The sequence below is a fragment of the Mesoplodon bidens genome, assembly GCF_964165515.1.
Source record: "Mesoplodon bidens genome assembly, chromosome: 5".
NCBI lineage: Eukaryota > Metazoa > Chordata > Mammalia > Artiodactyla > Ziphiidae > Mesoplodon > Mesoplodon bidens.
The window spans coordinates 6,543,366-6,666,372 of NC_138161.1; the positions used below are offsets into that span (position 1 = coordinate 6,543,366).

The following is a 123,007-nucleotide window of genomic DNA, read 5'->3' on the forward strand; positions in this document are numbered from 1 at the left end:
GCACAGGCTCCAGATGCGCAGACTCAGCGGCCATGGCTCACGGGCCCAGCCGCTCCGCGGCATGTGGGATCTTCCCGGACCTGGGCACGAACCCACGTCCCCTGCATCGGCAAGCGGACTCTCAACCACTGCGCCACCAGGGAAGTCCAAAACAGCCACTTTTGTTACTGTCTTGGGAGCACCAGCAGCAATGAACCAGCCATCTTTCCATGAATGACAAGTCTAGGGCTGTACTTGTCTAATGTACATCCACTTGGAGATGGTGCCCAGCTCACCCACAACAAAAACCACTACCCACCTTATACGAATAACTCACACCCAAGGCTGTAGAAACACAAAACGCACCAAAATTAAGAGTGGGCACTCTAGGGTTTCCCTGGTGGCGCAGTGGTTGAGAGTCCGCCTGCCGATGCAGGGGACATGGGTTCGTGCCCCAGTCTGGGAAGATGCCACATGCCGCGGAGTGGCTGGGCCCATGAGCCGTGGCTGGGCCCATGAACCATGGCCGCTGAGCCTGTGCGTCCAGAGCCTGTGCTGCACAACGGGAGAGGCCACAACAGTGAAAGGCCTGCGTACCACAAAAAAAAAAAAAAAAAAAGAGTGGGCACTCTAACAGGATAGGGAGAGGAGCAGGTGGTGATGGGACAGGAAAGCCTTGCCTGGCACCAACCCCTAAAAAGCCAGAATTAAATGGGGTCGGCTTGAATCCCACTCCTGGGCATATACCCAGACAAAACTATAATTGGAAAAGATACATGCACCCCTATGTTCATAGCAGCACTGTTTACAATAGCCAAGACATTGAATCAACCTAAGTATCTATCGACAGATGAATGGATAAAGAAGATGTGGCACATATACACAATGGAATATTATTCAGTCATAAAAAAGAATGAAATAATGCCACTTGCAGCAACATGGATGGACCTAGAGATTACCATACTAAGTGAAGTAAGTCAGAAAGGGAAAGACCAATACCATATGCTATCACTTACATGTGGAATCTAAAATGCGATACAAATCAACATACCTAGGAAACAAAAACAGACTCACAGATATAGAGAACAGACTTGTGGTTGCCAAGTGGGAGGGGGGTAGGGGAAGGAAGGAATGGGAGTTTGGGATTAGCAGATGCAAACTATTATATATAGAATGGATAAGTAACAAGGTCTTACTGTATAGCACAGGGAACTATATTCAATATCCTTTGATAAGCCATAATGGAAAAGAATATGAAGAGGAATATATATATGTGTGTGTGTGTGTGTGTATATATATATATATATATATAACTGAGTCATTTTGCTGTAAAGAAGAAATTAACACAACATTGTAAATCAACTATACTTCAACAAAATTTAAAAGAAAAAGAAAAAACAGGGTCTGCTTGGAGATGCCCACTGCCCCCTATTACATAAAAACAAAATGAAAAAAACATAAGGGACATGTGATAAATTTGAGCTACACAAATACAAGGTACACTATAAACAAAATTAAAAGGTAATTGACAAACTGAAGGAAATATCTGCAACATATACCATAGTCCGAGTTTTATAGAATGTCAAAAGTTCTAACAAATCAATTTTTACAAAGATGAACACCAACTGAAAAAGTGGGCAAAAGGCAAATCACAAAATAAGTACAAATGGTCGCTGAAAGTACGACAAAAATGCCTATCCTTCCTAGTAATCAAAGTTGTGAAAAAATCAAAGTAAGGTGTCACTTTTTTTTTTTTTTTTGCGGTACGCGGACCTCTCACTGCTGTAGCCTCTCCCGTTGCGGAGCACAGGCTCCGGACGCGCAGGCCCAGCTGCCATGGCTCACGGACCCAGCCGCTCCACGGCATGTGGGATCTTCCCGGACCGGGGCACGAACCCGTGTCCCCTGCATCGGCAGGCAGACTCTCAACCACTGTGCCACCAGGGAAGCCCAAGGTGTCACTTTTTGACAATAACATGGGTATACTGTTTTTTTTAATTTTTAAATTTTATTTATTTATTTTTGGCTGCATTGTGTCTTCATTGCTGCACACAGGCTTTCTCTAGTTGTGGCGAGTGGGGGCTACTCTTCGTTGCAGCCCGTGGGCTTCTCATTGCGGTGGCTTCTCTTGTTGTGGAGCATGGGCTCTAGGTGTGTGTAGTTGTGGCACATGGGCTCAGTAGTTGTGGCGCACGGGCTTAGTTGCTCCGCAGCATGTGGGATCTTCCCGGACCAAGGCTTAAACCCGTGTTCCCTGCATTGGCAGGCAGATTCTTAACCACTGCGCCACCAGGGAAGCCCCTACATGGACATACATTTTTAAAAGAAATAAGATTATCCGCAAATGTGGATTAAGGATTGGAGACATTTGCCTGGAAGGCAAACTTTCGTGTATCTTCAGAAAGCCTCAAAGTGAGCCTATCCTTTGATCCTTCAACTTCACATGTAGGAATTGATCCTAAGAAAACAGTTGGGGTGACCCCTAGGATTCATCTACAAGGACATTCAACAGGGCATTGATACAATGGGAGGGTGAGGAGGAAGAGGGAAGAGGAAAAAAAGAAATAATGTTAATGTTCGTTAATTATGCCTACGCATCACTGAAAACGCCTATGCAATCACTAAAAATCACCTATAATTTTTATAGGTGATTTTTACTTTTTCTTGGTACTTTCCTGTACATGGTAACTTCTCTACACCAAACATGCATTGCTTTGTGATCAGATTTTCTTCCACCAAGAAATCCATCTTTATAAAGGTTAATAGAAGCGCTCTGCTCTTAGTCCACGGCCCTCCCAGGCTGGGAACTGGACATGTGCATCGGACTCAGATTCAAAACACCCGGTGCGCGGGCGAGACTACCGGGCGCGGGAAGGAACCGCGGGGTCAGTTCGCTCGGCCCGGGCGCGGCCAGGGCGCAGGCGGGACCCCGGGCCCCGAGGAGGGGCGGCTGGAGGCTTGTTTGTGAAAGTCTATGCAGCCAGCTGAGTTCACCCTCACGGAAGAGTCAGGTGAGGCAGCCCTCACAACCCGACCCTGGACACCTGGCCCGGGCAAGACGCGGTCCCGGGTGCGCGTGCGCGCAGGTCTCGCGGTCCCGCCTCTGGTTCCTCCCCTCCTGGCCGACCAGTCCCAGAAAGCCCCGCGCGCCGGTTTCCAGGGCGACGCGTCAGAGCCAGGAGGCCGCGGGGTTGGCGCTGCAGCGGCAGACGCGCGGAGCAGGTAACAGACCCGATGCCGCCGCGCCCCGCAGCCGGAGGTCTCCGCCCTGCCCCAGCCGAGCCTCCTGCTAAACTTTCCGAGCCTTCTGGTGTCGCCCGGTCCCTCAGTCCTGGCCCCTGCCCAGCTTGGGCCTCGCTGCCTGGCTCTGGAGTTGGTAACGTAGGCGGGCCGTCAGGCCGCTTCCTCCTGCAAAGCGCGGCCTGGTGAAGAGCGGCCCTTGGCGTCCTTCTTCCCAGTTCAGACACTGTGACTGCGACCAGGCAACACACTCACAAGCCCACGCTGGCCCGGGGACCCGCGGACCCGCCCGCACGCGGACTGGCCGCTGGAGGCATTCGGGCAGGGGGCGGCCCCGAGCTGGCCCGGATACGGCCCGAGGGCGGGGCCCGGCCCCAGTCTCCTTACCCCGCCTTCCAGCCCCACCTTCTTCCAGCCCCGCCTTTTTCCAGCCCCGCCACGCTGGGGCCGATTTCACCCCTTCAACTTGGAGGCTTTCGCCGACATTTTTCTTTTATATCTGAATCTGATACGTTAAATTTTGCATCTGCCTGCTTGCTTTTGCTTTGTTTTTTCCTTCTAACCTTAGCGCTGACATTTCCCTAATCCCCATCCCTGGGAAATCTGAATCCTTTGCAGTGTCTTCTGTGTTTTTGTCCCTCACCCGCTCAACTCAGCCTTGGAGCCCTCTATCCACAATTTCCCGGTGGTGCTTTAACATTTCCTTGCCACACGTGTGCCAGCGGGTAAGTTTTCAGGCAAGTTTTTCACTGCCACACATGACCTTGAACTTTTTTTTTAATCTACCCTCACTTCCTAGGTGAATTCATCCAGTCTCATAGGCTCAAAACCCATCTAAATGCGAGTGAACCCCACATGTGTATCTCCAGTCCTGACCCTCCTCTGAACTTCAGACGCATGTCTGCCTGCCCATATCTCTGCTTAGATGTCTAAGGCATCTCCAGCACAGCAAGTCCAGAACATTCCCTCAAACCTGCTCCTCCCGTGCTTTTACCCACCCCAGTTACTGGAAGCCATTCTCCCAAGTTGTCTGGGCATTAGTGTCCTCCTTGACTCCTGTTTTTCTCCCTCCCCACATTGTCTGTCAACACATCCTTCAGAACGTATCCAACGCCCACTGACAGCACCTGGTCCAGGCCTGGATTATTTCAGTAGCCTCCTAATTGGTCTCCCTGCCTTGAGTATAGACAGCCTTATTCTGTTTTCTTTTTCTGTGTTATTTCATGTAAGTTTTTTTTTGAAGGATATGAATTTTATAGTTTCCATAGATAAAAATACAACATTTTTAGTACGCATTTTTGCGACTTTTAAACAAAGTAGACGAAGCTACATAAGCACCTTCAATTAAGCTAAAAATTGAAAGATGCCCTTTAGCATTCTGAGGTATATGACAGTGTCTCTGGAAAGAACTATGGCAAGAACTTTAAAACTGACTTTACGGAAGAATGAAAGAATTCTTCCAAGTGAGAAAAAAAGTCACGTAGGAATTTACGCTCTGTTTGTTCTGTATTCTTTCTTTTTTGGTTTTTTAGAGAAGCACCAAAAGAGGCAAATTGAAATGAAGACAAGTGAGCATTCCTACGCTGATCGCTTTGATAGTAAGTACCTGGGCGCTGATACTTCAGTCAGGCACAGAGTGAGGCAGTGATTGATATGAAAGGTCCCTGCCCTCCGGGAGCTAATGGCCCCAGACACCTGTCCCCTTGCCAGTTGCAAACCCCCAGCCTCCGTTGTCTCTTTTTCCATCTAGTGAAACCCTGACGGACCAAAGTATAACGGTAGGGCAGCTGCAACTTGCAGAGGGACTATAGGATGTTCCGCTGTCCAGCCTCCCTTTGCCCTGTCACTGCATAGAGGCTCTTAAAGCCACCTGAGGGGAATCTCCTCCGTCTTCAGCTGCCACAACTGCAACCCCCCTGTGCTTTGGATCTCACCCCCTCCCACTTGCTGTCACTCTCGGCTGTCCATTCTCTCACCTGTGTCATCACCTCTTCCATCTTGACTGGCGCTTTCCCTCGGCTTTTAAACATGCTCAAGACCTCCCATCACAAAAGAAACAGAAACAAACTCCCTTGACCTCAATTCTCTTTCATTTTCCAGTTATTGCTCAATTTCTCATCCCCCTTGACAGGCAAACTTTGGTAAAGAATTGCCGTATTCAGTGTATCCATTCCCTGCCTCTCATTCCTCGACCCGCTCCAGTCTGCCCTCCACTCTCATCTCTGCACTAAAACCACTAATCAGACGTTCCCGGCCACGTCTTGTTCAGTCTCTCAGCAGCACATAAGTTTGACGCTGCTGCTCCCCTCCCACTCGCGAAGCACTGTCTTCCCTGGGCTTCTGCAACCTCAGCCACGCCCAGCCTTCTGATCCTCCGGCTCCCATAGGCCCAGCTGCTGGGCAGCAGTGCCTCTTAATACCTCTCAGACCCCTGCAACTCAACACGCACGAGACCTGGCAGTCTCCCACCACCCCACCCACTGGGACCCCTTCCACCGGAAACCAGGATTCCTCCTTGACCTTTTCCCTCACCCCAGCATCCAGTGGGTCACCAAGCCCTGGTGACATTGTCCCCTGTGCATCTTTCACATCATCACGGGCACCTTGGTCCAAGCTCCCGCCTTCCTTCGTCCCGCCTCCTGCACCCGCTGCTCTCTGACTCTTCCCTCTTCTGTTCTCCCCCGCTGCAGCCAGAGTCACCTCTTCGGAAGGCAGCGCAGATCATCCCTTCCCCAGCCTCTCTCTCTTTTGCTTACTGCTAGCTGGCTGTTCCTCTTGGATGAAAGATGCAGACCATAAACATGCCTTCCAGTGACCCTGCAGCTGTTCACCCCACTGACCTCTGGAGCCCCATCTGGAACCGCTGGCCCTTGTCACGGGGCCCAGCCACAGGGGCCTCCTCTACGCGCCAGCCCTGGCACTGCCTTCTCTCTCTGCGCTGTTCTTCCTTCCCACCCTCCATTCCTCTTTGCCCAGTCAATTCCCACTGACCCTGCATATCTCAACCTAGAATGCACCGCTCTAGGGAAACTCCCAGGTCACTGTCTAGATCGGGCTTCTTTGCCATATATCCTCACAGAGTTGTAGCTCTTTCCTTTAAAACACTTAGAACAGTCACTGTTGTGATTAGTTAATTACCGATGTATTAGCTCCACGAAAACAGACACGTTTCTGTGTTCATTATACCCTCCACACCTCACACAGCTCCTGGCACGTGGTAAGCACTCAAATGTGTGTTGAAAGAATGAATGAAATGGACATTCGAATGTGTAACATCAAATGTGGGATATTTTCGTAGAATTTTATTAAAATAGAGTGAAAATTCTAGTAAAAAAGAATCAGGTCTGGGCTTCCCTGGTGGCGCAGTGGTTGAGAGTCCGCCTGCTGATGCAGGGGACGCGGGTTCGTGCCCCGGTCCGGGAAGATCCCACATGCCGCGGAGTGGCTGGGCCCGTGAGCCATGGCCACTGAGCCTGCGCGTCCGGAGCCGCAACGGGAGAGGCCACAACAGTGAGAGGCCCGCGTACCGAAAAAAAAAAAAAAAAAAAAAAAGAATCAGGTCAGCACTGTAAATTAAAAAGAAATGTGGCAGTGGCCGGGAGGGGGAGCTAAAAGTTTACGCGTCTGTGAATATAGCCCTAGAGTGTGGGCTCTTCCTGTAGCCCATGCAGTAGCTGCATTTGCCGCCACCTGGTGGGAGCAGAGAGGCACAGCTTCTAACCCTGAAGGCGCTGCCTTGGGAAGCTGAGTCTGGTGATGAATTTGAGCTCTTTGTCAAAAATCAATTAAATATATAAAATTGTTAAATAACCAAAACCTACATAACTTGTCTATAACCATCCAAACCTTGAATGGCACAATTCCATGTTATCCAATAATGCCTGAGATTTCTGATGTATATAGGTATATTTAATTGATGGACTTTCATGCCGGACTAAACCTTAAACGACATTGAAAACAGCAAATTTCGTACATTAAACCATTGAGGCCAGGCAGCTAGCTAGTACTGGCAGAGCTGGAACTATAACTCAGACGTCTCGCCACACAAGCCTTTTTCCTTCTGTAGCAATACTTCCTCTCTTAATTCCAGTGTTCATTCTTTTTTTTTTTCGGCTGCATTGGGTCTTCGTTGCTGCGTGTGGGTTTTCCCTAGTTGTGGAGAGCAGGGGCTACGCTTCCTTGCGGTGTGTGGGCTTCTCATTGCAGTGGCTTCTCTTGTTGCGGAGCACAGGCTCTAGGCACGCGGGCTTCAGTACTTGTGGCTCATGGGCTTCAGTAGTTGTGGCTCGCGGGCTCTAGAGCACAGGCTCAGTAGTTATGGCGCACGGACTTAGCTGCTCCATGGCATGTGGGATCTTCCCAGACCAGGGATCGAACCCATGTCTCCTGCATTGGCAGGCAGATTCTTAACCACTGCGCCACCAGGGAAGTCTCCCAGTGTCCATTCTTAAACTTCCTTTCTTCAATATTAGAGCAACCACATTTCTGAAGCCAAAAATTGGGACACATCATCTTAAAAGTGGACACAGTGTTAGAAATCGTGTTCTTGAAAGCCTTGATGTATGTGATCATCTTGCCTATTTTTATAACTATTTTTATAAGCTAAGGGAAGAGCTTTTCTGGTCATTTAACATTCTGCTGAACTTTAAGTCAAAGAGTTCAGGCCTTTTGTTCTGTAGGAAGACCCTCAACCTGGGTCTGGTTGGTGTCTCCCCCTGACCTGACTCAGGCCTGATCCTGGCAGGGAGACCACAGGAATGACCCTGTGCTCTTCTCAGTTTCCGGGAGGCACATGAGGTCCACCTGTCCCACTGGTGGTGCAGGCCTTGCTGACCCGTTGATGGTCAAGGTGTCTGCCAGGTTTCTCCACAAAGCCACCCTCTTTCCCTTTGTATTTGATTAGTATTATGCCAGATCCTTTTCCTTATCAGACTTATGTTCACTGGCCTTTAGCATCCACTGTCAAGTCCTGCCTGTTTCAGCTACCTCTCTGATAGCCATCAAACAGTCATTGTCCCTTTCAGCCATTCCTTGTACATTTATTAGCTGTCATTCTACCATGAGGAAGAGCTTTCTCTTCCTTTCTCTATTTATTTATTCATTTGTATTAGTATGGACTCATGGATTCCTATCTTATTTAATAGGTTGTCATCTTATTTCATTCTTATATATTTTGATGCTCAAATTGTCCTAGATTTGATCAGTGAAAACTTCAAGTTGGCTTCTGTGTCCTTTTTCACATACCAGCATTATCTTGTACTTTGCCTGCCCCAAGCCTGGAATCATCCATGTCTCTGAGGAACTCTGATTCCCTTTAGTAGAGAATGGTATTTAGTGGCGAATGATGCTCAGTGTCCTCATTGTTACCGGGGTGTCATTGCTTCTAGGCCTTCAGCAGAGTTAGGAAAATTACCCCCCCACCCCCACACACATGCACACATGCACATATATGCATATAGATTGGTAACTAGCTATCCTTGTGTGTGTGCATATATATATATATATATAATATATATAAATGTGTGTATATATATATTAGCCCAATATTCCCTATTCTAATCGAACACCTCAGAGTTACTTCTAGACGTCCCCCTTTCTACGTAAGTAAAACCCTTTTAGGCAGAAATAAAGTTGTCTTCTATGATTCTAAATATATTTATTTATTTCCTCAATTATCTTGTTTGCTCTGTGTAATTAATTTCCTGATCTTGCCGCTACCTGTCACCTTTTGTCACCCACACCCCCACACTTCTCCTCCCCACCCAGCCCTCTCAGCCTCCGGGCATGCCTCCACCTACGCCCCTGCGCAATGGCCAGCCTTCTTGCTTTTTAAAATCCCTGTTCTGAGTGCTTGATGAGAGAGTTTGCTCGTTTCTCCAGCTAGTTTTTCCAAAACCATCCCACCAGCTCCCCAGAGTTGGTGATCTTTCTCCTAGGTGTAGTCCAGACAAGGTATAGCAAGACGGTTTTGAGAGCGTTATTTCCCCAAAGCACGTGAAGTCATCCTCTTCATTGACTTCTTGAAGTTGATAATAGTATACGTTTCATTTACATGTTAATAGCCTGCTTTTAGTCTCATTTTGATTTATGATGTTTTTCATGATAACTTCTATTAGTCTCCTGTTGCTGCTCTAACACATACCACAAACTCTGGCTTAAAACAACACAGATTTATTCTCTTATAGTTCTGGAGGTCAGAAGTCTGAAGTGAGTCTCATAAGGCTAAAAATTAAGATATCAGCAGGGTTGGTCCCTTCCAGGGACTCCAGGGGAGAATCCATTCCCTTGCCTCTTAACAGCTTCTAGAACAGCCAGTATTTGGCTTGCGACCCCCTTCCTCCGCCCTCAGAGCCAGCAGGGGAACATCTGTCTCTGCCTCTTCCTCCCTCATCACACTGCTATCTTCTGACTGACTCCCCCTGTGTACCTCTTATAAAGGTTTTTGTAATTGTATCAGGCCCACATGGATAAACCAGGATAATTCAGGATCATCTCCCCACCTCAATCAATATCCTTCAAGTGGTCATCTGCAAAGTTCCTTTTGCTCTATGCAGTTATCTCATTGTGTTCATAGTCCTGGGGATTCACAGTTTCTAGGGATTCAGATGTGGACATCCTTCAGGGCAGGGGGCAGTATTCAGCCTAACACAGTACCAAATATGTCTTAAATCTTAAAACTAGGATTTTAACTCCTTTCTTTATAGCAGGTGATAAGCAACATGTAGACAATGATTAGGAACATGACTTGGAGATCTTTGCATATCCACACATACAGAGATATATTTCAGTCTGATTTTTTAAACAACTATGCAGTATCATCATTACTATTAATCATGGGTACAATAACAATGTTTCATCCAATTTTTTAATTTTTGCCATTCTGATAGGTGAAACTGCAATCTAATTCTTTTCATTGGCATTTCATTAATTAAGAGCAAGTTTAAAATACATTTTATATATATTTTTGGTTGTCTATGTTGCTGTAATGTGCTTGTTCTGTAATGTGTTCATACCCTTTGCCCATTTTACTTATGGAGTATCATAAGAGTTCTTTGTAAGTTAAGGAATTAGCTCTTTGTCATATGTGTTGAAAATAGTTTTCTCAGTTTCTGAAGTGCCTTTTAACTTTATGATTTTTTTGTTATAAAGAAGTTTTAAATTTTTATATATGCATCCAAAATAGGAGCACTTAAATACATAACAGAAATAAAGGGAGAAATTGACAGCAACACAATAATAATAGGGAACTTCAACACTCCACTTACACTGATGCACAGATCATCCAGACAGAAAATCAATAAGGAAATTCTGGCTTTAAATGACATATTAGAACACACATATATAGATAGATTTTTTTTCGGGGGGGGTGCTTTTTCCATCCAAAAGCAGCAGAATACACATTCTTTTCACATGCACATGGGACATTCTTCAGGACAGATTACATACTAGGCTACAAAACAAGTCTCAGTAAATTTAAGAATATTGAAATACATCAAGCATCTTTTCTGAATGCAATGCTATGAGACTAGAAATCAACTGCAAGGAAAAAAAAAGACGGCAAAAAAACAAACACACGGAGGCTAAATAATATGCTACTAAACAACCAATGGATCACTGAAGAAATCAAATGAGATATAAAAAAATACCTGGAGACAAATGAAAGCAAGAACACAAGGATCCAAAATCCATGGGATGCAGCAAAAGCAGTTCTAAGAGGGAAGCTTATAGCAGTACAAGCTTACCTCAGGAAACAAGAAAATCTCATATAAATAACCTAACCTTACATCTAAAGGAACTAGAGAAAGAAGAACAAACAGGATCCAAAGTTAATAGAAGGAAAGAAATCATTAAGATCAGAGCAGAAATAAATAGAGACTAAAAAAACAATAGAAAATATCAATGAAACTAAGAGCTGGTTCCCTGAAAAGATACAAGAAATTGACAACACTTTAGCCAGACTCATCAAAAAAAAAAAAAAAAGAGGGCCTGAATCAGTAAAATCAGAAATGAAAAAGAAGTTACAATTGACACCACAGAAAAACAAAGGATCATAAAAGATTACTACAACCAACTATATCCCAATAAAATGTACAACCTAGAAGAAATGGACAAATTCCTAGAAATGTACAGTTTCCCAAGACTGAACCAGGAAGAAATAGAAAATATGAACAGACCAATTACAATTTCATTAGTAATGAAATTGAATCAGAAATAATAATAATTTTTTAAAACTTTCAACAAACTAAAGTCCAGGACCAGATGGCTTCACAGGTGAATTCTACCAAACATTAGAGAAGAGTTAACACCTATGCTTCTCAAACTATTCCAAAAAATTGCAGAGGAAGGAATGTTTCTGAACTCATTTTACAAGGCCAGCATCACCCTGATACCAAAACCAGACAAAGGTATCACCAAAAAAAAAAATTATAGGCCAATATCACTGATGAACATAGATGCAAAAATGCTCAACAAAATATTAGCAAACCAAATCCAACAATACATTAAAAGGGTCATACACCATTATCAAGCAGGATTTATCCCAGGGATGCAAGGATGATTCAATATCTGCAAATCAATCAATGTGATACACAACATTAACAAATTGAAGAATAAATACCATATGACCATCTCAGTAGATGCAGAAAAAGCTTTTGACAAAAGCTAACATCTATTTATGATCACAAAAAACAAAACCCTCCAGAGAGTGAGTATAGAGACCCAACATAATAAATGCTATATATGACATAATAAATGCTATATATATATATATATATATATATACAGTCCACAGCTAACATCATACTCAATGATGAAAAGCTAAAAGCGTTTCCCCTAAGATCAGGAACCAGACAAGGATGCCCACTCTCGCCACTTTTATTCAACATAGTGTTGGAAGTCCTAACCACAGAAATCAGACAAGAAAAAGAAATAAAAGGAATCCAAATTGGAAAGGAAGCAGTAAAACTGTCTCTGTTTGCAGATGACATGATACTATACATAGAAAATCCTAAAGACACCACCAAAAAACTCCTGGAACTCATCGATCAATAAAGTTGAAGGATACAAAATTAATATACAGAAATCTGTTGCATTTCTATACACTAACAACAAGCTATCAGAAAGAGAAATTAAGGAAACAGTCCCATTTACCATCACATTAAAAAGAATAAAATACCTAGGAATAAACCTACCTAAGGAGGTAGAAGACCTGTACTTGGAAAACTATAAGACACCAATTAAATATACTGAAGATGACACAAACAGATGGAAAGATATACTGTGTTCATGGATTGGAAGAATTAATATTGTCAAAATAACCATCCTACCAAAGGCAATCTACAGATTCAATGCAATCCCTAGCAAAATACCAAGGACACTTCACAGAACTAGAACAAATAATTTTAAAATTTGTATGGAGGCACAAAAGACCTCAAATACCCAAAACAATCTTGAGAAAGAACAGAGCTGATGGTATCACACTCCCTGACTTCAGACTATACTACAAAGCTACATTAATCAAAACAGTATGGTACTGGCACAAAAACAGCCACATAGATAAATGGAACAGAATAGAGAGCCCAGAAATAAAACCATGCACTTATGGTCAACTAATCTAAGACAGAGGAGGCAAGAACATACCATGGAGAAAAGACAGCCTCTTCAATAAGTAGTGCTGGGAAAACTGGACTGCTCCATGTAAAAGAATAAAATTAGAGCATATTCTAACACCATATACAAGAATAAACTCATGGGTACACTAATATGTATAAAACAGATAAGTAATAAGAACCTGCTGTATAAAAAAATAAATAGGGGCTTCCCTGGTGGCGCAGTGGTTGAGAGTCCGCCTGCCGATGCAGGGGACACAGGTTCGTGCCCCGGTCTGGGAAGATCCCACATGCCGCAGAGCGGCTAGGCCCGTGAGCCATGGCTGCTGAGCCTGCGCATCCGGAGCCTGTGCTCTGCAAGGGGAGAGGCCACAACAGTGAGAGGCCCGCCTACCGCAAAAAAAAAAAAAAAATAAATAAATAAATAAATAAATAAATAAAATTTTTAAAATAAATAAATAAATAAACTCAAGGGACTTCCCTGGTGGTCCAGTGGTAAAGAATCTGCCTTCCAATGCAGGAGACATGGGTTTGATCCCTGGTTAGGGAACTAAGATCCAACATGCCGCGGGGAAACTAAGCCCAGGCACCACAACTACTGAGCCCACACAACTCAACTAGAGAAACTGCGTGCCACAAACTACAGAGCCCACGTGCTCTGGAGCCTGCGCGCCACATCTAGAGAAGAGTAAACCCGCATGCCACACCTAGAGAGAAGCCTGTATGCTGCAACAAAAGATCCTGCATGCCTCAATGAAGATCCTGTGTACCACAACTAAGACCCAACACAGCCAAATAAATAAATAAATAACAAATAAATCTTTAAAAAAATAATAAAAATAAACTCAAAATGGATTAAAGACCTAAATGCAAGACTGGAAACCATAAAACTCCTAGAAGAAAACATAGGTGGGATGCTTTTCTTTTTTTGACCGCACCATGCAGCATGTGAGATCTTAGTTCCCGGACCAGGGATCGAATCTATGCCCCTCTGTAGGAGGTGCAGAGTCTTAACTACTGGACCACCAAGAAGTCCAGGTGAGACACTCTGACATAAATTGTAGCAATATTTTTTTTGATCTGTCTCCTAAGGCAAAGGAAACAAAAACAAGAATAAACAAGCGGAACCTAATTAAACTTAAAAGCTTATACACAGCCAGGGAAGCCACTGACAAAACAAGAAGACAACCTACGGACTGGGAGAAAATATATGCAAATGATATAACCTATAAGGGGTTAATATCCACAATATATAAACAGCTCATACAACTCAATGTCAGAAAAACAAACAACCCCATTAAAAAATGGGCAAAAGATCTGAATAGACATTTCTTCAAAGGAGATATACAAATGGCCAAAAGGCACATGAAAGATGCTCAACATCATCAATCATCTGAGAAATGCAAATCGAAACCACCATGAGATATCACCTCATGCCTGTTAGAATGGCTATGATCAAAAAGACCATAAATAACAAATGTTGGGGAGGATGTGGAGGAAAGGGAGCCCTTGTGCATGGCTGATAAAAATGCAGGTTGGTGCAGCCACTGTGGAAAACAGTATGGAATTTCCTCAAAAAAACAAAAAATAGAACTACCACATGACCCAGCAATTCTACTCCTGGGTATATATCTGAAGAGAATGAAAACATGGATTCAAAAACATACATGCACCACAATGTTCATAGCAGCCTTTTGTACAATAGCCAAGATTTGGATGCAGCTTAAGTGTCCATTACCAAATGAATGGATAAAGAAGGTGTGGTATATATGTGTGTGTATACACACACACACACACACACGCACACATATACATATACATGGAATACTACTTAGTCATAAAAAAGAATGAAATATTGCCATTTGCAGCAACATGGATGGACTTGGAGGTTTTTATGCTAAGTAAAATTAGACAGAGAAAGACAAATATTGTATGGTATCACTTATATGTGGAATCTAAAAAATAAAATAAACTAGTAAATGTAAGAAAAAAGAAACAGACTCGCAGATATAGAGAACAAACTAGTGGTTATGAGTGAGGAGAGGGAGTGGAGAAGGGACAAGTGAGGGGTAGGTGATAAGTACAAATTATGATGTATAAAATAAATAACCTACAAGGCTATATTGTACAGCACAGGGAATATAGCCAAAAATTTATAATAACTATAAATGGAGTATAACCTTTAAAAATTGTGAGAATCACTATGTTGTACACATGAAACATATAATATTGTAAATCAACTATACCTGAATAAAAACACTTTAAAAAAATTTTATGCAGCCATTTTTACTAATTGTTTCCTTTGTGGTTTGTGAGCTTTATTTCTTACCACACTCCATGTTTTCTTTTAAGATTTGTTTTTAACATTTACATTTTAAATTCATCTAATATTTAAGTGTAAGAAATGTAATAAGAATTCACTTTTGTTCTGATTTCCAGACAGATGTCTAGCCTGTTGCCGCACACCATCATTTCTTGGAAGTCTGCTTTTCTCCACCTTTATCTTATACTAGGTTTCCATATGTATTTGTTTCTGTTTCTGAACTCTTTATTACATTATATTGCTCTATCTATTCAAGCACTATTATCAGGCTCTTTTAATGACTATAGCTTTATATCACAATATCTGATAGAGGTAGTCCCTTCTCATCATTTTTTTAAAATCCTTTTGTTCTCATGTATTTTTCATATTCATAATTATATGAATTTAGTATGATCTTGTCAAATTTCCAAAAAAGATTACTCTTGACATTTTTACTAGGAATACTGTGATTATGTACATTAAATTAGGGAGAAGTTACATCTTTATCACCTTGGTCCTTCTTATATAAGTACACTATATGTCTTTCCACTTACATAGATCTTCTTTTATTTCTTTCAGTAGTTTAAAAGTTTTTTACATATTATTTGTATTAAACCTGTATCAGATGTTTTAAATTTTTAGCTGATATATAGTAGGTGGGATCTTTTCATCTATTTTCCAAGTCATTTCATTTAACATATAGAAAAGATTGATTTTTATATCCATTTAATAGCCAATAGTTTTATTGAATTCCCTTTATTTTATACTGTTGTATGGGGTTTTATAAGTTTAAAATCATGTTACCTGCACATAATAAATGATTTGTCTTTTCTTTTCCAATATTTATACATGTTATTTCTTTCTCATGTCTAATTTCATTGGCTAGTACCTCCAGAGCAATATTAATTAGCAGAAGTGATCATTGGTATCTTTATCTAAATCCTTACAGCAATGTAAATTAATGGTTCACTGTTAAGCATGAGATTAGCTTTTATTTTGAGATATGTATTAATATTTCTTTATCATATTGGGAAAGCATTCATTTAGGGCATTTTGTGTTGGGTCAGCACTAGTGAGAAGTTTTTCAGGAGTAATGGATATGGAGAAAGGACTTAAGAAGCATAGAGGCACCCTGAACATTCATTTATTTAGTCAATCTTTATTGAACACATTATTTCCCAGGAACTCCTCTAGGCACAGGGGATACAGCAGTAGACAAAACAGTCAAAAATACTGCCATCATGAAGCATACAATTTAATTGAGAAGTCGGGCAACAAATCAGATGAATAAGTAAAATATGTATGAAATTAGACTAGTGATATGTTCTAAGAGGAAATATAAAGTGGGAAAGAGAATAGGAAGCGTTGAGAATGGGTGAGAAAAGAGGGAAAACTTGTAAGTCAAGCTACCGTTTCCCACGAAGCAGGACTGAGAATACAATTAAGAATACAGTTACCTACCCACACAATAATTTGGGTTGGGAAACATAGCCGTAACCACTTTTTGAAAACTAAATGGTCCCTATAAATTAATTACAACTTCACTACAGAATATTTACCTTTAAGAATTAGGATTTTGGGCCTCCCTGGTGGCGCAGTGGTTGAGAGTCCGCCTGCCGGTGCAGGGGATACGGGTTCGTGCCCCGGTCTGGGAGGATCCCATATGCCGCGGAGCGGCTGGGCCCGTGAGCCATGGCCGCTGGGCCTGCGCATCCGGAGCCTGTGCTCCGCAACGGGAGAGGCCACAACAGTGAGAGGCCCGCATACCGCAAAAAAAAAAAAAAAAAAAAAAAAGAATTAGGATTTTCTGGTTGTAATAAAAGCCAAGAATCTGACAATTTGTGAGACAGATTGTTGAGTCAGAAGGATACATTTCAGTACATAATACTAAAGTCTATCAATATCAGTGCTTCTAAGATAAGATCCAGTGCCCACCAGTAGTACCTGTTGCTTTCAGGCAAGTAACACATAATCCAAAAACTTTCATTATTCATATTCAAATTTTTATTAGAAAGAAAGAACATGCAGGTGGGCCACACGATCTTTTGTTTTGTGCCCCAAATTTTGAGACGCACTGCTCTGCTGTGGCCCCTTCAAATCTTATTTCTGCAGGACTGTTTGATAACTACAACCAAGAATTTCCCAATCAACTGCTAATAACTGATTCACTTTGATAGAGAGAAAGCCTTATAGTGTGTGAAGTATAAAGCAATCCATATGCAAATGAATATATATAAATTAATACTGGTTCAAAACTTTTAACTTCCTATTATATAAATGTTTACTGATGAGCTCTTAACATTTGCCTTTTGTAATATCATTCTAGGTTTCTTGAAATGTATTATTTTCTTTTTTTTAGTATAAATTTATTTATGTTTATTTAATTTTGGCTGCATTGGGTCTTCTTTGCTGCACGCGGGCTTTCTCTATTTGTGGCGAGCGGGGGCTACTCTTCGTTGCGGTGCGCGGGCTTCCCATTGCAGTGGCTTCTCTTGTTGTGGAGCATGGGCTCTAGGCACATGGGCTTCGGTAGTTGTGGCTCACGGGCTCAGTAGTTGTGGCTCACAGGCTCTAGAGTGCAGGCTCAGTAGTTGTGGCACACTGGGCTTAATTGCTCCAAGGTATGTGGGATCTTCCCAGATGAGGGCTTGAACCCATGTCCCCTGCATTGGCAGGCGGATTCTTAACCCACTGAGCCACCAGGGACGTCCCTGAAATGTATTATTTTCTTAGAAAGAGACCAAAGAATGTCAGAAAACACTACCCTGGAAACTTCATAAATATTACAGTGGTAAGAACCCTCCACTCAGGACATAAAGTTGATTTTTCATACATCTTAGGAACATTTGGTAAAGAACGGCAGGTACTCATTAATTCATTTTAAAACATTTTTGCATGTGTTTAGTTTTTGGTCCACCTCGTTGTAAAAGCAGAATTGAAGGCAACTACACAACATTGTAGTATTCAGAATTATTCAGATGTATACCTCGATCTTGAACATTCTCATTTCTCATTCTATAATCAAATGAATGTGATATACAAACTTACTGTATTTATAAGCAGCCACCCCTTCTCACCATGGTGCATTCCAGAAAAAACATATCATCAACAGGGTCACATTTTTCCATTAGGTTTTTAACTGTGGGTTGTATTCCTGAGTCATACACAACAGCAAAGAAACTACTATAAACTCTATAATGATAGCAATATAGTGAAATCATGCTTCAAGTGCAATTAAATGGGCACTGCTATACTGTAAACACTAATTGTTTAAAATATAAATGGTGCCAAAAATCTGAACTATACACTATCATAATTTGATATCAAAAACTGGTATGCTAACTATATAGTGAGCATTAATTACATAATTACTAAATTTATTTTCAAATCCTTGAAAGCAGAGTTTGCCTTTTTCCTAACCCCAGTGCCTGGCAGACACTAAATAAATGACTTTTGACTGAACATTTTAAATTAATTAATTAATCAATTAATTAAAAAGAACATTAGATGGTTGACTTAAAGCCTAGATTTTTAAATAATACACCACAGAATCAGAAATCCATATATGTGGAGCCTGCTTACTTTTTTTATTGATAACAATGTGGTGTAGCATACTTATATTAATACAAATATACTCTACAACAATTTAATCAACTTAAAGGTAGTTATGGGCCTGATACTAGTCCTCTATCAATTTTTAACAGATCAATGAGAAAACTACCATTTAACAGACTGAATATTCCAGAGAGCTGCTTGATATATGCTTTCAAGGTACATGCTGACTAGGAATAGCCAAAAATCAAACTTGGTTTTACTTTGCTGATGACTCTCAGATTCAGTTTCATGAATTAGAATGGAATTCTCACAGGTGAACCCAAACAAACCCATATTCCAGTTATATAGGTAGAAATTTTAGAACAGTTCTGGGTCCTGGGACTTTCAGAATTCTAAAGATGTTCTCTCTTGGGGGACTTCCCTGTGGTCCAGTGGTTAAGAATCTGCCTTTCTATGCATGGGACGCAGGTTCTATCCCTGGCCTGGGAACTAAGATCCCACAGGCCTGGGAACTAAGATCCCACATGCCTCGGGGCAACTAAGCCTGTGAGCCGCAACTAAGACCTGACACAGCCAAATAAATTAAAAAAAAAAAAAAAAAAGTTCTCTCTCTCTGGTGGGTATAATTTGTGTTAAGCCCAAGTAACTCTTTTGGAAACTGAACCACTCTGGGAAGATACATCTGAGTGTATGAGTGACCTACACCTGTGTAACAAATCACCCCAAAATTTAACAGCTTAAAACAACAGTGTGGTCGGCCACGGCTCCAAAAAACTACTTTGATAAGATCATGATTTTATTAAAATTAATGGATTAGAGATAGAGAAAATATGGTATTATATAGATTTTTTCAAAGTTAAGTAAATACACATTCTAGAAAGCATCTATTAACCTAAATAAACTAAGTTGTTTAGCATAAAATCCCGTTCTTCCATTTTTCTGCAAGATCACTGTTGGTTTCGTAACCTCCTGGGGTCGATTCACACGGAAGTTTTCTGCTTTATAAGTCTGTCTCCCGTTCTCAAATGAACACCTACTGGCTTGAAAAACAACAACGAACGTTTTTTATCTGGTGGGTCAGGAATCCGGGCACAGCTGGGTCCTTTGGCTCAGGATGTCTCGCAAGGCTGCTTCAGCATGTCGGCTGGGGCTGCAGTTACCTCCAGACTCGGGGGGAAGTTCCAAGCTCACCCGAATGGCTGGTGGTAGGATTCTGCTCCCGCAACCCGCTCGACGGAGGACCTCAGGTTCTCCCTGGCTGTGGGCCTGAGGCCTCAGTTTCCTGCCACGTGTGCTTCCCCGTGGGTCAGCTTACAATACGGCAATTGGCTTCCATCAATGTGAGCAAATGAGAGAAAAAGCGAGGGTGATTAAGAAGGAAGTCAGAATCCTTTAGTTACCTTACCTGGGAAGCGACACCTGAGTCACACTGGAGGGGATGGGATTATATACCAGGAAGTGGGAGTCAGCGGAGGCCCTTAAAAGCTGCCCGCCACGCTGTGTGCGTTCCAAAGACAGCCTCAGAAAGGTACGTGATAACTCCCTTCTTTATCATTCTCTACGGAAGGAAAAGTGACTGACTACACATGGAGGAATCACCTGGTTGTTTTCCCAGCTGAATGAATGTCTGCAGTTAGGTGACCCTCAGCATCTGGTAGACAAGAGTGAGGTGCTACTTTTGCCTCTTGATAACCAGTGGAGAGGGCTTCGTATCTTCCAGACAGTGCCTGATCACCCTTTCCCAAAGCCAAACACAGTTCAGACTGAGTCTAAGGAAGCTCAAAGTGGTTCTTACAGAAGGATTCAGGAATAGAACTGGTTTGGGAACTTAAAGCATTCTTTTTTTGTTCTAGCACGTATATATATATATATATATATATATATGTATGTATGACTGAATCACTTTTCTGTACACCTGAAACTAACACAACATTGTAAGTCAACTCTACTTCAATTTAAAAAAAAAAAAAAAACAGCCAGCCTTAGAGAATGAGACTGTAATTCACTAACTTTTAAATTGTTGTCATTGTTGTTACCTGATGTGAACTTTATATTTCCTGTGAATATAATCTCCCCAAAGTCCAGTCTCAGGAGTCTTACATTTTAGGTAGAAAAAAATATAAAAACCAAACTGAAAATTTTTCCAGAAAATACTTCAAAATAACGTGTTGTTTTGTATTCCTAATTATTCATTTATAGTTAAATATATTAAAGCACAGGTTCATTTCAATGTCAATAGCTATAAATCTAAAAATACTTTTCTTCTATTAGGTTGTTTACTATGTCATTGGCTGATCTAACAGAAACAAATCTAGATGGACATTTCCCCAGTGTGGCCTTAGAAAACGGCAGGAGGTCTGCAAAATGCCAGAGCAGCAGCCCAGGTTTTCCCAGGAACAGCAACGATTCCGACAAGAGTGTTGATTACAGCAGATCTCAGTGTTCCTGCAGAAGTTCAAGTTCTCACTACAATTATTCAGAAGACTTTCTCTCTGAATGTTCAGAAACCACGGCTAAAAAGAATTATTTAGAGAAGCCTGTAGTAAAAGAAAAAAAGGAGAAGAAAAAGTATAATGTTTCTAAAATCTCCCAACCTAAAGGTAAGAAGCAAAATTTCCCAACCAAGACCAAACTTCTGGTTATAATGGCATTGTTATTTAATGCACTACTATCTGAAGTGGTCCATATTCAGTTTTATTGTTTTCCCAGATTGTAAATTATAAACATTATAAGTGAATTTTCATAGAAGGAATGGGAAATAGAGAAATTAAGGATAATTACAAAATAACAGAAAGTTAGGCTTAAAACATAAAGCCTAGCCCTCTTGCCGTTTTTAGTTAACAGGTGGACTTGTTACAGAATACCACAGTACTTGGAATTCACTGGCCTCTTGCCTTTCATCTCAGCTGAAGAACCAAGGTCTCAGTCACCAGTGAAATGTAAATATCTGTCTCAGCACCCCAGGAAGATGGTCTTCGCGTCCATCTTCCTGGTGAGGCAAACTGGCAAAGATGCTCTTTAGAAACAAAGATGGTTCAAAAGGCTGTTAATAATGTCATTTCCTTGTGGATTTTAAAAGTACTCCATCAGCTCCTAACTATCCAAATTGGGATTAGCTTTGCAACATCCTAGACCTCTTCACGCCCCGCCCCCTGCCCAGGCGGTGATTATTCCCAGGCAGGCAATCCTAGTCTTATAAATATTCCCTATGTAGAAATAGCTGGAACTCTTTTTCCACTGTGACCATCAGAACTGCCCAGTCAGTAGCTGGAAAATAATTAAGAGCCTACTCTAACTGGAGCACATGTAGTGTCACATTTACCCAGTACCTGCCTCCCATCCCCACCCTGCCATGACCAGCTGTGCCTGGGACCCCCAGTGAAGACCTAGAATCTTCGATTGCCCTTCTTTCCAGCTATAGAGCAGGGATTCTTCGTCCAAGACCCACATCTGCAAACCCCAAGGAATCCTTTGCTTTTTTTTTTTTTTTTTTTTTTTTTTTTGTGGTACGCGGGCCTCTCACCGCTGCGGCCTCTCCCGCCGCGGAGCACAGGCTCTGGACACGCGGGCCCAGCGGCCATGGCCCATGGGCCCAGCCGCTCCGCGGCATGTGGGATCCTCCCGGACCGGGGCACGAACCCACGCCCCCTGCATCGGCAGGCAGACTCCCAACCACTGCACCACCAGGGAAGCCCTCCTTTGCATTTTTGTGTGTATTTATTTGTGTTTGTGAACTTTCTAGGGAGAAGGACCCATAGTTTTCATCCAGATTCTCGAAAGGTTAACAGCCCTTTCTCTGGAGAGGTGGGAGTCCCGCACATCCTGGCAAGGCCCAGGGCAGAAGACTCTGTGATGGGAAGTCTGTTCGGGCATTTGTAGAGATAATCACAAAAGCACATACATCACGGACAGGCTCTACAGTCATACTCCCTCAGCCACATTTGAAATTTACAAAACTCTGAAAACCAAACGTTTTTTATATCTTTGGCACCAACACTGATTTGGCAACAAAAACCTGATTTGAACTGACATGAGACTGATCTTTATTTATTTCACCTTGTGTGAAATATAATCATATAAATTTCACTACAAAAATATTCACTACAAAAACAAAGCGTGGGGGCCTCCCTGGTGGCGCAGTGGTTGAGAGTCCGCCTGCCGATGCAGGGGATACGGGTTCGTGCCCCGGTCTGGGAGGATCCCATATGCCGTGGAGCGGCTGGGCCCGTGAGCCATGGCCGCTGGGCCTGCGCATCCGGAGCCTGTGCTCCGCAACGGGAGAGGCCACAACAGTGAGAGGCCCGCATACCGCAAAAAAAAAAAAAAAAAAAAAAAACAAAGCGTGATGTCCCCAGCCCTACTGGGCGTACTTTGGAAAATACTATATATGCATCACGAAGAATAAACCCCCCAAAATTCAGAAACAGTTTGGCCCCAGGGGTTTATGACAAGAAATCCTCAAACGATATACTACATCTTACACGGAGTCTGGGCTTTTGTGGGACTGCGTGAGAATGCAGTTAGCATTTATAAAACCATTTCTACAAGAAACGAACTGCATTTTGAGTTCTAAGCACCTTATAATTTGAGTTTTAAAAACTGATTCCTCGGGCTTCCCTGGTGGCGCAGTGGTTGAGAGTCCGCCTGCCGATGCAGGGGACACAGGTTCGTGCCCCGGTCCGGGAAGATCCCACATGCCGCGGAGCAGCTAGGCCCGTGAGCCATGGCCGCTGAGCCTGCGTGTCCGGAGCCTGTGCTCCGCAACGGGAGAGGCCACAACAGTGAGAGGCCCGCGTACCACAAAAAAAAAAGAAAAAAAAAAAAAAAAAAAACCTGATTCCTCATTTATTTATTCCACGAATATTTATTGTGTCCTTTATGCAAGATACCTGTTCTTAAATTGGGAGCAGCCTAAATGAATTGTCACTTCACAGTGGACTAGAACCTAAATTCCATGATCCGAGGGAGGGCTTGCTCTCCCTCGGGTACGCTTTCGTGTATGAATACTCTGAAATTATTTTAAGTAAATCTTGGCTGCATCATTAACCCAAATTATATGTCCCTGAGGGTCCTCGTACCGGTGTATGATGACCTTAAAACACTCATTGTAACATCAAGCTTTGTCACAGAATGATAAAAGTGTCTCTTGGTTTATTCTTTTATTCTTTTGTTCTCTCCCAGCTCATGTTTTGCAAGTGTTTGCCAAAAAAATTTAATCCGCAAGTAATTGATGAATTAATGCTGGGGTAATGTAATTCTAACCCAAAGCAAAAAGGCGTTACGTTTTAGCCAGTGCAGTCTGTTCTCCAGTGAAGGTTCAATTTCTGTTCAGCTTTCTCATATATAAAAGTAGACCTCTGACCCTCAGGGGCTGGTAACCCTGGATCAGGAACCAGCACTACAGACCCAGAATTCACTCAAGAATAGTAACATCAGCGATTATTTTCAATTTCCATCTTAGAAAAGCAAATTTTATAGCAGAAAAACATTTCATAGAGAAAAATTGTAGGGATAAAAAGAGGACTTCAATATGATAGGATATTTGCTCTGGTCAGATATTGGAGATTTACTTAAATTAATGTAAATAGCGAGCAATATATTTCTATAATTTGATTTTCAAAACATGGTTATTTCTTCCTTTTGTAGAAAAATGTACTTTCAGAATTCCTTCAATTATATATCCTTCCTTGATGTGTTTTGTCAATACAATGCTAAAATATGTGATAGTCATTCAAAAACTGGTATACAAAAAAAAGTTATTTTACTGCATTCAATTGCTCTGGACAGCTTTTGCCCTGTTGTCTTTAGTCGGGGGAAGGTGGAAGCCCTGCGGTGAGGTTGAGGGGATGCCCTCTCCAACACTAATGCCAGGGCTCTGGAGAACAGGAAGGGGAAAGGCCTGCCTTTGAACCTCTTCTTACCCTGGTCCTTGAAGGAAGTGAGCTACGTCTTTTAAGGTGACCTGGAAGAGAGAGAGAACCCGGCAGAGGGCAGAGCCAGCGCCAGCAGGGACGTGGCTCAGGCTGAGGACCAGAACCAGATTGAGGGTGTGGAAGACTTCGGGAAAGGAATGGGACCAAGCGACCAAAGAGGAAAGTGACCAGGAGACGGGGCTACGACGGGGCCAGGGAAAATGGGGGAAGAGACAGCATGGGTACAGCAGTGAGACAAGAGGACAATCGTGCTTTTAGAAGGAGGGGCTGAGGGTGAGAATGCACCTGGGGAAATGGACGGGCTGGAGCCAGTGAAGAGGCGAGTGCGGGGCTGTCCTTAGGTCTGTTCAAAAGAGCACAGTTGGGCTTCTCTGGTGGCTCAGTGGTTGAGAGTCCGCCTGCCGATGCAGGGGACACGGGTTCGTGCTCCGGTCTGGGAAGATCCCACATGCCGCGGAGCAGCTGGGCCCGTGAGCCATGGCCGCTGAGCCTGCGTGTCCGGAGCCTGTCGGGAGAGGCCACAACAGTGAGAGACCCACGTACCTCAAAAAAAAAAAAAAAAAGAGCACAGTTCACTCTTTGTAGTGGGAAGCACGCCTACTTTTAAGCAATGAGAAGAGTCCCTTTTTGGCTAACATGGACTTAAAGGTATATGTTTTTGGTGAATTAAGTGTTTTAGCTTAGCGGCTTAACAATTAGTTATCTTAAGAGTAGCTTAATCATTCAGCTAAATCTGCCTTATTGTGTGAAATGGGACAGAAATTGTTAGCTTTACCATTCTTATGTATAGGTTAGGATAATGAGATATAAATCTTTAAGGATTAAACCCTATTTCAAGTTTCCTAACCTTTATTATTATGCAAGTATGCATGACATATATAGTATGAATTTATTCTACATCACTCAAATGCAAGTGGGATATTTACCTTTCTGAAGCAAAACAGTCTGGTTCATTCTCTCACGCGCACCCACTAGGGTAAATAAGACATTGAATCTCAGTCATGTTTGGGGAGTGAAGGGAGTATGGGGGGCCTTACACAGACAAGGACGTTTGGGGAAGGGTCTCTGGCCCTTCCATTTTCATCACGTCTGTGTTTCTTGTCCAGGCCCATGTGATCTTTAAAAGGCTGACACCTCCTGTTTTCGAAGCACCCAGGCCCTCGGTGCACATCTCGACCTGGGGCCTTGGCCTGTGCCCCATGCCCGTGGGGTTTAGTCCCCACTCATGCTGACTCTGCCCTCCCATCACTCGAGTCCAGCGTGAGGTGGGGACACAAGCCTCCAGTGCCCACGGAACCCACCACCCCTCATCCCTCCAGGCTCAGGAGAATCTCTTTCTCCTCCACGGTCACACCACCCAAGAGCTGGAAGGCATTACAAGCTGGGGTCAAGTTCAGTCATGCTGGACATGGTGTGGAGCCTGAGAGCCCTCACCTACCCCTGTTTTCATCCAGCCTGATCCACACTGCCTGGGTCTAGAACTCCCCCAGCCAGTGCCCAAGGTATTAAGAGTGTCCGGCCTGATACAACCGCAGACACCTCTTCTCTGGCCTTCTAGTAGGTGTCTTAGAGTCTGACCTCTGCTTCCCAGTTTTCAGTGTGCTCAAAAGTCTATTCCAAGATACTCAAGTATTCAACCATAGCCCCTACTACATTGTTCCCAGTGGGAAAATAAAAACCTCTGGAGGTGTAGTTGTAAAGACAGTCCATTGGTTATTGATTTGATACCGATCCTGTGATCATTGTGAAATCTGTGTGGTCTGTCATGCTCAAGATTCACATGCTTTATCCTCAGAAAGCATCTTCTGTTTCTTTTGACTCATTGTTTCCATCACGGGCAGAACTGCCTTTCCCACCACCTAGACCAAACACGCTAAGCCACGTCTCAGATGATGTGTCCACGCTTGGCCAATAGCTCAGGGTTAGGACTCCAGTGACACTGGCCACTAAGAGCCTTTCTCTCTCCAGGATGAGGACCATTTTTTGTGTGTGGGGGGGGGGGGTTTGGGGGTTTTTTTTGTGGTATGCAGGCCTCTCACTGTTGTGGCCTCTCCCGTTGCGGAGCACAGGCTCCGGATGCACAGGCTCAGCGGCCGTGGCTCACGGGCCCGGCCTCTCTGCGGCATGTGGGATCTTCCCAGACCGGGGCACGAACCCATGTCCCCTGCATCGGCAGGCAGACTCTCAACCACTGCGCCACCAGGGAAGCCCGAGGACCATATTTTTCTTAGATTCTAGAATCCAGTTTCAATCTTCTCAGAGTATAGATATACTAATATGTGCACATGCACACACACATATATTTACATACACAGATGCACATATGAATATCATACAGATGCACATACAATACATATGGGGCAGGGACAAAGGTACATAGACGTGAGTCTGTCTCACCACTTACCAGCTGTGTGCCCACTGATAAGTGACATCACTCAGCACAGTTTTTTCATCTTCCAAATGGGATAGTAATACAATGAGGTTACACATACATTTGACATACTCGAATTCGGTTACATAAGCTTCATGTAATATCGTTTAGATGCCTTTTGCTCAAAATAGACTCCCAAATACAAACCATCTAAGTAGTTAATTTAGTGCTCACCCAAAAGTAACAGAGGAAAAATTGGTTGTGTTGGGTTTATTGAGAGATGGAATCCTTATATGAATACTCTAAGCAGTTTAATGGCTTTTTAAGGTTCTTTTTAAATATATGAGATCGTCATATATATAACATTAGGCTCTAATGTTACACTCTGATTGCCTTGTAACGTTTTGTTGGAAGAATTATGTCAGATAATCTACATAAAGCATTTAATTCGATGCTTCACATACAGTAAACCCTTAGTAAATGTTATCGAGTATTATGATTTTTAGTATACCTTTTATGCTAGAAATAAGTACAGGTTTTAGAGTCATAGAAGACCTGGTTTTCAGTTCATTTTATGTTACTTTGTGGTTATGTAACCTTTGACAAATGACTTATAATCTCCAGCTATGAAACAGACTGCTACTGATGTTAAAGGATTGTATTAAATGAGATACCTAAATACAAAGTACCTAGCCTAAAGCATGGGTATTCATTCAGTGTTAGTTCCTTCCCCTTCTAGTTTGCACGTGTGTATGTATATGTGTGAGGGCAGGGGGCGGGGGGTATTACACACGCCTGTATATTTACATATCTACATATCTATATACACATTACTAGTAACAAACTGGATTATTTGCTTACACAGGCCAGAAGGAAATCTCGGTGGAGAAAAAGCACAACTGGAATGCACCATTTTTAAATTCTCAGATCAGTGTGGCTGCCCAGAGACGAGATGCCATGGCTCACCGCATACTCTCAGCGAGGCTTCATAAGATTAAAGAAATGAAGAATGAATTAGCTGATCTACACTGCAAACTGGAGGCCACAGTCATAGAAAACCAATTTCTGAAACAACTCCAGCTTAAGCACTTGAAAGCTATAGGAAAATATGAGAACTCACAAAATAATCTACCTCAAACTGTGGTTAAACATCAGAACGAAGTAAAAAATTTAAGGCAGCTACTCAGGAAATCCCAGGGAAAGGAAAGAGCCGTGTCTATGAAACTTAGGGAAACAGACAGCGAGCTGTTGAAGACTAAAGATGACTTGCAGGCACTGCAGAAACTTTCTGAAGACAAAAATCTTGCAGAGAGGGATGAGCTTACTCAAAGATTGTCTGTTCTTACAACAAAAATGGAGGGAAATGACAAACAAATACAGGTCTGTATTTCAGAGGTCTAGAAACGTTAAGTTTCCAAAGTTAATAGAGAGAGGGTGCGCATTCATCATATATGCCTGTGGAATGAAGCACTACCAACTGCTGTGCTGAGCAAGAGCACACGGATGGTGGTGTCTGATGGGGAGGGGGCGGGGAAGGGGAAGGGGAGGGGCACAGGAGAGAGAGAAACAGCTCCTTCTGTTGTGCACTGAGCGAGAGGTCCTGTGGCTATGTTACCCAACCTAACTCGGGTCCGCTCGCCCGTGCACAGTAAAGCCAATCTACTGACACCGGGCTGTAGTGAAGGAAGGTGTTTACTGCAGACACCAAGCAAGGAGTCCAGGCAGCTAGTGCTCAAAAGGCCCAAACTCCCTGATGGCTTTCAGGGAAAGGTTTTTAATGACAGGGTGAGGGAGGGGGGACGTGGGCTGTGTGATCACCTCGTGGACATTCTTCTGATTGGTTGGTGGTGAGGTCATCGGGAGTCGGCATCATCAACCTTCTGGTTCCAACCCGACTGCGGTCTCCGTGCTGGTGGGCAGCATGCAGTTAACTTCTCCCACCTGATGGGGTTTCAGTATCTACAGAACAGCTCACAGGACATGGCTCAGAATATTAACTGTAGGCCCCGAGGAGGGACTAAAGGTCCTTTACTTTGTTTAATGGCTAAACTGTTATACTTTGTCTTTTTGACTATTTTCCTTTCCTTCTGCATTTTCTCATTTCTCTGATTAAATTTACTCTTTGGAACTCAGGAAAGGCCTAAGAGGATAAAGCTTTTCTACAGACCAGAGGCAGGCGGAGGACACTGCAGGGGGTGGGGTGAGGGGTTCTGTCCCAGGAAGGCCCGGTGCGGTTCTGCTCAGCTACAGCTGGGCTCATTTATCTGGAAATGACCGTTCTCTCGGTCAGTCCAGCTGCTGAGGTCAGGGGAGTTTGTTCACACGCTGAAGGGGGTTGTGCTGTGCTGTGTTGTGGGAAGCCTCTCCTAGAAAGCAAGCCCCTACTCCAAACTGCCTTCTTAAAAGGTTACTTCCCTAAACCCTGAGTGCATCTCCTCACCACCCCTCTCCTTGTTCTCTCCCTCATCATTCTGTTGAGACATTTCTAATGTCCTAGAAATAGAAAATCTCCCCAGGTAATATTCCTGGGGACAGATAGGGAAAAGGAATTTAAATAATTTTAGAAATGAATAGATAGATATTCCTCAAGGGTGCATGGTGGTCAAAAGCCTGGGGATTACATTACAAGGGATGATTTGGGAGAACACTCTGATCATATTGAGAAGTCTGCCTATTTTACATTTACATTACATTACATTACATTACATTACATTTACATTACATAGTTTTGGTCTCTATGGACATAAACACAAATGGAAGTAATTTACTGTTATATTCCCTAATGGTGAGAGACAAGTATTTTCAATGCTCTTGAAATAATAATAAGATATCAAGTTCCGTTCAGCCACTTTTTTTTCTGTTATTTCTTTTTTGGTGAAACCCTGCTCTATTTTCAAAGAGAATTTTCTCACATAAAATGGATATGGGAGCTACAGGAAATAATGAGCCACCTCATTTTTCATTCATGTAAATAGTGTACCAAACTTCTAACGTTTGGCCTTTCAGGTAGGATTGGATCCATCTTAGCCTCTGTCATGTGAAAGTAAATGTATTTGTATCTCATCTACATATTTTTTACACAAACACGTTTAAGTAGCTCATGTTTTTATACTACAACCAAAACCAAAAAGAATTTGAGAACTAATTAGCTATTTTCTTATCGGAGGCACTTGGTTGTATGGGAAATTTCATTTGGTTGTAGGGCATTTGGTGGGAGAAAAAGTTTGTGGGCCAAAACATGTCGGTATTTTTTTTTATGTTAATATGTTAGGAAATGGGACTTTTAGTGATTATTTCGTCCTATTAACTTACTATATTTTCCACTTTAATGAGAAAGTATTAATGTTGTAATGAGGGAAACCACACTTTATGGAAAAGAAGGAAAGAAAAGGCCTTTTGACCAAGCTCCTGTCAAAGTCCCGCTCAAACAGTTCTCCAGTAAAACAGTTCTCGTTCCACAGAGAAAGCAAACATGCAACAGTGAGTCCTTCGTATTTATAGATGGTTAAGTTACTGTGCTAAGTCAGTCGTTTCACTGGCATATAATCCATCCACGTGGTGTGGCTCTGTGAGACCCCATCATAACTTCCCGTCTCAGTTATCTGAGAATCACAGTCCGAGCCCTGATGGTCTGCACTGACGCTGGTCAACCCTTTGGCAAGAGGGACTTGAAAGGTTTTCACGGAGTGGACCATGCTAAGTTAGCAGTATACTTCATTTCAACAGAACTGCTTAGGTTTAGTTGTAAAGTATAACGTTGATTTTACTTATTGACTTTTCAGGATCTGTTCCAAAATTTTCTTTTTACCAAATTCCAGAGTGTAAAAAACATTAGGCTGGAAACATGATATTTATTCCCTAGAGTTGGGATCTGGAATTTTTTGGCTTTTTGTGGGTGTGGTAATATTTAGTTCTAATATGTGTCCTCCAGACAAGCCATCCAGTAAAATTGTATTAAAATTTTGGACTTTTCATAAATGTAATTAGTTCCATTACAGTCGAAGTTTTTTATAATACTACACTGGTTCCAGAGAGTTGAACTATATACTCTTTTCAGAGCTTGGAGCAACAACTGAGGCTGAACAATAAAGCCTTTACTCGGCAGTTGGCCTTTGAGAACCAGAAGACCTTAGCAGCTCAAGCAGCTACAAAGACTCTGCAAATGGAAATAAAACACCTTCAACAAAAACTTAAGGTACTTCTTTCAGAGCAAAATGTAACGAAATTTGTGAAATGCTGCCTCCCAAACTATCAGAGCTCTTTATGCCTAATGTATCTTTAAATTACTTAACTTCAAGTATAGCTTTCTCAAATTAACTGTTTCCCCTACAACCATATGAACAAAGGATCCGAAATTATGAGAATCAGTTAACAGCCTGGTGAATATGTAATTAGAAAAATTAAACCTCTTGTCGATTCATTCACAAGACTTCTTATTATCATTTTTACCTCATCACATGAAGTAATATTGTACTTTGTTAACATTTTAGTGGAACCCAAAATAAGTTTTTCTTTTTTTTTTTTTTTTTTTTTTGCGTTACATGGGCCTCTCACTGTTGTGGCCTCTCCCGTTGCGGAGCACAGGCTCCGGACGTGCAGGCTCAGCGGCCATGGCTCACGGGCCCAGCCGCTCCGCGGCATGTGGGATCTTCCCAGACCGGGGCACGAACCCGTGTCCCCTGCATCGGCAGGCGGACTCTCAACCACTGCGCCACCAGGGAGGCCCCAAAATAAGTTTTTCTATTTAAAAAAATTCACTTATAACATTAAAATATTTAGAGTAATTTTTATGGCCCATAAATTCATTTTTTCATTTTTTTAATTGAAGTATAGTTGATTTACAATATTGTGTTAGTTTCGGGTGTATAGCAAAGTGATGCAGTTATATTTTTTTCAGGTTATTTTCCATTATTGTTTATTACAAGATATCGAATATTGTTCTCTGTGTTGTACAGTAAATCCTTGTTGCTTATCTACTTTATATATACATAAACTCATTTTAAGGCCTCACTTGCAAATATGCTTACAAAACTGTCTTTTTTTTTTTGCTGTACGTGGGCCTTTCACTGCTGTGGCCTCTTCCTGTTGCGGAGCACAGGCTCTGGACGCGCAGGCTCAGCGGCCATGGCTCACGGACCCAGCCGCTCCGCGGCATGTGGGATCCTCCCGGACCGGGGCACGAACCTGTGTCCCCTGCATCGGCAGGCGGACTCTCAACCACTGCGCCACCAGGGAAGCCCCAAAACTGTCTTTTAAAATGTGCCCTCACTTGGAGAGTATTATGCTAAGTGAAAAGTCAGACAGAGAAAGACAAATACTCTATGATATCATTTATTTGTGGAATCTAAAAAGTACAACTAGTGAATATAACAAAAAACAAGCAGACTCACAGATAGAACAAACTAGTGGTTACCAGTGAGGAGAGGGAAGGGGGAGGGGCAATATAGGGGTAGTGGAGTAAGAGGTTCAAATTATTAGGTATAAAATAAGATACAAGGATGTATTGTACAACACAGGGAATATAGCCAATATTTTGTAATAACTATAAATGGAGTTTAACCCTTAAAAATTGTGAATCACTATACTGTACACCTGTAACATATAATATTGTACAGCAACTATACTTCAATTTTTTTAAAATCTGCCCTAAAAGTGAGAATTAAAAATATTTTCTTTGGGGAGTTCCCTGGTGGTCCAGTGGTTAAGACTCAGCACTTTCACTGCCGGGCCCCAGGTTCCATCCCTGGTTGGGGAACTAAGATCCCACAAGCTCTGCAGCACAGCCAAAAGAAAAAAAAAAAACATTAAAAAAAATTTACTTTTCAGACTTTTGTTCTTTCTGCCTTCACGATTTCTAAAATGTGCAACAAGTTGGAAAAGCTAGATAAAATACTTAAGAAATATAGGTCGTTCAAGCCTCAGTAAATCTTAAGCATGATACTTTAAGACAAGAATCTTTAGCTTTTATGACAACTAGGAAATACAGTGGGCTTCCCTGGTGGCGCAGTGGTTGAGAGTCCGCCTGCCGATGCAGGGGACACGGGTTCGTGACCCGGTCCGGGAAGATCCCACATGCCGCGGAGCGGCTGGGCCCCGTGAGCCGTGGCCGCTGAGCCTGCGCATCCAGAGCCTGTGCTCCGCAACGGGAGAGGACACAACAGTGAGAGGCCCGCGTACCACAAAAAAAAAAAAAAAAATAGGAAATACAGGTTTCCCGGGAGCCTTGAGAGCACTCAGAGACAGGGAAGAAAGTTGGATGTAAACTCTCCCTTTGTAAATCAGGGAAAAGAGTTCTGTTTCATTCTTCTCTGGAGCCTCAGGAAACTTCAGAGAGAAGAATATGCCAGAAAATGGGCGTGGCTATAGGAACTACCTTAGAAGTCTAACAGAAGAGGCTTCAAGATCCATTGGTCAAAGCAAACACACACATATATGGAGACAAAGCAAACACACACATATATGGAGACACAATCAGGGAATTTTAAAATAAAGTTTGTGCTCTCATATGCAGCCATGTGCACATATATACTATACAGTCATTAAAAAAACAATTTTGACAGGAGAAAAGCTTAATTAATGAAATGCTTAATGAAAAGAAAGATACAAAATTCTATGTACAGTAAGATCCAAATTTATTTTTAAAAGGAAAAGTAAATATATGCAATGGATTTCTGTGCATCTGTAAAATGGAATGAGGGTTCTTTATACTGTAATATGGAGTAATCGCCAGGATATATTGATAAGTGAAAAAAGGAAGGCAGAGGGAAGTGTGTAGTATGCCATCATGTAAGAAAAGGAGACAATACAAATATATCTACAAATTTGCTTACGTTTTGAAAAAAGCATAGTAGGATAATAGTGGAAATGGGGAGAAAAGAGAGTAGAAGGGACAGCTATAGAACCTAGATTTCCTTGAATATCTTTTTGGTAGATTTGACTTTGGAAATATGTAAATATTTTGTGTAATCATGAAGCAGAGTGAAATGTAAAAAAAAAAAAAAAAATCAAAAAACTTTCCCTAAAAATCCAGAGTATAATGAAAAAAAAAAAAAAAAAATGAGCCCACTGTGTGTTCCGGTGTAGGCATAATGTCACAGTGAGACACCATTCCAAGAGACTTAAAACACATAAATTTCACTGCATATGCCTAGTGAAATACACTCTTGATGACAGAGTGGTACGGTTATTTTGAGACTGTTGTATATATCTTATGGGATAAAGCACATAATGAACTATGTTGGTGTCATTGAGAACTGGGATTTGGGGGATGGAAGAAAGAAAATACAGAAGTAAGATAAGGTCAAATAAAAATCCTGTAGTCCTGATTGTGAACTGAAGTGAAAGTATGATTTTATGATACATTTTTATCTTTAAAAATAAATACATATTTCCTAATGTGACCCCCTCACTAACAATGAATACCCCTAATGACATACTATCGTCTTCAAAATCCGTAACTCACTAAAAAGAACTAATAAGGCACCTTAAAAAAATTCTAGGTCTGGAGCATGAACTATACTATGTGAGCCTGGGACATATAGAGAAGCAAGGAAACTACAAAGAACCATGAGGGTAATGTCAAAGAGATTCAGGAGCCAAAGGTGGTTCTTACTGGCCAAAGATGGGGCCATTTAGGATCAGTAAAGATAACTGTGTGAATTGAAACTTAGCAAATATACAGAAATCAGAAAGTTCATAAGGATATTTACAAAACAAAACACCTCAGTGATTACTCAGTCACCTTTAGAGGATGCTAGGGAACCAGCACACTATTTCAAAAACTGGTAAATAAAGGAAAAGAAACAATTACTTTTACCTTTCCTATACTCAGAGTAAACAAATAATTTGTGCGAAGGGAAGACCTTCCTTGTAAAGGCATTCCCATCGATAATGAAGAAGGAATGAAAGGATGAGAATATCACTATTTTGGAACTTCTAATGAAATAGTGGATCTGAGCAATGATCGTCACAAAGGGAAACCATCCGATGCTATGCACTTCCTGACAGACGTACACACCTCCACCTAGGGAGTACTATTGCCAGAAAAACCATACCTAGATCTGATTAAACATTTAGCTCTAACAACCAATTTAAGAGAAATATGGTAGCAGGGGAACATGATAAGCACACGTCAGGGATGCGATCAGCACCATCAGACTGTGGCAACTTCTACAGCACAAACTACCCTGTTTCCACAACAAATAAATATCAACGTGAAACAAATAAAAGAGATGAGGGTGGGAACTTATAGATTAAAAGAGACTGTGAGGAAAAACTCAACAACCAAAAAACAAATAACCCAATTCAAAAATGGGGCTTCCCTGGTGGCTAAGTGGTTAAGAATCCGCCTGCCAATGCAGGGGACACGGGTTTGAGCCCTGGTCCGGGAAGATCCCACATGCCGCAGAGCAACTAAGCCCGTGTGCCACAACTACTGAGCCTGCACTCTAGAGCCCGTGAGCCACAACTACTGAAGCCCTTGCGCCTAGAGCCCGTGCTCCACAACAAGAGAAGCCACCGCAATGAGAAGCCCGCGCACCACAACAAAGAGTAGCCTCCGCTCGCCGCAACTAGAGAAAACCCGTGCGCAGCAACGAAGACCCAATGCAGCCAAAAATTAATTAATTAATTAATTTTAAAATATATATATTGTCCACGTCACAGTGGTTTGTTACTCTGTTAAAAAGCTAGTGCTGGGGCTTCCCTGGTGGCGCAGTGGTTGAGAGTCCTCCTGCCGATGCAGGGGACACGGGATCATGTCCCGGTCCGGGAAGATCCCACATGCCGTGAAGCGGCTGGGCCCGTGAGCCATGGCCGCTGAGCCTGTGCGTCCGGAGCCTGTGCTCCACAACAGGAGAGGCCACAACAGTGAGAGGCCCACATACCGCAAAAAAAAAAAAAAAAGCTAGGGCTTTTTTTTTTTTTAAGCTAGTGCTTTTTGATGTCGAGAATGATATATAATGATATGGCCCATTTCTGTTTCTGCTGGAACCTATAGATTTTATTCAAAGAACACTGAGCTCACTTTAAATTGTTTTTTTTACAAGAAATCAAGGTTGATAAAAGCAAACAGTTATAGAAATATTGGTATTGTGGTTCTCTTTAGGAGAAGGGTCGAGAGCTGGAAATTAGAAACATCTATACTAACCAGATACTTAGAAATTTACGTGACAAAGAAGATTATCCAAAAGGTAAAGTATGTTTTAATTATTTTTGCTCGAAATCTATTTTGAAGTATCTAGTCAGATTTTCTAACTTATATCACCAAGATAACAGACATTTTAAAAACTCGTTTTGTTAAGCATTGAGACACATTTTGTGATTCTAGAATAACAAAACTGTGACATGGTTGAAACAGCTAGAAGAGAAAAGAGAGGCTTTCCCGTGTTCCCATCCTCCACTCAGTCTTTTATGTCCTTACTCGGGTGAATGAGAGGGTAACTTTCAACTTGATGCAAAATGCCTGCCAAATACTGGACTTTCTAGGTAGAGAGAGGCATGGACGTGTATACACTGTGTGGATTTTTAAGGTTAACTTTATTTAGGTACAGTTTACCCCAATACGATGCACCCGTTTTAAGCGTGCAATTCCATGGGTTTTGACAAGTGCTTATACCCATGTAACCACCACCTCCCTCAAGATTTAGAACACCCACCCATCTCCTCAGGAGGTGCCCCCTCATGCCCCTGGCAGTCAGGGGTCCCCCAGCCCCAGCCCAAGACAACCTCGGATTTCCTCGGTCACAATAGTTCAGTTTGCCTGTTCCATAATTTCATGAGTGGGATTGTACAGCAGGTCCTCTTTGGTGCCTGGCTTCTCTTGGCCAGCGTGTTTTTGAGACGCATCTATGCTGTGCTACTATCATTAGTTTGTACCTTTTTATTGCTGAGTAGTATCTTTTCCTTCAAGACAAGATGTACTTATTCCCTCCCCCGCAAGATCTCCCAGCATAAGATTCTGCTCAGAAGAGGCACAATAGGAACACTTGCCTCTCATTTTGCTACAAGTAACTATGTGTTTACTTTTCAAGGCAACAGCCTCACATTTCCTTGACTGCCTTTGTTTGCTTTTGGTTTATAATCCAGAACAACAGCCAGCAGAGAAGATGATAAAATCAAACATGGGGTCATTTAAATGGGATAACACTTCAAGGAAAGTCACTACTGGGTTTAACGTTCATGCACTTTAGTGTGGGCAACCCAACCATCGATACCCAAGTGCTCTGACACAGGAGGCACGATGGCGCACCCTCTCACAACTGCACAGCTACGGTTTTGAATCCCTTCTGCCAGCAGGGGCAGCCGTGTCCTCCAATGGCAATGCCGACTCATCCTAACGCCTGCTTCTTTGGTACTTTACCACTGTGATAGCCATAACCTCTGGGGCCCAAAATAAGACAAAACAGGCAACATGCTAGGGGAAAAAGTGAAACTGGCAAATGTTATACATTTACTGAAAATCTTTAGAAAACATCTACTATACTTTGTTTTATAATTACATTACAAACTTCAGTTGTTATTTTATATTTAAAGTCAATATTGCTTCCAAATGTAAAATATGTTTCTTACATATAATACACCTGTTCTGTAGTTTCTTCAACAAAGTCAGTACAAGCAGACAGGAAAAGTGTTTCATTTACAAGTATGCGACACCAGGAAACCCAAAAATCGGAAGATGTTCCATCTTTGACAACTAAGGTACAGCAAATTTGAATTCTTGCAGTGTCTAATTAAACATATCTTTACAAAAATAAGCTCTACTCACTTGTTCTATACAAAAAGTATTTGTATTCATTAAATAAAACACAATTTAAAATTACCTCTACTGCCAAAAATATGTTTTTGCCACTTTTCTAAATTATAGGGTAAAAAGACAAGAGGAAACAATGGTCATAAAGAAAAATCGATTGAAATAATCCATGCAAGTCCTCACTGTACCAGTAAACTACCAAACCAAGAGGATTCCAAGAGAAAATATGAAGGTAATTTTAACAACTTTCAAAAGTCTCCTTTTTTTTTTTTTTTGGCTGTGTTGGGTCTTCATTGCTGCATGCGGGCTTTTCTCTAGCTGCGGCAAGTGGGCTACTCTTCGTTGCGGTGCACGGTCTTCTCATTGCAGTGGAGTCTCTTGTTGCGGAGCATGGGGTCTAGGCGCAGGGGCTTCAGTAGTTGTGGCACGTGGACTCAGTAGTTGTGGCTTGTGGGCTTAGTTGCTCCATGGCATGTGGGATCTTCCTGGACCAGGGCTCGAACCCGGGTCCCCTGCATTGGCAGGCGGATTCCTAACCACTGCGCCACCAGGGAAGCCCCTCTCCTCTACTCTTACTTTATTTTTTTAACTTGTGAATTACTCAGTGTGTGTATAAAAGTATACATAAAACAGATATATTCAATTTAAAGAACTGTTATAAAACGAACTCCACTACCTGCTTAAGACGTGGAACATTACCATCCCCTGGGACACCCTGCGGGCCCTTCATAACCTTAACCCTCCCGCTGCCCACCACAGACAACCACGATCTTCCATTTCATGCCAGGTTTTCCGCACAACTCCCGATCTCGTGTGTATTCTTAGACAACATGTTCAGTTTTGAAAAACTGAATCTCAAAGAAGATGCCCCTAAAGAAGATTCCAGAGCAGGCAGGCTGGGCGCAGCTTCCCTGAAGGCACCGAGGCCCAGCCAGGGCCAAGGTCATGCCGGGTCCTGGGAGCTGGGGACCCATCGGAGACGGGCAGCGGCAGGGCTGCTCTGCGGGTGGGGTGTGGGGAGAGGCCCTGTGTGCTGGGCTCCCCAGAGACAGCAGAGGGCTCTGTGCGGTGAAATGAGGGTCCTCAGCCCACCCAGGCTGCAGGCACCATAGGGAGGGCGACAGCTTGGCCAGGCCCCACGTGGTCAGGTCAGACCGAGGACACTGGAGGCTGGGGGGTTAGCGGGGCAGGGGCTTGGTGGTGCCAGCCCTTAATGCTTAAGCCCTTGGCCTGGTGCCCTCTGCGGTCCTGGGGCCTCCCTTCACCCTTCCTGCTGGTTCCTGTCACCCCTTCGCCACCAGGTCTCTTTCCTACCCTGTGTCCTTCCCTTTCCTGGTAAACGCCATCATGTCCTACGAGCACAACCTCTACTGGCTTCTTGAGAACACTTGCGTGGAAGGTAAATCTGTGTGCATTTCCTCTGGAGATGTCATGTTTCTACTTAGACTTGATTGATAATTGACTGGAAAGAAAATTCTAGGCTGGAGATCATTTTCCCTCAGAATGTTGAAGACACTGCCCCATTGTTTCCATGTTAACTTATTGCTAAAGGGACATCTGGGCGGCACCCCACCAGGCTGGGCGAGCACAACTTCCCTGGAAAGAGCCCCCCCGAGGGGCCCAGGGCCATGCCGGGAGGGGCCACCTCTTAGCAGTGAGGCCAGACTGGCTTTAGAATGAGGTTTAAATAACACCGAGGGTGGGCAGAACCCCTGGAAAGCCACTGGCTCCCGTGCGGTTCCTTCTGTGGTCACTGGTCGGTTTACGTTTTCCACCTATTTTTTAGTCCACTTTGGTAATTTTTTTAATAAACTTATTTTATTTATTTTTGGCTGCGTTGGGTCTTCATTGCTGCACGCGGGCTTTCTCTGGTTGCGGCGGGCGGGGGCTCCTCAGTTGTGGTGCGCGGGCTTCTCATTGCCGTGGCAGGGCACCAGCTCTAGGTGCGCCGGCTTCAGTAGTTGTGGCTCATGGGCTCAGTAGTTGTGGCTCACGGGCTCTAGAGCGCAGGCTCAGCAGCCGTGGCGCACGGGCTTAGTTGCTCCGCGGCATGTGGGATCTTCCCGGACCAGGGCTCGAACCCGTGTCCCCTGCATTGGCAGGCGGATTCTTAACCACTGCGCCACCAGGGAAGCCCCATTTTGGTAATTCTTACTGTCCTAGAAAGTTTCCTCATTCACTTGACAAATAATTTTCTGCGCATATACTGTGTCAGGCACTGCTCCGGGCCCTGGGGACAATATGCCCCGCCCTCGGGAGCCTGTGCCCTTGGGGAAGACCTGTGGGGCTGCGAGGAGAGGGCGGTGGTGCTGGAAAGAAGGTCCCCACCGAGGAGGGGGCAGGGAAGGGACTGAGGGTGAGCTGACGGCAGCTCAGGAGACCAGAAGGAAGTGGTCCACGCGGAACCCCGAGAGGAAACGGTCCCACGGACGCTTGGCCCAGAGGAGGGGTCGCACAGGGGGCGACGAAGTAGAAGGTGGCGTGTCGGAGGGGGCGGTGAGCAGGGCGCTTCGGCCACGGTGAGGACCGTGGAGCCGGGATGGAGCTGGTGCGGAGGAGGGACCAGACCCACTCCTGGGCGGCAGCGGGGAGGCCAGGCGGGGCTGGGGAGGTCGTGGAAAATAAGTACTTTCCCCCATGTTCTCAAATGTTAACATTCTCATCAGGTATCACAGGGCATAATATTAACAGCTGTAGAGAGTTAATTGTACGTTTGCCTGGCTTCCAGGCTCAGCATTAATTCTTTTTCTTTAAATCTACTTTTTTTAAACTTTTTATTTTATATTGGAGTACACCATTCTTGAAACATACTTCTTTCTCCTGCTAGTATTATTTTCATTTTCCTAGAGTATAAGTGAGTGATTTTATTCCAGAATGTAGCCACATGAGGAAACGTTCCAACTCTTTGCACACCCGATATTGTCCCCCCATCCTCCCTCACAAACGATGGCCTCACTGAGCGGTTCGCTGTTAGCGATGCTGTTTGCTCAGAACCCGCGAGGGTCTGGTCCCCTGAGGAGGGGAGAGCTGCGCACAGGGCTCCCTCGGTGCCTGGGGAAGGATCTGCAGAGGAAGGGACATCTTTCCATACAACAGTATTCTGCGATCATCTCCTCCTGGCAGTGCATGCTCACCTCCTCATTCAGTAACTCAGTTTCCACAATCCCACGTGCTCTAATTCATTTAACCAGGAATCCTTGAACAGATGTTCAGGATGTTTCACTCTTACTAAACCAGGCTACAGGACTTCCCTGGTGGTGCAGTGGTTAAGAATCTGCCTGCCAATGCGGGGGACACGGGTTTGAGCCCTGGTCCACGAAGATCCCACGTGCTGTGGAGCAACTAAGCCGGTGTGCCACCACTACTGAGCCTGCGCTCTAGAGCCTGCGAGCCACAACTACTGAGCCTGTGTGCTGCAACTACTGAAGCCCGCGTGCCTAGAACCCATGCTCCACAACAAGAGAAGCCACCGCAGTGAGAAGCCCGCGCACCGCAACACATAGTAGCCCACGCTTGCCACAACTAGAGAAAGCCCGTGCGCAGCAACGAAGACCCAATGCAGTCAAAAATTAAATAAATAAATTTATTGGGGAAAAAAAACCGAACAGGCTGCAGTGAACCTCCTTAGACGCATCTTTGTGCATTTTTGTAGGGTTTGGTTCTACAAGTGAAGTTGTTGGGTCTAAGAGCATGTTCACTTAAAATTTTGACAGATACTCTACCAAATTGCCATCCAAACTACATACCAGCTTACAAAGCCACCAATGGGGAACAAAAGTTCCAATTTCCCCATATTCTCTCCAACTCTGGAAATCATTTGCCAATTGGACGGGTAAAAAATATTCTCTTGTTTTAACGGGCACTACTTCTAGCTGGTGGTGTTGAACACCTATTAATAACATATTGGCAAAGTTTATGAATATCATTTTCTTTTGGTTTCATAATTCTCATTTATCTGGTATGTTCTAGGAAAGTATAACATTTCAAGCTTGTTAATACCACCTTTCCCTGTATTTTCTTTCCTTTTTGTCATTGTAATGTGCTTGTCGGTAGGTGTAAATAACTGTGCTCAACATGCCATCTTGAAATAGAAATCCATTAATTTTAAACATCAGTAAATTAACTATTTTTCTACAGATTTATCAAAGGAAGAGGAAGATATGGAAGCACAGCCATCTCTGGAGAATACTGGACAACAGAGAGAGAGAACAGAAGATCAAGAAAAGAAAACCACTTTAGTAAAAGAAGAACAGGAACTACCACCAAAAAGAATCCAAGTAATCCATCCCGAAGGGGAAAGTGGTCAGGAAGACGATACAGTAAATGAAAAGTCTGAAAGAAGTCCAGAAATAAGTGAAATGGGCGAAACGCCAGATAAAAATGCTGCTCCAAATATCAAAATACCCTTCAGACAAAGAAAACATTATTCATTCACAGAAGCGATCGAAAACTTGCATCATGGGCTTCCTGCCTCAGGCAGGCTGGCCAATGCAGGCAGCACGAGGTGCACTCATAGCACAGGCAAGCACCACAGCCACGGGGGAGAACTGAGGCTGGAGCATCCCACTGTCACCTATGAACCCTCTTTTGGTAAATCTTCCAGAACAAAAGCAAAAGACACAACTTTCAGAGAGAAGAAAAGCAGTCTAATGGAAGAACTCTTTGGATCAGGCTATGTCTTAAAAAATAACCAAACAAGCACTGCTGTTATGAAGGGGCCTGAGGAGACTTTGCAGAGTAAGAAGATGCATCATCTACCCCCTAGTCAGGCCTCCACCAGCAATGCTTTTGGAGATTCTAAAGTAACTGTGGTAAATTCTATTAAGTCATCTTCACCTACTCTGCATCATCTACCCCCTAGTCAGGCCTCCGCCAGCAATGCTTTTGGAGATTCTAAAGTAACTGTGGTAAATTCTATTAAGTCATCTTCACCTACAGAAGGAAAGTGAAAAATAAGTATTTAAATATATTCCAATATCCTAATCCACTCTGGTTTGATATTCTGGTTTTATGGGCCTTTAATCTTGTAGTTTTAATGTGTGTGTGTGTGTGTGTGTGTGTGTATGTGTGTGTTTTCAGTACTTAAATTGACTTTGAATAATTAAGGTTTTGTTTTATTGCTAATCTAATTTTTAAAAGTTCATTGTATATTAGCCAGTGACAACAAATACAAAATTACATCTTTTTTCTTCTACAACTGACACATGTCCGTTATCTTTTGGAAGACTGATTTATTACATGGCTTCAATATACTATGGGATTCCATAGCTAGTAAGTGTAAGTTAGTCAACCTAAGACATACACGTCATGCACGTAAGAACCTTATCAGGAATCAAATTACATTGTAACTTAAAAACACAGAAGCAGCTCTGAAAGGAAACAATATAAGAAGCCTCTATTTAAAAAAAAAAAAAAAGCACAGAAATTACCAAACTTGGTTTTATGAAAATTACTTTTGAGCATTCTCTTATTCAGCTAAACTGGGCATCTAATATCCTGCCCTTGTGGGTGACACTTTCCTCATATACACCCAAGATTCAGTATTTTTTATCTGTTGCATACCCTGTACCCTGACCCTTTTTGTTAATCTTGCTCTTTAAAAAGAGCACATTGGTATAATCAGTGTCCATGCAAGTTAGCTGCTCAGTCCTAATGAATATATTCATTATACTTAGAATATTTTATATTAGGACTATACAGAGGAGGCTGTACTCCCAATGTTAATCAATTAACTTACTTTCATTTATTTATAAGGGCAACTTACGTGCAATGTAGACCATACTATTTCCAAACATGTTTACGGGTTGGTGTGTAATACTGTCAATGAAAAAAATTAATCAATAGTTGATCTAAGAAAGAAATGGAAAATTTTATTCACGCCCACCTAAGGATTATAACCTGGCAGTCCTTCAGAAAGTTCTGAGAACTGTTCCGCCCATTAGAAGTCAAAGTGCAGTCATGTTTTTGAGGCAGAGGGCTATATATCAAATGATGTATTATTGACAGTTTACACAATCCAGATCTACACGTACAAAGCGAGTAGTGTGAATCATCATGACCCCTTATAAGATTAAGAAGGTAGGTTATCTCCTAAGCAGTTGTGACCCTTCCTGAGATTAAGAAGGAATGTTATCTCCTAAGGAGGTCTGGTTAATGCAGATGCACAACTGCACACTAAAGGGGAGAGAGAAGGCCCAAATGGGCAGAAAAAATTTTTATGTTTAAAGTCTTGCCATAAAATGTGAATTTTATTTCATGAATATCAACACACTTTTGAAAATTGAGAATAGTAAACTTTCAAAAGGGAATGAAAGTCATGGTGGGAAAAAAACTGTATTTAAAACCAAAGATGAGATAAATACTACAATTGGCATAAGCTTTGATCTTTATGAAAATCACAGTGAAAAAAAAAAAGAGAGAAGCAAAGAAGGGGAGAGAGGGAGGGAGGAGAGTGAGAATTCTCAGAGGCTTAACATGGGGAGATACACAAATACACATGAAATGACACAACTGCCAAGCTCAAAATTCTGGAGAAATGTACTAAAAGGATTCTTAGAAATGGTGTACAGAGTAATACTATAATATTGCAATGCCTACTCCTGCTTTATAGCAGATAGAGGATTTTTCAAAGGATCTTTTCTTATGCCTACTCACAACAAAAGCACAAATGATAACAGTACATCAGAGCAGTCTAAAAGTGCTTCTGGGGAATTCCCTGGCAGTCTAGTGGTTATGACTCCACACTTATCACTGACGAAGGCCCGGGTTCAGTCCCTGGTCAGGGAACTAAGATCCCACAAGCCATGAGGGACACGGCCAAAAAAAATTAAAAATTAAAATAAAAAAATAAAAGTGCTTCTGTACAGAATAACAATTAAAATAGAATCTAAGCCTGTTGCCTTCTGGTCATCTTGTTTAAAAAATTATATGCGTAGGAAGTTACGGGGTAATAAAATGCTAACTTTTTATCTCTGAGGAATGAGATTGTGGCCAATTTTTAAATTTATTCTTGGTTTTTTTTTTTACTATGATTTTCTATAATGAACATAACCTTGTAATCAGGAGGAAAAAAGGTTTCAAAATAAAAACAAGAGATCCATTTCCTGTAGTCTGGTAGACAAGGTACTCTGGCACTCCTGCTGTAAAAAAGCTAAAAATGCCAAATTAACTATACAAACATGTTTTTTAATCAGTTGTTCAGCTGATAAACACTCAGGAAAGTGGGCATCAGGGAGGCAGGTAAACAGAGCTCTGAAGTCAGCTCACCTAATGGGCTGTCAACTGAAAAAAAAAATGAACTAAAAATTGAGAGTTATGTTTTATTCAGCGGACAAAATTGAAGACCTAAGCCCAGGACACAGCATCTCAGATGGCTCTGAGGGACTGCTCTGAAGAGGCAAAGCGGGGGCCAGGATATACAGGAGTTTTTGCAGCAAAGACCAGGTAGTAGGAACATCAAAAGATTACTGTTAATTAAAGAAAACCAGACATCTCAAGTTAAGGAATTTAGTGCTTTTCTGTATACGGGAAGATGCAAGTCTGGGCTCACTGAAATCATTCCTTTGATGTGCACCTGTTCTGTCTGGGGCCAATAGCCTGTGTTTTCCCATCCTGAGTCTCCTCAGGGTGCACCCTTGGGGTGGGGTGGGGGGGAGCTGCAGTGGCTGGCAGCTTGATGGTGGGCATCCTGTTTCCATCCTGAGTTCCCTCAGGGCTCACCTTCAGGGAGGCTGTATCGTGATGGCATGATGGCTGCAACATTCTTTGCTTACTGATATGGCAGGCGGCATTTTTAGTTCACAGGGCATTTGCTAAGCATCCAGAAAGCCTCCAGGACAAAACCCAGGGGACAAAATCAGCCTAAGTAGGGGCCTAAGAAGAGGTCCCTCCCACAAACTGGGACATCCAACCTGAGTGAGCTACTAAACTTAAACTCTGTTGACCATAATCAGCCCTCATCCTATTGGAGAGCCTGAAATTGGGTTACCCGGTCTCTGTAATTTAAAGTTTAAAGCGATTTAGGCTGGTAGTACCCCCAGGGCAGTGGAGATGCAAACCCTCTCTGGAAGAAACTACCTTTAATCCAGGCCTCAAGAAATTCCCCTAGAGAGGTCAGAGAAAGACACAAGAAAACAAGGTGCTATGAGAACCAACAGGAACAAGAGGTATCTGGGTCAGATCTACGAAGACTTCACATATTAGCGTTATTACACTGTGGACAAAGAATGCCGCCTGCCGTTTCAGGAAACGAAGGATGCTGTGGCCAGAAAACCATCAGCCACTGCAGCTGCCCCTGACTGCTGAGGGGATTCAGGATGGGAGAAAAACAGGACACAGGCCCTAGATAGTAAAGATGCATATCAAAGGAATAATTTCAATAAGCCTAGACACCTCAGGATATGGCTGCGTTCCAGTAAAATAAACACACTTCAGCCTACAGGCCTCGTCCAGCTGCCCCCTGATTTTGCAAATAGTGGTTTGTTAACCCTGTTCTAACAGATAAACTTCAAGCAGGAGGAAAGTGATTTGAGATAAAAGGTCTCATATGCAAGAGACTGGTAATTCTAAGAGAACATTACCGTTTTATACAACTGATCCCTCGTGGGGTTACAAAAAAGTAAGATATAGCTAAAGTATCATGTATCTATCACATAGGTTTATGACAAGAGTAGCATATACGTCGGGAGGGAAAGACCGGAGTTAAACTGTTGTCTTACACGGCTGATGAGGAGAGTAAAATATTAACTTTTAAGCACTGATAAATGTTCTAGTGTAAGCACTAAAGCAAAAACCAAATAACTCCAAAACGTAGGGGAGAGAGGGATGTGAAAAACAAGAGGTAATTGTGGGATAACAGAATGTATGTATTGGTCTCTGCCCCCCGTTCCCGGCACAGGGCTCCTGAAACCTGGTAACTCCTGATGAGATCACCAGGTGCATCTTTGGTTCTAGTATTTCATCCTTGACCCCAGTTCCTGACACAGAGCTCCTAAAACCCTCGTCATTTCCTGGGTGATAGGAGTGTCTTTTGCCCTAAGAACGCGTCTCTTGGCGGGCTCCTGAATGGCTCCTGGATGGGGGCTGATCGTGACAAAGAACAAGCCATGGTTAGAAGCTTAGGCTGTAGCTCCGCACTCCATTGTCTTGAGAGGGGGAGAGGCTGAAAATGGAGTTAATAATCGAACATGCCTACGTGATGGAGCCTCCATAAAATCCCAAAAGTACAGGGTTGGGGAGCTTCCGGGTTGGTGACCCCATGAAGATCTGGGGAGATCGGTGTGCCCAGAGAGGGCACGGAGGCTCCTGCCCCTCCCCACATACCTTGCCCTGTGTTTCTCTTCCTCTGGATATGCATCTGTGTCCTTTATCCTATCCTTTATAATGAACTGGGAAACAGTAAGTAAATGGTTTTCCTGAGTTCTGTGAGCTGCTCTAGCAAATTAATCGAAGCTGAGGAGGGGGTCATGGGGACCTCTGAGTTCTAGCTGGTCGGTCAGAAGCACAGGTGACAACCTGGACTTGGGGCTGGCAACTGAACTGGGGGGGCGGGGGAAGGGGGAGGAGGGCAGTCTTGTGGGACTGAGCCCTCAACCTGTGGGATCTGATGCCATCTCCAGGTAAAGAGTATCAGGACTGAGTTAAATTGTTGGACACCCAGCTGGTGTCCCAGAGAACTGCTTGTTACGGGGTAAAACCCACACGCATTTGATGGTCAGAAGTGTCAGGAGTTAAGTATTCTGTGCGCGTTGTAAAGGGGACAGAGGAGAAACGCAGGAGGAGGGAAGAACTGTGGGTTCTCCTGAAACAACAAGTAAGGAGGAAAAAGAAAACAGAAAAGTGGAACGAATACAAACAAAAATAGAAGTACAAAATAATATGACATAAATCCGAACATATCAGTCATTTCAATAAGTGTAAATGGGCTACATGTTCTAATTAAAAGACAATATAGATTGGATTTTTAAAATACAGCCATGTGCTCTTTATACACATATCTAAGCCACTGAGATACAGAAAGTCAAAGGGTGAGAAAAGGTCTGCCAGGCAAATACCATCCAAATGAAAGTTGGTGTAAAAAAAAAAAAAAAAAAAAGACCTGAAGGCAAAAATTACTGCTAGAGATAACATAGGTTACTATAACACAACAAAGAGTTCAATCCACCAGGAAGCTGTATGAGTTCTAAACATGCATACATTTAACGATAACTTAAAAACATAAAGCAAAATTGACAAAACTACAAGTCTGCATCATAATGGCAGACTTTTATATACCTTTCTCAGTAATGGACAGCTCAGGAAATAAAAGAACAGCAGTAAAGATAAAGATTTGAATAAGACAACTGGTAAGTCTGACCTGATGGACATATACAGAAGCCATACCCCAAAACTTTAAAACGTGTATTTTCTACCCCCTACAGAGTATTTACAAAAATCCTATCCCAATATATTTGAAAGTTGAAAAGAAATGGATAAATCCCTACCCGAACATGCCTAATATGACTCAAGAAGAAATATAAAACTGAATAACCCCAGAATCACTATTAAGACATTGAAATCAGTAGTTAAAAATCTTCCAATAAAAATAAGAGAAAACCCAGGCAAGTTTTTACGAGCAAGTTCATCATATATTCAAAGAATAAATAATTCAGATCTTAAACAATCTAGTCCAGAATATAGAAAAAGGAGGAACACTCTCCAACCCATTCTTATGAGGCTTGCAGAACCTTGATACCAAACCAGATGAGGAAAAAGGCAGTAAGTCCACACTCATCATTTCTACTCAGCATCATACCAAGCATCCCAGCCAGAGCAATTAGGCCAAAAAGAAATAAAAGGCATTAATTGGAAAGGAAGAAGTAAAACTACCTATATTCACAGATTACATGATTTTTTCATGGAAAATCCTACGGAATCCACTAAAAACTGTTGAATTGCTAAATGAGTTCTGAAGGTTACATAAAACAAGATCAATGTACAAAAATCAATTTCTATACACTTGTAACAATCTGAAATGAAATTTTAAAACAATCCCATTTATAATAGCTTCCAAACAAGAGACGTGGGACTTCCCTGGTGGCACAGTGGTTAAGAATCCGCCTGCCAATGCAGGGGACACAGGTTCGATCCCTGGTCCGAGAAGATCCCACATGCTGCGGAGCAACTAAGCCCGTGGGCCACAACTACTGAGCCTGTGCTCCAGAGCCCACGAGCCACAACTACTGAGCCCGGTGCTGCAACTACTGAAGCCTGTGCTCCGCAACAAGAGAAGCCACCGCAATAAGAATCCCGTGCACTGCAACCAAGAGTAGCCCCCGCTCACCGCAGCAACAAAGACCCAACACAGTAATGAAAACCCAACGCAGTCAAAAATAAATAAATAAAATAAATTCATAAAAAAATTTTTAAAATAGTGACATGTTTAAAAATTTAAAAAAAAAAAAAGATTGAACTCAGCGGCAAGAGTCAGTATTCTGAGTGTTGAAAGAGGGATGCATACACTTTACATTCCAAACATGCAGGCAGAAAAGCTGACCCACACAAACAACAGTGAACCCAGAGAGAAAATGAGCCGTCTGCCCTGCGATCCACATGGTGTGCAAACCAACTACACACAGAGCTTTGAATCTTGTGACACCACCAAAAGGCTCTGTCATGAAGGACTTGTAAGGAAACAGCACCTTAGAAAATTTCCCTGTTAACTGGTAACCCCCCAACTATGAAAATGTACTCCCTGTAAAAGGTATACGTGGCCCTAGTGGAAAACCATTGTTTTTTTTTTTTTTCAAGTTAAATATCCCTGGGTACTGACTTAACACGCTGGGAGAGGTATAAAAAAGTCTAAGGAACAGTCTCTGGCCCTAAAGGCACTTGCAGCATCGACAGAAAACCCTTTATCACAAAAGTATCTAAAACATTAGAAATAAAAACACACAACAGTAGACACCACAAGTCAATACAAAATTAGTTGACAGAGCAGTCATATTGATATTACTTAAGATGTTCTGACGAGGAAGGGAAGAAAAAAGAAATCACTGTTATCAAAAGCAGTCAGAGAAGGCTTAAAGGTCCAATAAAATATAAATAGATTGGACAGGAGGGGCCAGTGTGTGCACCACACGCATGCACACGTGCACACGCGTGCACACACACACACACACACGGCCCCCCCAGAGAGCTATGTATGTGTAAGGAAAACTATGGGAGGCCACAAAGTCTGGCCAGGTCAGGGAAGAGGAAACTAGTTGAGCTAGCATTCCACCCACTTGCACCGGCAACAGAAGAACTGTATTAACCCCATACAAAAATGATCGTGGGTTTGCACATAAAGATTTCCCTGCTTGATTCACCATAAATATAAAGCAAACATAATTGGCATGATGAGAGCTTTAGATGTATTTTTTTATATATATTTATTTATTTTATTTTTGGCTGCATTGAGTCTTCACTGCTGCACGGGGCTTTCTCTAGTTGCAGTGAGCAGGGGGTTCCCTTTGTTGTGGTGCGTGGGCTTCTCATTGCGGTGGCTTCTCTTGTTGCGGAGCACGGGCTCTAGGCGCGTGGGCTTCAGTAGTTGTGGCTCACAGGCTCTAGAGTGCAGGCTCAGTAGGTGTGGCGCACGGGCTTAGTCGCTCCGCGGCATGTGGGATCTTCCGGACCAGGGCTCGAACCCGTGTCCCCTGCACTGGCAGGCAGATTCTCAACCAACGCACCACCAGGGAAGCCCACTTTAGATGTATTTTAAATCAAACAGATGTCTATTCTCACATGCAACTATAAACTATACCCAGTAATTTTAAATAGAAACACAAAACCTACAGCTATGCATACAATTTTAGAAAAGAGCGAAAAGCACAAATGTTGACACCAGTCGTCCCACTTCTGTGGAATCACAGGAGACTTCGCTTCCTTGCTCCTTTTCTGTACTATCCAGGTAGGATTTAAAAAAAAAAAAAAGCAGTTTTTGTGGGGGTTTTTTTTAGGTATTACTTTTTAAAAGCTAGTTCAAAAGCACATACATTGATATTCATAAATGTATGGAATATCCTGGAAATCATAAAGAAACTAGTAATAGTGGAAAACTCTGGAAAACAGGGTGACACACGACAGTAGGTCAGAAGATGTACTTTCATCACATCCCTTTCTGTATCTTTTGAATTCGGTGCCACGTTTACTACCTATTTAAAAACAAACACCAGGGAATTCCCACTGCAGGGGGCACAGGTTTGATCCCTGGTCAGGGACCTAAGATCCCCCGCAAGCCGCGGCACAGCCAAAAATAAATAATAAATAAATAAGTAACGAAAACGTAAAAAATAAAAACACGCACCATTTTTCAGAAACCACAAGAATGTGAAATGTGACGGACGTGTAAATTTCCCTTGTTTCATCTTCACAAACTATTAATGTACGTGGAAAGAGTGAACAGCTGTGAATTATAAATCTTTTCCTCTAGCCTCAGTGAAATCTGTCAAAAGTCTTGCAGTATTAATTGCAAGAACATATCCTTAGGAGATAAATAAGGGTCTTGTCAGGGAGACTTTCACCAGTTAGTGATCCCAGGACGGTCCACAGTGCGCGTACCTGGCCACCCGACTGTTGACTGTTTGCCCTGCCATTCACGCCACAGCTCACGAATCACGTAGGGTCTGTGGCCTCGAAGGGGCCCAAGACCCCGAAGCTTCCTTCTGCTGCTGTCATGTTCCCCTGCAGGTCGGCGGCTCCTCATCCTGTGTGGCTAAAAGGTACCTGTGAGGTGACTGGACGCTGGACACTGGTGTTTGCTGTAAATACGGCTGTATTCCCAGTTCTGCATTCTCTCCCAGAGCTGCAACAGCCTGGGGCCGGGTGAGTCTGAGTGATGAGGGGAACCCAAAACCCACTCTGGTGACCATCAACTACAGCAGCACAGTGCTCCGTCTCTACGTAGCTCGACTGCCAGAAATAATAACGAACTTACTATCATGCCGTCAGGGAACGCAAGGATACAAAAATGATCTTTTAAACACTCGTGCTAGAAGTTCGCTTTACAGGGCTGTGGCCCAACTGAGTGATCGTTTCAGACCCTCTGCCACCGATCGGTCGTGGCAAGTAAGTGGCCGTAAGGAAGGAAGTCACACAAGCACTTGCAAAATTGTAATTAGAAAAAAGTGTTTTTAAAAATACAGAGCAGAATTATACTTGACGGGGCAAACATGTAGCCGTTGAAATTAACTTAATCAGGCTTCCCAGTTTGTTTTTTAAGTTTGTTCCATTCTTCAGAGCATAAATATTAAATGTTTTAAAAATACCCTTCATTTGAAATACCTTAAATATAAAATACACAGTTCAAACACAAAACAATGCATTATGGGCTCATGAATACATTTATAAAAACACAGTAATGCGGGGCTTCCCTGGTGGCGCAGTGGTTGAGAGTCCGCCTGCCAATGCAGGGGACACGGGTTCATGCCTCCGTCCGGGAAGATCCCACATGCTGCGGAGCGGCTGAGCCCGTGAGCCATGGCCGCTGAGCCTGCGCGTCCGGAGCCTGCGCTCCGCAACGGGAGAGGCCACAACAGAGAGAGGCCCGCGTATCGCAAAAAAAAAAAAAAAAAAAAAAAAAAAACACAGTAATGAAAAGTTAACAGCTTCAGATAAGTGAATAATATAATTCAAAGGCTTGCCCAACAAATGACATTTTAAATAGAGGAAGGAAAAAGCACAAGCAATGTCAGTTAGTGTTATTCTCCCAGTAGTACTGCATGAGATTAAAAAACAAATTTTCAAATTCTAGTAGTGGTATTAAAATTAAATTACTTTCTAATCTGGATTAAAAATAGCGCAAAGTCTTTAAAGTACTTAAGTTATTAGAAAAGTCTGACTTTCCAGTTGGCAACGTGACCTTTAAAATATGCCAAGAGTGCAAATCACAAGTAACAACACGTAGCCCATAATGTCACACACTTCTTATCACAAATCTGGTGCCATGCTGGCTGGTACACACGAGACTGACCTCCGTGGCTCACGACAAATGTACAAAACTGTGAGCCTTCTAAGAATCTCAACATGAAGTCCAAGAACAAACATGTTCAACAACAACTAACCCGTGGCTTGTGTTTCCTTTTTTAAAAAAAACAAGCAAACAAAAATAAACAAAACAAAAAACAATAAAACAGTATAAATCAGATTTGTAATCTCCTAAGTGAAAATTCCTTTTTGAAAGTGCTGTAGCCAAACTCATCTTCTTTTTCAGCTGAAAGGGTGGAGCACAATGGCCACAACTTTGTTACAGACTAAAATCCAACAGGTAATTCCAACACCACCTAAAAATAAAGAAATTCAACATGAGAGCATGCCAGGAGTTCCACCCACATTTCCTGCCTCTGCTACCTCTGACTTCTAGGAAATCGAGTACTTCAGTCCTTTTTGAGTAGTGTTGGGCTAACACCAAGTTTGCGTTTCCTGGGTTCAAACTGATCACTTTTTTTTTTTTGGCTGCTCTGGGTCTTCGTTGCTGCACGCAGGCTTTCTCTAGTTGCGGCGAGTGGGGGCTATTCTTTTGTTGCAGCGCACGGGCTTCTCATTGCGGTGGCTTCTCTTGTTGCGGAGCACGGGCTCTAGGTGCGCATGGACTTCAGTAGTTGTGGCACGCGGGCTTTAGTAGTTGTGGCTCTCAGGCTCTAGAGCGCAGGCTCAGTAGTTGTGGCGCACGGGCTTAGCTGCTCCGTGGCATGTGGGATCCTCCCGGACCAGGGCTCAAACCTGTGTCCCCTGCATTGGCAGGCAGATTCTTAACCACTGCGCCACCAGGAAAGCCCGCAGACTTTCTACTGATTCACAGAGCTGCCTTCTTTACTAAGCAGGAACTACTCAAAACAAGAAACAATGATTTGTATTTATCTTTCCTGCCAGAGAGATGTGCATCATTATTTATGATATTAATAGACTGTAAGACCACCCTGTCAGATGATCTGTTTTTCCCTTCCCACCAAAGCATTATAAGCACGGAGGAATGTTTACCCACACCTTTCTTGCCCCACTGATGCTGAGAGACAGGAAGAGAGGCCACAAGATGCCCGGAAGGGTGGCCTCTGGCTCCTCGGCCCAACAACACTGAGAGCCACCAGCTACACAATCCTGGCTGGGTCCGGGAAGAGGGAGGGGGTGGGGAGGGAAGGGGCCTGGCTAAATTGGAAATCTTTGACACGGCCATCCCTTTGACTTAGCAATTCACCTCCAGCGTGATCACAAATCACAACCGAAGACTGGCTGACCAGGATGTGTACTGCAGCATCATCTCTACAGCAAAAACTGGGGACTTAAATAAATATCCTTTAACAGGGAAATCAGTGAATTATGACACATCCAAATGAAGAACAGCTATTCAAAATTCCTTAATAAAGAAATTTAGGGGGCTTCCCTGGTGGTGCAGTGGTTGAGAGTCCACCTGCCGATGCAGGGGACACGGGTTCGTGCCCCGGTCCGGGAAGATCCCACATGCCGTGGAGCGGCTTGGCCCGTAAGCCATGGCCGCTGGGCCTGCGCGTCCAGAGCCTGTGCTCCGCAACGGGAGAGGCCACAGCAGTGAGAGGCCTGCGTACCGCAAAAAAAAAAAAAAAAAAAGAAAAAAAGAAATTTATTAAGCTGCCCTCTCAGCACAGCCAGCAGCACGTCCGTCTCTACTCTGAAGAAATTTATTGATGTGGGAAAAGGCTTATACATAATGAGGGGTAAAAAATTGTATGTGCCAGATAACCTTAACCATACAAAAATAAATAGAAAAAAAGACTGGAAAAAATATACCACAGTGTTAAGAGGGGTTCTCCACAGCTACTGAGTCTTTTTTAAAGTTTTTTCTTATATTTCTATTCATTCTACGATGACACGTACTAATTTTAACACCCAAAAGAAATTCTTTCAGAAGTCAAAGAATGGCCGATAGCAGGAAATGCTGCAGCGGGGCTAAGCGTAGTGTGAACGGAAAAGGAGTCACAGAATGTGGGAACCAGAGGTGGTGTTTCAGTAAGCGGGGGACCGGACCCCAGGTACTGGGCTCGGGTCACGGAGGCAGAGGCTCGGGTGGAACGGCAGCCTTGCCCCTTCACGTTTCGGTGCCACTGGACACGTAAGTTCCCTAGACGTCAGCTCCTTTGCTGCAAGCCCTGTGTGAGGCGGCGACGCAGCGCTCTCACCGCGGGCGGCAGGCTGAGCTCGGCGGGCCGAACCTCCCTCCGCACGCCCCCGGGTCAGCCCGGCCGCGCTCCTCCGCCGCGTCTGCCGGCGCCCGCGTACCTGCCACTCCGGTGGGAAACGCGACCAGGCGGTCCAGTGGAGTTATCCACCTGCTCGGCACCACGGCCACGGGCACAGAGTAGTACGTCCATATGAGCGTGACCATCAGGGCAGCCTGCAGAGACACGGCTGGTGAGTGGAAACAGCCCGCCAGGCACACAGCCGACCACCACGGAAGACGAGGAAACACGGAAACAAACCCAGGAAACTCTCCAAATCGGTGACCTCAAACCCCACCCATCCGGTCCTCACAGCCAGCAGATATATCCACACCGTCAAATCAGCTGATGGAGTAACCAAGGTCTCCCACAGCCTAAGTGTTCCCTCCTCACTGAGCACCTCCTCCAAGCAGCCAGCTTACGCTAACTACACCTCATCAGTGACAGAAGTGATCTTACGCCTCTCAGATCCTTGAAGAACTAGCTGCGGCTCTCACGCACACACCCAAGGGCAGAGGTGAGCCCTCTGGGGGTTAAGTGGCGGGACGAGAAGCGCCGCCTGCCCTCTCCTCCTTTCCCAGCAGCGCTCGCGCAGCTGGCTTCCACCCCCTTCGTGGCCTTGAACGGGCCACTCGAGCAGAGCAGCGCTCGGGCAGCTGGCTTCCACCCCCTTCGTGGCCTTGAACGGGCCACTCGAGCAGAGCAGTGCTCGGGCAGCTGGCTTCCACCCTCTTCGTGGCCTTGAACGGGCCACTCGAGCAGCGCTCGGGCAGCTGGCTTCCACCCTCTTCGTGGCCTTGAACGGGCCACTCGAGCAGCGCTCGCGCAGCTGGCTTCCACCCCCTTCGTGGGCTTGAACGGGCCACTCGAGCAGCGCTCGGGCAGCTGGCTTCCACCCCCTTCGTGGCCTTGAACGGGCCACTCGAGCAGCGCTCACGCAGCTGGCTTCCACCCCCTTCGTGGCCTTGAACGGGCCACTCGAGCAGAGCAGCGCTCGGGCAGCTGGCTTCCACCCCCTTCGTGGCCTTGAACGGGCCACTCGAGCAGCGCTCGGGCAGCTGGCTTCCACCCTCTTCGTGGCCTTGAACGGGCCACTCGAGCAGCGCTCGCGCAGCTGGCTTCCACCCCCTTCGTGGTCTTGAACGGGCCACTCGAGCAGCGCTCGGCCAGCTGGCTTCCACCCCCTTCGTGGCCTTGAACGGGCCACTCGAGCCAGCGGGGCAAGGCTTGCTCCAGTCCTCTCTCCCAGTGAAACCTCTCTCGCACCAAAGTGACAACGCCTCAGGATCACTGTCCTCAAACAAACCCAAACCACCTGGGCTTTGGGGGGCTGGGCGCAAATCTTGTCCCCCAGGAAAGATCACACATAGGACTGAAACTCGGAGACCATTTAAAGCTGCCACTAAGTGTGCCTGGGGCACATCCACACCCTCGGGTGGAGGAAGCAGCAGCGAACGGAACAAGTAGACATCCCCCAGGTAAGACAGTTGGGAATCGAAGGTCTTGGACTGAGGTGAGAATGACGTGTTCCCTGCCTGAGAGCAGACATCTACACGTCACCTACACGTCTGCACACCAGGTGACAAGCAACGGCCACAGTCACTGACCACCTTAGAGAATACAATGTCTAAATAAGCTCTTTCACTCCATACTCCCCCCAGGCTCCCAACACTGCACTGAAATAAAGGCAAAATGAAAGAACTCCAGAGAAGCACATCTGCTAGAAAAATCCCAACATTTAACAACTCTAAAAGACAAAGGCTAAAAGAGACTAAGAGAAACAAAGGCTTCACTTTAGTCTAACATAGAAATTCACACAGTGTTCAGAGTTACACGTTAGCAGGACCACAAAGCACAGCAGCTGAAAGTGGAAAAGCCTGAATTCCCAGGCCCGGATTCTGGGCCACATGGTTCTGGAGGACAGTCCGTTACCAACTTCAATGACCCCAGGTGACAGAATAGGACACTTACTTGCAATATGTAGAAAGCAACACTTATAACCCATTTTATCTTGGCCAACTGAGCTGTCCGGGCTTTCACTGAAAGGAAAAACAGGATGAAATGGTATCAGTCCTAAAAAAAAATGAAGATACTCCAGCACACAGAAATGTTATTTCTTCTCATAAACTATTTTCTAACTACGTATGTAACATCTGCTCAATATGCTTAGAAAAGACTTCCCTGATGGTCCAGTGGTTGGGACTCTGTGCTCTCACTGCCGAGGGCCTGGGTTCGATCCCTGGTCGGGGAACTAGGATCCCACAAGCTGCGCAGCACAGCCAAGAAGCAAACAAACAAGATATATATACACATACATACATATACACACACACACACACACACACATAGAAAATATAAAACAATTTCTTAAAAGTCACCCACTGTGCCGTTATTTAAAATAGAATCACACACAGATTAGCTTTAATTTTAAAAACTCTTAAAGCTATTCATCTAAATCAGAGATTCTTTGATGAGGCACTTACCAACAGGACTACCTTTTTCTTCCTGGATTTCCCAGACCACACAGCACACTAATCCGTAAGTGGGGGTCAGGTGTGTCTCAGGCCTGGGCAGGCCCCTCTGCCTGTTTTACTAGCCACGCACTCTCTCAGCACACAAGCTGACCTCCTATCCATCAGAGGAGACGGTTAGGAACGGTGGCAAACATAAAGCTGAGTAAGACCTGATCCCCAGCCTGAAGTCTACACTTGGATAAGGACACTTCTGGGCATTTTTTAGAGCATTCACAAAAGCTCCTGGGAATCCACCGTGAGATTTTTCTAGGCTTCTCTCAGAAAAGTGTTGAATTTGAAAATGTCAACCTACAGAGAATGAAGAAAATCAAAGATGTTAGAGGTTTCTGTGTGGTTGCGTGGTTTTCTTTTTGTTCTTTTTTTTTTTTTTTTTGGCCATGACTCTCGGTTTGCAGGATCTTACTTCCCGGACCAGGGATTGAACCTGGGCCCACAGCAGTGAAAGTGCCGAGTCCTAACAACTAGACCGCAAGGGAAGTCCCCAGGCTTCTGTGTTTAGAAAGCAAAGGTTCACCAGCAAATAAGGAGAAAGTAACAATTATTATTACTGGGTCTCTTCTAGACAACTTAAAAGTCTCTGTCAACAGCAGAACCTCAAAGATCAAAGCACATGTGCCGTGCCTCTTTCTATAACGGTTTCTCTATTAATCAGCTCGTACGAAGCTTCCCACGCTACGCGTGAGAACAGTACCGTGAGTTTTGAGCTTATCAGTCATCTTGTTGATCTTCCTCTCCAGCCTGGCGTATCTGGCAAACTCGTCCATCATGCTGACGGTGGAGAGCTCCTGCTTCATGCCCTGGATCTCCGCTCGCATCTGGGACTCCTGCTTCACGTCCTTCTGCAGCACCCTGGACATCTGCCGGAGGTGGCAGCCGGGATCAGCCTCCTCCCCCACCCCTCCCCCATCCGCCTGCCGCCTCCTGCAGCTGGGCACGCTGCCCTTTACCCCCACGGCCAGGCTCTGCCGCCCGGTCCCGGTCCTGCCGCCCCCGACCACAGAAACGAAAACTACCCGCCCCCCGCCCCGTGAGTCTTCATTCAATTACGTTTTTCCCTCTGCAGATATGCCCACGGACTGCTACAGCACAAATGTATGTATCCTTCGCTTTTACTGCAAAATTGTGATGACAGGGTGAAAACGGATTCCATCCCCAGAGCTTCATTCAGGTGACAAGGACCGTGCACGCCCCTCACTCCTGTAGAATTCTGTGCTAAATTAGGTGGGCCGAGCAAGGGGGGTGCCGGCGGTCAGGGATGAAGCGGTGGCGGGTGAAGAGGGCATTCCCGCAGGGGGCTGCCTGGCATGAGCGTCGAGGTCCCACAGCAGGAGGGGCACACGTGACCAGAGGAGGTGGTAGGGGAGGCCGAGGGTGAGTCACAAAGGATTGAGCAAGTCACGGAGACCCACTGAGGATACTGTGAGCCAGTTTTCTCACTGTGAGAAAAGGGAGCGAGAACCATGCATCGGGAGAGAACCAGAATGAATCCCGTGGGACTGGATGAGAACTGGAGGCACCGGTGTGAAGTCGTGGTTTTCCAGAGATACACAGACAGATGAAATAACAGACGTAAATGTCTGTGAAGAGGAGCCGCTGACAGCCAGGCCCCACGTGGGACACGGCCGGCCCAGGCGCCCTCCTGGCCGCCCGGACAGTGGAGGGGACCCAAGTGTGAGGGCACCTGCCCGCGCCATCCCCAGACGCCCCCCACAGACACACACACCGGCCAGGACACCACCAGCGGTCCGGGCTACACATGCAGTGGCTGCCAGGTTGCACCCAACAACCCACCGGGACAGGTGAAGGTCCCAGGAGAGCGAGGGGAGAGCAAGGGGACCACACTCGCACCAGCACGGGGAGGTCCACGGGCGACCTCGCAGGGGACTGAGAATTCCTCAGGGACTGACCCGCAGTGATGAGTGTACCTCCCCAAATCGAGGCCCAGGGTACCTGGTGAGATGCAAAGAGAACACAGCGTCCTTTACGTGACATCCTCGCCAAACATTGGACAAAGACGTCCACAGAAGGCCACTGTGCAAAATCACTGCCCTGCGATATTCGGAAATGTCATCCTCGCAATTCAAGGAAAGACCAAGACTCCTTCTAGACTGAAGAGACATGACAAGTATGTGCTATACATGGTGCTAACTGGGGTCCTTCTGCTATAAAGGACGTCACTGGGACGAGGAAACCCTGAACGGGACAGGAGGACTGTACGTGACAGCTGTACTGCGGGCAAGGCCACTGTTTATACACTAAAGTACAGGGGAAAGGGGGCACTCGGGTTGACAACTTACTTTCAAATGGTTCAGGAAACAAAACCAGTTCTTTCTAATGAATGTATAACTTTGTTTGCACGCTTGTGTTTCTTTCACATTTTTACAAATATATTAATAAAGATACATTAATAAACTATATTAATATATTTCCCTGTACTGGTACATAGCTGGTGCACAATAAATCAGTCTGTTCCTCTAGCCCCCGATCCCCCCTGCCTGGTGCACAGCAGGGTGACTCTTCAGTTCGAGCTGGCCAGCCGCGCCCCTCCTGCGGGTCTCCCAGGGACGCCCGCACAGCTTCACGGGACACCAGCTGAGGCCCCTTTCCAGCGCCCGAGCAATGAGGCCCTTCGGTCTCCAGAGGGAGCCTGTGCAGCAGCACAGTGTGCTTACCACTGCACAGCCTCCTGGAGTAGGGGGGTCTTCAAACTCAACCGTCTGGTCCCCACTACCCAACACTCTAACTAAAGGACATACACTCTAGCCAGATCCGCCCTAGAGCAGAAAACAGGAATGCACCGAATTATCTTTAAAAATCACAGAATCAGGGCTTCCCTGGTGGCACAGTGGTTGAGAGTCCGCCTGCCGATGCAGGGGACACGGGTTTGTGCCCCAGTCCGGGAAGATCCCACATGCCGCGGAGCGGCTGGGCCCGTGAGCCATGGGCTCTGGGTCTGTGCATCCGGAGCCTGTGCTCCGCAACGGGAGAGGCCACAACAGTGAGAAGCCCGCATACCGCAAAAAATAAAATAAAATAAAAATAAAAATAAAAATCACAGAATCATCTTAAAGAGCAAGGAGTTCACAGATGCTGCTTAAACTTTGTAAATCAAGAAACAGGGGCAGGGACTTCCCTGGCGATCCAGTGGTTAAGACTCCGCGCTTCCATTGCAGTGGGCGTAGGTTCAATCCCTGGTCCTGGAACTAAGATTCCCGAATGCCATGTGAAACGGTGAGGCACAGCCAAAAAAATCAAATAAAGGTGTATTTTTTTTAATTTGATTTAAAAAAAACAGGTGCAGGGTGGGGAAAGGACTTTCAGAGGTGATGGAGATATTCTTTACCTTGATTGTTTCAGTGGTTACCCTGATTAAGTGTGCCCAAACTCATCAAACTGCCCATGTACAAGAAGTGAATTTCACTGAATGCAAATTACACATCAATAAACCTGACTCCTAAAACTAGGATTTAGGGCTTCCCTGGTGGCGCAGTGGTTGAGAGTCCACCTGCCGATGTGGGGGACACGGGTTCGTGCCCCGGTCTGGGAAGATCCCACATGCTGCAGAGCGGCTAGGCCCGTGAGCCATGGCAGCTGAGCCTGCGCGTCCGGAGCCTGTGCTCCGCAACAGGAGAGGCCACAACAGTGAGAGGCCCGCGTACCGCCAATAAAAAAAAAAACTAGGATTTAAAAAGAAATAGAGGGGGTACTTCCCTGGTGGCGCAGTGGTTAAGAATCTGCCTGTCAATGCAGGCAACACAGGTTCGAGCCCTGGTCCAGGAAGATCCCACATGCTGCGGAGCAACTAAGCCCGTGTGCCATAACCACTGAGCCTAAGCTCTAGAGCCTGTGAGCCACAACTACTGAGCCCGTGAACCACAACTACCAAAGCCCACGTGCCTAAAGCCCATGCTCTGCAAAAAAGAGAAACCACCACATGAGAAGCCCTTGCACAGCAACAAAGACCCAACACAGCCAAAAATAAATTTTAAAAAAGAAAAAGAAATAGAGGGGCAAACACATTACGTACATAGCATTATAGAGAATACAGGCTGTGCTTCACAGATTTTTTTAATCGAAGGCTTGTAGCAACCCTGCATCAACCAAGTTTATTGGCACCATTTTTCCAACAGTATTTGCTCATTTCACATCTCTGTGTTACATTCTGGTAGTTCTCATAATATTTCAAACTTTTTTATTATTGTTATATTTGTTATGGTGTTCTTTGATTAGTGATTTTTTTTTTTAGGCCACACCACGGGGCTTGTGGGGTCTTAGTTCCTGGACCAGGGATCGAATCCCAGCCCTCAGCGGTGAAACGGCAGAGTCCTAACCACTGGATCAGCAGGGTATTCCCTGATTAGTGATCTGTGATGTTACTACTACAACTCACTAAAGGCTCAGATGATGGTTAGCATTTTTTAGCAATAAACAATTTTTTAATTAAGGCATGTACACTTTTTTTTATACAATGCTATGCTATTGCACACTTAATAGACTCTAGTGTAAACATAACTTTTTTATGCACTGGGAAACCAGAAATTGCATGTGGCTCACTTTGCTTCGATATTCACTTTATCGCAGTAGCCTGGAACCAAACCCGCAATATTTCCGAGGTATGCTGTACATAAAACAATTAAAAACTGGAAAGGCCAAAAATGGTTACTCAGGAGTGGAAAGTGAGTGAGGGCAGGAGAATAAACTTGAGGGGAACTGAAGAGATCTGTGGTTAAAATTAGGAAATGCAGCGCCTGAAGAAAAAATGAATATATTACATCTACAAGTACAAAAAAAGAAAATCTGGAAGTGTTTAAGTTTGCAAATAGGTACCAACATTAATCCAAGACCTCCTTACAAATAACTGTTAAAATATACTAGAATTATGAATTGAAATGTAAGATTTAAGGAGATTTGAATTTTTTAAATGTTCTTAATATTAATTTTTTTTAATATTTATTTATTTGGCTGCGCCGGGTCTTAGTTGCGGCATGTGGGATCCAGTTCCCCAACCAGGGATCGAACCTGGGCCCCCTACACTGGGAGCACGGAGCCCTAGCCACTGGACCACCAGGGAAGTCCCAATATTAATTTTTAAAACATAAACATCTGGGGCTTCCCTGGTGGCACAGTGGTTAAGAATCCGCCTGCCAATGCAGGGGACACGGGTTTGAGCCCTGGTCCGGGAAGATCCCACATGCCATGGAGCAACTAAGCCCGTGCGCCACAACTACTGAGCCTGCACTTAAGAGCCCGTGAGCCACAACTACTGAGCCGGCACACCACAACTACTGAGCCCGCGCGCCTAGAGCCTGTGCTCCGCAACAAGAGAAGCCACCACAATGAGAAGCCCGCGTACGGCAATGAAGAGTAGACCCCGCTCACAGCAACTAGAGAAAGCCTGCGCGCAGCAACGAAGATCCAAAGCAGCCATAAATAAATAAATAAATAAATTTAAAAAATATATCTCTTAAGTCTTTTTTTTTTTTTAATTTCTATCAGGTTTTTAATTTGTTTTTTTGGGCTGCGTTGGGTCTTCGTTGCTGCATGCACACTTTCTCTAGTTGCGGCGAGCAGGGGCTATTCTTCCTTGCAGGGCGCAGGCTTCTCATTGCGGTGGCTTCTCCTGTTGTGGAGCACGGGCTCTAGGCGCGCAGGCTTCAGTAGTCTCTTAACCACTGTGCCACCAGGGAAGTCCCCTGAAGTTTTTATGTACTCAAGGAGTATTAAATCTCCCACTTGACAGAAGCTGATAAGCTGTGTAGGGTATGGATTTTCCAAAGACCTGGAGATGGGTCCACAAATAATTCTAAAGCAGAAAAGAAAATAAGTTTTTAAAGATCAGTGAGGGAATTCCCCAGCGGTCCAGTGGTTAGGGCTTGGCACTTTCACTGCCTGCTGCCCAGGATCAAATCCTGGTCAGGGAACTGAGATCCCGCAAGCCATCAATCAATAAACAAACAAACAAACAAAATTTGCTTATCATGAAAAAAAATCCGGTGGGAGAATCTGGAGAGAAAACAAGGGCAGAACCAATCCTTTGCTGCTCTTGTCCCCAGACGCTGGCCCTCTGCCTCTGTGAGATCACAGCGTCTTCCTCAGTCACCCTCTGATCCTGTCCAAGTTGGACACTCCCTCTGCCAACAAAATGCCAGGACTTGCGGTGGCACTGGGGTTGTTCAACTCCTCACTCCCCCACTCAATGGCTGGCAACTCTCTGGACCAGTCCCATCTGAAAGTCGTGCCCGACGACATTTACAGCCCAAAGGCTCCTCCCTCCCGGAACACAGCAGGCATCCCTGGGAATGGCGTCTCAGGCGTGCCCCTAACACCGCAGGGAGACCCCTCACCCCGGGAAGGGCCCAAGACCCAGAACAACCCCACATGCCCCTCAGCCAGGACCGGCCAAGTCGGGCCCACTCCTCGGGGGCCTGGTCTCCGGCACGGGGGAGTCCACATCCGCCAGGCCGCACCTGCTCGTGCGCACTCAACCCCCGTCGCCGCCTCTGTCACCTCCTCAAAGAGCACTTGGGGCTCATGCTGGTCCACAGCAAGAACTCACTAGGGGACCGTGCTCCCTGGAAACAGGGAGGGTCTCAGCAAGGCCCGCAGCAGCAGGCCCTGCAGTGTCCACCCCTCACCTCAGTGGCCCGGGCCCCTAGAGAGAAAAGGGAAGCAGCCACTTTTCAGAGCAGCAAGTTAAGTGTGATTTTGAAGTTGTCAAACACGAAAGTGGCGGCCAGTCCCACACACCAAGTCCCAGAGGACAGCCTGCGCTGCACCCATGCTCAAGGTCTGCAAAGCAGGGGGTCTGTGAGGAAGGGGCCCCTGGCGCCTGAGCACGGCACGCGGCTCTCGGGGACCCGCAGGCAGCCCTCCAGCGCGTAGGTCCTGGGGCGCCTGCGCAGGGCACGCGCCTCGCACGGACCCTCACCCCTCCCTCCGCCACACCAGTCCTAGGGCGCCTGCACAGTGCACGCATCTCTCCGCTACCCGCAGGCCGCCCTCCAGCGCATCTGCCCTGGCAGGCCTGCGCAGGGCACATGGCTAACTAGGAGCTCCCCCCGCCCTCGGCCACGCCAGTCCTGGGGCCCGGGGCGCCGGCGCAGCGCGCCTCCGGCCACGGAGCGGGGCGCTCCGCAGGGTGGTCTCTGTCCCCTCTGCCTCCGCCTTTGGCTGCTGTGCTGGATCGCAAACGCGTCCTGTGACCAGCTGGAAAGGAAACGTGAAAGAACTCGCAGGAGAATTCCAACCAAGTCAACGCCAAGGATTGGGCGTCCTTATCCGGGCACCCAGCCCCCACCCCAGTATTTGGACTGAGGTCCCATCCCAGGACCTTGCAGCACTCTGCTGGGAGAGGACTTCTTGAACTTGAGCGACTTCCTCGAGGGCCTCTCCTGACTGATGGGAAGGTGCGCCCCTTCCTGCTCTGGCTGAAGGGAAGAAGCGTCGGAAACCCTGGAAGGAAGGCTACGGTCTGAGGTGCAGGGGCATGGCCCGTTCCCAGTCAGACTGATGCTCACCGGAGTCTTTCCCACGAGCATCCTCTAATCAGCGCCTGTGATGGGGCGGCCTGTAATGGTCGAGAAGGAGCAGCATTTTACCCTACACGGGACCAGCGCGTTCCTTACAGCTTTTCACGGACCCTCAACACAAACCAGATCTCTTTATTACTTTTCCCTGTTTGAACACCAGCAACTGTACTCTGCTAGGAGAATGTTATCCTTCTGAACTGGCTAACAATTCTGACAGTGTTACAACCAAGGGAAAACGGGTCTAAGGCAGCTAACTGGCTGGAGGTGAGAGAGGTGACACAGCCTGTAGGATGCAGCAAAGGACGGGACACAGGTCCAAGGACAAACCCAGTGCTCATTCACCTGAACGACAAACAGCCACCCTGATAAGGCACAAACCTCGTGCATGTGTAGACTGCAGCAATAACTTCTTATGAGAGTGTGCTAGCTGCAGGGCACAGGTTTGGTGAAAGCTTGGTGAAGGAGCCAGCGGTGATGATAGTTCTTATTTACAGCCGCTGCCATATCCCAAACACTCTCCTCCTTCCCCCTCAGCTTATGAGAAACTAGGAACAATTCACAGAGGAATACAAAACCAACACAGCCTCTTTCAGCAACTGAGGTTAGTTCTGTGTGTGGTTCCCATATAAGGTGAGATGAGATGGGGTACATAGGAAGAATCGAAGTGACACTTTAAGTAAGATGGGCAGGCAACCCACAGAATGGGAGAAGATGTTTGCAAATTGTATATCTGATAAGGAGCTAATATCCAGACTATATAAAGAACTCCTAACTTAACCACAAAAACGCAGCCACTCACACTCGATGTGGGCCTCCAGAGAGTGCCCTTCCCCTAGGGACAGCTCCTGAAGCCCCATTAGAAAAGGGGCCACAGACCTGAACAGACGTTTTTCAAAGATATACAGATGGCCAATAAGCAAATGAAATGTTCAACATCACTAATCATTAGGAAAATGCAAATCAAAACCACAAAGAGAGGCTTCCCTGGTGGCGCAGTGGTTGAGAGTCTGCCTGCTGATGCGGGGGACACGGGTTCGTGCCCCGGTCCGGGAAGATCCCACATGCCACGGAGCGGCTGGGCCCGTGAGCCATGGCCGCTGAGCCTGCGCATCCGGAGCCTGTGCTCCGCAATGGGAGAGGCCACAACAGTGAGAGGCCCGCGTACCGCAAAAAAAAAAAAACAAACAAAAAAACAAAAACAGAGAAGCCACTTTGCATCCATTCGGATGGCTATTATCCAAAAAGGAAAAATAATAACTAAAAATAACAAATGTTGCAGAAGGTGGAGAAACTGGAACACTTGTGCATTGCTGGTGAGAATTTACATGATGCAGCCGCTGTGGAAAACAGTACAGCAGTTTCTCAAAAAAATTAAAAACACAATTACCATATGATCCAGCAATTCCACTTCTGGGTATTTACCCAAAAGAACTGAAAGCAGAGATTTGAATAAACACTTGTACATGAATGTTCTAGCAGCATTATTCACAATGGTCAAAAGGCAGAAACAATCCAAATGTCCATCAAAAGATGAATGAACAAACAAAATGTGGTATAGACATACAGTGGAATACTATTCAGCCTTCTTAAAGGACAGAAAGCCTAACACAGGCTGCAACAGGGATGAACCCTAAGGACATTATGCTGAGTGAAATAAGCCAGACATGAAAGGACAAATATTATATGATTTCACTTGTATGAGGTGCCTAGAATAGTCAGATTCATAGAGACGGAAAGTAAAATGGTGGTTGCTAGGGACTGGGGGAAAGGGGCATGCGGATAACGCCCCATGTTTACTGGGGACAGAGTCTCAGTTTAGGAAGCTGCAGTTCTGGAGACGAAGGGTGATGAACAGTTGCACAACAATGTGAATGTACTCAATGCCACTGAACTATATACCTAAAAATGGTTAAAACGGTAAATTTTATGTTATGTATATTTTAGCACAATTTTTAAAAAATAAGAAAAGTGGGCTGGGGCCTACTCTTCAAGGGTCTTTTATGCAATGCTGAGTACTTCGGACACCATCTTAAAGACAAGGAAGCATCAGGAAAGATTCCCAAGGGGGGATGGGATTAAGAGAGAATTGCCTCAGGACAACTTGGGTGATAAGGTCCTAGAATAGAGTTTTATACAAAACAGGCACCCAATGGGTACGAGTAGAGTAGAACAAAAAGAAGTAGAAACCCTGTCTAGACTTATATACCCCACCACCACCACCACCACCAATTTATACCAGGAGAGAAAAGCAGAACTGAGTTCCCAGGATACTGGTACAGTGTGTGCACCCCATCTTTGAGTCTCGGCCTAAGTCAGACAGCCCCTCACTCCCACTGTCGGCCTACAGAGGGCGCCCTTCCGCGGAGAACAGCTCCTCACCTTCTCCACACGCACCTCCCATCAAATATGCCACCAAACCCCCTATTCACGCTCCAACAGGCAGAGGGGCAGACCTCGGAGAATCACACACCAAGGATCAAACCTCCACCCCAGCAATCACTAGCTGGATGTCTTAGGACAACTACTAGACTCTGAGTCAAACACACCTCCTCTGGGAGGTACAGGAAGATGGCATGACAGTCACAGCAACCGTGGCGACTGGACACGAGGAAATTACTCATGATGGACAAAGCGCCCCGCAGAGAGGGCTCCCAAGTGCCCGTCGCTCCTCTGGGTACAGGAAACATCACAGAGCACTGGGATTCTAAGTCTACACTGTCTCCAACCCCTCCCGCCCCAAGAATGGGGGCCCCTGCATCCTGAGACCCGTCCCCAGGGACCCTGCACAGCTGCACTGCACGCGAGAAGGCGAGACTTCCCGGAGCCCCGGACGCCGTGCTGCAGGCACTGGCCCTCCCCACGCCCCCAGCCCAGCAGCCTGAGGCTGCTCGACGCCCCCAGGAACCAGAGAATAACGGAAATGAGTGCGGCTGGAAGAAGGGCACAGAGAACTCCAGACCGCTGCCACGCGAAAACGTGGCCAAGCGTTATCAGGCATTTTTTTTTTCTCCCCAAGAATCCAGAAAACCGGATATGGGGGTAAAACGTTGCGACTTGACGCTAGCAACTCACTCAAAAACATCTTAAAACACAGAACGGCCCAACCAAGACGCCTCTGCAGGCCGAATCTGGCCGTCGGGCGGCCAGTTTGAGACCCCTGTGTCTATAGCACGCTGGGGCGGCGACCCCACCGACCCCTGGAAGGCCAGAAAGCCACTTACGAAGGAGGAGAAGGACGGGAGGAGGATCCTGAGTACGTTGCACCCAAACACGAAGCTGAGCACCAGCAGCCAAGCCCAGCGGTCGGCCTCGGCCGCGCTCATCTCGGAGGGTCACGGCGGCGCCAGCTCGGCTAAAACAGCTCCACCTGGGACCAAGCCGGAGGCCGCGCGTGCGCAGTGAGTCCAGCGCCCCGCAGAGGCGCGCCGCCGCGCCTGCGCACTGCGCCGCACTTGGGGAGGCGGGGCCGCCTTTTGCTCCGGGCTCTGGTTAACGCCAGCCTTGCCTTTGGCCTTCCCGGCTTCCGTAGACTTCTCGCACCCGCCCCACCACCCCGCGGAACCTGTTTTCTAGATTCGGCCTCCACTGTGTCTCTGCTTTTGCTGTATGGGCAAACCACTTGTGTGATTATGTAATTAATGCTTTCTTTAAACTGACTCACCTTTATTCCTAAATAAATGTATTTTTAAATAAACCTTTCCATAAATAGAAAGCTACGGTAATTATAGTAGCAAGTAACCGTAAAAAGAAAAACGTTTTGTAAGTAGTTTTTAGTAAGTAGTGTTTACATTTCAAAGCTAAACATCGTAATAAATCTAAGTAATTTACAAAACTGCATACCTGAGGTCCTGGTTACATTCAACCTGTAATAAAGTAGCCTACATTTATGGGAAGATGAGGTTTTACAGCAAAAGAATCCTAACACAGTTATGTGTAGTAGGTAAAGCAAAAGATGATTAGCTGCCTCTTCTGCCCTGGTTGGAGTCTGAGAACTAATTCCCGATGAGAATAAATCGAGGAGCTGTGGTTCTACAAATTTCTAATTAAAGAAAACATGCGAAGCGAAACTATTCGATAGCGGTAGAGGGAATTATTTCCATGGAGAGGTTTCTTGGCCGGTAGGTGATGCTGAACTGACCAAAACAAAAGACAGGCTTGGAGCCTGCTTCTCCTCCATAGCCTTCCCCTCCAGCTGGACCATCCAAGGCAGCCTGGCTACTAGCTCCTCTACCCACTAAAGGTTTGGAAGGAGTGGAAGTAGAAACCACGTCGTGAAAAGTGATGGCAGATCCTCCGGCCTCCATCTCCCGGCCCCCAGTCTCTGCTTTTCAGGCAGAAGAGGAGAGCATCGCCTGCTCCCCACCCGTACCACACCCCATCCCAGTGCCACATCCCCCCAGGAGGAGGATCACCAATTCCTGGTGAGACGAGAATTTGACAGAAAACCCTGGAGAAGGTCCTTGACTGTACAACAGGTAGGAGATGACCAGCAGTACCTGGCCAGTGTGAACAACTCAGCTCTCTCCTATTGCTCCATCTGGGCAGCTCTTAAGAAGAGCACTAACAATTAAAGGCTGCCAACACCATCCGAGTACCACACTAGGCCATCAAGTTAAAAAGAAAAGAAGTATCCGTCCCATAGAAAATAAAGATTGTGATAATGTCCCAAATGGATTTCAGTCCAGAGCAAGACTGGCAGAAAATACTAACACCATGGGGCTTCTTGTTCAAAACAAACAGGTCTTGGAACCTCTAACATAATACAACTCCTCTTCATAGGACTTCAGAGAATGTGTTTAGCAAGCCCTATATCAGTGACTTTTTTTTTTTTTTTTCTTCTGGAAAGTCAGGGTATTAGTTTCCCATTGCTGCTGTAACAAATTACCACAAACGTGGAAGCTTTAAACAATACCAATTTATCCCACAGTTCTGAAGGTCAAGGTCACAAGTCCGACATGATCTTTTTAATTTTTCTTTATTTATTTTTATTTTTTTGCTTTATAACAAATTTAATCAGTTATACATATACATATGTTCCCATATCCCCTCCCTTTTGCGTCTCCCTCCCACCCTCCCTTATCAGTGACTTTTATGTTGATTTTAAACCAATCACGACTGAGATTGGAGAAATGAGTACTCTAATAGAGACCAACTCTCCGTCAGAGACTCAGAGGAGTGTCAGCAGGGACCAGAGACGCGCCCAGAACTGAGCGATTTAGGACCAGTGACTGAGGGTGGCCCACCTGAGTCAGAGTCTTCTCAAGACAGGCACACCGAGAAGGCAACACTGAAATGCAAAGTGAAAATGAGATTGCCTCAACTATTCCCAAAACAGGGAAAACAGAGGGGACAAAGAGAAGGAACAATTTAGCAGGAACTGAATTTACCTCTTCTTAGCTTTGCCCGCTTGGTTTTACTAAATGAAAATGATGATGATGATCACATACCAGCTTGAATCAAAGAACAGACTGACAGTCTTTCCACCGGGAACTAGGGGTACATCAATATTCAGAGTAACTTAGGTAAAATCTGCGGTGTTTATTTCAGTAACTGGCTGTCACAAACTAAGTGCAGGTAGATACCTCACTTGCACAAATTTTATAGCCAGCATATTGCTCAGTGGCTGTCGGAGGACTGGACGTGTCTATATGTTGGCAGCCAGTTTTAGGTCCAAGATAGCTAACGAATGAAGTATTAGGATGTCTTGGAAAACTGCATTTTAGCGTAGTTGAATATTCAAGCATTCTTGTGTGTGTGTGGTGTGTATGTGTGTGAGGAAGTAATCAGAGAGGAAAGTATCACAGATTGTAATTCAACCTATTTTGTTGTTTTTAAAACTTGTTAAACTTGTTTAACAAGTTTTAAAAAAGCATTTCTGCAAAATTTTTAAATGCAAATGTTAAATATCTTTAAAAGCAGCAAGGTTATTGCTAGATGGTGGTCGAACAACATTGTGAATGTACTAAATGCCACAGGACTGTATGCTTTAAAATGGTTAATTCATGTCATGTTGATTTCACCTCAATTTAAGAAAAATATTGCTACAGCCAAATAACCTTTAAAATGTTTTTATTTTTGTCTCTTTGTTATGCTAAGCCCTTCTGAATATGCAAAATTCAACAGGTTAAAAATTAATCTTCTTATTGTTATTAGTGCAATAAATTTCATTTAGACCTCAAATTTTCACAGGCTTTTACTATGTCCAGAAATTTATCCCTAAATAAAACTGTCATGAGCTTTTCCTTTTTAAAAAATTATTCTAAAATAATTTCAAACTGAGAAAAATTACAAAAAATATAAATGGTATCAAGAACACCCAGTACCCTTTTTTTATATTCACCTACTTTAACATTTTAGCCCCTGTGCTTTACCTCTTTCAAAATATCACTAAGAATATTCCCTTATATAATCACAGTACATTCATCAACCTCAGTGAAGTTGACATTGATACAATACTTTAATCTGCCATTTGTGTTCATTCCAGTTTTGTCAGTTGACTGAATAATGTCCTTTGTAACATTTTCCCTCCATTACAAGATCTAGCCCAGGGTCAGGCATTGCATTTAATTAACATGTCTCTTTGGCCTCCTTTAATCTGGACCATTTCCATAGCCTTGCTTTGTCTTTTATTACATTAACATTTTGGAAGAATTCGAGTCCAGTTCCTCTACATTCTCGCCAATACTCGCGTGGTCAGTCTTTTAAATCTTAGTCATTCTAATAGGTGTGTAGTCGTATCTCACTATAGTTTTTTGCTATATTTGCATTTCCCTAGTGACTACTGATATTGAGCAGGTTTTCACATGCCTATTTGTCATTCTTATATCTTCCTTGATGAAGTATCTGTTCAAATCTTTTGCCCCCCTTTTTACTGAGTTATTTTCTTAGTATAGAGTTTTGAGTTCATTCTGGACACAAGTCCTCTCTCTGGTATATCCTTTACAAATATTTTCTCAGTCTGTGGTTTATCGTTTCATTCTTTTAGAGGTGTCTTTTGAGGAGTAGATTTTAAACTATAGTAACAGGAAGTTAATCTGTCTGGGGCTGAGGATGTGATCAAAATTGGCTGAGAAAGGACAGCAGGGATTTTTTTCCAGGTGATTTACATGTTCTAAAACTGGATTGTGGGGATGATTGCACAACTGTGTAGATTTACTAAGAATCATTGAATTTTACACTTAAGGCAGGTGAGTTTTATGCAGTGGGTTTTTACCACAAGTAAAATTTTTTTTTAATTTTTAAAGATTAAAAAATGTTTAATTTAAAGGGATTAAAGGCTTCTGTCTGTCAGACACTTTACTAACTGCAGGATATAATATTTTTAAATAGAATATTTATTTTTTTAATAAATTTATTTATTTTTATTTTTGGCTGCGATGGGTCTTCATTGCTGCACGCAGCCTTTCTAGTTGTGATGAGCGGGGGCTACTCTTCGTTGCGGTGCACGGGCTTCTCATTGCGATGGCCTCTCTTGTTGTGTAGCACGGGCTCTAGGCGCATGGGCTCAATAGTTGTGGCACACGGGCTTAGTTGCTCCGCAGCATGTGGGATCTTTGCGGACCAGGGCTCGAACCCATGTCCCCTGCCTTGTCAGGCGGACTCTTAACCACTGTGCCACCAGGGAAGCCCTGCAGGGTATAATATGTTGATGAACCAAATGTCCTCAGTCCTTGTTCTCCTGGGGCTTAACTAAACAAATAACTGTAAGTACTGTCAATAATTGCCAGCATACACGTTTTTAGAAGGTACACACAGATTTATCTAAGCAACTGCCTCTGTCCTAGTTCCAAGGTTGGATGACAGGTTTATGGGTGCTCATTAGATTGTTAGTAAATAACATAAAATAAAAGAGGGTGGGAATTCCCTGGCGGTCCAGTGGTTAGGACTCTGTGCTTTCCCTGCCGAGGGCGCAGGTTCGATCCCTGGTTGGGGAACTAGGATCCCCCAAGCCAAAAAAATTAAATAAGTAAATAAATAAAAGACCTCTAAACTGGTCTCCCTGCTTCTGCCCTTGAGCCCCTAAGACCCAAAGCAGTCAGAGTGGTCCTTTAAAATAAATAAAATAAAATAAGATAAAATAAAGAAATAAAATAAAATATAATAGGGTTATGGATGAAATAATAATGTTATGTGCACCATTTAAAATTTTTTTTCAAAAATGTCGTATGAGGAGGGGGACTTCCCCAGTGGCGCAGTGGATAAGACTCTGTGCTCCCAACGAAGGGGGCCCTGGTTCGACCCCTGGTCAGGGAACTAGATCCCACATGCATGCCAAAACAAAGAGTTTGCATGCCACAAACTAAGGAGCCCACGTGCTGCAACTAAGGAGCCCACCAGCCACAACTAAGGAGGCTGCCTGCCGCAACTAAGACCCTGTGCAACCAAATAAATAAATTTTTTTAATGTAGTATGAGGAGGGAGGGATAAATTAGGAGTTTGGGATTAACATTTATACACTACTATATATAAAATAGATAACTAACAGGACCTACTGTATAGCACAGGGAACCATACGCAATATTTTGTAACAACCTATAAGAGAAAAGAAGATATATATATATAAATAACTGAGTCACCTTACTGTATACCTGAAACTAACACAACCTTGTAAATCAACTATACTTCAACTTTAAAAATGTAGTACAGGATGCTATTAAATACAAAGGGGCCTGATCTAGTGTGCAGCTTGAGCATGTAAGAACTAACGAAGGACTTCATATACTTTCTTCTTTTCATCTCACACCCCTGGAAAAATACACTAGATTGATTAATGGGTCTCTGTTAGAAATTTCCAAAAGAAAAAGAGAAAAATACAACTTTCTGATGCCCTCCCACCAACTGTGAACTCACTAGCACTACACCGGAAGAGGCAATTCTCTTTTCCCTTAGGTTGGCTCAGAGGTGAGAGAGGTGGAAGGTTCCACATCAAGTTTCACCATGTCTTGTATACAAGACAAGCACATAAGTAGATTCAGTGAATCTACAAGTCTGAGATCACTCACCCCACTTAGGGCTGTTAATGGCAAGAATAACTTTGCTGGTCCAGCTGACAGGACAGGTAACTTTTGGTAACAGGAAAGCTCTTTTTAGATCGTACCTAAATTTATGGTATTTCATACACAACGTGGTAGGCTGAGCTGATCACATAGCCTAGTAGCACTGAAAGGAGCAAAGAGCATTGTACGACGTGCAAATATGATCAATACAAGCAACAGAAAAATTATGCCAAATGATGTGAAGTAAAGACCATAAGTCAGATAATTAAACTGGATTACACTTGGGCTCAAAAGGCAGGAAAAGATATCTAAGACTCATCTATTTTTGCTAATTATTCTCTGAATGGAAAGGAAAATGAGAGGTCATTCAGATGGGAATCACATTCTATATCATTTAACTGTAATGAAATGTCACATTCTGATCCCTTTCTTCCCATTTTTTCCTTAATGAAAATTACACCAAAGGGAGTTCTTCAACAATTACAATGTGTCAGTTACAATCTAAGAAAGGATTCAGAAAGAAATCTTTTATTACTATTATCTGAAAAATGTAAAAGTAGAATTAAGAAAACATTTTTTTCCCGCTTTTAATTGTTCTTCTAGCCAACACTCCAAACCACAGATGCGGGGCAACATCTCACCAAATTTGAGACAGCTTCCTCCTGTAGGTTTATGAATGGGGCAACCCTCAAACCATGTCAGCTGAACACACCTACACCATTGCCTCTGCTTTTATTTAATTAATTATTATTTTTTTGCCTCTGTTTTTAGAGTTCACACAAGCCAGGGAAACCTTGAACACTTTCATGTGATTTCAAGAGTTGGGTAGAAAAAGTGCCCCTTAACGATGGAGTACACTCTCTCTGCTCAAGCCTCAAAGATTACAGAGTGGCTGCCCATGTGAAGGGGTGATTCTTTTTTGAAGCCACAGAAGCTGAGCAATCTGGAAGACATGCAGGGAGTGTTCCTGCTATAGATGGAATATTTGTGTTCCTCCAAAATTCAAAAGTTGAAACCTAAACCTTAATGTGATGGTGTTAGGAGGTGGGGCCTTTGGGGTGATTAGGTCATGGGGGTGGAGCCCTCATGAATAGGATTAGTGCCCTTATAAATGAGACCCCAGAGAGCTGCCTTCCCCCTCCTGCCACTTGAGGACACAGCTCAAGACAGCAATCTATGAACCAGGAGGTGGGTTCTCACCAGACAATGAATCTGCCATCACCTTGATCTTGAACTTTCTAGCCTCCAGAATGGTGAGAAATATATTTCTGTTGTTTATAAGCCATCCAGTCTATGGCATTTTTGTTATAGCAGCCCGAACAGATTAAGACATTTCCTTTTCATAGTTGGAAAGCCAAACTCATCTAGGGAGCAGGAAAGAATAATGTGGCCATTTTCCAGTTTCCAATTTTTTCCTTAGTGTTCTTTCTAAAATAACAATCGATACTATGGACTGGTGGAAGGGAAAGCTTATAACAATAATTCCAGTGATCTTATCTAATAACAAGTATTTATATAGTCATGTATCCATAAAGTTTGCAAGCAGGCTAGAAATATACACTGCATGGTAAGTTCTATGTCTAATGGTCATCTTTGGGCTCTTTGTTTGTGTTGGGGCATTTCTGGCCAACTCATGGAGCATAGTGGTCCTTGAGAGCTCCTGTATCAGGGCCTGTATCTTTGCTTTCATCTGCATCCTTTGCATCTCATCTTTCTGCAGCAACTTGGATATCCAGCAGAGAAGTGAACAACAGGCATTCAAGTGCTCTGACCATCATCTCCCTTCGCACCTTTTGCTCACAGGCTCACACCTGTCCTAGTTTATCTTCCATCTTCACCACATGGACAAACTGGCCCAGACACTGGGCTTCTTGGGATACAGTACAATTCAGCACAGTGCAATAGGGTGTGGAACTCTTCCCACTTCTTCCTTTCTACCCTCTTTAACTTAAGTCTGGTTCCCTCCCTACCACTCGCTGAAACTGCTCCATCAGGACAGTTGGTGACATCCTTAGTCGTCAGTGTGGTAGACATTTTCCAATCCCTATGTGACTATCCACATCCCTGTGGTCTCAGCCCTCACAGCACATCACTTCTTTCAGCTGTGTCCTTCCCCAAAGCTCCAGACATGTAGATCCAACTGCCTGCTGAACACTGGACATTCCCTAAGCACTTCAAACTCAATGTGTCAACACCAAACCCACCTGCTTCCCCTCAAGCCCCCTGTGTCTCCAACCTGGTGAGTGTCTCCCCATCCACACAGCCTACTGGACACAGATGATGACCAGCCCATTCCCCTCTTTGTCCTTCCTCACGGGGCCCTTATTTTGTTCAGGCATCCACACCCTCTACTCCTGGCCCTACCCCCGACTCCAGGGGTGGACTTGATTTGCTCTAAGAGTATCCCATCCCCCCTTGCATGTGACCCAGTTCTGACCAGTAAGTAAAGGCAATCGAGTGAGGGCTTCTGGGAAAAGAGACACGCTTTGCCTGGATGCTATAAATCTGGATGTGACATCTGGAATTGCACTTCCAGACTGAGGATGAAGCCAACTCAGAAGAAGGAGTCTATAGCAGTCAGAAGCACAGCAAAAGGCAGAAAAGAACCTGAGACTGTGATAATACAGTAAGCCGCTGAATCCCCCAGTCTGGAACACTCTGTCGTGGGAGATAATCCATCTTCTTATTGTTTATGCTGACTTGGGCTTCTACTACTCCTAGCCAAAACTCTCTCTCCTCTCCCTCCCAACCAATCCACTGAAGAATCCTGTCAGTTACCTCCACCAAAACACATCCCAGGGCTTCCCTGGTGGCGCAGTGGTTGAGAGTCCGCCTGCCGATTCAGGGGACATGGGTTCGTGCCCTCGTCCGGGAAGATCCCACATGCCGCGGAGTGGCTGGGCCCATGAGCCATGGCCGCTGAGCCTGCACGTCTGGAGCCTGTGCTCTGCAACAGGAGAGGCCACAACAGTGAGAGGCCACAACAGCGTACTGCAAAAAAAAAAAAAAAAAAAAAAAAGAGATTACTGCTAATTAAAGAAAAAAAAAAAACAACACATCCCAAATCCCTCCCTCCACTGATCTCCATCCCCACAGCCAACATCCTAGTCATTTGTTGCCTAGACAACATTAAATGTCTCCTCTGGTCTCCCATGCCTCCTCCCAGCAACCAGACTTCACATCCCAGCCTCTCAGCCTGACCTCTATTTGGAGTCCAGATCAGTGACATAAGTCCCCTTCATAGCTCCGCCACTGCCCTCACATCCTGGCCACTGCTTTCTTCTCTAACTACAACATGTTTCCCTCCTTCCAACTCGCCAAGGTCAGTCCTACCCCAGGACCTTTGTACGAGCTGTCTCCTCTGTCCAGAGGCTTCTCCCTCAGATCCCCCAGAGGCCAGGTCATCTTACCCTTCACTTCTCTCCCCAGAGACCCCTCCTGACTATCCCATCTACTAGCCCCATTCGGCGTGCCTGCAGCACATTCTATATTGTGAGAGTTTTCTTCCTTCAAGGCACTGTCACCCTGTGAAAGAATCTCATTACCTTTTTTATTTTTACTCCCACTAGAATGGAAGCCTCATGAGGACAGGCAACTTGACTCTTGTGTTCACCACTATATCCCTAGGTCTAGGACAGCACCTGGCACGGGGTAGGCAAACTGTTTAACTCTGTCTATCACCACCTATTCTGCCCTACATTATGCCTGTAATTCTTTTTTCTAAAATCCCTTGGGAAAAAAAAAGAGAGAGACTTCCCTGGTGGTCCAGTGGTTAGGACTCCACGCTTCCACTGCAGCAGGCACAGGTTCATTCCTGGTTAGGGAACTAAGATCCTGTATGCTGCACGGCACAGCCAAAATAAATAAATGAATAAAATAAACTAAAATTCCTGCAAGCACCTCCTCATCGACCAGCCTGAATCAACGCACGATTTTCCAAAGTGGGACACGTGGACCCAGGGGTGGAGTGGTGGTAAGCATACCTCTGTGAATGTATACAAAGGTCCTGAAGGTTCTTGGGGATTTCTTTTTTTTTCTTGCAGTACGCGGGCCTCTCATTGTTGTGGCCTCTCCCGTTGTGGAGCACAGGCTCCGGACGCACAGGGTCAGCGGCCATGGCTCACGGGCCCAGCCACTCCGCGGCATTTGGGATCTTCCCGGACCCGGGCACGAACCCGTGTCCCCTGCATCGGCAGGCGGACTTTCAACCACTGCGCCACCAGGGAAGCCCTCTTGGAGATTTTTTAAAATTCTGTGTGTTCAGGTGACCATTGACATTGAGGATCACCCAGCATAGACTGCTACTTTTGACCAAGCATTGCCTATTTTTGTGCCTGTGTTGGGTGCATGTTTAGGTTTGGCCCCAAGTGGGACCAGCTTTCTACAGTTTTACAGGTAATTATAAAAGCATCTATAAAATTATAGATGATTTTAATTCATAAATAGTGTTATCTATATCACACGAAACCTAAGTCACACCACAAAGGGCTGAATGAATGAAAGCTTGTCAGTTGTACACATAAGGTGCCAGAACATTCACCACAGAGATCATATGGGCCAAACACCATAGGCATGCAGCAGTTTGCTTTTAGCAAAACTCATTGTTCATGTTAATGCTGTTAGTTTAAATTTTATTGGTTTTGTAGAGATTTGGGGGTTCAAAAGTTAGTTTTAGACTTATAGTTGTTTAAAACCTCTAAGTATTCAACATTCCAACCTTATCTTAAGTTTTCAAAGACGTAAGTGAACTTTATAATAGAAACAATTTAAGTCAGGACTTGCAAGAACATTTTGTTGTTTTATACAATGTGCCACGTGACGTGTATATACGTGGTTATTCATTGCAGCAGCCTTCGTGGGAACAAAAGACTGGGCACAATTTGAAAAGTCCAGTCAATAGAGAATTGGTTTTAAAATGTTTAGCACGTCTATACAGTGGACTATGATGCAGCAATAAAAAGGAGGAGGAATCTTATAAGTACTCATAGGAAACAAACTCCATTAAGTGAAAAATGCAAGTCGTCAAACAGTGTGAAAAATGAGAAAAAGGAAGAAAAATATATATACACACACATTTTTGCTTGTATGTGCATCAAATATGTCTGGAAGGATCCACAAGCAGCAGCAACATTGGCTCCTCCTTGAGAGAACCAGACATCTGGGCGGGACAGAAGTGGAATGGAGACTTCTCGGCACTCTTTTTTTTTTTTTTTTTTTTTTTTTTGCGGTACGCGGGCCTCTCACTGTTGTGGCCTCTCCCCTTGCGGAGCACAGGCTCCAGACACGCAGGCTCAGCGGCCATGGCTCACGGGCCCAGCCGCTCCACGGCATGTGGGATCTTCCCGGACCAGGGCCCAAATCCGTTTTCCCTGCATCAGCAGGCAGACTCTCAACCACTGCGCCACTAGGGAAGCCCTCGGCAATCATTTTGCACTTGGAATTTTGAGCCACATAAATATTTCTTCCAAAAATAAACAGAAATATAAAAGGTGGCATCTATAATTATGCATGCTCACACACAAGCATCTCAAACTAAAATGCCTTTGGAGGCTCGGCAGAAGACACAGGTGAGAAAAATCAGCAGCACTGGGACCCTGGCACTCTGGAGAAAGGAAGCCTTGCAAGTTATAAGGTCAAGTGCAGCCTGTGGAATGCACACACAGTGGAGGCCAGGAGAAGCTGAAGAGCTCAATTTGTATGTGAAATCATCTGATTTTGACATGTTGCCAAAAAAGTCTTTAAAACTTTACTGCTGATATCTAGCCAGAAATGTATACGTAAGTGCATAGCTCGATGAATATTCACAAGGCGAACACAACAGTACAAGTAACATCCAGATCAAGAAATGGAAGATGGGGCTTCCCTGGTGGCGCAGTGGTTGAGAGTCCGCCTGCTGATGCAGGGGACACGGGTTCGTGCCCCGGTCCGGGAAGATCCCACATGCCGCGGAGCGGCTGGGCCCGTGAGCCATGGCCGCTGAGGCTGCGCGTCCGGAGCCTGTGCTCCGCAACGGGAGAGGCCACAACAGTGAGAGGCCCGCGTACCGGAAAAAAAAAAAAAAAAAAAGAACTGGAAGATGGCCAGCTCCCTAAAGCCCTCCACTGCTCTGTTCCAGTCACTACCCCCCCACCTACCCCAACTACTATCTTGACTTCAGACAGACTAGATTCGTTGTGCCTGCCTTAGTACAGTGTACGAACAGGATCACAAGTACTGTGGTCTGGCATCTTTCTCTCAACATTGTGCTTGTGAGATTCATCCACCTCTTGTGTGGAGTTGCAGACAGCTGTTTCTTATTGATCATACTTTTCCATTTATTCATCCATTCTCCTGTTGGTGGGCATCTAAGTTGCTGCCAGTTTGGGCCTATAAAATAGTTCAGATATGAATATTCTATTTCATGTCTTCTTGTGAACAGACGTAAGCATTTTTGTTGGGTATGTTTCTAGGAGTGGCATTACTGAGTCATGGAGTAACTGTTTAGCTTTTAAAAGATACTAACAGTTTTCCTACTGTGTTCTCGGTTGCTCCACGTGCTTGTTTTGGCAACTTTAAAAAAATCCCGACCAAAGCAGACATCTGTAGGCCACAAGTCTCTCACCTCTGGCCTAGTGCATCTTCAGTTCTCATGGGAGAAAGATCTTCATGAGGTTGACATCTCAGGACATCATCCCTTGATTAAGACCGTATGGGATTCCCTGGCGGTCCAGCGATGAGGACTCCGAACTCTCACTGCTGAGGGCCCGGGTTCAGTCCCTGGTCAGGGAACTAAGACCCTGCAAACTGCACAGCAGAAAACAAAACAAAACAAACAAACAAAAAAACCCCAAAACTTTTCAATGTCTCCCACTCCTTGGATAATGGCCAAACCCCTTAGCCTGGCATCAAATGCTTTCTGCAGGCTGCCCTTTTTTCTGCCTCTTTTCTTTAATCTTCACTTTCCACCGTCAATGGGCCCATCCATGCCATTCTGAGGACTCTGGACGGCCGTCACGTTCTGTTAAGTCTGCACGCCTTGAGATGTGCTGTCCCTCTTCCTCTGGCTTCCCCTTTCCCTTACTAGGCCAGGCCAATTTGTGTACTTTATTCTCTCCACTAAACTACCACCCCAAGTCCGTGGGAATAGTGTCCTGCCTTCAGTCTCTCTACCCCAGGGCCTATCACAATGACTGGCACAGGGAAGGTGCTCACTACATGTTTGTGCTACAAACTTGGACTCTCTGATGCTATCATTTTTTAATGCACATAGGAGAGGGGGAAAATAAAGAAAAATAACCTATATGGGAAAAGCATCTGAAAAAGAATATATGCATATGTATAAATGAATCACTGTGCTGTACACCTGAAACTAACACAACACTGTAAATCGACTATACTTCAATCTAAAAAAATTACTGATTCAACAAACGTGTAATAGTTTCTGGGAACGAAGTGGTGTCAAGATGAACAGGGTTCCTACCCTCATGGAACTCATAGTCCTGTGAGGGAGACAGGCAACAAATAACTAAACACATAAAGCAATTACAGAATGTGATCAGAGCCATAAAGGAAATATGCAAGGTGATGTGAAAGGAAGAAACAGAAAAAGGGGAGATTATATTAGAGAGGGACAGGATTGCCAGAATGGATCTCAAGAAGAAGAAAAGAAAAAAATTAGTGTTCTCGGCAAAAAAAAAAAAAAGAGAGAGAGAGAGAAAAGGATAAATTTCCATCTTACCTTACTCCCAATTGTTCTTCCCAAAGGCAACCACTGGCACCACGTCCTTGTGCTTCTTCCTGAAATATACAATGAACGTATAACTTTATACTTAATATAGCCATTTAGTCTCAATAGATGCTGTGCAGATAACAGGAGATGGGGAGTTGCAATCCTAAACTGAAAGGTCAAGAAAGGCCTCAATGAGACGGTGACATCTGTGCAAAGATCCAAAGGGGATGAGGAATAGAGCAGCACTGGTCTGACGCAGTGCATGAAGCAGTCCAGGCAGAGGGAGCAGCAGATGACAAGTCCTGAAGCAGGACTGCCCGCCTACTTGAGGCTGGGAAGGTGAACCGAGGGAAGCAGCGGTGAAAACCTTTTGAAGTGGGTCAGATGGCAGAGGAGTATATAAGCCACTTTAAGGACTTGAGATTTTATTTTCATTTTTTTTTGGCGGAGCAGCGCAGCATGCAGGATCGTAGACCCCCCACCAGGAACCCGCGGCCCCTGCAGTGGAAGCGCAGCGTCTTAACCACTGGACCACTAGGGAAGTTCAATAATTTCTTGAATGAGAAGGGAAGGCACTAGAGTTACTGATCAGGAGTCAGAGTCTGACTAGTGGTTTTCAAAATTCACTTCTTCCGTGGAGCGGCCTCATTCTTTTTCGAATGACTAGAATACGTAGCTCATTAATCTACTACGTGAAGGTGAAGGTGTCATAGTTTCTCCGGGCCTTTCAAATGGTGGACATTTAGTCTGTTTCCAAATTTTCGGACTCAAAGTACTCCAGTGTTTCTTCTTCTCCATGAATTCCAGCTGGCAATTTTCCGATTAAAAATTTTTCTGCATCAACCCAACTGAATCAGTCCTTCTAAACATAATTTTCTTATTCATTAAAGAAACTGAGTTAACAAGTACAGGTTCCGGGGTTCCCAGCTCAGACACCCCAGCCTTAAGCTCTTTCCACCTCAGAAAGGTGCTTAGGTGAGCCACGTGGTTAAAAAACAGGCAGGAGCCGGATAGGTGTGCTTCCTGTTTCACTTCTGCGCAGGAGTAGATCAGCCGGCCGGGGGTCTGAGAGTGGGCACGCGTCCTAGGGCCGGTGGGGGCCGGGACTCAGACGCCCACTATGCTCCTGAGACAAACCGCCTGCACCCCCGGCCCCCCAATGGACGAATGACTTTAAAAAAGCTACAGAAAGGCCCGACCGCGAGCAACCTTGTATGATAGCCGGGCCGCAATTAAATGTCCTTCGCAAAGACCCGCGCCTGCGCTGTGGAGCCCCGCGCGTGCCCGCGCCGACTTTCCTTCCCACGGCCTCCCTTCCCGCTCCTGCGCACTAGGACCCACTTCCCGGAGACCAGCGAGACGGGAGACCTATTAGATAGCCTTTCTTACTGACTGAGGTGGGAGAAATTGGTTCGTACTTGAACCTGTTGTCTCTCCCTTCCCAGTCTGTGAGATCCAATTGACCCTAGAGGGGAGAGACCATATCCTGGGCTTTTCAGGGCGCTGACGGGCTCTCAGGTATCCACCAGGGTGGTGAGCGGGCTCACCCGGCGACCACGTGGCGGGCCTCCGCCAATCGGCGCGCAGACCGCACTTTGCAGCTCAGCTTCAAACAAACTACCGTGAGGCGAGAGCTGCCTGTGGGGCCCCGCCCCCTCGCCTGGGTCTGGGGCCCTGCGAGACTGCGGGCGGGTAGGGGCGCCGAGAGCGGGGGCGGGGCGCAGTGGTCGAGTGACGGCCCGCCTCACCTATTCGGGGCCCGGGCCGCGGCGCGGTGGGCCCCGTAGCCAATGGGCGGGGGCGGGGGGCGGCTCGGCCGACGGGGAGGGGGAGCCCGCGGCTGGGGGATGCGGGGGGAGGAGGGGGCGGGCTCCCAATCCGGTTCCATCCGGTTCTCCCACCGCCCCCGCCGCGGGTCCCAGCAGCTCGGGCGGCGGGAGGAGCGGTAGCGGCCAGGCAGCCCAGCTTCGTGAAGGCTCTCGGCGCGCCGCGGCCCGCAGGCACCCGGCACGCGCCCGCCCCGCCGCCACGATGCCCAAGAGGAAGGTGAGCGGCGGCCGCGGCCCGCACACACCCCCCTCCGCCGGCCGGCCGGCCCCGGCGCCCCGCGAAGCCCAGGCCCGCCGCGCTCTCGGCAGCGCTGGGCCCGGGAGGCGCCCGGACCTACGGCGGGCGGGCGCTCGGCGGCCCCGGGCGCGCCGTTCTGGAACGTTCGGCGGCCCGAGGAGCAGGGTGGGAGATTCGAACGCGGCGGCGGGAAGCCGCTGACGTCACGCGGCCGGGCATTGTTCTCGCGGGCGGGCGCGGGGCGCGCGGGCACTTTTGTTTGCGGGCTGCGTCCACTCGCCGTCTGCTTTCTCCCGCAGGTCAGCTCCGCCGAGGGGGCGGCGAAGGAGGAGGTAAGACCCCGCTCCTCTCCCGGGGGTGGTTTCGGTTTGCACCGCACCCCGCATTCCTTGCTCATTTTCCCTTTTTTTCTCCCACAGCCCAAGAGGAGATCGGCGAGGTTGTCAGCTGTAAGTAAAGCGAGCCCCTTGACCTTTCTTTTCCGTGGGATCGTACCCAGGGAGGAGACTCAGTGCTATCCTTGCCTTTCAGAAACCGGCTCCTGCAAAAGTGGAAACGAAGCCAAAAAAGGCGGCAGGAAAGGTAGGTTTCACACTCACCTTAAGAGATCGTGGTGTCTTCGAAATGCTGCAGTGCTACCTAACGCGCATTGCCAGCAGCTGAGGTCTTGACTTTGAGTATCTCGAAATCAACTACAGTTTGATGTCATAGCCTCCTAAAAAGTCGTAGTGTTACCTTATTTATCACTTTAATTTTATGTTATAGTAATTTCAGTAAACAATGCTTTTTCTGGTTTGGGTGAAATACAGTAGATGTAGTCATCCTCCCGGTTTACGGGAACATAATGTATCACCTTAATGCTGCTGCAGAATTTGGGAAGCTTAAGACGGCTAAAAATATTGGAGAATAACTTTCGCTTACCAGGGAAATCCACTATTTGTGTTGTGTATGTTTTGGTTAGGGATCCTCTGTTGGTTGCATGCTTGTACTTCCTCTTTTGACAATATCAGCAAGGCTAGGACTGAGGCCAGGAGATGGGGAATGTGTAAGTTTTTGCATATAAGGTGCTCGAGGCAAGGTAGAGGGACATATCTTATGTCCAGGGGTAGATCAAGAGCTGTGTTCTCTGAAAACATGATTAACAGTCTTCTAAAAGTATTTTATATACCATTATATGTATAGGAGTTCACTAAGTTATTTTATCGTAAATAGTATAATGGTTGCTGCTCTAGAATAGATTCGTGATTGCTTTATTCACATTGCCGGTCTTTGGGTAGTTGTTGGATATATATATGTAGCTTTGAAAACTTTAAGTTGGAAAAGCTAAATGTGTGCATGTGATTTGTAACTTTGGTTTGGATTTAGCCTTGATACCGCCCTCTGTAAAGCTCTTCCTTGTTCTTCAGGGGAAATTCATGGTGTGATTAATTTCTGTGTACTCAAAACTTAAGTGGGCGTTTGCTATTAGAAGTCTCCTCTCCCCAAAATCCTTATCGTCATTACCCCTTTCCTACAAGTGAAGGTGAAAGGTACACACTGCATAATCAAAGATTTCTTTCATTTCTTTCTTTAAACATTGTACAGAGCTGAGTGTAAACATCTTAACGTTTTTCCAATAGAAAGTTCTGTTTTGTGATCCTTTTTAAGAGGGTTCAAGGACGGTGTAGGCGTAGTATGTCAACTTGAAGTTTCTTACACCAGAAAACAATGGGGTACTTCTGTAGGAGAAATACGAGTAGGCGGGGAAAATAGTGGCTCTGGTTGCAAAAAGTCTGCTTGAACAGTGTACTGTTAATTATTACACATGTTTTATTATTTGCTTTTAAAAATAAACTGATTGGCTGGAGTACCATGCCTGTTTTCTCTTAAAATTTTCTTTAATTTTTTAAAAAAATTATTTTATTTTTATTGGCAGTCTTGGGTCTTCATTGCTGCGTGCAGGCTTTCTCTAGTTGTGGCGAGCGGGGAGTACTCTTCGTTGCAGTGTGCGGGCTTCTCATTGCAACGGCTTCTCTTGTTGCAGAGCACGGGCTCTAGGAGCACGGGCTTCAGTAGTTGCAGCACGCGGGCTCAGTAGTTGCGGCTCACGGGCTCTAGGGCACAGGCTCAGTAGTTGTGGCATGTGGGCTTAGTTGCTCCGCGGCATGTGGGATCTTCCCGGACCAGGGCTCAAACCCATGTCCCCTGCATTGGCAGGCGGATTCTTAACCACTGTGCCGCCAAGGAAGCCCAAATTTTTCTTTCTTTATTTACCTGCGTCTGTATTTTGATTTGCCCTATAATAGTTTTTTAATGAAAAAAGTTCAAATTTTACCTCCAATTGGGTTTGGGACGTCAGATATAATCAACAGGTAAGTTTTCACGGCAGTGTTCCTTGAGAAACAAACTTGTCAGTTCAGTTGTCCCAAAGGAAAAATGATGGGGAGAGGGGAGGAGCATTTTTTCCCTTTTAGTTTCAGTAATATATCTTTGTCTTCCTAACCGAATCGTTTTAAAGCCTTAAACAGAAGGTAAAGCTTTTGATGTATTGATTACCATACTACAGATGTATTGATTTATTTTGTTTTGTGTCATTTTCCAGCTGTTAATAGTTAAAATGGTATTATTTCAGTCCAGGCTATTGAATAATTCTGTTTTCACGTTTCAGGTTTTACATTTTTATGTTACTGTGATAATGGTTATTAATGAGAAATCTAAAGAAATCAGATTATAAAAGAATCGTTTTTAAATACAGAAACGATTGTCACGCTTCATGGTGGCAATGTATGTAGCAGTGTTGTCCCAAATATGTTTGTTTAGGTAATTTATTATTTATTCTAAAGATACTGAATTACTAGTAGTTGTCATGCATTCATGTATGGAATGCCATTATAGAAGTATCGGTCACTATTGGTCTTATCTAAGTCGGCTGTTAATTACATTCTCTACTTACAGGAAATACTTAAGTGTCGCCTTCCCAGTTGATGGTGTCCAGAAATACTGTTTTATATTACTTTAAAGTGGCTTAACCTTTGAATCTCTTTTATCATCATACTAACACCTGTGCTTTTCAGGTTCTTCAAACACCTAAATGAAAACGATAAACTCAAAATTGATCCTTTTAGCTACTCATTATATGATATCAAGGGACTAACTGTAGCAGAACTGTAGTAGGATAGTCAGTCTGACCTTAACAACATGGTGCTTTTCTCAGGTGAATGGTCTTACTGTTAGGGTAACCATCTTGTCAAGACAGTGGTTATTTGACAGTTTGATTATTTTTCCTGCTTAAAGAGTTTGGGGGTGGGTAGGGTTACAGTGGGGAAGAGATTCCTCCAGCAGTTCTTCACTTCATTTGTTCTCTCATGTGGAACTTTAGAGAATAGCAGGTAATTGAGAAAGTGGAGAAGGGTTGTAGCTGAGGCTTTAGGTTTAATTGTTGTAAGTCTGATGACGCTTGGTGTGCAGGTGCTGTTAGGGGTTTCCTCAGTGTGCTGTGTGGTCCTGATTACTGGGGGTGGACCTTAAGGTGTGTCCTGTAACTCAGAGTGACACACAACTGCATTAACGTTGCAACTGCGGTGGATGCAATCTCTCTAGCAAGTCAGAAAATGTTAGTAAGTGCAGAGTTGATACTTAAAATATACTCTTGTTCTGTCACAGGATAAATCTTCCGACAAAAAAGTGCAAACAAAAGGGAAAAGGGGAGCAAAGGGAAAACAGGCTGAAGTGGCTAACCAAGAGACTAAAGAAGACTTACCTGCAGAAAATGGAGAAACTAAAAATGAGGAGGTCAGAAGTGTTTGTGTGTTGTTCATTTTGACTCTGAAGAGTGGATGATAAACTATATTTTTATGTAGCGGATAAAGCAGTCTTTATCCTTTATGATATTGAACAAAGTTTTGTACAGTAAGTCCCAAGTGAATGGACAGATTATTTTTGTGCATTAGATCATATTTGAAAATATATGTGTAAATGGGTTTTTTAAGTGAGTGAACAAGAAATTGTAATGTACTCAGAATTTCAAACTCAGATTCATGATCTTTATTGTATATGGGGTTCATTAATTTAATTGCTGGTGTGAGTTTTTAAAAAGATTTAATTTACTAAATGGTAGAACACATTTTTCTTTCTTTAACATGACCTAGGGGTTTTCTTTAAACAAATATTCTAGTCTTTTTTTTTTTCCAAATTGCCATCTGTAGAACTGTTAATAATCTTGTTTGGTTTTTATATTCTGGATATTGCTTTAAATTTTTTTTAATCGATTCCCTTCGTTTGTCATACTTTTCCCACTTTCTAATAAAGAAGGCTTATTTTTCTTAAAAGCCAATTATCTAGGATTAAGTAGTAACTTAGATTAAGCAATTAAAAAGATCGATGTCCTTAATCTTTATCCTTTTAAGCTCTGAGAAAAAGAGGTTTTACCTTTAAAAAAAAAAAAGTGTGTTGCAAGGTTGTGGTAAATAACTTTTTAAGCCAAGCCTTTTTTTTTTTTAACGTTGGCTAAGCAGAAAATATAAATAGAATATTAATTTTTAGACTTTTATATTTATAGATCAGATTTTAAAGTAATAACTACTCACTCCTCTGATCTGCAGTCTCAAATTCCTAAATCTAACCCGAAGTCAAATATTGTATGACAGTAAAATGAAATTAACTAATCCAGTTACAAGGGGCGAATGAGGCCTTCTGATCCCTTTTATCAACTACGGTTGATTCTCGGTATCCATGATGGTTATGTTCTATAAGGTTGCTCTATGTACTGGACAGTTGCTCATAGTGGAAATTCTCAAAATGTTCTCATCACAACATTTCCATCCAACAGATCAAACCACAACCTTATTTTATGTGTGTCTGTTTAATGTATGTTTTTGGTAAGTTAATATTGAACTCAGGGCCAACAGAAACAGCACCGTAACTCGTGCCTCAGTGAAGCTGTCTAACGTGTGTCTTCTCCACGTGGCACGTCACAACCTTCTTGCACGGTACATAGTACTGGACAACACTATACTTGTCTAGTCAACGTTGTTGACCAAAAGCACAAAAAAAATGTGAAATGTGTGGCACTAAATAGAGTGTGAAAAAGACACTTGTTTACAGTGTTACAGCTGAAACAAGGCAGAAGGGCCTCAGCTGGGAAGGTCTGTGTCAGGTGACTCATATTTTTTGCTGCTCTGTATCTGCACGTACATGACCACGGAACATGAAACATGAGTATTGATTTTGGGGTTACAAATTTTAGTGAGTCAGTAAATTTATAAATACAGAATCTACAAATAATGAGGGTTGAATGTATTGTTAAGACTTAATAATAGTTGTAATGAGTAAAACTTACACTGTATTAAATGCTAAATATCTCTAACATTATAGCACTGACACAGAAGTCAAATGTTCGATCACTGTTTTTCCTTTGATTTTGCAGAGCACAGCTTCTGATGAAGCAGGAGAGAAAGAAGCCAAGTCTGATTAATATCACACACCTGGTCCTATCAGTGGTCCCTGTCTCCCTTCTTGTACAATCCAGAGGAATATTTTTATCAACTATTTTGTAAATGCAAGTTTTTTAGTAGCTCTAGAAACATTTTTAAAAAGGAAGGAATCCCACCTCATCCCATTTTTAAAGTGTAAATGCTTTTTTTTAAGAGGTGAAATCATTTGCTGGTTGTTTATTTTTTGGTACAACCAGAAAATAGTGGGATATTGAATATGGGAGGCTTTGATTGTCTTGGGTGTCAGCTTAACATTCCACAGATGGAGGGTAGCTTTTATATCCTGTAATACAAAGCATACTTAATGGCAGTTTGGAGTCAGCTGTGCATTTAATGTCTTAAACACTTTAAATTACTTCTCTTCCCACGTTGTTTTTGGTAGAATTGTTTCCTAAAGCAAACCACTCACCCCTTGATCTTGGCTCTCCTGGGCAGAATTTTGTGCACTCTGTAACATCTTTGGTCGTGGTAGTCCAGTTCTTCTAGTAACTGTTAATGTGCTGTGAACGATTGACAATTTGAGTATGTAGTGTATATGATATTAAATTGTGAATTAGTGGGACTTACAATGGAACAGCATATCAATATTTGAAGATATTGGTACTTGATATCCTGTGAAGGAAAATTTGCCCCCAAATTTTAAGCTGGAAAGTCACTGGAATAACTGTTGAGAAAAGAATCACAACTACATGATTTTTTTAGGTTTTTGGTACGTATGTTGAGAATTGTGTACAAATTGAAATGTCTGTGTACTGATCCTCAAAACAACCAATAAAATCTCAATTATGAAAGAATTTCTTGAAGCACATGAATTAAGTTGTGGTTTAAATTTCATTTTAAAGAATTTTCACATTTGTTCTTTCAAAGTCTTAATAAAATTTTGGAAGAGTGGAATACTTCATTTTTTCTATAATACTTCAACAGTGTACTTTGAAGATGCTTTTGTGACTAAATTGGTTTAATGGGAAATCAGTCTCCTTTTCTCTGAAGCAATATAAATACGTAATTATTCACTCTTCCTATGAACTAAGCTTATAAATACTGAATAAGCTAGCACTAGATCTTACAGGTTTGTATTTGTGTATTATTTTCGAGAGTCGCTTTCATGCAAGTCCTTGTCCTGTTTTGCCATCTAAATAGTCTTTAGAGGTGGTACTGAACACTGCTGATTTGGCAAATGCAGAAGTGGAGCCAGAGATGGCACCTTGCCAAGGTCACCACTAAAGAGGGAGAGGCCTTGGAACGAAGTTTAGAACTCTACGTTTGATGTTATTTTGCCTGTGGACTTGATTAGTAGGAGGCAAGAATGCTTTAAAAATTAGTCTGGGGGGACTTCCCTGGCCGTCCAGTGGTTAAAACTGCTTCCAATGCAGGGGCTGCAGGTTCAGTCCCTAGTTGGGGTGCTAAGGTCCTACATGCTACGTTGCTGTGTGGCCTGGCCAAAGCTTAAAGACGAGTCCCAGGGGATCATAGAACTCTGCAAGGGATGTGTGCCGCTGGAGTGCCCAGTGTGAACAGAGCTCACAGGGAGCAGTGAGGTGTGGCATCGTGAAACGTGAAACTACAGAAAGAAACGCAGAGGACATTGATTTGGGTTGAAATGACACCCAAAAGAGGGCTTTGGCAACTCTTGGGGAGTGGGAAAATTCTTGGAGGACCTGAAACAGTGATGCAGGTAGATTTGCCTGTAGTTTCTAAGTTTTGTTAGACTGTTTGGATATGCAAATTTAAATGGAGCTGAAACATTTTCTCTTGCTGTGTGTATGGGTACTTCATGCAAATTTTTGGTACCAGAATTTCTAGCAGCTATTTGTTGCAGTTAAAGGGATATCTAAAAAAATAAAGGGAATTCCCTGGTGGTGCAGTGATCTAAGACAACGTTCCCAATGCAGGGGGCCCAGGTTCGATCCCTGGTCAGGGAGCGAGATCCCATATGCCTTGACTGAGAACCCCCATGCTGCAACTAAGACCTGGTGCAGCCAAATAGATAAATATTTAAAAATTAAAAAATAAACCAATGGGGACAAAAACGTGAATTTTAACCCTGTAACCCATCTGGCAGTGTTCATTTCGTGTTACCCAACCGTCCACCCCTAGGAATGTGATAAATGTTTACAGACACAAAGATTTTCTTATTCTGAACTCATTGCTAGTAATAGTTTAAAGAGGTTTATTAATTTTCTAAAAAGCACAATAGGTAAGGTTTTTTCACTTCTTGTATAGATTGATACCTAAAAGAAATTGCCTCTTCTGTAGAAAATTGGAATGTAGTACTTCTAGATCCTTGCCTTAAGCATCCTTTTATGATTTTTTTATGATAAAATGAACCCTCAAGTGGATGTTCTCTTCAGCTGTCAAAAGAAAACAATTAATTAAAAAAAAAACCCAAAAAACATGTTGAGGCATCTTTTCTGGGATCAGTACTTAGAAAAAGTTAATTTCTTGCCCTTTCAACAACTAGTTGAATGAGAACTGAGTGATAAGAATGGTTGACTGGACGTCAGACGTCTTAGAAGGACAAGGAAGATAACTGTTTAGTAATGATGCTAACAAATCAGACAGTCTCATTTGTTAACTAGAAAAGGCAGCAAGAACCCTGCATTCTCTTGGCTTGTTTGAGGTTGAATTTGACCTTTCAGATGTAGACTAATCAGGGGAATTAAGGCATGGAAACTGGTGCCTGATGCGGAGATGCATGATAATCACGGAGGCCCTGGGAAAAGAGTCTGTTGTCTGGGTGTTTGGTAAGTGTGTATAAAAGTGCTCACTGGGGAAAAACTCAGGAAACAGACAAGCTAAAAACACCTGAAATTATAATTTACTCACTAGGCAACTATTTAAAGATGCATTTTTCTCATATCCTTTTCTGTGTTTTTACGAGTTTACAAAATTTGTGTAATTATACATCCGTTTTTTTTTTGTTTTTTGTTTTTTGGTGTTTTGGTTGGTTTGTTGTTGTTTTTGTTTTTTTGGCCGAGCCTCATGGCTTGCAAGTTCCCCACCAAGGATTGAACCCATGCCGCCTGCGGTGGGGACATGGAGTCCTAACCACTGGTTGGCCAGGGAATTCCTGCTACATCCTGGTTTGTAATCTTTCTCATACTGTGAACTTTCTCCTAGGTTAATGAGTATCCTTACATAGCATTTGTAAGCACTGCATACTATTTTATTTCAAGAATGTAATTTGTCAGACATTTAGACATTTTCCCCATTAAGACAAGCATTGTGAAACTAAAATATGGGTGATTTCTATTAATGCATACAGATATATCCTAAATATATATTTGCCTATCACAGTCCACAGTTGTTCCATGAGTTTGCAGTAAAAATACATAATTGCAAGACAGTAGAGAGTTTCAAAACATTAAGCTTAAATAGGTGATGAAGAGTTTTAAATAGATGATGGGAAGCAGCTCAGTAACAAATTGGTTTTCAGATCATAAATGTTTAGGGTTGTTAAAAAAAACCCGAGGGCTTCCCTGGTGGCGCAGTGGTTAGGAATCCGCCCGCCAATGCGGGGGACACGGGTTTGAGCCCTGGTCCGGGAAGATCCCACGTGCCACGGAGCGGCTGGGCCTGTGTGCCACAACTACGGAGCCTGCACTCTAGAGCCTGCGAGCCACAACTACTGAGGCCCGCACTCCTGGAGCCTGTGCTCCGCAACGAAGCCACCGCAATGAGAGGCCCACGCCCGCACCGGAGAGTGGCCCCCGCTCGCCGCAGCTAGAGAGAGCCTGCGTGCAGCAGCAAGGACCCAACGCAGCCAAAAATAAAATAAATTAAATTAAATTTTTAAAAAACCTGAAAAATAAAATCATTTAATCCCAGAGCTGAAAGTAATTATTTTCAACGTGTTGACTTTTCTTCATATATGTTTGGGTTTTTCTTTATTTATAAAATGTTTTAATGTTTGCTTAATAGTTCATTGTATGGCTGTGCCATAATTTGGCCATTGCAGTTTTTCTTTTTAATTAAGGATAATTTTACCCATGCTCAAGCAGTACAGTATACTAAATCCCCATGTTCTAGTCAACCAGTCCCCAAAGCCATCCAACCATTGCTAATCTAGCCCATCCTTATTATTTTGAAGCAAATAAGGATGGATATTTAAAAAATAGTATCTATAAATAGGAACTTAAAAGTGAACAAAATACACAGGAAGCAGACATTTACATAGGTAGTAAAAATTATTTATCTTTGGTCTTTTACACATTTTGTCGGGGTTACATGCAGATTCAATTTAACTAGAAGCTGCTTTTTTCTTTTTCTTTTTTTTTGAATCCAGTGAGGCTAGTTCCATCTTTAGCATCAACAGCTTTAGCATCAACCTTCGGATGCTGATTCCACATTGATTTTTATTTTTAAGTAAAACATTTGCTCAAGTTTATTGAATAGCATTAGATTAATAGGAAGCATTAAAGAATTGAATACCAGAGACCAAAAAAAGAAAAGTCTGTGCAAAAGATGTGAGTAAAAAAAAAGTTCATCAAAGCCAAGGTATAAAAGAATACATCTAAGTATCACCCTTTAAATCCTTTTCCTGAATATTCTATGAATTTAAGTCTGGGGATCTTTGAATGTTATTAGCTTTTATCTGTGACAATAAATCTTATATAAAGGAACTCTTTAAAAGTAGAAGAAGGACTGCGTTCCTCTCGATAGTGACCTTTTAAACGAAGGATATCTATTATGTGAACCCTCTGTCTCTTGGAAGGCTGGAACTCCATGGGTTTCCCAGGCAGCTTTTAAAATCTCTTATGGAGTCTTGCTATTCCTAGGGTGTAAAATGATTGAAATGCATTCCATCATTTCCTCCTTAATTGAAGCCACATGTTCAGATTTGAGTTTTAAATTCTCATTCCCTTATTTTGTAGGAAAATTCAGCATTCAACAACAGGTATATTATTGAAAGAAACCTATATCATTTATAATTAAGTAACTGTCCTTCAAGAAACTTTCCTCCTTGATGACTAAGAATGCAAACTCTTAAGTTTGTAGGGTCCTGTAATCAAAAAAATCTCAAGTTTGCCCCATCAGCTTCTGCAGGGTTATTTGCACATAGATTCTCATGCTTGAGCAGATGGGGAAGATCTTTTTCCTGGAAAATATCCAACCAAACACAAAACTAAAACTGAGGGCAGGAATGCAGGGGGAATGCAGGTGTTCTTGGTGGGAATATTGGCATCAGGCAATCGTTTTCTAACACTGGCGCTGGTGAAGTTGAAAAAGCACTTTTTCTTGACACTCTAGTTTTTGTGTCCATTTGGCTCCAGGGTTCAAGCAGATAACTGACTTATTCTTCATCCAGGCTATGATTTCTATGTTTGGACATCCATTCCCAGGGGGCAAGATTTGAAGCTTTCCAGTGAGCAAAATGGAGACAAAGTTGAAGGTCTCTCGGATGCATTTATACTTTAAGTTTGTGTTACAGTTCTCCAGGACACCATGGACTGGAGAGAGGCTGCAGACCAGCAGCACAAGAAGCAGAGATCCCGGGGGGTGAACCTCATTCTGCGTCAAGGTGGAGTTCCCACACTGATTTTTTTAAAAGTAAGTGAGTGGGCTTCCCTGGTGGCGCAGTGGTTGAGAGTCCACCTGCCGATGCAGGGGACACGGGTTCGTGCCCCGGTCCGGGAGGATCCCACATGCTGCGGAGCGGCTGGGCCCGTGAGCCATGGCCGCTGGGCCTGCGCGTCCGGAGCCTGTGCTCCGCAACGGGAGAAGCCACAACAGTGAGAGGCCCGCGTACAGCAAAAAAAAAAAAAAAGTAAGTGGGTGTTTGGAAATTTTCAGAGGGCATGGAAATGTAAAGTGATGTGATTAGAAAGTTAGTAGGAAGAAGGGAAACCACAGTGCAGGGATGCAAGAGATAGTCTGGACATGGTGCAAATGCAGATCTGAGTCAAGGGTGGTTACAGCAGCTTCACCGCCTTTGGTTGCGGAAGACTGTGACCCCACAAGGGAAGGGGCGAAGGATTGGTAATAGGACTTAACTGGAGTGATAATAATGCCTTTCCCAGGGGATCCAAGGAGCTAAAGCAGTGCCTGCACACAGCGCCTGATATAATATCTGATGCTATTCCTCAGTGATTTTCAGAACTTATGGTAACTAGATTCTTGGTGGATTTATTCCCCTTTACAACGATGTAGGTTGTTGGGTAAAGCCTTAGAAAATACTTCTGACTGAACCAACTTTAAGTTGAGCACTGTAAATGAGAACTCTTCTTCATAAGATCTGGCTGTGGTACTTACTAGACTATGGCGTTGGTTAAGTCCCGCAATGTTTCCTTACATCTTTAACTGTGAAGATTATTGTTGTGTTTTAGGTTTAATTCATAACTGTAAATTCTGTTAATATTACATTTTATCTCTGAAAGCACTTTGTTACCCAGAGAAAATTCAAGTTGAAAAGTGTACGAAAACTAATGATACATTCAAGTTATGTATAAAAAAATTTAAATACACTAATCTGTTATGCATGATTCACAGAGAGGAAAAGCTGAAAGTCTTGCATGCTTGGATGTGTCTGTATAAGGATGTGGCTGTGTATTAAAATATGCAAGATTATAAGTTCCACCAACGCTGATTTGGGTTTTCACAAGAAATATATTTAAAGACAGTCTTAGCTGTTGTAGCATGATTTCTCACTTTTTGTTTCACTTCTTATTTATCTTATTTTTTAAAAATTTTATTTTTGGCTGCGTTGTTGGGTCTTCATTGTGGTGCGCAGGCTTCTCATTGCAGTGGCTTCTCCTGTGGAGCACGGGCTCTAGGCGCGGGGGCTTCAGTAGTTGTGACACGTGGGCTCAGTAGTTGTGGCTCGTGGGCTCTAGAGCACAGGCTCAGTAGTTGTGGCACACGGGCTTAGTTGCTCTGCGGCAAGTGGGATCTTCCCGGACTAGGGCTCGAACCCGTGTCCCCTGCATTGGCAGGCGGAGTCTTAACCACTGTGCCACCAGGGAAGTCCCAGAGAAAAATGCCCATTTTTGATGCTGGCCAAGACCCATTTTGAGTCCCAAAGTTCAGAAGACCAGTGTGCTCCCTTGCCAAGTATCCAGGCTCTGTTTATCCCGACATCTAAAAAACCCATTTTATTCATATTAGCTCAATTAAATTAGTTGAATTTAATATATAGTTCATTTTGGCTTCAAAGATAAATAAAAGGGGCTTCCCTGGTGGTGCAGTGGTTGAGAATCCACCTGCCAGTGCAGGGGATACGGGTTCGAACCCTGGTCCGGGAAGATCCCACATGCCATGGAGCAACTAAGCCCGTGCGCCACAACTACTGAGCCCACGTGCCACAACTACTGAAGCCCACGTGCCACAACTACTGAAGCCCACGTGCCTAGAGCCTGTGCTCCGCAACAAGAGAAGCCACCGCAATGAGAAACCCGCGCACCGCAATGAAGAGTAGCCCCCGCTCGCTGCAGCTAGAGAAAGCCCACGTGCAGCAATGAAGACCCAACGCAGCCAAACATAAATAAATAAATAAATGTATTTTTAAAAATGGGCATTTTTCTCTACAAAGAAAAATATGACTTCACTGAAGGACATAAAAGATCTGAATAGATGAGGAATACAATGTTCCTAAGAAGAGTCAATATTTAAGGGGGTCAGTTCTTTATATCTAAAAATGTAATGCAATTCCAATCAGAGTGCCAGTAGAATTTCCATCAGGAATTGGAAATCTGATTCTAAAGTTCATCAGAAAGAGAAAATTGTGAGACTAGTCAAGAATTTCTTGATAAATGAATATGAATAAGGGGTCCGTGCCCTACCAGATATCAAAATGTCCTATAAAACTACAGTAATAAAAGCAATGTGAGGGACTTCCCTGGTGGTCCAGTGGTTAAGACTCCACGCTCCCAATGCAGGGGGCCTGGGTTTGATCCCTGGTCAGGGAAACTAGGTCCCGCATGCCACAGCTAAAACAAAGATCCTGCATGCCGCAGCTAAAGATCCCGCACATGGCAGCGAAGATCCCACGTGCCACAACTAAGACCTGGCGCAGCCAAATAAATAAATAAATAAATATTTTAAAAAATTAAAAGCAATGTGATTTTGGAGCAGAAATAAAGAAAAAGATCAATGAAACAGAATAGGCCAAAACAGATTAATTTATGATAAGTGTGGCATTTGAAATCACTGAGGAAGAGACCATTCAGAAAAAAGTTTCAGTCCAATTGGCTATCCACTTAGGAAACTATCAATTAGTAAATTAGGTTCTCTACCTTGCACTACATACAAAGAAAAATTCCAATAGATTAAAAAATCTGAATATAGAAAAACTCTGAAAGTATAGAATAGTTTTATAATTATGAAATGGAGAAGGCCTGCCTTTCTCCACAAAATAATAAATCTGAAGCCATAAAGGAAAAGCTGCATATTTGATTTTGTAATATTTTTAACTTTTATTTGGTGTTATTTAAACAAATACCTGAGAAATGTTAGAGAGGGAGAAAATATTTCAATACATATAACAAACTGTTAAATGTCCAAAGTATAGAAAGAATTCCTTTGGTCAATATGAAAAAAAAACTCAACAGAAGTAAGAGCAAATGATATGAAAAGACAATTCACAAAAGAAATATAAATTTTAAAAAGTTATTTTTTTAATTGGAAAATATGCATAGCATAACATTACTGTTTCAACCATTTTTAAGTGTACAGTTCTCTGGCATTAAGTACATTTATATTGTTCTGCAACCATCACCACCATTCATCTACAGAACTTTTTCATCTTCCCCATTGAAACTCTATTTCCATTAAACAATAATTTCCCATTCTCTCCTCCCCCCAGCCCCTGGCACCCACGATTCTACTTACTGTCTCTCTGGATTTGACTAAGTACTTCATGTAAGTGGAATCATGTAGTATTTGTCATTTGGGGCTTATTTCACATAGCATAACTTCAAGTTTCATCCATGTTGTGGCATGTGTCAGAATTTCCTTCCTTTTTAAGGCTGAATAATATTCCATTTTATGTATGTAACACATTTTTTAAATCCATTCTTCTGTTGATGGACACTTGGGTTGCCCCCATCTCTTGGCTACTGTAAATAACGCTGCTATAAACTTGAGTACAGATTGTCCTCAACTTACAATAGAGTTACAGCCTGATAAAGCCATCCTAAATTTAAAATATCATTAAGTTGAAAATGTATTTAATACACCTACCCTACCGAACATCCTAGCTTAGCTTAGCTGACCTTAAACATGCTCAAAACACTTACGTTAGCCTACAGTTGGGCAAAATCGTCTAATACAAAGCCTATTTTGTAATAAAGTGTTGACTGTCTCCTGTAATTTATTGAATACTGTACTGAAAGTGGAAAACAATGGTTGTCTGGGTACAGAGTGGTTGTTGGTTTCCGGTTGTTTACTCTCGTGATTGCGGGGCTGGCTGGGACCTGTGGCTGCTGTTGTCCAGCATCCCAAGAGAGTATCAGGCAGCATGTTGCCAGCTCAGGAAAAGATCTAAATTCAAATTTGTGAATGCATATCACTTTCACACCATTGTAGACTCAAAAATCATAAGTAAAGCATCATAAGTCAGGGACCGTCTGTATTCAAATATCTGTTTACATCTCTGCTTTCAGTTCTTTTGAGTATATATCCAGCAGTGGAATTGCTGGATCATATGGTAATTCTAGGTTCAATTTTCTGAGAAATCATCATATGATTTTCCACAGTGGTTTCACCATTTTACATTCCCACCAGCAGTGCACCAGTGTTCCAATTTCTCCACATCCTTGTTAACATTTGTTATTTTCTGTAAAAAATAGTTTTAACTGCACTAGAGATGAGTGCAAATAAAAACCACAGATACCATCTTCACCTATTGATTGGTTAAAAAGTGAAAAAGAGGGCTTCCCTGGTGGTGCAGTGGTTGAGAGTCCGCCTGCCAATGCAGGGGGTGCGCGTTCGTGGCCCTGTCCGGGAGGATCCCGCGTGCCACGGAGCGGCTGGGCCCGTGAGCCATGACCGCTGAGCCTGCACGTCCGGAGCCTGTGCTCCGCAACGGGAGAGGCCACAACAGTGAGAGGCCCGCGTACCGCAAAAAAACAAACAAAAAAAATGATATTTCATGTTGGTAAGGATGTGGGTTTAAGGGCATGCCTTTACACTTGCTGGGTCAAAGTATAAATTGGAATGACCTTTTTAGAGCACAGTTTGGTAATAACTTATCAAAATTTTAAATTAACATATCTTTTGTGATGGCTAATTTTATATGCCAATGTGGCTGGTCCATGCTGCCCAGATATCTGGTCAACCATTATTCTAGATGTTTCTCTGAAGGTGTTTTTGAATGAAATTTGCATTTTAAATGGTGAACTTAGAGTAAAGCAGCTTGCCTTCCATAATGTGGTGGGTCTCATCTAATCAGATGAAGACCTGCATAGAACAACAGACTGACTTTCCCTGAGAAAGAGGGCTTTCTGCAGCAGATGGTCTTGGGACTTGAACTGCAGACTTGGGACTTGCCAGCCTCCATAACTGTGCAAGCCAATTCCTTTAAATAAATCTCTCTACACATTCTGTTTCTCTGAATGTGTTTAGTACATCCTTTGACCTAACAATTTACTTTCGAAGAATCTACTCATGACAAAATTACAATTGCACAAAGATATACATACAAGAACGTTCAATGTAATAGAGTTTGTAATAGTGTCCAAATACCCAACAATAGATTATAGTATATCATCGTTGTTCCATATTATGGACTAGCACTTGGCTAAAAAGGATATGATACACCAGTATATGCTGACAGAGAAGGAGTTCTGGAATACGGGGGTAAGTAATAAATGCCAGTTGCAAAAGAATATGATTCAGTTCTCATGACTGTATTTGGATGAGCATGGAATAAGGGCACTTGTAAACAGTTAACCGTGGCTACTCCCCCCAGAGAGAGGGCTTCAAGGCAGAGGGGAGCGATGGTTAGAAAGGGAATTTAACTTTTGAATTCATTTAGGTCTATATGATTTACATTTATTGAAACAAGTCCATAATACTTTTGTAAAAAGCTTTCTGAAACCAAGGAGAGAAAAAGAAATCCAGATCCAGATCAGTTTTTTTAGAGGTGAGCTAGAGAGTCTCAAAAAAGGACCAAGAAGCTGGGGTTCCCACTTCAGGGTGAACTGGACAAATCCCTTGGTGGGTCTGGGGGTCCTGAACAAAGTCAGAGCTTTGGGTCTTCTCCGGGGGTAATTTAACCCCTCCCTTCCACCCCACCCCGAACTGGCCAAGAATCAGGGTCGTGGAGGTTGAGGAGAGAAGGGTACCTGACTCAGAACAACTAAACTGAGTGGCAGCTAATGGGAGGTTACAGACTCCAGCAGCGTCAGCAATTTATTGGTAAGTTGAAGACATTTCTGAAGAAGATCTTGCAGTCAACCCTTGGTGAGACATGCCTTGGCAGGAAAGAGGAACAGTATACTTCACAACGGTTTGCCATTAAACAGCAGTGTGCCCTCTGCATTTCAGTATGGACACCTCCACCATCTGCTCTGTCGCAGTTCCTTTTGGATGAAAGGCTCCGGAAAGAAATCTTCAAGTATCCATAAAAATATTGTAAAAGACCAAGTTGGGGTCATTCAAGGAGAAGATGGTCACTTGAAAAGAATCTATTCCCATCTCTTACAGTCCTGTGCTCACCCTCCCTCCTTTACCCTTCCCTAAACCCCTCCAAGAAAAAATCCCTTTCACAGAGGACTACAACTTCCATGTAGATAGACAAAAAGCTGAGAAAGGGCTTAAGTGTCTGAGGATGAGGCAAGGCATTTGAATATCCAAAGATAATTTTTTTAAAAAAACCTTCAGCTGCATGATGTAGGGGAGGTTATTTGTTTGTTTGCCGCACTGCACGGCCTCCGTTCCCAACCAGGAATCGAACCCGGGCCCCCTGCAGTGGAAGTGCGGAGTCCCAACCACTGGACTGCCAGGGAAGTCCCCTAGGGGGTATATTTTTAAATTAGAGTCCTTTTTTACTTACTTCATGACTGGTTTGGGGACGATACGCTGATTTATCCCCAGCTCTGGCAGGAAGCACTGGTAATAAAATAATCAGTGACCCAATATGCTTGACCATCTAGCTCTTTGCTCATGTTGCATGAAAAATGATTGTGTGATCAGGAAGATAGAGTCGCACACTGATTCAATATGTGGGTATTAGGACAGCCTCTGTGTCTGGGTAAGGTGAGAGAGACTTCAGTGAACAGGCCCTGTTGGAGCTTACGTTCTGAGGAGGCCAGCAGAAGACAAATGAAAACTACATACATGAGATAATTTCAGGAAGTCAGATTATAAAGAAAGCAAAATGAGGGCAAGACTCTAGAAAATGGAGCCATGTTATTTTGCAGAGGGTGTTTAGCGAAAGCTGCCCTGGGGCAGCGGCATCTCTGAAGAGACATAGAGGAAAGGAGCCCCCCATGTGAGGGTCTGCGGGAAGAGCATTCTGATCAGAAGAAACAGCAAGTGCAAAGGCCCTGAGGTTGACATGAGCTGGGTTTAGTCCAGGAATTAAAGGCAGGCTTAATCAGGGTTAGGGAGAGCAGTAGGGGCTGAGGAGAAATAGGTATGCAGGAGCCAGATCACAGAAAGAGTCTAGGTTTTGTTCCGAGTGTGATGGGAAAACACTGTGAAAAGGGGATCAATGTGCTCCAGTTTATACTTTTAAAACCTAACTCTGGGGCATCCCTGGTGGCGCAGTGGTTAAGAAGCCGCCTGCCAATGCAGGGGACACGGGTTCGAGCCCTGGTCCAGGAAAATCCCACATGTCACGGAGCAACTAAGCCCGTGCGCCACAACTACTGAGCCTGCGCTCTAGAGCCCATGAGACACAACTACTGAGCCCACGAGCCACAACTACTGAGCCTGCGTGCCACAAGTAAAGCCCATGCACCTAGAGCCCGTGCTCCGCAACAAGAGAAGCCACTGCAATGAGAAGTCTGCGCACCACAACAAAAAGTAGCCCCCGCTCGCCGCATCTAGAGAAAGCCCGCGCACAGCAACGAAGACCCAACACAACCAAAACTAAAAATAAACAAAATAAATAAATTTATTTAAAAGAATAAAAATAAATAAAAGCTAACTCTGGCTGCTGGAACAAATTGCCACAACATTGGTGGCTTAAAACCACACAAGTTTATCACCTTGAAGCTCTGGAAGTCAGAAATCTGAGAGGCGTCTCATCGGGCTTAAAACCGAGGTGTCAGCAGGACGGCGTTCATTCTGGAGATTCTAGGCGACATTCTGGTTCCTTGTCTTTTCCAGCTTCTGGAGGCCGCCTGCATTCCTTGGCTCAGCAATTGCATCACGTTGTCCACTGTTTCTGACGTCACATCTTTCTCTGCCTCTGACCGTCCTGCCTCACTTCCCTTTACAAGGATGCTGGGCCCACCCGGATAATCCAGAAGAATCTCCCTGTGTCAAACCTGTAACTTCATCCTATCTGCAAAGTCCATTTGCCATGTAAGGTAACAAAGTCACAGGTGCCAGGATTTGGATGTGGACACCTTTGGGGGCCATCGTTTTGCCTACTACATAGGACAAGAGTGCAAGTGAGACAGCAAAGGAGGCTGAGAGGGGAGATGGTTTGCACCTTGGAGGACGTGTTTTTTTGTTTTGTTTTGTTTTGTTTTTGTTTTTGGCCAAACCACGCGGCATTTGGGATCTTCGTTCCCCAAACCCGTGTCCCCTGCATTGGGAGCATGGAGTCTTAACCACTGGACCGCCAGGGAAGTCTCTGGAGGGCATTTTTTCAGTCCACACCTTTAGGGTGAGATTGACCTGGAGGAGTTGTTACCCCAGTAGGGAAAGGACTCTCTTTTTTTTAATTTATTTGTTTTTTGGCTGTGTTGGGTCTTCGTTGCTGCACGCAGGCTTCTCATTGCAGTGGCTTCTCTTGTTGCAGAGCACGGGCTCTAAGCACGCGAGCCTCAGCAGTTGCGGCATGTGGGCTCAGTAGTTGTGGCTCAGGGGCTTTGTTGCTCCGCGGCATGTGGGATCGTCCCAGACCAGGGATCGAACCCGTGTCCCCTGCATTGGCAGGCAGATTCTCAACCACTGCCCCACCAGGGAAGCCCGAGAAAGGACTCTTGTTGGCAGCTTCAGTTCCTGCCAGGTCCCGCATCTCTTGGCAAAGAGGGTGAAGAGAATGAAATTTTGTTTCCAGGAAGTTGTAAAGCAGTAGACAGTAAAATTCTACTCTCAGACAACGGAATTGAAAATTGTCTTCACTTCACATGTAAAGACCCTGCCCCTGAAAGTGTTCATGGGTGCCTAGTAAATTGTTCAAGTCTTCCTTTATCAGGAGATTGACATACGTAGATATTTTAATTTTATTTTGAAAAAAACAAAATGCAGGGTCTTCGCCTCTCCCCAAACTTGCCCACGTGAACTCATTCTTGTTTCTAGGCTTTTTTTTCCCCCAGGAAAGCCCTTGATTTGCTCTGCCTGAATTCTACTCTTCTTTAAAATCACACCTCCTAGGAAGCCTCCTTAGATTTTTCTAGTCCGCATCGAGGGCCATCTTCTTTGAACTCTTATAGTCACCAAGAGTAATATAAAAGCACCCATTCATTGTTTACCCGCTATGTTTTTAATATACTTTAAGTATATTACCTAATTTCATTCTCACAAAACCCTACAAAAGAAGAATCATGTCCACATAATATATGGGAAAACTGCAGTAGACACAGATTAAGCAACTAGCTAGAAAGCTGCATGGCTAGAATTTGAGTTTTATTTCAGTTTTATCTGGCTCAATTTTAACCTTCCAATAAAAGTTTAGTTTCCCCAATTTGTGGTACAGTTTTTGTCCCAACATTTTATTATGATAGTTTCAGATATACAGAAAAGTTGAGTTTTTTTTTTTTGCAGTACACGGGCCTTTCACTGTTGTGGCCTCTCCCGTTGCGGAGCACAGGCTCTGGACGCGCAGGCCCAGCGGCCATGGCTCACGGGCCCAGCCGCTCCGCGGCATGTGGGATCTTCCCGGACGGGGGCACGAACCCGTGTCCTCTGCATCGGCAGGCGGACTCTCAACCACTGCGCCACCAGGGGAGCCCAGTTGACAGTTTTATAGAGAACACCCATGACCCACCACCTAGATTCTACAATTGATGTTTTCACTATACTTGCTTTATTCCATATCTTTCTGTTCATCTACCCGTTCCTCCCTGCATCCAACAATTCATCTTGTTTTTTTCATTTATTTCAAGGTCAGCTGCAGACATCAGGACACCTCCCCCTAATACTTCAGCATGCATATAATTAATTAGAGTTCAATATTTGTTTATGGCTCTATTTTTTTCTTTTGAGGCGAAATTTGCATCTGCTGAAATGTACAAACCTCAAGGGTACTGTTGATGAGACACACCTGTGTAACCCAAACCCCTATCAAGATATAGAAAATCATCATCACCCCAGAAATCCCCTCATACCCCTTCCTGTTCCATCATTACTCCCACTCCAGTCTTACCTTATCCACCATAGGTTAGCTGTGCCTATTCTAGAACTTCATGTAAATGGAATCACGTGATATGTACTCTTGTAACAAGCTTCTTTCACTCAGGAATGTTTTTGAGATTCATCCATGTTATTGCATGTATCAGTTCATTCCTTTTTTTTTTTTTACTGAAGTATAGTTGATTTACAATGTTGTCTTCATTTCAGGTATAAAGCAAGGGGATTCAGTTATACATATACATATATTCTTTTTCAGATTCTTTTATGCTAATGGCAGAAATGTTTGTATTGATAGTAATGGCAGAAATTGATAGGAGCCCAGTGTCTCTCAGTAGGGGATTGGCTAAATTAACTTCCTCACATCCTTAGGCTTCATAAGCCTAAAACCTCCTTTACATTCACCACACCTTTAATGTTTGGGGGCCCGCTTAGGAAAAGAAAGGAAACATGAAAATAAGAACTTGCACTCTTAGTGGAGGAGAAAGGGATGAACAGGAAAAGCACAGAGGACTTTTAGGGCAGTGAAACTGGTCTGTGTGATACCATAATGATAGATACCTGTCATTAGATATTTGTCTAAACCTATAGATTGTACAACACCAAGGGTGAACCCTAATGTAAACTATGGCCTTTGGATGGTAATGATGTGTCAGTGCAGCGTCATCAGTTGTAACAAAAGTACCATCTGATAGGGATGCTGATATCAGGGGACGCTATTCATGTGTGGGGACACGAGGAAGAGGGAACTCTCCATAACTTCCAGTCAATTTTGCTGTGAACTTAAACCTGCTCAAAAAAAAGAAAAAATCTATTAAAAGAGATTTTTTTTTGGCTGCACTTCGCGGCTTGCAGGATCTTAGCTTCCTGACCAGAGATCGAACTTGTGACCCCTGCAGTGGAAGCACAGAGTTTTAGCCACTGGACCATCAGGGAATTCCCAAAAGAGATTTCTTTTTAAAACCCAAACTTGTATTCTCTTCTCAGCTAAATTCTACCCAGAACTGTGTGTACCCTTCTCATAAGTAAATCAAGAAATTTGAAAATTTGAACATACTATGTGTGTAAAATTTGTGGGAGAAACCTTGGCTTAACAATAATGCCAGCTTAAAAAAAAAACAATAATGCGAGCTAGCTGTTCAATTTTACTACTTTAATAAACAGTTGCCCTGTGAACACACTTAATGCCACTGCATTGTACGCTGAAAATGGTTACAATGGTAAATTGTGTGTTATATATATTTTAGCAAAATGAAAAACAGAAACAGTTGTCCTGCTAATGAATCCCCCCTGGAGTGATTGGGTCACCTCTGCTCCAGGAAATGTTGTAAAAACCCCAGGATTCTTCCAGGCTTCGATGAGACTCTTGGTTGCAGGCAAAGCCCTCCACCCACTATCCCAGAAATCTTCATAGCAGCATGCATTGTTCATAGCCGTAAAATACTAGAAACAGTCCAGACGTCCGTCCACAAGAGAATGGGTTAATAAATGGTGTACATCCATCCAACAGCATATTAAACAGTTCTTAAAAATGAATGAACCACAGTCACATGCAACAAGGCTGAAACAGAAACAATGTTGTATGGAGTGAAAGAAAATCTCAACCAAGCATACACAGGTTTTCATTTATTTGCTTCCATCCACCTGCTCTCTGTCCTCTTTTTTTTTTTTTTTTGGCTGCTCTGCAAGGCCGCTCTGGTCTTGTCCTTCTTGGTTCCCACAACTTAGGCCCCAACTTGTAGCTCCTTCAATACAATCTTTTCCTTTGAACCATGAGAGTGGATGTTTGTTTTGGGAGAGATCTCAGCTGATACAACTACATATGATCTCATTTTTTCAAAGCTCAAAACCAAGGATGCTAAACAGTATGTTATGGAAGGAACCCTATATACCTAGTAAAACTATTTATAACTAAAAACCAAAGCAGTGTCTGATAAACATACAGTTCAGGCCAGTGGGTACCTCTGGGGGCCAAGCAGGGAATAAAATTGGGAGGTTAACTTCAACAATGTTGATCATGTTTTGTTTTGGTTTGGTTTTGGGGCTGTGCCGCTCAGCTTTGGGATCTTAGTTCCCTGACCAGGGACTGAATCTGGGCCTTGGCAGTAAAAGTGAAACAGGAGGGAAGGGGACAGGGCACAACCTTTGAAAGAATGACATAGCCTGAAGACATGACATAAAAGGATTAGAAGCAAATGGGTCCAAGATGGTGGACAAGTCGACTTCCACTAGACCTTGAGCCTCAGTATATGCTCATTGTAACACATCAGCAAGATAAGTGACACACAGGCTCCATGACAGTTCTAAGGAGACCATAATGATCAAAAAGTGGGTGGTACTTCCCTGGTGGCGCAGTGGTTGAGAGTCCGCCTGCCAATGCAGGGGACATGGGTTCATGCCCCGGTCCGGGAAGATCCCACATGCCACAGAGCGGCTGGGCCTGTGAGCCATGGCCACTTAGCCTGTGCGTCCAGAGCCTGTGCTCCGCAAAGGGAGAGGCCACAACAGTGAGAGGCCCGTGTACCACCAAAAAAAAAAAAAAAAAAAAAAAGGGTGGTGGCCCAATTCCTGGAAATCCCTGCCCCTTCCTAAAATAGCTGGACTACTCCCCCCACTCATTAGCCTATGAAATTACCCACCACTATAAAAACTGACAACCCCCATATGCTGGTGCCTATCTCACTTTCTGCGATGGCCTACACTCTGTGGAGTGTGTTTCTCTCTAAACAAACCCACTTCTTACCTATCACTTTGTCTCTCACTGAATTCTTTCTGCGATGAGACATCAAGAACCTGAGCTTCATTAAGTCCTGAAACCAGGTGTGTGATCTCAGTTGGAAGACTGTGGATTTTGGCCTGGTTCGAGTCCCAGACTCATGGGTTCAAGTCCCAATCTGAGGTGCATGGTTTCAAAAGCACCAAGTCCTAACCACTGGACCACCAGGGAATTCTCGATCATGGTCTAACTCTTTAATTGGATGGTGTGTTCAAGGGAGTTCATTTTAATACTGGCTTCATGACTTAATACATAAATTATTTTACATGAATCAACTTTAAAAGCTAAAATATGGGGGAGGGACAGATCTGCTAAAACATAAGAAAAGAAAAAATCTCATAGGAGGCTGAAGTAAATGTCATAACATAACATTATGCAATAAGCTAGTTGGGACAGCCCAGAGGCAGAAAAAAACCCTTGGACTAATCTCTAGATGATTTGCTGTTAAGTTTTAAGTGTTCTCTACATATTCTGCATAGCAATCCCTTATCAGATACATGATTTCCAAATGTTTTTCCCATCTTTCACTGGGATTCTGATTAAGAAAAATTTGGGCTAGTCGTCTTAGTCCATCTGGGCTGCTATAACAAAATGCTATAGACCAGATGGCTTACACAACAAACATTTATTTAGTAGAGTTCTGGAGGCTGGAAGTCCAGATCAAAGTGCCAGCAGATTTGGTGTCTGTTGAGAGTCCACTTCCTGGTTCTTAGACAGCTATCTTTTAGCTGTTTTGTCAGGTGGTAGAAGGGGCAAGGGAGCTCTCAGGGTCTCTTTTATAAGGGCACTAATCCCATTCATGAGGATTCCACCCTCATGACCTAATCACCCCCAAAGCCCCACCTCCTAAGACCATCACACTTGGAGTAAAGTTTCAGTATAGGAATATTGGACAGGGGGGACTCAAATATTCAGTCTGTATCAGTAGACATCCCAGATCTTGTCAAGTGTTTAATACATCACCCTATGGAATAGCAGGACAGTTTAAAAAATGAAAAACACAGGGGAGCTACTAAAACAAAGATTTTCAAAATATTGTTAGAGAGAGAGAAGCAAATTAATTTAATAATTAAATTGCATTTAATCTCAAGCAAATTAATCATTGCATGATTTTATTTATGTTAAAAAAAACAGGGACTTCCTGGTGGCACAGTAGATAAGAATCTGCCTGCCAATGCAGGGGACACGGGTTTGATCCCGGGTCCGGGAAGATCCCACGTGCCTCGGGGCAACTAAGCCTGTGCGCCACGATTACTGAAGCCCACATGCCCAGAGCCCGTGCTCCGCAAGTAGAGAAGCCACCACAAGGCGAAGTCCATGCACCACAACGAAGAATAGCCCCCGCTCGCTGCAACTAGAGAAAGCCCTCGCTCAGCAACAAAGACCCAACACAGCCAAAAATAAATAAAAAATTAAATCTTAAAAGAAAAATGTAATCAAACTTGGCATCACCTCGCAATATCCAGAATGATATTGTGCCCCTCCTAATATGAAGCAGTGGAAACTAAATGGTATCACCTATGAGACAATTTTGTCCAAAATGTTTGGCCTGAATCTATTCATGAAGAATAATTGCACAAATTCAGAATGTGAAACAGTTCAAAAGACAAATGGCCTTGACTCTTGCAAAAAGTCAATTTCTAAACAAATGTGGGAGACAATAGATGAACAACAAGGACCTACTGTTTAGCACAGGGAACTATACTCAATATCTTGTAATTACCTATGATGGAAAAGAATGGAAAAGGAATATGAATATATAGAGAACTGAATCACTATGCTGTACACCTGAAACTTACCTTATATTGTAAATCAAATATACTTCAATAAAAAAAACCAAAAAACCAAAGGTAGGGGAAAAGGTTGGGGAAGGAACAATTCTAGAGGCCAGAGAAATAAAACAAAATATAGTACATGAAACTTGACTGGATCCTGGATCAAAAAAAATTGTTATAGTTGACAATTCTAGAGAATTGGAGAAATTTAAATATACACTGCCTAGTGGATAACTTGGAAAGATTCTTGTTTATTTTCTTGGATGTCATCAAGTACTGTGATCATGTGGGTTAATGTCCTTATTCTTAGTAGGTATGAAGTGGAGCAGGACGCTATGGTCCTTGCACCCCATGTCCTCTGCCTGCCTTTTGTCTGTGGAAAAACTTTAGCCAAAGAATAAGTTTAATCAGAGAAGTGAGAAAATGCAGAAACAAAGGAACAGAGTCAGAGGAGACCAAATAATAATAATGTAGTCATTAAACATAGTCAAGGACCTTTAGTTCCTTCTTAAGGGCTACAGATAATATTCTGAGCCATGGCCTGTGAACTGTCTTATAGATAATGAAACCCCTGCCAGGTGGAAGGAGTTAACTACATGTTGACGAGACTGTAGCTATGACATAAGCTGCCACAGTTCCAGGAATTGGCCTCAAGGAAGTGGGAACAAACCGACCCTGGAACTGAAGACTAACTGTACTTAAAACAATCAAGATGATGCTGATCAGACCACCGATGACCCATTTCAAGGTGACTGTCAGGGACTTCCCTGGTGGTGCAGTGGTTAAGAATCTGCCTGCCAATGCAGGGGACACAGGTTTGAGTCCTGCTCTGGGAAGATCCCACATGCCGCAGAGCAACTAAGCCCATGCACCACAGCTACTGAGCCTGTGCTCTAGAGCCCTCGAGTCACAGCTATTGAAGCCTGCGTGCCACAATTATTGAAGCCCACGCGCCTAGAGCCCATGCTTCTCAACAGGAGAAGCCACCACAATGAGAAGCCCACACACCACAACAAAGAGTAGCCTCCGCTCACCGCAACTAGAGAAAGCCTGTGTGCAGCAACGAAGACCCAATGCAACTAAAAAAAAAAAAAAAAAAAAAAAAAAAAAAAAAGATGACCGTCAGAGCTGCCTGTGCCGATTCTGCATGTAGCCCCTCCCTCAGCCTATAAAAGTTCTTGCCCACTGATCGTCAGTGGGGGAAGTCGGTCTTCGGACAGGCATCCGGCCTCCCCCCATCCCCCGTGGCCGGCATCCAAAATAAAGCAAGCTTTCCTTTCCACCACCCTTGCCTCTTTATTGGCTTCTGAGTGGAGAGCAGCCAGTTATAGGTACATATTAAATTATTTGAGATGAAAAGTCATGATGTGTATGGCTTGTTTCACATGGGTCAGATGAAATAAATATAAGCCAGCATGGCAAAAAGTTAACAGTTGATGGACTACATAAAGGATATACAAGGTTTCTTTAGCACCATTCTCTCAACTTTTCTATAGGCTTGGTGACTGTCAAGATAAAAATTTGAGGGGGAAGAATGCAAAACAACAGTAAAAGAAGAGCATCTCTTGGTTAATAAAACACTTGTGCTTTGACGTTGTTAAACTTGGCATTGCATTTATTTGGAATCTTGAAATAAATTTTTTTTTTTTTTTTTTTTTTGCGGTATGTGGGCCTCTCACTGTTGTGGCCTCTCCCGTTGCGGAGCACAGGCTCCGGACGCACAGGCCCAGCGGCCATGGCTCACGGGCCCAGCCGCTCCGCGGCATGTGGGATCCTCCCGGACCGGGGCACGAACCCGTGTCCCCTGCATCGGCAGGCGGACTCTCAACCACTGCGCCACCAGGGAAGCCCGAAATAAATATTTTTAAAATGTGGATATTTTTGCTGAAGCATCTAAATTTAGATTACAGGGTAGCCATGGAGAAATATTTGCCCTTTGAATCAGATGCTGAAAAGGTAGAGTTGATTTTGGCAGGGTGTGCCCTGCCTACTGGCTAGAAGAAAATGTTTTCCCTATGCTAATCATATTTGAATTTTACAGTACAACTATTCACAAGATACATTTACTGTTTACCATAATAGGCGTTAGGACAGAAACTGTCCCTCTTATGGAAAGGAGGAGCTCGAGGAATCTAACAGATGGGGTAACGACAAAAACTATATGGAGAGGGTGAGATGCATGCTTGGTCTTGGGAACACAGAAAGGATCTAATTCTAAGTATTTTTTCATATGTGGAGGAGCAGAAGGCACCATGGAAACTATGTAAATGGAGTCAAAGGAAAGGGCTTGTGAAAAAAAGACAAGGGGTTTTATTGGGGGGGAAGGTTGCTTCAAAAATAACGTGTAAAGTTTATTGTAGATGACTTTAAAGACATAGAAAAGCACCAGGAAGAAAACAGAGCCACCAACATGCCACCACAGAGGATAGCATTTAGGTTGCTTCCAGGCTGTTTTCTACACATTAGTAAAAATGATGATGATGATGAGCAAATGTTTATTCTGGGAATCTAAAAAACACAACAAAGGAACAAACATAATACAGAAACAGACTCACAGATACAGAGAACAAATGGGTGGTTGCCACAGGGGAGGGTTTGGGGGCCATGAGTGAACTAGGTGAGGGAGATTAAGAGGTACAACCTTCCAGTTACAAAATATATGTACAACATAGGGAATATACTCAATAATATTGTAAAATATTTGTATGGTGACAGATGGCAACTAGACTTATCATGGGAGCATTTTGTAATGCATAAAAATATCACATTGTTGTACACCTGAAACTAATATAATACTGTAAGGCAATTATACTTCAATTAAAAATGTAAAAAAACAGGGACTTCCCTGGTGGTGTAGTGGTTAAGAATCCGCCTGCGGGCTTCCCTGATGGCGCAGTGGTTGGGGGTCCACCTGCCGATACAGGGGACGCGGGTTCGTGCCCCGGTCCGGGAGGATCCCGCATGCTGCGGAGCGGCTGGGCCCATGAGCCATGGCCGCTGGGCCTGTGCGTCTGGAGCCTGTGCTCTGCGGCGGGAGAGACCACAGCGGTGAGAGGCCCATGTACCGCAAAAAAAAAAAAAAAAAAAAAAGAATCCGCCTGGCAATGCAGGGAACACAGGTTCGAGCCCTGGTCCGGGAAGATGCCACATGCCATGGGGCAACTAAGCCCGTGCGCTACAACTACTGAGCCCACGTGCCTAGAGCCCATGCTCCGCAACAAGAGAAGCTACCGCAATGAGAAGCCCGTGCACTGCAACGAAGAGTAGCCCCCGCTTGCCGCAACTAGAGAAATCCCGCGTGCAGCAACAAAGACCCAATGCAGCCAAAAAACAACAAAAAAAATAAACAAAAAAAACCCCACAACAAAATACTAAGATCAAATAATGTTTTCAGGGACTTCCCTGGTGGCGCAGTAGTTAAGAATCCGCCTGCCAATACAGGGGACACAGCTTCGAGCCCTGGTCCAGGAAGGTCCCACATGACACGGAACAACTAAGCCCATGCGCCACAACTACTGAGCCCACGTGCCACAACTACTGAAGCCCGTGCACCTAGAGCCTGTGCTCTACAACAAGAGAAACCACTGCAATGAGAAGCCCGTGCACCGCAAGGAAGAGTAGCCCCGCCTCGCTGCAACTACAGAAAGCCTGTGTGCAGCAACGAAGACCCAACGCAGCCAAATATAAATTAATTAATTTAGGGCTTCCCTGGTGGCGCAGTGGTTGAGAGTCCGCCTGCCGATGCAGGGGACATGGGTTCGTGCCCCGGTCCGGGAGGATCCCACATGCCACGGAGCGGCTGGGCCCGTGAGCCATGGCCTCTGAGCCTGCGCGTCCGGAGCCTGTGCTCCGCAACGGGAGAGGCCACAACAGTGAGAAGCCCGCGTACCGCAAAAAAAATAAATAAATGAATAAATAAATAAAATGTTTTCACATCATATTGCATTTGACCCCACAAAAATAGTCTTTCATTATTGCGGGGGAAAAAGAAGGGTTTTATTATACACTTTGCTATGTGCCAGGTACCCACATTTTCTAAGAAAACACGACTCTGCGAGGTGAGAACTATCACTTTTGTCTTTCACTAACAGCACAGTCACCATGTTCATCTAACTTGCTCACCTGCCTAGTACGAGGTGGAATCCAGAGTCAAATTCACGTCCTCTAACCTTTTTGTCCTACAGAAATAGATAAAAGATTTATGATGTTATCACTAATCTTAAATTTGCATGTAATAATTCTTTCACCATTTCAAAGAGCTAATTATCTTTATGAGCGACCAGAAGTACATTTAGACCAAAAGTATATTCTTTGAGCATCTAAGTTTGCAATAGGATCAATGAACTCATTCAACAAAAATTTGAGTCTTATATTCTAGGCATGGTGCCTAGAACATATATTATTTCTTTTCTTTTTTTTTTTTTTTTTGCGGTACGCAGGCCTCTCACTGTTGTGGCCTCTCCCGTTGCGGAGCACAGGCTCCGGACGTGCAGGCTCAGCGGCCATGGCTCACGGGCCCAGCCGCTCCGTGGCATGTGGGATCTTCCCGGACCGGGGCACGAACCCGTGTCCCCTGCATCGGCAGGCGGACTCCCAACCACTGCACCACCAGGGAAGCCCATATATTATTTCTTTTAAGTCTCAAGAAGGTCCATGCGAAATTATTACAGTTTCCATCTTTCAGATGAAGTGAAGGGATTCTCCCCAAGGGATGCCAGCTAGTAAGAGCACAACCACTGGTGGCTTAGTAGTGAGCCGGCCGACCTGGTGAGCTGAACAGCATTTCCCAGAATTCTCCTCTCTGTGTGTTTCCATTGCAGGTTGGGGGGGGGCTACAAAAGACATTCTGCATCTGATTGGGAAGGGAGGGGTGGAGCCAGAGCCCTGTGGTGGTTTACACTCAGCAGGCCTATGCAGGGCACCCAGGTGCTGTTGGAGTTCACCTGCACGGGTTACTTGCTGGCCCAGCCTCTCCGGAGCTACTCTTTTCTCGCCCCAGATGCTCCAGATGTGACTTAGCTCTTTGACAAAGAGTGCTTTCCCTTCTCTCGCAGGACACCACATCCTCCAAGTTGGAGCCTGGCGGTGAGCTGACGTCGGTTCCCCTCTGTCTCTGTGGATTTGTCTGTCCTCCTCCTACCCCCTTTACGTACGTTTTTTTCTCTTTCCCCCTGCCTTCCCTGTGGACGTCAGGCTCCAGCGTTGGAAAGCAAGAGGATAGCTTTACAGAGACCGTGTAACCAGCTTCCACAATTGCAGAAGGTCAGATGCTTGTTACGTACCCAGTGGTTTGCTTTCTGTGGTCAAACCCTGATTATTGATAGAAGCCCAAACTTAAAAACCAAACAAACAAAGAGAAAACAAAAAAGACAACTAAGTGGCCAGATGGAAATAACTTGATCATTCATCTTTAAATACCTTGGAGTCACAGCTGAACCTACTTTTGAGAATTATCTAATTAAGCTGAGAGGGAAGAGAGAGGTATTTTTTCCAGAGTCTGGAATTTTTTTTTTTTTTTTTGCGGTACACGGGCCTCTCACTGTTGTGGCCTCTCCCATTGTGGAGCACAGGCTCCAGACCCACAGGCTCAGTGGCCATGGCTCATGGGCCCAGCCGCTCCGCGGCATGTGGGATTTTCCCGGACCGGGACACGAACCCGTGTCCCCTGCATCGGCAGGCAGACTCTCAACCACTGCGCCACCAGGGAAGCCCCAGAGTCTGGAATTTTTGAATGATGAATTAAATAGTTTTCATGTAACTTGGCAAATTATTCATTACATTACTGGAGTTGATGATTAGGATCTTAAAAGTTGCTTCTGGCACCTAGAGCTGCTGTAATAAATGATCACAAACAGCAGCTTAACACGGATTTATTATTTTATATAGTTGTGGAGGTCAGAAGTCAAAAATGAGTTTCAGGGACTTCCCTAGTGGCACAGTGGTTAAGAATCCGCCTGCCAATGCAGGGGACACGAGCCCTGGCCCGGGAAGATCCCACATGCCGCGGAGCAATTAAGCCTGTGCACCACAACTACTGAGCCTGAGCTCTAGAGCCCACGAGCCACAACTACTGAGCCTGCGTGCTGCAACTACTGAAGCCTGTGCGCCTGGAGCCTGTGCTCCGCACCAAGAGAAGCCACTGCAGTGAGACGCCCCCGGTCGCCACAACTAGAGAAAGCCCGTGCACAGCAACAAAGACCCAACGCAGCCAAACATAAGTAAATAAAATTTATAAGAAAAAAAATGAGTTTCAATGGGTCAAAGCCCAGGTGCTGGGGGCAGCTGTGCTCCGTCTGGAGGCTCTGGGCGAGGGTGAGTTTCTGGGCCTTTTCCAGCCTCTAGCCGCCCACATTACTTGGCCTGCGGCTCCTGCCTCCAACTTCAAAGCACATCTCTAACCTCTGCTTCCCTCCTCTTGGACTCTGACTCTTGCTTTCTTTGCATAAGGACCCTTGTGATTGCATCGGCCAACCTGGGTAATTGAAGATAGGCTCCCAATCTGGATCCTGGTCCTTAACTAGAGCACATCTGCAAAATCCCTTTTGCTGTGTAACGTAATATATTCACAAATTCTCAGGGTTAGGATGTGGGTATTTTGGGGGAGCCTTTAATCTGACTACCACAGGCACCATGGAAGTTTTTCCTTGTTTCTTTTCTTCTAATGTAAACTTTTAATCAACATGTAACATCCATTTAGAAAAGCGGATAAGTCATAAGCATATGGATGAATGAATTTTTCGCCAAGTGAATAATACATCCCAGATTAAGAAACAGAGAATACTCAGAAATCCAGAAGTGTCCTTCCCGTCACTCTCCCCACCCCCAAAGGCAACCAGTATCCTAACTTCTAATGCCACAGGCTCATTTTGCCTGATTCTGAACTGCACATTGATGGAATTATATAGTATGCACTCTTTGGTGTCAGATTTTTTTTTTTTTGATGTGGACCATTTTTAAAGTCTTTATTGAATTTGTTACAATATTGCTTCTGTTTTTATGTTTTGGTTTTTGGCCCCAAGGCATGTGGGATCTTAGCCCCCCGACCAGGTATCAAGCCCACACGCCCTGCGCTGGAAGGCAAAGTCCCAACCACTGGACCGCCAGGGAATTCCCTTGTGTCCGTCTGATTTCTTTCGCTCAATCCTTATAAGTCATTGTATGTTGAACATCCATTTTCACATCTGTGTAGTTTACCAGTATTATGAATAAATTTCAGTTTCCTTATCCATTCTACAGTTGTTGGGCATTTGGATGTTTCCGGTTGGGGATTATGATAAGTAGTTCTGCCATGAACATACTTGCACGTGTCTTCTGATGAACACAGACATGCATCTCTGCTGTGTGTAATCTGAGAAATGGGACTGCTGGGTCACAGGGTATGCATACACTCAGCTTCCCCAGGTACTGCAGAAACACAGTCCTGCTCCATCCGCATCCCTCCCATTCCTGAGGCTGCCCCTTACCCCTGACCTCCTTGTTATTCTGCAACCTCTGATCTCGACTCCCAACACCCTATGCCCCAGGAACTGGCGACCGGGTAAAGTTCAGCTCTGGAATGAAGCTGAGGGTTCAGATGAATGTAGGTACTTCATGCATGCCTTGGTTGATTTTTAAAATGATGCAAGTGTTAACTGTCTATTTATTTTAGGCTGTGACATAATGTGCCTTGGGTCAAATGAAGGTGCAAGCCAATAGTGTGTTAAAATACATGCATTCAGAAGACGACTAGGGTGTTTTGTACTTGGTGGCAGGGCATTAAAGCTTCAAGTGTCAGGTGGGAAAGAGCATCAGGAAGGTTTTTTTTTTTTTAAAAAAAAAAGAAAACAGGAGAATGGCAAAAAAAAAATAGCTTCTTCCACCTGATGGAATCTTTGCTGGGTCTAGGTTCTTGTGGGGAACTTAGGAAGCTCTGAAAGCTGTGCTTAGCTGGTAGCAAGCAGGCAGCTTGTGTGTCTCCTGCATTATGTAACTGGCAAAGTTTAGTTCTGTGTTCTTTGCCACTGGGGGAACTTTATACCTATAGGTCAATCCATCCCCATCTTAATGAGACAACCATGCAGTTAGAATCCTTGAAAAGCTGTAGGATTGTAGAGAATTCAGAGCACTGGGCTGGTCATTATTCTTTTTTTTAATAAAGAAAAAAAGAGAAAGCTGAAGAACTTATATTCTAGTAATTCCAGTTACTATGTAGTAGAAAGTGTTAGCCATGTCGGACCAAGATCTGTATCAAGGTAAACGTTTAATTTATAGTGTACCTTGTCATCATAAAATTGAGTTTTTGAATATTTTACTGCAAAGAGCAAGATGTTCTCTTGTCATATTCTGCTCTCTGCAAAGTCTTTATAATTAAATTCTGTGGAATGTGTAACCTTTGTGAGGTTAGATTTTGGCAAAGCTTGTCTAATCGGTTTGTTGTAGGAAATTCTATCCTTTAGTTGTTATTGTTATGGAAAATAAATCTACTCACAAAACTGTAATGAACATACCCACTTTGGGGTAATTCTCACACTACCTATGACTGCATTAATTTTGTTTCGTTATCTCCTCTGTGTGAGTAGTACGAATCCATTGGCTGCTCAGTATTCTAGCCTCTGCTCTCTTAAAGGCCTGGGGAAAGAAACCAACCCCTGTCTAAACTCACACATAGCCCCGTTCTTCTGGAGGTTAGGCTGGGTCCTATGGGGAGTAGCCTGATAAAGTCTTTCCCTCTCACGTAGCTAGAAAGATTCTGGATTCTTTTTTTTTTTTTTTTTTTTGCGGTACACGGGCCTCTCACTGTTGTGGCCTCTCCCCTTGCGGAGCACAGGCTCGGGATGCGCAGGCTCAGCGGCCATGGCTCACGGGCCCAGCCGCTCCGCGGCATGTGGGATCCTCCCAGACCGGGGCACGAACCCGCGTCCCCTGCATCGGCAGGCGGACTCTCAACCACTGCGCCACCAGGGAAGCCCAGATTCTGGATTCTTAACTCAAACATTATCTTAACCTCATCATTGCCATCATTCATATCTTAAACCTTTGGTGGCTTTAATTTTTTTAAATTAACATTATTTTGTGTTAGACTGTGGGTTTCTTGACCTGCTCTAGGCCACACTTGCCCATAAGTGAAAAAGAGGGACCAGGAAGCTTTCTCCAGGTTGTAAACAGGGAAGTTATCACTGCAGTTAGGTGTCAAACATCATCACAGAAAATGGGAAGTCTTCCCTTAGGCACCCAGCTTACTCTTCACCTGCACTACTCAGGAGGGCAGTATTCCCCAGCGAGGTGACCCGGCGTCCCTGGAGCGCTCCTTCTCCCCCAGCCTCCACCCTTCATCCTTTCCTTTACAGACTTCCTCCTGCCTGGGGCTTCCGCTCCCTCCCAGCAGCTCCAGAGGCTCATCTCTAGGGCAGGCCCTGAAGCCAGTTTCCTTGGTCTCCTCATCTTTGCCTGAGGGAAGCCCTGAGGAAACCCCAGAAGCCGGTGCCTGCTTGGGGGAGAGGCTGGGGAATGGGGGAGGGGGGAGAGGGGTGCTTTCTGTATGTGAAACAGGAGGGAAGGGGGCAGGGCACAACCCTTGAAAGAACGACACAGCCCGAGGACACGACGTAAACTGATTAGAACCAAATGGGTCCAAGATGGCGGACAAGTCACGTCCACTAGACCTTGAGTCTCAGTATACGCTCACATCAGCAAGCTAAATGACACACCCACAGGCCCCATGACAGTTCCAAGACCGACTGTAAGGATCAAAAAGTGGGCAGTGGCCCAATTCCTGGAAACCCGGCCCCTTCCTAAAATAGCTGGAATCCTCCTCCCACTCATTAGCCTATGAAATCACCCACCCCTATAAAAACTGACAACCCCATACCCTGGTGCCTTTCTCACCTTCTGAGATGGCCCACGCTCTGTGGAGTGTGTTTCTCTCTAAATAAATCCACTTCTTACTATCACTTTGTCTCTCACTGAATTCTTTCTGCAATGAGACATCAAGAACCTGAGCTTCATTAAGTCCTGAGACCAGGTGTGTGATCTCAGTTGGAAGACTGTGGGTTTTGGCCGGGTTCAAGTCCTAATCTGGCTTTAGGCTGGGTTCGAGTCCGGACACCTGGGTCCCAGTCCCAGTCTGAGGTGCACGGTTTCAGCTGGGGCTCAGGCCAGAGGCTGCTGGTGGTCGGGGTGAGCCAGCTGGTCCCGGGGGCACGGGGCGCTGTGTGGCCAGGGAGGCAGAGGAAGGCCCCGCCCCGCCCACGGGAAAGGCATGACAGAATGTTCCATCCCTGGAGCGCCCAGTCCTCTCCCTAAAGCGGCCTCCAATCCTGTTCCTGAAAATTCTCTTTCCACTCACCTTCATCTCTTGAAACTTTGTTTTCTTCCTGCCTTTGAGAGAAGCCAGGAGGCCCTTCCCTCACGGGGTCACTGTGGGTTGGGGGGTGGAGAGGGACAACACATTCCCGGCCTTCCAAGCTCTACCCGTGCTGGCCTTGTCTTCGTGGCAACGGCCCGGGCTGGGGGCCAGGTCTCCAGGTATGTTATGAGCCAAGAGGATTTTGTGGGCTGTCCCCAGGTCTAACCACCACACCATCCAAAAGGTTTATGAGTGAATGTTGAGAGCATAACTATTGCTCATCTCATATTGAGGAACTGTCTGGTCAAGGAATTTTTCATTAAACATCCAACAACTATTTATTGTGTACTTACCATATATTAGGCTTGGTTGTAGCTCTAGAGGGATTTCAGAGAGCAAGACACACACATCCCTGCCTACCCTCATAGAGTGGGAGGAGACAGGCAAGAAACAAAAGAGATGAGCAAATTTCACAGTAGGTTAGAAGGTGAGAAGTACTAAGGAAAAAAGAAAGCTGGAAGGAGAACAGGGAAATGGGGGTGCGGAGTGAGGGTAAGTTTTACTTTTATTTAGGGTAGTCAGGGAAGGTCTCACCGAAAAGGTAGCATTTGAGCCAAGACTTAAAGGAGGAGAGGGACTGGGCCATGCAGTTTTCTAGGGGAAGAGGGTTCTGGCAGAAGGAACAGCAAGTACAAAGGCCCTGAGCCAGCAGTGTGCCTGGCACAACAAGGGGGCCGGTGTAGTCGGAGCAGAGTCAAAGGAGGGGAGAACAGTGGGACAAGAGGTCAGAGAAGTACCAGGAAGGCCCGCTCCTTGGGGCCTCCTGGGACTTGGGCTTCTCCTCTGAGTCAGATGGGAACCATCGGAGTGTTTTGAGAGTAGGGCAGACCTGACTGGTTTTACGGATCCTTCAGCTGCCTGTTGAGAATGGGCGGTAACGGGATGAAGACAGAGGAGGAAGACATTTAGGAGGTTGCTGTGCTCATCTGGGTGAGAAGTGCTTAGATTCAAGATCTACTCTGAAGGTGGGCTGTCAGGGCTTACTGACGGATTGCACGTGTGATAGAAAAGACAGATGATTCTAAGCTTTTTGAAAAGAGATTAACCAGGACCCAAATGATGTAAGAAAGGTTTTGTGAGGGAAGGAGTTTGGGGATCTAGGTGGATTCTTTCAGGCTAGAGGACAGATACACACAGACAAGGAGGAAATATGGGAGCGGAGGGGAGACCTGGAGAGCGGGTGTTCTGGACAGCCACAGGGGATACAGTGGAGGGTAGGAGTGCTTACAGAGAGAATTAGTACCTATCAGAGTTCTGGAAGAAAACAGAATGCTTAATCTGCTGGGATAATTGAGGAGCGTTAATGATGCTATTTACAAGGGTGTGGGCGGTTAAAATAAATGGGCAAAGGATGGCACAGCGCCCTGGGCTGCCTCCAATGGCCATCTGACTCAGAAGACAAGCCCAAGTCCTGGGGGGCCAGGGAAGGTAGGGGTATCAAAACCCCAAGATGGCTGCTGTGTGGAAAGAGGGCCGTCCCTCGTGAACTTTGGCCTCCAGGAGAGGAACAGCAGCCGCCACTAACCTACAGCTTGGCAGGAAGGGAGCTGGGAAAATAGAAACCCAGCCCTTCCATCTCCCGCTGGGGCCTCCTACTGGATGAAGCCAGAGGGCAAGAGAGCCCTTAACTGTTAGTGCAGCTAGTGCAGTCAGCTGGGGCTGCAGCGGGGGCAGTTGGGGGGGGGGTAGAGCCTGGATAGCCCCTCTTGAAAGCCGGCCCAGCTTTCAAAACAAGCCAGGAGTTCAGCTTTAGGTGATAGGGACCAAGAACGGCTTCATTAGAGAATATGCCAAGTTGTGCTTCGGGAAATGTAAAAGTCGTGATAGGATTAATTGGGTGGGGAGTCGAGGAGGAGGCTCTTTGGTGACCGAGGGGACGGAGAGAAAGATACTCATTTTTATGTGATAGCGTCATGCCGAGAGAGAGGCATTGTTCAAAGAGTTTTACAGGCATCCTCTCTGGCAGAGCTCCCAAACAACGCCAGCTATTGCATGAGCGTGAAAGAATACACGTCAGTGGTTTAGCACAGTGCCCAGGATATGGAAACATTCAACATGTGTTATCTGTTAGCTGTCATCCCCATTTTAAAGATGATTAAAAAACCAAAAACAAACGTTGAGCCACAGAAAAGTTGCTCAACTAGTAAGTGGTGTTCAAACACGGGGACATTCTGATTCCGGCTCCCACATTCCCAAGGTCATGTCCAACCTGTGTTTTCTGCAACGCCCTGAGAAACATTTCAAAGGAAGAACTGGTAAGTCTTGGAGACGGACACGGGCCAATGCCTGCAATGTGGGAACACTAGGGACCGAAGCCAACAACAAGGGAGAGGCAGAACTGGAGAGGCAAGAGATAAATGTGGAAACAATTTGCTGAGGGAGGCAGGGACAAGTTGCATTAAGGGGACAGCTGGCTGGGTTAGACTTAGAGGGAAGAAGAGGCCCTGAGAGAAAGGTGACACTGCCGGACCGGGGAGGAAGGGCCCTGGGAATTAGATGCAAGGTCTGCGAGTGATCAGGGGCTGATCCCAAAGTCAGACACCTTCATTCGTTTTTCCTTTTAAAGTCCTCTGGAAGCCACGGAGCCACTAAGCCATGCGCCACAACTACCGAGCCTGCGCTCTAGAGCCCGCGAACCACAACTACTGAAGCCCGCGTGCCTAGAGCCCATGCTTCACAAGAGAAGCCGCTGCAATGAGTAGCCTGCGCACCGCAACGAAGAGTAGCCCCCGCTCGCCGCAACTAGGGAAAGCCCGCGCGCAGCAAAAGACCCAACGCAGCCAAAAAAAAAAAAAAAAAAAAAAAGTCCTCTGGAAGTCTCTCAAGATGCTAACTCGTCTATTTCTAGGGATTTATCTTACGGAAGCCAGTGTTTACAACATGGTGCCTGCCTCAGAGAAATTCAGTTTTTGTTGAATGAATGAAATGATGCAGGGCTTTGGGTGCACTTGAATTCACTTCCATGTACTGATTCAGTTTTGTGGTGTCATTGTTCCATAGGTCCAATGTCATCTACTTTTTTACATCCCTCAGAACTATGCTGATATTGTGCCTGCATCACTGATGTCTGCTAGCTGAATCTAAATTCAGTTAATAATGGACATTTGCATTAACATATTGATATTAGAATCTGAATGATGTATATAACTTTCTTTGCATAATCTCCACTGCTCACAGACCGACCTCATTTTTTACTTTTAAAATTGACCCTAATCTACTCTTTAACCCTCATTTTGGACCACTCTCCTATGTGAACTGTTAGAAACAGTCTGGTTTGCTCATCATTTTCCAGATGTGCTTTTCACACTCAATACCTTTGTGACTCCTAAATGGTGACTTGGAAGGCCCCACTGA

General features: G+C 44.4%; 3 protein-coding genes across 4 annotated transcripts; 2 read left to right on the plus strand and 1 right to left on the minus strand.

Moving 5' to 3' along the window:
* The first annotated feature begins 3,147 nt into the window (after positions 1-3,147).
* On the plus strand, positions 3,148-42,753 carry LCA5L (lebercilin LCA5 like). 2 transcript variants are annotated; one of them, XM_081235831.1, is made up of 10 exons: positions 3,148-3,201; positions 4,752-4,817; positions 20,956-21,284; positions 21,522-21,676; positions 27,859-28,368; positions 31,046-31,183; positions 36,095-36,179; positions 37,580-37,686; positions 37,853-37,970; positions 41,876-42,753. In XM_081235831.1, the coding sequence occupies exons 3-10, from the start codon at positions 20,966-20,968 to the stop codon at positions 42,685-42,687; spliced, it is 2,244 nt and encodes a 747-aa protein (XP_081091957.1). In that variant the 5' UTR covers positions 3,148-3,201; positions 4,752-4,817; positions 20,956-20,965; the 3' UTR covers positions 42,688-42,753. The 2 variants fall into 2 exon arrangements, with proteins under 2 accessions (XP_081091957.1, XP_081091958.1); XM_081235832.1 differs by lacking the exons at positions 3,148-3,201; positions 4,752-4,817 and having other exon boundaries at positions 20,582-21,284.
* Positions 42,754-52,833: 10,080 nt separating this feature from the next.
* On the minus strand, positions 52,834-68,410 carry GET1 (guided entry of tail-anchored proteins factor 1). Its single transcript, XM_081235229.1, has 5 exons — positions 68,233-68,410; positions 58,174-58,339; positions 56,920-56,987; positions 55,010-55,124; positions 52,834-53,040 (listed from the first exon to the last, which is right to left on the minus strand). The coding sequence occupies exons 1-5, from the start codon at positions 68,332-68,334 to the stop codon at positions 52,967-52,969; spliced, it is 525 nt and encodes a 174-aa protein (XP_081091355.1). The 5' UTR covers positions 68,335-68,410; the 3' UTR covers positions 52,834-52,966.
* Positions 68,411-83,563: 15,153 nt separating this feature from the next.
* HMGN1 (high mobility group nucleosome binding domain 1) lies at positions 83,564-90,065 on the plus strand. Its single transcript, XM_081235492.1, has 6 exons — positions 83,564-83,761; positions 84,082-84,114; positions 84,202-84,231; positions 84,314-84,364; positions 87,425-87,553; positions 89,187-90,065. The coding sequence occupies exons 1-6, from the start codon at positions 83,747-83,749 to the stop codon at positions 89,232-89,234; spliced, it is 306 nt and encodes a 101-aa protein (XP_081091618.1). The 5' UTR covers positions 83,564-83,746; the 3' UTR covers positions 89,235-90,065.
* The last annotated feature ends 32,942 nt before the right edge of the window (positions 90,066-123,007 follow it).

Bases quoted from the DNA above. Each gene is read 5' to 3' on its own strand.
- LCA5L (XM_081235831.1), top strand. From the start codon at position 20,966: ATGTCATTGGCTGATCTAACAGAAACAAATCTAGATGGACATTTCCCC. The intron at 21,677-27,858 runs GTGAGGCAAACT...TACACAGGCCAG, and splicing joins TCTTCGCGTCCATCTTCCTG to AAGGAAATCTCGGTGGAGAA. The intron at 31,184-36,094 runs GTACTTCTTTCA...GGTTCTCTTTAG, and splicing joins ACCTTCAACAAAAACTTAAG to GAGAAGGGTCGAGAGCTGGA.
- GET1 (XM_081235229.1), bottom strand. From the start codon at position 68,334: ATGAGCGCGGCCGAGGCCGACCGCTGGGCTTGGCTGCTGGTGCTCAGC. The intron at 56,988-58,173 runs GTACTGTTCTCA...TTTTCCTTTCAG, and splicing joins TGATAAGCTCAAAACTCACG to TGAAAGCCCGGACAGCTCAG. The intron at 55,125-56,919 runs GTAAGTGTCCTA...GTGTCTCTGCAG, and splicing joins TTGCTTTCTACATATTGCAA to GCTGCCCTGATGGTCACGCT.
- HMGN1 (XM_081235492.1), top strand. The intron at 84,115-84,201 runs GTAAGACCCCGC...TTTCTCCCACAG, and splicing joins AGGGGGCGGCGAAGGAGGAG to CCCAAGAGGAGATCGGCGAG. The intron at 84,365-87,424 runs GTAGGTTTCACA...GTTCTGTCACAG, and splicing joins CAAAAAAGGCGGCAGGAAAG to GATAAATCTTCCGACAAAAA.